This window comes from Aquila chrysaetos, chromosome 24 (assembly GCF_900496995.4).
Source record: "Aquila chrysaetos chrysaetos chromosome 24, bAquChr1.4, whole genome shotgun sequence".
Lineage (NCBI taxonomy): Eukaryota > Metazoa > Chordata > Aves > Accipitriformes > Accipitridae > Aquila > Aquila chrysaetos.
Window position 1 is genome coordinate 19,401,573 of NC_044027.1, and position 124,736 is coordinate 19,526,308.

A 124,736-nucleotide genomic window follows, 5' to 3' on the forward strand; every position below is an offset into this window, starting at 1 on the left:
TTTTTCGAAAATACAGTGTGAGTATTTGTAACCTGAATGCAAACTGCCAAACACACGTTCACAGAACTCTGGTATTTTTGTTTAATATGTATATATTTTCTTTTACAATTTGGACCTAATGAAAAACATGTGGTTTGTGCTGAGTAAAAGGAATAATAGAACTTTGTGACGGCTGTGTCAGTTCCTGCTGGGCATTACCGACCGCCTGTACTCTCTTGCTGGCTTGTGACTCCAGATACTGCAGAATAATTTGAACACATTCCTCATCCCCACCCAAACCTGAACATTGCGGTTTTCAAAATGCTGTTGTCTTGGCAACCTTCCAGATCCTTTCTGAGCATTTAAAATTTGGCTGAAACTAGTGGAGCAAAAGCATGTTTCAAGTGTTTTCCCAGGTCTCCAGCACAACACCTGACTGCAACCCTGCTTTCTTCCCGACCCTTGGTTGCTTCAGTTGTCTTTGCTCTTATTTCTGACAACAATGGCACCACTGTGGTACCTCCCTGCTTCCTTCCTGTTTAAAAGGAAGCCCCATATCTGCCCAGCATTTGAACCAGGGGCACCAAAACGTTTTTGTTCTGTGGTTATTCACAACTGAGAACTGCAAACAGTGAGGATAGACATGCTTCATGGTCTCTCCGGAGAGCTGAGTCAGCACTTCCAACTTCCTGAGTGATACAGACTCAAGAGGGCATGAAGCAGCGCTGCTGCTTTAGAAATGGCACTGAAACCCTACAAATGCAGAAAACTGCTCAAAGAAATGTAAATTTGAATGAGTGCCATTGAAACACATATAGGAAAATCCTTCATTGTGAATGTAAATTTAAACAAAATGGTCTGCCTCCTGCCTTCCCACACAAAGGAACCTGCTGCCTCTTCCCTAGGAGAGTGTTTTACCAAGCTCATATGAAACTCTTTTTACAACATCCCTTTGTCTCTCTTGGAATCTGACCAAGAATTATAAGCCTTTAAAGAGAGCTTTTTGCTTGTTCAGGCCCAAAGGGAGTAGCTGTATATAAATAATAGATTGGCCTCTACTGTTTCCAGTGTTTCTGTTTTGCTGCTCCTTGCAGACACAACCTGGGAAAGGTGTGGCAGTGCCTGTAGCAACAAGAGAGCAGTTATCTGGTCTCCCTCGAAGGAACATGATGATAAAGTGAGGAACAGCTGACAGGACCAGAGCTGGTATGTGCAGCCCAGTGGACGTGACGTTCCAATTTTAGAAAACTCAACTGGGAAGACTTGCTTGCTTGCTGGACCTTGCTGCTGTTTTCCATACAGGGAGCCTTGGGAGAGCAATGTCTTATCTGTACAGCCTACTCAGTAATAACAGCCCCTCATCCAGGCAGCTGATGGTTAACAATTAATACCTTTGGAGCATACACCTAGCTAAGGAAAAATGTTAGGGATTTGCAATATATAGCCAAGCAACATGAACTCCTTGTTTTTCGAAGGTGAACAGCTCTGCCACGTCAGCCTGGAAAGCCACAGTTATCCTTTGTTTTCAGTTTTGCCAATGTTGCATCTTCCATCTCTCACTTGCATGTGAGCATCAGTGTGGCAACCTCAATGGTCCAAGCAGTCCTGCTTCCCTTCCGCCCCACTCCCACCCATCCCTGCCTTTCTTCTCCTTTCATCTTGTGCCTTCTAAGCTATTAAAAAACATCTCCTCACTTTTCCTAAAAGATAACCTTAACTGTTCTCTCTTCTGCCCTCGTGTCAAATTCTGCCTTGAATTGCCAAGTTTGACGTGGGCAATTTGGCAGAATCCCAGTTCCCGCCCACCTCTTTCTCCATTGCTGTGGTTTGTAAGGAAGGGAGTTAGGGGCTGTTGCATATACCCAAAAGGAAAGTCTTGTATTTATCTCTTGGCAAGCAGAATTGGGAACCTGAGTGAGAGTATACAGGCTTCTGCTCTCTTCTACTCCTCAGTTACCTTCTTGGTCTCTCTGGGCAGATTAAGGCTTTTGTGCTGTTTTTACCAAGGTCAGTGATCTATTCTTTTGTATTCACTGTACTCCACTCAATCAGTTGAGGGCATTTAACATGGATTTTTCATATTTGCATCGCAAATTCTAAATGATCCATGAAAAGCAGCTGTTCAGAAACTTCTGAATTCATTATCCCCAGTGTCTTGAAGTAAAGAAGGTTTGCCAGCCATTTGATTGGGGCCTTGTGTAGACAGTATGATGGGAAACTGTCAGTCATTTTTAGTCTGCATTGAAGAAATAATGTGATGCTGTGGCACCTGGTTTCCATTTTACATTCTCTACAACCTCTTCTTTACCTGACTTGCTATTTACTAATAGCTGTGTCAACAGATCAGTAGCTGAAGACCCGCACAGCAGCACCCTTAATGACTTCCAGTATTGGCATGGTCATATGCAGTGGTGTTACATTCCACAAAACCATTTTGAGAGAACCATTCGTTCTCTCTTCTCTTCCCCTAAAGATAACATGCTTTAGATTTGAGCTGAAATTTTTTACTTTGCAACACAGCATTCCTTGGTCTTGTTTACTGGCTGTTTTAGAAAGACCTAGGACCTTGACAAAACAACATGTTGATGCGAGTAAAGGACTAGAACAATAAAACCCCCTGCATTTCACGACAGACCTTGATGCCATGGACTGGAATAACAGGGATGGGTTTAAACTTGGGAAAGTTTCAGCACAAGGTTTTAAGGATTGCTTTCCAAGTCAAAAAGGAATGCAAGAACAGTGGGGGAAATGCAGAACACTGAGCACGCAGGTTCCTCTTCCCTAAATAAGCAACAGTGGGCTCTCCAGTGAGTGCTCTGGGCTTTAATTCCTTTGGGGCTCAGCTTCCTTCTGGTTTTGAGGTCCAGTAGTTAGCAAAAGGAAAATTCATAATCTTCCAACCTGACCTGTATTTGTGATATTAGCCCCCCTAGCGTCGCTTAATCATTGACAAGCTCAAATAAGGGCTGTGGAGAAAGACTCCATCACATTGCAATGAGCCATCCTTCTTGCATTGTCACTTTATTTTCTACACCCTTCACTTTGTGTCAATGATTTTTTTTCTACCAGCCTTAGCACAACAGGCACCTGAGATTATTTCTTAGTGACAGCCTCAGTGCTTTCCTGTCCAGGCACTGCACAGTACACATTTTTTAGCTCACTAGTCATGCCTTTTCCCTGAACTCTAGCTCCTGCTTATGCAGCCCTTCTACCTCTTATTGCTTTGCACCCACTTGTCCAGCTTAGAGTAGGACACCCCTCAGCACGCAGGGGCAGCCCAGCCCACACATGCCCTCCCCTCAGCTGTCCAGCACTCCCAGACACACGGGTTTGTACCATGAGCACAGGATACAGCCAGAGACAACTTTTTATGCACTGCATGAGTCTTCCGTCTTACACACACGTGTGCAAACACCACACCAAAAATGACATGCACGGAGCTCTCATCGGCCCTTCTGCATTTTTCACCCAGCCAGTTTCTCAGCGGCTGTTGCATTGATTTGTACAGAAACAGTGTGGCTGAGAGCCAGAGGCTGGTCTTGCTTTCTCCTCTTTCCTTCCTTCCTTTCTTCGGCTCACTGGGTGTGACAGTCTGAACGCAGTTGTTTATTGCTTTTGTTTCCACATATAATCAGATCTCTTTCCCTGACATTATGCAGCTCAGCACAAGCACTCCAGGTGGGATGAATCCAGTTCAGTGCCCTCCTCCCACCCTGGACTGCTCCTATCGCTAATGAACTGCAAACAACCATGTTCCCCATGTTCAACCTTCACCCTGCCCGATGCATCCATAATCTAAATATAGGCCATAATTATTCCACTGGCGTCTGTAGACCCATTGACAGAACTGACAGTGGCAGAGGTCAGGAGACCCTTTGCACCTTTAATATATTCTCTTAACCATTTCCCTGCCACTGATGGTTACAGTCTCCCTAACATCCAATAAATGTCTGGGATTTGTCCTTTGACTGTTCCAAATCTGTTTGTTCCTTAGTCCGCTCAGTTCCTGTATCACCAAACCACAGGCTGATTATTTTCTTCCCTCTAATTGGGACACTTCGTTTGTTTATCTGGTTGTGCAATCAAAATGTGAACTCGGAATGCTCTTTTCAAGCCAATGACCTGCATCTCCCCCAGATGCAAATCCCAGTGCCTGAGAAAATGAGTGCAGGAATCGATCTCCTGGCCAATGCGCTGTTTCCATGTTGGAATACCCTGGAAGCAGAGGCACTGACTTTCCATATTATTATTTTTATGGCCCTATGGAACAAACAGTTGAATATGGTGCTGTGAGAGTGAATAGCAGGGGGAGAAGCTAATCTGTGCTGTAAGTAATTTGATCGCAAATCATTTAGAGAATGTAAATTGTAGGGGAGAGATGTCACTCCTGGCAGGAGGTCGCCTGTGTCACCTGTCAGACAGTCCCCAGTGGCGATCATGAAAATTTCTTTGCGGGATTATTAATAAATAAACATAATGCTCTGCATTTCTGCAGCACCTTTCACTGGAGGGACAGAAAGCACCTTAACATTAAGAACTATGCTATGTGATTATTTCAACTTCCTTTCAAAATACTATTTTAAAGGTTAAATTTGTCATTTGTTTCCTGGGATCATAAAATGGTGTTAAATTTAAACTTTATGATTTCCATCTCTACCTCTGCTCATTTTGAGGTAAGGTATAATCTCAATTTCACATCTTGATAAATTAAATGAAGTGACAAGTCATTAGTTCTGAGACATATGTTAAGTATTTGTAGTGCAGTAGCTCTTAGAGAGTGTAACAGTGGTCAGGAATCCCATGTGCTATTACAATGGACAAAGTTTTTGTCCCACAGATTTTATAGCTTAGTTCAAAACTGAGAAAAGCAGTAGAAGAGAAAGGAGGAGGTTGGGTAAGACCAATCGTGACTGGTTAGACCTCCTGTAAGTGTACATCATGTGGGACATGAAGTTATGATCATAAAATTGTAGTGCTGTCATTCAGTGTGTAGTGATACATTGCTGCACTTCTAAAGAATTGGATCCTGGCTGCGCGTCTCAGTATATGCACCACCATAACTGTTAATAAGCTAGAGGAATATATGGAAAAGATGAAGGAAAAAGAGCTGTTGATATCGTATGATCCCTGTGTGTTATGCTAACCAATACTGCCTCATTGTTCATTTGCATTCTTTTGTCTCTGTGTATCCATATTGTTAGTCTGAAATGTAAAACTTACCTGCAGGCTTCTTCTGGGCAGGAGTCTTCTTTTGTCCTGTATTTTTTGCACAACACCAAGCACAGTTTGGGTCCTGACTCATGAGTAGGACCCAAAAGTCCTAGAGTGTTACTAATCTGTCCTGCTCCCATTGAAGTTTATGGCAAAATTTATCCCACTTTCTCTAGCTGTGAAATTATATAGCACTGGAGCTATGAACAGATCTTAGAAGTGAAGAACAGAACAAATCACAAAAGAAAAGTATTACCCAGAATAGATTCTTCAGAAACTATACCCCATGAAAGGGGGCTGAGAATAGGAAGGTGCATGCTTGCAGCTTCTGGCAGGGTCACACTTGTAACATCTGGCTGTGAAAGCTGGAAAGCTCTGCCAACTCCTTTTGAATAACAGGCCGTGCTCACGGAGACTGAGCGTAACTGTGCATTCCTGCGAAACTCGCCCAGAACACTTGGAAGGGGTCACGAGGAGGAATGTCAGGGAAAATAGGGGAAGGGCCTAGGACTGTTAAAGCCAGAGCTGCTCAATCTGGCTTCAGTTGCTTCTCTTTTCTCTTTTCTTTTCTTTTTTATTTTTTTTTCTCTTTTCTTTTCTTTTTCTTTCTTTCGTTTCTTGCTTCTTCTCTTTCTCTATTCGTCTTTTCTAGTTTTCTTTTCCTTTCCTTTTTCTTTTCTTTCGTTTTCTTTTTTTCTTTTCTTTTCTTTTCTTTTCTTTTCTTTTCTTTTCTTTTCTTTTCTTTTCTCTTCTCTCTTCTCCTCTTCTCTTTATTCTTTCCTTTCCTTTTTTCTTCTCTTTTCTCTTTTTCTTTCCTTTTTCTCTTTCCTTTTTTCTTCCCTTCCCTTCCCTTCCCTTCCCCTTCCCTTTCCCTTTCCCTTTTTCTCTTTCTTTTTCAAGAAATTCACTCATGGAACTGTAAGAAAGCAAATTTTTGCAAAAAAAGAGAACTCCAGCATGGCTGAGTAAGGGAAGGCATTTGAGTCTTGCTAACGACCAGAGACACTATATAAACAGGGGCCAACTTAAGACAGTTCATTAAGAAAATAGGGGAGACAGAACAGTAAAGCTTGTGCCTTTGCTAACACAATAATGAAGTGGTTAGAATGGTGTATCTTTACTATCAGCTTAACATACGGTTTGAGTTCACACCTGAGCCCAAGCTCTCCAGTTATCCACACTGCCCCTGTATCCGTGTGCTCTATGGCTCCAGCCCTGTGAGCCACATTCAAACCCTACTCAGAGAAGCAAGAGGGAGGCAACTAGTTTGAATTAAGGTGCTTCAAACTCCAGCACAAATGGCAGTGTAAGCTGTAACACAAGTAGTGTGGCATTCAGCTTAGGACTCAAACAGCAATAGAATAGCACTGCTTTTGATTTTTATTGCTCCAGATCTGGTGTGGCGAGTCTTGCTTCTCAAAGCAAGCCTTAGATACCTGCTGGCTTAGTATAGACACTTCTGCCAACAAGACAGTTAAGAGAAGAAAACTGGTGCAGCAGGTAGCACACCATGGGATATATCAGAGAAAGTACTGAAGCGATGTGCCTCTGTCTCCCTGTGCTCTGTGCCACACAGCCTGTTTCAGATTTGTGACCCTCTGATCACAGGAGGTTGGATAATTTTCCAATTCCACAAGGTCTCCTACCAACCCTCTGAATTACTCCTCTCTAGACATTTCCTTACTGAGATGTCTGTGGCACTCCTCCCTGCTGCATGGGTCCACTCTGGGTCTAGCCACAGCCTGCAGCAATGGTGCAGGACATGGTTCAGGTCTCCTCTTTGGGTTCCTTCCCACCACTGTCCTTCTTGCTCTTTGCCCTGTTGCTGGAGTCTCTCAGGGTGGTGGCAGCAGTGGCAACCAGCTGGCCTGTGTGTGGTGACATGAAGTTTAGATATTTGCTTCTTCTTTGACCCCCTCTTGAGTTGTCCTTACACTGACACACAGATTTCTTCTTCTTCACACACACTTCTGCTTCTCATAGTGCAGCATGACTCCTGGTTGTTAGCCTGTTGCTGAGGTCCTGCTGTATTGGCAAAGGCAGCCACCCCTGCGTTTCACCGGTAGCTACAACCTACTAGTGATGATGAAGGACTTCTAAGGAGCAGGCACTGCAGCTGTGGATTACCTTTTTGTGTGACTTTCTCTTTGAAATCTAACTCAAGGAAACCTTTTACTGCTTGGCATTATTTGTCCTATCTGCTTTCTCCTTATGAAGTTCCCAAAAGAGGACCATGGGAGATGCTGGCTGCAGGGGAGATCACAGTGACCACACGCTGTCAAGAGCTGAGCTGCCAGAAAAGCCAGTGAGTTGTGAGCAGGCAGAGGGTGGTGCAGAGTCTGCAGAGACACCAAAAGGCAGTATGTGCTGGCTTTGGAGCACAAGGGAAGTTACATGAATGGAGCTGCAGAAAGGAAAATGCATGAGTCAATATTCATCCATATATTCATGATCTGTAGGCTTGAGTGCTGTGATGCTCATTATCTAGGCATGACCTTAAAAACTGCAGTTGATTGAGAACACGGCAGCCCATCTGCTTGGCAACACAGGCTGCTGGGGGCCTCACCCCAGCACTCTGCTCCCTGCACTACTTCTCTGTTCTTTGTTTGAATACAAATTCAAGGGCACAGGTTTCATCTCCAAATCCTTTGCTAGGGGCTGAGACAAGGCATCCACAACTCCTTCTCTCTCAAGAGCACACTGAGTAAAATCTGTGTGTGCAGGACACACAGCTTACTCTGTGTGCCAGCTCCAGCTCTATACAGCAAACTGCTTCCTCCTCCCTCTCTCCCCAAAATAAGCAGCGACCACAAGCCTGTGTGCCTAAAAAACTCCATCTTCCACTTGCCCTTCCACAAAAGCAGCAGAAACAGCCATCCCACAGCCCCTGCTAGGCAACACAGAGCTCATGCCATGAGCTCACTTTACAGTTCGGGGGGCTGGTAGGTACCCCACGACAGTTAAGACAGGGACAGCCCTACAGCCAGCCTGGATGCAACAAGGAGAGTGTGCTATGGCCGACACTGAGGCGTTCCCTCTGCCCCTTAGCTACGCGGAGGGGCTCTGCTGGGGCGATGCACCTCTCCCCAGCTGTCCTCTCCACACAGGAGAATGAGCAAACTCATGAATGAAAACTCACAATTTCCTGCCCTGCTGGTTGGGGACAACAGGCCTCTTCCATTTTTTCTGTACCGCCCCGCCCTGTTCTCAACTGACCAAAGAAATGAATGAGAACTGTCTGCTGCCACTTAAGCAGTTAAAATACACATCACCAGAAAAGAGGAAGCAATGTTAAATTTTCTGTCCATGTGAAAAATCCTTCTGCTCCTTCTTCCAGACACCTTCCTGAGCCTGCTTTCTAGCATCCCTTCTTCTTTAAAAGAAAACGTGTCTTTCTTCTAAGCAATTAAACTCTATAAAAAAAGGACATTTTCTCCATCATACTTTCCCATCTCCCCTTTCCTGGATGGCAATCACATACTCCAGATCTCACGCTGCGAAGGATATTCTGCCACTGGTCACATCTGGTTCCCTGATGAGATCCGCAGGCGGCTGAGCTGGAGCATTCGCTGGGTCACGTGGAGGCTCTAGGTTGCCTTATCTTCCTGAAGACCAGCACTTTTTAATCTCCTTTGATTCTATTTCTCTCTTTTTGCAGCACTCTTATCAGTTTGAGACTAAACTGCTGCACAAATGCTCATGAGATCAATCTACAGATCTTAAATATGGTAAAAGAGAGGTGTTTCTCTGAGCAATCTGGTGGAGAGATTTTGTACTGACTTTTAGACTAGTTCCACACTGGTATGCATTCCTTTAGCATTAATGCTTCCTCTGGGACTCGAACCTTACAGAAATATGAGAACCGAGCGTGCAGGCTGCAGACACACACTATGAAAGTCAGCCTGCATGTAGTGTGTGTGTGGAGAAGACATGCTGCAGCTCTGTCTGTGGAAAGAGAAATTCACAGCCTATCTTCTCTAGCTACTGCTGGAAAATTGACTCTCTTTAAACTCTGTAATTTTCATTTGAGGAAGAAGGTTGGGTTTGTTTTTTTCTTTTTTTTTTCTGAAAATAACTTCTAGCAGAGTCTCCTCAGTGTATGCTATTAAGAATGGAAAATAACAAATAAGTCAATAGGCATATATTAAGTCAGTAAGGCCAGGATTTTATCAATAATGGACTGAGGATGAAGGATACAGTGACAGTTGCATTCAGCACTCAGAATAAAGTAAATCAATCAAATTGACTGTATGTTGATTTAAAATCCTTAAAGATTTGGGTCAAGATCATTCTAGTTTTCCTGAAACAGACTTGTTACTGGGAATCTTCATACCCACAAGTAAGATAGAAATTTTCCTGTTTAATTTTCTCAGCCTCCACTGATACTATGTGCTTACTTGCTGTGCTTGGTTCTGTTTGAACAATTAAAATAAAGTGCCCTCACTAGCCATGGGTCAGTACTAAAACATTTGGGCTGTAAATAATGAGGCACTGGTGGTTGCTCTACAACCATGTGAGTATTAGCCCTAAAAGCTTTAAAGGCTTAAAAGACTATTTCCTTGTATTTTACGTTAAAAATTAATTTATTTAAAATGCTTTTATTTATGTAGTTCTCCATTCCTTACGGGCTGATCTTCAGGCTTACGCTAGCTACTAAGAGTTCCTTTTGACAGTTGTATCAGTGGGATTTTAAATATTGTAGATTAAAATGTACATCAACCCATCCTTGAACTATATAAAATAATTAAACGCATTAAATGAAAACAGCTGAGATCCATGGACGGCGCAACCTTCATTTAGATGGATGTGTATGAAATGCACTTCTTACACTTGAGGAGACTCGATCTGGAGACAGAAAGCCAAACCTTGCCGTCCCAGGGCCCAGACCGCCGTGTTCAAGGGCAGGTGTCGCTGTGCAGGGGAAGTGATCGGGGCCTGGCCTTAAACACACCAGGGCGAGCCAGGCCACAGGATCAATTCGTGGCTGTTCTTAACAGGGATCGGAACAAGGAAGAAGTAAAGTAAACATGTTCTGAAAGTTCTCACTTTAGGGGTAGTTTAGAAGAGAATTTCACACACAATCATAGCATAGACTATGAAAGAAAGTCTATTTCTGTCAAGACTTAATTGAGGAAATTTAATTTTCCTTCCTAACTGAATTGCTGTTGATAATCTAAAGTAATTCTGTCCGGTCTGTCTAATTTAGCAATGAAAAACCTGGATCTTGAAGCTGTGCACAAGAATGTGGCAGATTTTTAAAAACAGCTTTTCTGACTAGAGAGACAGTAACTTATGTCAGCGTAACAAAAGATCTTTTTTTTTGGTCATTGTTTTGCTGTAAAACACTGAAATTCTTATACCTCAAGCCACTGACACTCTCTTTTTAAGAGAAAGAAATGCATTTTTGCAAATGGTACATCAACAGACCTTGGGAAAATTGAGTTTGGAGAAAAAAATTGAATTCATTTTGTTTCTCTAAGCACTTTCCCATGTTTCAGATTTTGTACTGATAGATTGATGATATGATTTGCTTTAAAACCAGGTGGCCTCTTAGTTTCCATCTGTTGTGTCTATTGCTCTGTCTCTAGTGAGAAGCATTGCATAGCTGTGCAGGCATCTGTACCCTTGAGAGAAAACTCTTTATGCTATCAGAACTGCTCAGGGAGAGAGAATCTAGTTTTACAGTATCTTAAATGTGAGACGTATCACAAACTTGAGCCCCTGGAAGGATCATGTTTATAGTCACCCAAACTGAATGCACTGAATTTATATTAGATTCGTGTAAACAACTTTACAACAAAAACAAAACCTAGTGACATTTCCAGAAGAAACAGTTCAAATCTTACAAAACCACCTGAATAGCCCGCAAACATTTGCTGCAGTGTCCTGGATGCCAGAGGTGGCACTGCTTTAGCAAGAACATTCTCCTAAAAGTAGGAGTTCTGATGGATAAACAATGCCACTTGAGCAAAGACCTGCCCTGATTTTTCAGGTTCTGCAAAACAGAGACTTACTTTGGAGCTTAAACTATGTGAGTGGAGTCTGCTGGAAAAAGTGACTTATTTGAACCAAAATGTCTTCGGTAGCAGGTTCCCTGCAGCTCTGGTGTAGGTGTAGGTGATGGAATCAGTCGAGACAGAGGAGACGCAGCAGCTGAGCGTTACACTGCACACGGGCTGCAAGCATTTCCCTGGAAGTTGTATGTTCGTGACTGTAATGCACAGAACGCAGAATACAGCCTTTCTCCTCTGCTCCCAGGGAATGTAAATAACAAATACGCGGTGCTGTTGGGAAGGGCGTCACGGTGAGCGACTGTCGTCTTCTTCTCTGGACTGCTGAGTGCAGCAGCAGGACACCTGAAGAAATTTGGAAACACTTAAAGGAAAGGCCAAGGCACAGGACAAACGGGATGAAATGGCCAGTCATGTCCCAAAGAATGGGGCTCCCCACGTGCGGGCTGTTTTGTTCTGGGTGCCGGGTGTTAGTCCTAACGAACCTGGCTGACCTGAACTCCCTGCCTCGTGCCTGCCTTTCCCATCCCAGCTGTGGTGGCAGCTGTAATCGGCGCCACACTAACTGCTTACAGCAATTCAACTAGTCTTGCTTAGAGGACTGATTAAATAATAAAAAAAGAAGTGTTATTTTTAACTGGCAAAGGGCTGAGCAGAGATGAAGTTATGCTGGCAAAGGGCGCTTTTGCTTGTGTCGCTTGTTTCATTTGCTGCACTGCTCTAAGTCGCGCTGGCATTAGCACTTTCTGCTGTGACAGCACTAGGAGTTTCCCGGTCGTACCAGCAAACACCTTCTGATGGAGCTAGGCCTTGGAGTATGAAAGTTGACAAAATATGAGCAATCGCATTTCTCACCAGATACGCTGCTACCGTGTGCCTTTCGCCCAGTTCAGACAACTAGAAGAGACTTGCTAGTTTCGTTTTTATTTATTGTGAAGTTCACTTTTTGTTCACGTGGCAAAAATCCTGTTGAATTTAAAGCTCAAATTCAACTTAACCCTACTGAGTACTAACGTTTGTCTTCATCTGCAAAACACAGCAATTTGTGAATTAAGGATTTTCCGTCCGAAACGCTGAATCTATTTTAGAGCTGGACCCGTTCAGAGCCCTATTCCTGCGAACACGTACGCGCTTCCCTTTGGGCATGCGGCCGCGGCTGTGAGATGCATCGGATCTATCGCCGAACCGAGCGTCCCCCCGAGCCCCCTTCTGCCAAAGCACCGATGGAAGCGAAGCGAAGGCGGCGGCGGCGGCTCCGCTGTTGTGCAACCGCTCTGCAGCGCCCCGCCGCCCGCTTGCACAAGCGGCGGCGGAAGGAGCTAATCCCGGGATCGCGAGTCTGCAGCTAAAAACGGGAAACCCCGCAAGCAGGCGCCGTGTCGGTTTTCAGAGCGGGCGGGGGCGGGGAGGGGGGGGGCCGCGGGCATTTCTTCCGACACCCGGGGCGCGGGGAAACCGTCGTTTTCCGGGGGAGGAAAGGCCGCGGCGGCGGTGGGAGGGCTTGGCTCGCGCTCTGTGCCACAGGGGGCCGCCGGGCTCCGGCGCTGACGCACCGCGGGACGGGGACGAAACGCCCCGAGGAGCGGCGGCGGGACCGGCCCAGGTACGCGGCGCCGGCGGCTCGGCCGGGCGGGCCGGCAGGTGGGCAGAGCGCCGCGCGGCACCGCCTACCACCGCCTACGCCGCGGCGCTCCCGCCCCGCCGGCCTGCGTGGCAGCCGGCGGGGCGCGCGGACCGAAGCCGGCGGCGGGCAGCGCGTGCGCGGGCGGCGCGAGCGCGCGCGCGCGCGGCCGAAGTTGGCTGCGGGACGCGGGCGCCGTTCTCGTCCGTTCGTTCCTTCGTTCGCTCGCTCGACTGCGGGGCTGCGGGGGCCGCGGCCGCCTGGACCTGCGTGTGTCCGTCCCCGTCCCCCCCGCTCCGTTCCCTCCGGGACGGGCACCGCCGCTTCTCCGCTGCCTCGCCGGCCGCAGGTGAGCGCGACAGGGCCCCGCGGCCGCCCAGGGCCGCGGCCGGGCCGCGCCGGGCTCTGCCGTGCCGGGGGTGTGCCCGCCGCGGGCCCCTCAGGCGGTGCTGCCCGCGCCTCCGCCGGCCGCTCCTCCGGGCAGCCCCGGCCGGCCCGGGCCGCAGGGTCGAGCGACGGGGGAGGGAGGGTGGGGGGGTGCGGCCCCGCGCTGCCGGGGCCGCCGAGGGGCGCGGGGTCCGGGCCGCGGCGCCTCGTGGCCTTCCGTCCCGGCGGAGCTGCCGCGCCTCCGGCCCCGGGGCCGACACGTGCCCGGGCAGGAGTGGGAAACGAACGGGAATGTCACCCAAACCGTGAGGGCTGGCGGGTCGTCATCGGCTCCCGTCGGGGAGGTGTTGTCTGGCAGCGTTAAGATCTGAGCAAAGTTAAAACTACTATAAAAATAGGAATATTTGCGTGGTTTGGTGTCACCGCAGGGCTTGGTTTTTTGGAGTTTGGTTTTGGGCTTTTTTTACTTTAAAAGCAGTGGCGCTGCCAAGCACACGTGCCCTGGCGAAGTGGCTCCCATGCGAGCGCCCCACGCGCGCCCCTCCAAGTGTCGCTGCCCCACCAGAGAGCCCGGTATGTGTTTTTCATCAATTTGTCTCCTTTCCGTGAGATTCTTGGAGCTCCTGGCGCTGGTGGGGAGAACCCCGGGGTCTCCGGGAGTCCCTGGGTGCTGGCCTGAGACCCTCCCCAGCTGCTTCTCCCTTACGGCCTCCTGAGACTGCAACTCCTGGCGTTCCCCTCGTCCCCTCCTGGGAGAGGAGCGTACCAGTTCTCGGGGTGCTCTCTTTTGTGCCATCTCAAAAGATAGAAACTCTGAGATAAAACCAGCGCTATAGGGATTACCACATGGCTTTTGAGAGAGCACATGTTAGAGCTGAACTATGAAATACCATTTTTTCCCCCAAGATGTTATTCCCTCCAAAGTGTGATTTATGCTTGTTTAGAGTAATGGTAGATTTCTGAGCTCCATCTGTTTGTCTGTCTGTTCGCACACGCGGAATATTTCTGCCAATGGTGATTGCCTATGGCATTATTGCAGTATAAGTAGTTTGATAGGAAATATTGCAGCAATTAGAAGTCCAGTGATGCAAGTTCCTGACACATTATGACTGTTTTGCTGTCATTTCTGTGTCCCCTTTAAAAGTTCATTTTTGTGAAGCATTGTAAGCAACTGTTTAACTTCTGCAGCATTTCTACAGTTTTTACATTTTGAGACATCTCTTGACATTGAGTCAAACTCTTTCCACTGTTACTTTTTTCCTGTCGACATTCTTTGCAACAGTTATACTCTTTTAAGCAAGGACAGGGAAAAAAAAAAGGGGGGGGGGGGGAAAGGAACTTCTTTTAGATAAGAGTGTTGCTGCCCTGGTTTCCTATGGCTCTGTGCCTTACAGACCTAAAAAAATGGGGGCTGGGAGGAGCTTTTATTATGGTGGGAAAAGAGTATCTTCTGTGGCAAGTGAGATTTCTAGATGGGGTGTGAGTGACTGCTGTCACCCCAAAGGAATCGTCAGACCAGAATCAATCTTTTGGTTTCTTAACACCTGTGACGTATAAAACACTTCTGCTTGTTTTGTTTTCCCTTCTTCCTCTGGAATTCTGTTTCTTGACAAATACATGGTTTGTGAGAGAGGACGGACATGTAATTTGAATACAAGTTTTAATATACCTTTTCAAATTCTTCAGTATTCATTTTGTTGGGAGAAAAGCAGGTGAAGATGAATAACTTGGACTCTAAGACCACACTGGGAAACATTTTTTGTTTTGTTTTGTTTGTTTTTTTAGTACTTGCCTTCTGTGATCCTACCTGAAAAGTTTTATGTCAATATATAATACTTAAATGTACATTGAAAATAAAGAGCATACACTGGCTTTTCTCATTTCTCGTTATAATCAAGGCTGTACTGAAGAAAATAGTGGGAGATTCTGAGATTTATCTTACAGCATGCGTTTTGGCTTTATTCAGACCTGCCTGCTGGTCTGAAGGCCTCTTCTAATGGCTTTAAAGAGTTTTTTGCATACTGAATGATCTGTTGTTGTTTATTCAGAGTAAAATGAGTTTTGTTTTATTGTTTGGTTTTTTTTATGGGGATAGGAGCCAGAAACACCTGTGTCATTTTTTTCTCCTATTCTACCTCTGCTTTCTTAGCTGTAAAATGGGGGTAGTTACCAAGAAGTTCACCTCCTGTGCACCTTCAGAACACACTTTCTAGATGTGTAGAAGAGGAATTAGGGGATGTACTTTAACATTGTTTCCTACTTTATGTGGTGCCAAATATGTTTAATCTCAAGGCTATAAAAATGTATACACAGCAAACAACACGGCAGTACAGACTAGACCATGTGAACTGGAGCAGCCAACAAGCGGGGCAGGTGGTAGAAATCAAATGTATTCATTCTGAATTTAAAGCAAGAAAATTGACCTCATGTTGCTGGAGGAGCAGAGGAAGTACTAGAGGAAGATTTCAGAAATGAAATGATGAAAGTGGGCATCAGTATGACCTCTGGGGCTTGACTTTTGCTCTGTCCTAAATGAAGGCCTAGCTGGGATACAGTCCTTACAGGAAATGAGTTTAAGAGCCCAACTCGTGTTTTAGTTTTTGTCATTCTAATTTGCTTTTCTTAGATGTTCTTGTTATAGAATAGGTTTGTGGTGATCTCCAGCAAATGAGAAAAATAAATACATGAAACCTCACTTTAGAAATTGGGCTTATGTTTACCATTGAATGAACATGTTTTTAGTTGCAACTTCCTCAGTATTACTATGTCTAGATGAGTGTTGAGTTGGACAGTGGCCATGATGCTCTGTATGGTTTGAGCACAGAATTATGATTAAAGAAGTCACGAATAGCCATTCTACCTGTGACACACACTCCTGCATTTGTTTTGTAAACTCACTTAACCAGTCTGTTTTACCTTTTATAGGAATGATGGTGACTAATTCAGTGTACACCTATCCAGGTGCTTGACCGGCTTGTTTGTAGGAAATTATGTGATCTATGTCTTTGTATCCAGTATAGATGCAAGAAAAACATTCTTGCAATATTGAAAGCAAACAGTAAATATTCATGCAGTTGAAATACAGTTCATGATTGCCTTGATGCCACTCATCACTGAAGACCCTGAAAATGTGGCTTTTGGGAAGAAAACGGTGACTGCTACTGGTTACAGGGCAGGCATGGTGGCAGGGGAGGCTCACGTGTGTCCGTGCCACGCTCTGTGCACCGGACAAGATGGCCTTTCCCAGTATAAAGTCATGTGGAAGTTAAAAGAAAATGGACAGAATTAACACTTTGTCCTGTTAAAGGCAGAGGCCCTGAAAATAGTTTCTTCTGTTAGTAAGTCCTGTTAACGCTACGTTTATTACACTCACCCTTTCCTTTGTAAAGCTTTTAGTACAAGCACATGCAAGTATGCAGCAAGTTCCTTGTGCTTTTAATCGGGAAGATGTGGTATGTCTCAGTGTCTCACAGAGTCCCTAGATGGCTGAGCTAACATCAAACAGCTTGGTGCTACCAAACTGGATGGTTTCTACTTGTGTTCTTTGTTCCCCTGTGCCAGGGCTGGTGTTCTGAGTATTGGTGAGTTGGCTCAGCTGAGTAAATTGGTGTAAAACTAAGGAACCAAAAAAGGAGGAGGGAAAAAACCAAAAAAAGTTTGATTAAGTAAGTGAGTTGAAGCATTTTACTCTTTGTGGCTGCCGAAAGGGCAATTTGTGTTTTCCCTAGCTGTGTCCTTGCCTTTTGCCAGAAGGGAACTGACCCACTGTGGGATCAGAGGACTGCTGCGACAGGGCGACTAGGATGCACACCAGGGAAAGCAGGCTGGACCCTTCTGGCCTGATGCTTTTAAGGGAGCAGTGGTCTGTGAGCTGCAGAGCACGTTGGATGTGATGCGATGTAATAGGTCTCTTCCACTTCTGAATTCCATGTTTCACTGTAGAGCTGTCTCTAAAGTTAAAAGCAGGAAAAAAAAATAGTATCCAGGAGATGGAAGAAGAACGTGTTCAAACTGAGAGGTAGCGTTGGCCCAGACAACACTTTTCTTTTTGAAGAAAAAAACAGAAGCCAAAAAATTTGCATGCAAAATCTAGATTTAAAACTGACTTTAAAATCATAGCGTTTTTTTTCAGCAGGTTGAAATTGCTGTGTGTCTAAATTACATAGAAAATTAAGCTGTATAAAATACTTTTTAAAAAATTTCTTACAGGTTTGGGGGGGGGTGGAGGTGTGTTTGTTTTTAAAGCCAGATTGGAAGCTGCTGTCTTTAGTTGGCTGAAATGTAGGACAGGGAGAACTGAGGTTCTGTGTAAGCATGTAACAAAGTGGGCAGTTCTAGAGCTTGTAAGCTAAATTTTGTTTAAAAACAGAAAGCCACAGGGAGTTATTTTTAATAGTGGTTCAAATGCAGAAGTCTGTAAAGCTGTCAAATCTTTTTGTGGATAGATAGGTCTTTTTCTATCTTGGCTTATTTTTTATATGCGTATTGGATTGGATCGAGATTACTTCGAGTTCTAACCTGTGCTAAGTATTTAAACATCTGGACTTGCTGTAAGCGCCATTGCTGTACATGTGTGAGAAGTATCTTGGATTTTTCTTTAACATTTTAAAATATTTCAGAAAAAATATTTTTTTATTCAATTAAAACAGTATATTTGGCTTCCAGTGTTTGGTCGTATGATATGGCTTATCACATGGCAAAAAATGCAAATTATTTTATGGTGTCAGTACAATTAAAGAAATTAAATTTCCAAAGTGTTTACTTCAGCTTGGTGCTACTTTAAGTGTCTGCTATCATAGATTCCAGGCAGTGAACAGCTGTCTGTCGCAGATGGGAGAGGAAAAAAAACTTCCCCTTAGCTTCTTACTTCTAAAAAGGTTTCCATATAAAACCAGTAGTAATGTAATACCACCTTTTAGTCAAATTTGAGTTTCCTGTTACACGTTTAAGTGAACCGACAGGAGACTTTATTTGAAACCAAAAGGTGTAAGTGAATGAGACTCTAGGAATTTTGTACTCCAAAGCGTTCTTGAAACCTCACGAATGCTTGTTTAGCAGTCAGAATGCATTATTTATTACATAAAAAAAAAAAAAAAAAGACTTGCAGGTAGTTTATGAATTACTTCTTTAGAGTCTCCTGTGTTTCAGTAAGGTAAGGTGCTGTTGTCTGTCCTGTTCTTGTACTGTGTTTTACACGACAAAATCAGGTAGATTAGAAACTGTCAAGGAAGCATGTAGCAAATCCATATTTTTAATAGAGTCCAAGTGCAATGAAGTCTGAAGGAGAGCAGGTGTGAAAGGTGTAATGATTTTTGTTAGATGTGAGTGTTTTTTGCTAAGATCTCAAGATGGCAGAAGTGGAGTTTGTGCACAGAACTACATGAATTTACTTTTAGATTGTAAGTTGGATATGCTGTTTTATTGTTCTATGAGCTAGTGCACTATGGCGATTATAAAACTTATTAAAATAGTTGTGACATGTCTGATCACAAAATGCAGAAGATGGTAAGATTGTTCTTAAATAAAAAGTTTCTGCTTTTCCCTTATGGTTGTTTCCTTGCTTCCCCCCTTCCTGGACTGTTAACAGGCATATTACAATCCCTAGGCACTTCTTAAAGTTTTTGTGTTTATTTGTTTGAGTAACTTGGGTCTCCAGTTCTGGACTCCAACCTTTCTATGGGCTTCACATGATGAATCAAAGTAGGTGCCAAGCCATCCCCTTGCCTTTGGACAGACCTCAGGCACCAACCCTGACAGATCACTGCATTTGCTTTTTAGGAAGGCAGTTTATTTTGTCGTTTCATCAAAGTATTGACTGGTTTTGGTCATAATTTCAAGCAGTTCTCATTCTGAAGCTATTCTGATTTCTCTGTGCACGTGGTCTGTGCATGTTTCAGTTCACCATGTCTTTAAAATGTTGCTGCACCTCTGCACTGATTTATATCAATATAATGTGTACTATGCTTTTTAAAAAAATTTTAATTCAGTGGATGGGTTGTTTGTGTAACATCAGTTGGAAATCGTTTTGAAATGTTGTTTTTCCAAGTGTGGAGACGCTGCTGAGGCTGTTTCAGAAACCCCTTTTGGAAACGAGCCTTCTGGTTAGAGGGAAGAGATGGCTCCTGATCTTGTGTTGCCGGTGGCAGAATGAGGTGTGGGAGTGCTCCCTGGCACATTTCAGGCAATGCTGGTTTGGTGAGCCTAAACCTCTTACAAACCAGCCTGACTGAGGAATCAAGGGTAATAAACCCCAGTGTGGCAATGCTAGAGAAAAGGGCAGAGATTCCCCTTTGAGGAGGGGGGCGATAATGTCTTGCGCTGCCACAGCTATTTACAAAATGAATGGCTGTCAACAGCCTAGCTGGTGCGTCCCCAGATATGCATTTCAGCCTTGCCAGGAGACAGCTGAGGGACCTTCCTGAGGAGGTCTCAGTGTCTCGTTTCAACGCAGCATCCCACCTTTCGGCCCCAAAACATCCTTTGGTATTTGATCTGGGTGGGATTCCCCAGGACTGGTTATGGTGTCCATTGGGGGGACTCTGTCGCCGTCCTGCTCCTCCATGCGCTATATCCAAGTGAATCAGTCGCCTCACCTAGTGCGCTAGTATTTCAGGGGTCAAAAACCAAACTGATAAGGGCTGTGACCCTGCGCCTAGCCCAGCCTGCTGACGGAGCAGGTGTTGCTCCACACCCTGGAGAGGATTTGCAAGTCTTTCATTTTGCAGAGCTCAGTGACAGATAACTGTTCTCCAGTTACTTTTGTCATTTGGTCTTTGAGAAGCCCACTTGCTACAAGGCGGGAAATATCCACCAGCCTGTTGAAAACCCATGGCGTGCATGAAGCAGAGCTTTAAGTCCATGCTGACAAGAAAAGCGGGTGCTGGATAGTTGGGATTGCTCCCTCTGAGAGCTGGTGGGCTGGGAGATGGTGCAGCCCAAGCTGTTTTGTCTGTATTCACTGGTGCTCGCTTCCCAGGCAGCCGCTGTCTCCTGGCTCAGGCGGTGCAGGATAATATAAGTTGCAATTTTTCTTCTTTCCTTAGAGCCAACTGTCCTCTTTTACTTGGGAGAGTAACTTTTTTCTTCTCCACAGTTTAAAAATCACTAGGTTTCGGAGATCGAAATCGCCACAGATGGTGCAATAATTGGGGAATGTTGACCTACAGGATGGATTGCAACTTCACAGTACATTCAATACGATTCCTTTCAGGAATTTCAGTTTAAGTCTCTGTCCTGTTCTTAACCTTGTGGACACTTGTACTCTGCTGTCCTGAAAAGGAGTGGGTTTTCTCCTTGTTGGAACATTTTGTTTCTTGCATAGGAACACTGAATGTCAAGCCTATCTTGGAGAGTTCATGGTGGGTTCTGGTTGTCAGGGCATATGTATGTCATTACAGCGAGGAGATGGGGAGAAAAACTGTAGATATTTTAAGGTTCCTTTCCTCCAAGAGTAGGGACTTGGGGTAGAATAGATATCAACAAACGTCGACACAAAAATTCCCCCCTCTTTCATTCATGGAAGTTCTGCTTTCATTCTTCTATACTGTCAGTATTTCATTAGCTCTTCTGTCAGAGTTCTGCAAAATGTAAGTCTCAAAAATGTTAAACTGGAACAAAAAAAACCCCAAACCTTGAAAAGGTTTTTAAAAATATATGAATGTATTCCAAAGAAGAAAATAAGTCACAACTGTGCGTGTCTGTATGCTACCCTTTAATCAGTTGGGAAACCAAAGTGGTGACTTTCAGCTGTCACTGTATTAAGAACCAGTGCTGCCTTTTGTGGCAGTCTGTATATACTGAACTCAGTACTATGTAGTAAATATTCTTGCTGTGTTTTCATAACCATTCTACTTAGAGTAAGCGCTTCTTGGGTGGGTATTACAAATCTGTTAATCTTTATGGTATTTATAGGGTAATTTTTAACTCTCTTGAGCTCCTTACTTCCTTGTGGGTCAATTACTCAATTTATAACATTATGTCAGTTGTAAGAACTTTACCATCCAAGGGTAAACAGTGTTGGGTATGGTTCTTTACCTGTGTTGGCTCTTAGTTCTTTGTATATTAAGGTATGCAATAACTTACTCTGTGACTTATTTATTGGGATTTCTTTTAGTCTCCCTGGTTTGTACTGTAAAGTGACTACGAAGACTTATTTTAGCTGTTGTGCTTCATCACTAATGCAGGGAGAGGGGAAAACTTGCAGCAGTTCTCTCTGAAGACTGTTAATCAAGTTGCAGCTACTTAAGTCAAAATTGCTGTAAATAGTGTTTAAATATTTTCGATTGTCTATTGATGAAACCGATTACTGCGAGTCAAACATTTTGCTGTGTTGTGAGCACACAGCTCTCTAGGGGAGGGTTTGGCTCTGTAGTAGGGAGGGTTGGCTGACTTGATTTTATGTTCTTGCTGTAGTTGTCCATGTTAAAGTGAAAATCTGCTCCAACTCTGTGGGCTTTCGGTTGGCCTATGGAAAGAGAGAATAAAGTCATCTCCCAGCCCTGGAGTTTTTCTTCTTGAAATTGCCTTTCCCCTTGCTCCTTTTGCTACCATCAGCATTACCACAGCAGTGCAACCTGATGGTGGTGATCCTTGTGTAGCAAAGGGGCATGCCCTTTTTCCGTAGTGTTTTGCCCATTGAGAATATTTGGAGCTGTAGGGCAGGGGAGAGGTGTGTGTAGTCAAGAAGATTGCTGGTGACTTGGAAACCATGGGTTTGGGGAGCACCCGTCATCGCTCGTGTGGCCACTAGCTCTTGGAAACAGTAGAATGGAAGGAAATTTTCTGGAAGGCCTGAGGTAGATAAGACCAGAGGTGTGAAATAGTCTAGTGCTGAAGTCTCTTTGTTACCTGTGAACGCTGAAGTGTAATCTACCAGCTTTTCTTCTCTTATGCTTTTCTGTTGTATATTTTCAAGATGAAGCTTCTGCTGCAAAAGCAGGTTTCAGCATCTATGATGGGTTTTTGAGGATCTAATGAGTCCCCGAAGGAGCCCGTGTTCTAGTTGCACTTTTCTTTCTTCCCAGGGGTAAACCATGATTCATTCTCATGGACAAAGAGACCTTGTAGCATTTTTGGCATAACGTACTGTAGATTGTCACTCTTGATGAAGTGCATATTATTTTCAAAGATTCGGCCAGTTTGGTTTTTTTTTTTTTGGAGTTGGTTGTTTTGTAAGCATGTCACACTATGGTGTTCCTGGGTTTGTTTGTTTGTTTGTGTTTTTTTTCATAAAACTCCTCAATACTCTGTTTGCTTCTGGATTAGAAAAATGTCAAAGGGATAACGAAGGAAACAAAATTTTATTTTCATAATAGGAAGGTCAAATGTTTACTGCCTCAGCATCATTCATTCCATCAATAACAAGGCAATGAAAAACAGTATTTCAGCACTGCTCAGACCATCTTCTCCTAGGTACCTTATTCACATCTAGGCACACCTTTTGGAGTATTTGGCTTTACATTTTCCTAAAGGCAGGTGTGTGTGGGAGCTTTGTGCTGGTGTCTTTTCTCCTGCACAGCATGGCCATGGCATGGGTCTCTGAGGTGCCCTCTTGCCTTTTGTTAGCTTTATTTCAGAATTCGTGGGACTGGCAGGAGAAGCTGGCAGTGTCTTTCCTCCGGCTGGTGTGTGAGAAGTTGGTCAGCTAGAAAACCTTAAGTGAAAGTAAAGCTTTGGTTGGCAGGAGATGTGTTGTGTTTTTAAAACAACCTGTTTGCATGTGGTGCTCCAAAGGAAGTAAAGTTTGAAAAGAGTCATTCATCACGAGTCTTATCAGACTTTGCAGAAGTTGCATCTTATCTTTCCTATTGTTCATCTGAAATTGGAGACAGCTGAGTGGCAGCTTGTTCAATTTTTTGGTGATGTAGATGGCACTAATGAGTTAGATAAAAGCAGCTAGATGATGTAGGGAATATAGTTTCCCTTTGGAGGCAGTATCTAATTTGTTACACAGGACCATATTAAAATTTCTGACTACTCTTAAGTCATCAGGCAGCAGTAGTAACCAGGGTAGCTTTTGTTCATCCATCCAATATGTGGCATTAATTCCCCTCTGAACTCAGTTACTGTTGTCCACAGTTTTTCCTTCATGCTGTTACCATAGCACGAAGTACTGGTGCTTGCAAGTACATGGCTGTACATTTTGCTGAGAGTATGTGGCAGTTATGTTCTTCCATAGATTAACTATCATTTTACTAGTAGGCTTTTGGCTTGGTTTGGACTGTAAACTCTTCAGGGAGTGAGTCATCATGCATTGGAGCTGGGGTCACTAGCTGCTGCGCCAAAGCAACTCTCCCTGCCACCTCCCATGGTTTAAAGGTGGGGGTTTGACCTCTAAAACTGGATGGTGTAGTCCTGCCTCTGCCTCCCTACATCAAGGATTTGCATTTCTGGGACTTTGGTTTCACCTCTCTCTTGCCTTGGTGTGATCTGAAATAGTCCACGTGTGTCAGCCAACTGGTAGATGTTGGAAATTCGTTAATGAATATTTTCTATTTATTTAAATACATTATTTTTCTTCCACATGTTCCCCCTTTCCACATGTTTACTCCTTTAAAACAAGTTGTTACGCGGCTCTTGGTTTTAGTGTGGGAACTCTGTCCACTCGCAGGAATGTGTGCTACCAAACCAGTTTTGTTGTTTTTATAGAAACCTTGCCCACACACTCCTTTTGCTTTCCAAATATCTATAAATCCTTGCAGGATCCTGCTGACATCACTGTGGTGATCCACGTTTATTTTGTGATACTGTCTAGGGGTTAAAGCAAAGTAGAGTATGGAGTTAGGACAGGTGTGTTTTGTCCCCATCTTTGACTCCAGTCAAGTCTGGGCACTTAATACAGCAATTCATGTTATTTCCAAATAAATTGCTACATCACTATTCACTTACATTTTTCTATTAGCTCTCTAAACTGGTTTGTTTTACATTAGGTCAATTTGATCCTTTGCTGTCACTGCTCTTTAATTTTTATTTTTCTGCTTTTGCACTTGCTTTGCCATGTTGCCTCCTACTTCCCAGGTTGGGGATAGCTGAGCATGGATTTTGCTGGACTTGAAATATTATTTCTATTGATGAATAGTAGTGTGTTATTCACAGATACTAATAAGGTGTCAACATAATTTGCATTGGTATTTCTAAACCATATTGTAGTTTATCTTGAAATACTGTAAATATTTGTGTTTCTTTTCTGAAACAAACCTTTGTGTTTGTGCAAATATCTGATGGTAAATAGTTGTCTTCAAATGCTGATGAACTGGTCCATGGTAGATAGTTTCAGCTGTGTTCGGCATAACTACTCTTAAAAACTGGTAATTTGAGATGGGTGGAAAACTACATTTTACTTAGTTCATGGATTGCTGAAAGCTAAGTTGCATGCTGGACTTTTTTTGTTTGTTTCTTTTAATTGCATTAGCACTTTAATCCTGAGTACTTCTCATCATGGCTGTGGCTGATAGGTAGGTATCTGGTGGTAAATAGAACGGATGCTGCATTTTGAAAACATAATTTAGAGTCCTTTGCAAATGTCTGTTAATTCTTTGATTTCATGCTCTCTGACACAAGTGGTTTTTTATTATTATCTGAAGGACTGTGTCGTATCTGCAAAACAACTGTGAGATGGACCTCAGTTTTAGGGGAAAGGAAAGACCAGGGCAGGGCAAGTCTTCTCCACTTTGCTGGTTTCTTGTACCTGTATGGTGAGAAACTGCTCAGTCTCTGATCAATATATCACTGTAGAGCTGGGAATGTCTGAAAGGCACCTTGTGGTATATAGCAGAGATTGTTTCAGACAAACTGGAAATGAAATCGTGGAGCTGTTGTCTTGGTAAGTAAAGTGTAATTTTTCTAGCTCCCTCAAATAGGGGAATTTCTGTTCTAACAGCATAGTATTAATCTGAGATCAATGCAGTGTCTTGGCAGTCAGGGGAGGTTGGGAAAGAAATGCAGGGTGGGCAGGATAGAAGATTTTTGTTTGTATGAGTAAGCTTATAGTTTTTAATAATCTGATACTGCTGAGTTTATGCTTCAACATTGAAGCTTATTAGAATAATAGAAAATTGTTACACAGAGGGCAGAATATAGTGTGAAATGTGATTTGTCTCTTACACAGAGCTTGCACATTTAGTTATAATTTTTTGAAAGGTTAATTCCCAGTTTCTCTTCAGAACATTCTGTGCAGGCCTTTCTGTAGGGGGAAAAAAAAAAAAATTGGACCCAATTTAAATAGACAAGTCTTGTGAATCCTGAAAGAATTTGGGCATTTAGCCCAGGAAAGGGAGAGTTCTCTGCAAGAACTTCATTAACCCTGTCTGTCATCAAAATAAGTAATAAAAGTAGCTATGCAGACTTTATAAAGAACAGATCTTTTTTGTTTTACTCTGTAGCCTTGATCTGCAAGGCACTGGTGAATGAATCTTGTTCTTTAAGGAAAACTGTGCCCGTGTGGGAAAGGAGGTGGAGGTGTATTACATACAGTGATACAGAAGTGTGGATATGAACTAAACTGCATTAATTTTTGGAAAACGGGTGCCATTAGTTCCAGATACTCAGGAACATGTAGAGAAGCTGACTATTTTATTTGGTATAGATAAGGCACCTTATAGCAATATTGATAATATAGTCTCATTTAGCATATTTTGAGGTGGAAAAAATACAAACATATTTCTAACATAGCTATTTTTGTAAGTAGAAAAATGTTAAATCTTTTTACACAGGGAAGAGTTTCTGCTTCCGTTTGGCTGTTACTTGCAAGATCCAGATGCTGTGAAAGCTCTTCCTGCAATGCTAGCATCTGGCTGCTTGGAAGTTTTGCATAGGGTTTTATGAGGTGGCTTTGAAGTTCCCTTTGGATTTGAATCATATGAATCTTTAGATTGGCTGGGCTGCATAATTCTCGGCATCATTTCCTCTTACTTCTGATTATGAGAAATGTAAATACTTCAAGCTGTTGTTCTGATGTTTTGAAGTTGGGTGAACATATATCTATATATATATATCTCTCTGTCTTCCTCCATTCCTTTTCCCTGTATTTGAGACAGATATGTTGGCTATTAAAGACTGAAGTTAATGGCTCTAGAGGGAAACTGCATGAACAGAGTGGTTATAGCCAGTTTCATGGATTCTGAGCCCATCGGACATGGGCTTGCTCTTTTACTTTGGTCTGCCTAAGCTTTCCTTAAATATTTGAGAAATTACAGCAATATTTCAGAAGTATCTTTGTGAGGTTTTCTTAATATTTGTCAAGTGCTTGGAAGTGCGCTAATTAAAAGGTTTTTATCAGTGCTAAGTGGTGGTGTTTCTAATCACATACATATATATGTATTTACAGAAAAGTTTGTTAGGATTTAAGGTCATATGTTTGTTAAGCTTTGTGAGAACAGACCGGGCTGAACAGTTCCCACATTCAGGTTTTGGGACTGTAGCAGCAGAGCTTATTTAATTTTTTTTTTTTTTGTACTTGGATGTTACTTCTGTTTTTGTCTTACTGGCCTAAGATGATCTGTTTGCTTGTGCTCTTGCTTGAGATGGCTAGTTGCTAAAGGTGTCTTGATAGGAATAAGGTGTGGAAGTAGTTTCGATTCTTAGTTGTGTATGGTAGAAACTTATTTTAGGGACTGGCTTAAATTGGATGTTTTTGCCATAGGTCGGGAACAATCAGTCTTCCCTACTACTTGATTTTTGGCTCTTCTTTTTTACAAGGGCTCTTCGGATGTTGATCGAGAGTGGAAGCCATTTGTATTTCACATGTAGATTGTCAACTTTCTGGTAGTACAGTAAGTTTGCTTACTTACATGCAAATAGCTGATTGTTCCCTTGATGCGGAAGGGAGACTGTACAGCCAGTGTGATAATGAAGTTGACATTACTGGTACAGACAGTGCATGTTTCATAGCTGTATGTGATGTTACTTATTTCAGTTATGATTTAATGATGTGAAAATGTCTGGCAGTTTCTGTGAATGTATACGTTGTGAATATATTTCCAGCCTATATTTAATCTTTCCTTCATCAGAAATGAATGAATTCTGAGAAGGGTAACAGAAACGTTCTTAAATAATTTGGCTTCAGGCTTGAAAACTTTATTGCATTATAAATTAAAAGGTGAGCATGTTGTTGCATGCTTAGTAAGCAATACAGTAAAATTCCAGGTAGATTTAGTATGTGTTTATTTTTAACATGTGTTTCGTTAGCACCAGTAGTGGCCTGAGAGGTGTCTCACTAATGTTTCAAAGGTTGTAAAAATGAATATAGTGAATACTTTTGGAAGGCTCAAAATTGCAACTAGAAGAATATAAATTAAGGTGTGTCGGCTTCTTACTTTATCTGAAACATACATAAATGAAAAGTAGTTGAGGAAAAATGCAACCTGCTGTTACTGTGCTGTGTTTACAGTATTAGCTCTCTTCAAAGAAACTGTTGTGACTTTAAATGCTGCTGACTGCTATCCATCCTCAATTTTGGATGTGAATACGTATTTGATATTTATTGACATCTTACACAAACATTGTACATAAATATTTCAGGTGGTGTTGCACTAGGAAATTCCGTGCAGTAAAATAAGAGGTAGGAATAGTCCAGTTAGGCTGGCGAAAAGGAACATTTACCTTATCACATTGATTCCTTAGTCATAACTATAAATCACCAAGTACTTTTGGCACTGATCCTAGGACTGTTGAATAGGAGCTGTGTGAAACCATCCGTTGTAACGGATGGATTGAGCTACGTAGCATCTAAAGTGTATTCAGAAGACTTACAAACAATTATGGCTTTTGATTTGGGACCAAGTTCTAGGGAGCTTATACTACAACATAGGAAAAAAAAAAAAAAAACCAACCAGAACACAAAACACAACCCTTAACTCAGATTAAACCTTTTAAAACGAAAATTAGAAGTAAGCTAATTACCTTCCTGGTTGGTGGCAAGAACTGATGAAAGTAATGGGCGTACGAAACATTCTAACAAAAGTATTGTATAAATGCAAGTAGCATCTTCAGGCATAGTAATATGGTCGGGGAGGAGAGAATACTGTCAGACCTTGCTATTTTCAAGTCATTTTACTAGATTTGTCTGCAAACTAGAATACAGAGTATTTGAAATTATAATCTTGCTTGCTTAAAATGGGAATATGGACCTCAGCTGGATATAGAGGATGATTTGAAAGAGAGTGAGAAGTTTGACACAGATACTTAATTATTGGCAGGAAGCATTTGTTTTATTGACATCTACAGTGAGATGGCTCCGAATAGCTTTAAATAGTTGACTTAATGTCATTTTGCTTCTAGGTATGGAACAGTGAATTACAGTGTCTGTCACAGCATTTGTTTAATGAATATCAGTTGTTGACATAGTATGAAAAAGCTCTAGGGCTTTTCAGCCATTTTACTGAAACATTCTCAGTGGATTTTGGGTCTTTGAGAAGCCAGCACTCCCATTACTGGCTGTTGAAAATCTAGTTTGCACAGTCTTAACAAAAGGTCTGCACAAAGTCTTAACACAAACCTATCTGCACCTGCTTTCAGGGTAACTCCAACACTTGTAAAATGGAAGTGATTAAAACACCATTCTTTTGCTCAGTGGTCAATTTGTTACAAACATCCTCATCCTTTTTAGGGGTTTATAAATTGGAGGTACAATTTTCACTGAGGGCTGTGACTTGGTTTCTGCATTTTGATTGGGCAGCAGCTACTTGTAAAACTTTGAATATATGAATACATAAATATATTTTTGTATTTTCTCATTGCGAGGTCAATTCCATAGTTTGAATATTTGTAACTTCTATTAATGAGTTATTTAAGGTTGGATGAGGATATGCTTCTGAAAGTTTTCAGAAATATCGAACTGTTAAATGAAATTCAAATAAAGGTTGAGTTAAAAAAAAAACAGCTGGGGTCCTTAGTACTTAAAAATACTGATAAAGAAAATTTTACTTTGAAACACAACTATTGACTTTAACTGTATTTGGTGACTGATGCTTTTATTACTCTTAAGTACTAGATCCAGGGCCTACCCTTTAAAGCTTCCCTGACACTAAAGGCTGGGAAAGTTGTTTTCTGCCAGTTTTCATTTGGCCTTCAGAGCTTATTTCAGTGAGGATGATTAAAGTTATATTAGATAATATATTAGCACTTTGGTCTTGGATGGCATTACTAAATCTAACAAAGCTGTGTAACTGAGTGATCTTAATACATCATTTTTTAGAGTCTGTTTGCGCTTCCATATATTTTATGCTTTCTCGGGCTTTGCAGGTGTACGTAACTCATGCTGTGTTACATTTGCATGCATGTATCTATAGATACAGTTTCATCTTAATGCTAAACCTAAAATTTTGAAACTATTTACTGGTGATATATCTGCACTCTATTTAACAGTTTTTGCTTGAATTCCCTCATTGCAATCTGGAGCTGTCGGTAAGACAAACCGTACAATCCTTCCTCTGCAGGGCTGGTGGTGTTTGTAGGCAGCCTTGCCACCACGGAGCTCCAGCCAGCTGTATGTTGTGTAGGCAGCTCTTTCTGAACAATTTTTTACTGAATTTTATTATTTAACTCTGCCCTTGCAGCGTTCTCTCCTGTCTCTTGCATTTCAGTGGCATTCCTCATGTTGTTTTCTTTAACATTCATATTCATATTTTTTTTCAGTGTTGGCAGGTGTGTATTTCACATTAACATGAGGGGTTTTTTGGATGTTAGACTGCTATTTGCTTATGGTAATTTCCAGTCATCATAAGGTGACTGTTGAGAGAGATGAGCAGAGAGGAAAAAATTGTCAAGCATTTACAGTAAATACTCTCTGCTTTTGGAAACGCTGTCAGAAGTTTAATTGTTAGGTTCAAGTAAGTTTGTCATGTGCCAGACAGAATCAGTCTGCTGTAATGAACGGGTTACGCATTTCACCAGCAAAAAGGGAGAGTGAGAAACCAAGGGATGCTCAGGATTTCCTGTCACCTTGCACTGCAGAAGGAATGGGGTAGGCTTTTTAACCTAGCCTGTAATTAGGTTTTGCATGGAAGCATATATTACTGTGCTTGCTTTGCCAAAGCTCTTCAGTATGATGGATGAGATTTAAAGGTTGATCTGACTAAATTGCAATGAGAATACTAACGACAAAGATATTTCTGTTGTGAACTATTCCTACCAGACATCATAGCTGTGACAGAAACGGTGTAAGATAATGGACAATAAAAGTCACTCGAAAATAATACTCTCCTAGGATTGGACTGCCTTCCCCACAGCACGTACCCTGAACCACAGCGATAATGTAATCATAAGCCAAGATCATCATTTAAATATATAGGTAATCTCATATAGTATCTTGACAGATTTATTTTATGAGCAAGGAAGAGGAAGAATATTATTGGACAGTAGAGAGGAAGAAAGTGTTACTGATGTGGTTGTGTTTATTTTGTAAAATAGTTTGCATTGCTTCAGTCTTTGGGGAGTCTGCAGTGAACAGCATGCTGATGGCTCAGGGGAGGTGGGGAGTCTGGGCTCCCACTGACAGCTCATCCACTGTGGATATCGACAGCTGACCTAGGAGCCTGGTTTATGTGCACTGGTGGATTTTATTCACTGTTAATCTCAATTCTTTGTATATGTTAAATGATGGAAATTTGTGCAGTAGTTTAAGTAATGTACTTGACTGTGTTTGCCGTTTTGTTTTTGTTTTGTTTTACACAAGGTACCCAAACAGGGCTGCTTGCCCCCCCCCCACCAAGTCCCCGTGTAGCTAGAGGATATGACAGGGATATAGTAACTGAGTGGAAAAGCATATATATGTATCTTGCATGATATTTGAGGGCACTGGAGCAGGTCAGAGGTACAAAAAGCCCCATAACAGTTCCAGGAAGGGCACAGCTGCCCCCACTTCACAGCTAGGAATGCTGAGACTCCTTGAGATGGAGTTGTGTCACTTTTACAATAGCAAGTGGTACAAACGTGGAAAACCTCGTAGTTTATTCTGCAGAATACTTTTTGTGGCAGTACTAGGTGAAGTTGGAATTGCTGTGGTTCATTCTTCATTTACAAAGCTGTTCACTGTGAAGTCTCCAGTATGTATTACAGAAAGAGCTGCTCTGTGCAGTGCCACCCCTTGCTGTGTCCCTGACCACTGAGGATTGGTTTAGCAATGGCTGGAGTGTTTGGGTTTGCTGGCTCCTCCAGTGTTGTGGGGAGCAGCAGAGCTGAACGCTGGGCATGTGGAAGCAGCTGGTGTGTCTTGCAGGAAGGTGAAGAATGTTGGTACAGAAAACGGTTGTAACACTGAGTGCTCCAACTGCTCCATTGCTGTCTACTTTAGAGGTGCATGGTCCTATCATGTTGATTATACATCTGGGAACAAATAATTTGGCCTGTAGTTGAGTTTGAGGCATCTGGAGACACATGGTGATACCCGATTAGACTGGCCACAGCTGTTTCACCAAGCCGGTTTAGAGAGGAGCTGCACCTGAGGCAGTCGGGTGTGTGAGACTGAACGCCAAGATGCTGATGAGTTTATGCTCCTTAATGAGTGTCTCGTAACTAATGATCTTGGCCTTTGCTACCCAGTGCCCTGGGCTGTTTTGCTCTGAGAATCCCACCTGTCAGGTACCTGCGAGGTACCACAGGGTTCAATGGGGTTTTGTGTTTTGTTTTGCTTTCTACTGATTCAGGTGTCAGATGGATGGCATGGGGCGTACCCATCCTTAGGTGCCCAAAGAAGAATTGCGGTGTGGGACATGGTAGGGGAGCTGACTGGACTAGAGGAGTTTTATTTTCCCTTGCTTTGTAAAAACTCACAGGTTACCTGTGAATAGTGCCACTGTATGCAGTAATAACTGTACTGCAGAAGGGTTATGGTAAGTGGCAGGATGCTTGAAGACTGATGCTGGTCACTTATGTTACTGCATGGATGGGGTCTTTTCTTTTTCAGGTGTTTTGGCATAGCTGCACATACGTTTTGTGTTTCTGTTTTGCATTATGCCACTATGGAGTGCAGGGCACATGGTGAGAGACAAACCTACATCAAGTTGTAGTTTGAGAGAGTAAGCTGCTCATCCCACATGGGCTTTGGTCATATTCCCCACCATGTTGTTAAATTTATTCTGAATTCTTAGAGAGTAACTGAATTGTCTGCAAAACTATTCAGATACGAACCTGAAGAAAATGAGGCGGAAGTTTTTGGTACCTTGAGTATTTTCAGTGCATGATTTTCAAAATTTCTCAGCTTATACCTTAAGCTCCGTTGGGAGAAGTGAACAGCCCTACGCTGAGTTCGGTTATATTTTCTCAAATGCTTTATCTATTTTAAGTTGGTGTCTGATTTAATTGGAAATCTTTCACTTCCTTCCATTGTTTTTGGAAACTGTTTCCCCCAGTGGATCAGGTACAGGCAAACAATCCTGCACCATTCAGTTATATGGGAGCTGCCATATTTTGTGTGTGGCTCTATGCTGTTATGATGTCTTTCTTGTATTAGAAAGTTAAAAGCTTTACCAAGACAACGTATGTCTCAATTTATACTATGCAGCTAAGTACTGATATTTTAATAATTGGAAATATCGGTGGATTTTGTATTCATGAGAGTTCCCTCTGATTTTTGGTATGATAAATGTACTTTTGTGGTTGGTGTGGAGGGAAGTGAGCCTGTGTCTGTTACTGTAAAATAGATATGCACATATACAAGGTAATTGATTTTGCTCGTATTGAATGATCGTAAACACCAGTATTCGAAAGCAACCTGAACTGCTGATGTTCTTGCTGTTGTGAAAGTTATTACATTGGTTGGCAGCCAAGCCAAGTAGTTTGGAATTTGTCTGGCTGATTAAAATTGACTCCAAATACTAAAACAATTGTGATACATCCTTAACACGACTTGGCTGGAATATCCTGAAAGTAATGCTGCATCAGTAGAGCTTCAGTGAAGTCTTCCTCCCTGCGCTTTGTTTACCAGTAGGCACAAACATGGTTATCTGCTTCACTTACCTGTTCTCTCCAGGACTGGAACCCAATTGCTATAATTTGTTTTCTTTTTTAATGTATAGTTCCCAAAGCAGATAATTGCTTTTCTGGAGGTAGAGGTAAACCCTTCAGTTTTGATTAAAATAGGGTGGAGATCTGTCTTCAAAAGCTGGAAAATGCTGCAAGAGATTTTATGAACTGTATACAGTCCTTCCTTTTGTGTATGTGGATTTTTGAGGCATGTGTGTTATTGGAGACTTATGTGTATGAGGTAGTTGAGTATTCATAGTAATTCCAGAAAGCTGTTAGGTTGTTCTTGTAATGCCTTTCACAGATGATGATCCTGTTCTTTTATCCCCTTTCTGGAAATATATGTGATGCTTCATGCAATTTAAAAATGTTTCAATTTACTGTCATGGTCAAGACCCAGTCTGAAAATGTTTGACACTGCAAAGCTTTGTAGGAAATTTGGAAGCAGGAATAAAAAAGCCTCACTTAAGTAGTAAAAGTGCAGAGCTAGAACAATGTAAAGTAAAAACGTGCCAACGTTAAGAGACCTAATTCCAAGACCTCTTTGTCTTATTTCCTACTATTGTCTTTGGCTGTTTAAACAGTTAAAAAAAATCTTCAATCATTTGTCTGCAACTGGTCCCCCCCATCCCCCCCGTTTGATAATAAGGAAATGAGACCGAATCTGGAGTGTTATTGTCACTGCTTGGTTTTGTGTTGAGTAGCTTTTTTTTTTTCTTCCCTATTTGGTTTCTTTGATGCTGTATTGTGTCAGTGATACTGTTGCTGCTAAGAAGTGACATGTAAAGTAAATTTGTTGATCTTGGTCCAGCTGTTAGTAGAGTTACATCCTAAAATACACCAGGATAGTAGATTTATTTTCTCCCACTTCTCAGGCAGGTCAAAATTAGATGGGAAGACATAACTTTGGTTTAGACATGGTGGCCACTGGTTCTAGATGTTGGTGAATTAAGTGTTGCTTTTAGGATTGCTACTTAAAAAAATGACTAAAGGAAAATTCATTACCTATTAATATCACCGTCAGTTAATGAGGCATTACGTGCTTTAACTAAGCTGAAATGTGATGCAGTTCAGCCTTTTTACTGCATTGTGGTTAACATTCACGTGATGCTGCGTGTAGAAACAGCTTCTCTTAGCATGAGGTGCTTCCATCCTAACCTGTATAGCCCGAGTGAGATGGGAGATTGTAGCTCATCCAAGTAACTTTGAGAAGGTCATTCCTTTTCAAAGGAATGAAGATAAGACTTCTGGTATGCTACATCTCATTCAAATGCTTATGTTAATTTCAAGGAAGGGTCTCATGGTAACTGTTTGATTCCATGAGATAACTTATTTAATGCAGGTTGTGTAGCCTGAATGGACTGATGGAGTAAGGCGTGGCTAAACAGGTTTAAACATTTCTGATGTATTTATGGTTTTCTAAAGTAGTCTAAAATAACTGCTATCTAACATGTTGCAGCTAATATCCAAACTAACTTCAGGATTAGTAAAATGTAGCTCAAAATGTGGTCACTTCCTCAGGAGAGTGCAAGTCTGGTTTTAAGCACTTGTATCGGATGCTGTCATGTTCTTTGCTCAACATTTTCATGTTTAAAAATATCATTGCAGTATTGGTTCTGCAGTTAGACTTTTTAAAGGAGAGTATCAAAAACCTCACAGAATTTTTGTAGAATGACAATTTTGTGCAATCTGGGTACCTTTTTTGACATCATAAAGTGCCTTTGTGTTGTTGGCTGCTATTTGAAGACCCCCTGTGAAGCCCCTTCCCGGGGATCCCCCTTCCAGTCTACCTATAACATGTGCTTGCCAATAGCCCAGAATAGCCGAGCTGACAGCTTCGAGCAGGACACGCTGTCCCGTAGGTGTCAGCGGGCTCAGAGCTGGTGTCATGTGAGCTGTGCCATATCTCTTTTCAAAGCTGATATTTTGTTCTTACTTGTTCCTTTACTTCCAGCTGTAGTGCTTTAAACAAACAGTGACCAAACCCAAATACTCCACCTAATGCATTCCCGTACACACTTGTGGCAGCTAGGCTGTTCTGAGCTGTTAATTGCCTTCCTGTTGTCTAATCTCTCACAGTAAGTAACTGTACCTTGAGTTTCCTTACAGCAGCTGGAAGGCTAAGGTTCTCTTAGGAATGTCCCAGATTTTTGCATGATAAGATGGCTCAGGTTCTTGTATTCAGAAATAACTGCCTTTTTTCTTTTTGAGCTTTAGTCCTTTCCGAAGGCAGGACGCAGTAGATACACTGTTTGATCTGTGTTAGACTACAGGTATTTCACATGACACTGCCTGGACATGCCTTTTATCTTGAGGCTGTAAATGTGAAATTTCTGAATTCCTTTGGAGATAAGTGGTGAGAAGCAAGGCTGTCAGTGGCCTGCAGTGTTTTCTCTGTGTTTGTGGACTCAGAATAGAAAGAACCTGTGTTACGTTCTCCCTTCAAGTAAACAGCCTTTCTTCAAATCATCAATAATAAAATAATTAAGATAGTTCTGGCAGTGTAATGTAAGGTAGAAATTTCATAGGACAGTTTAATGTTTATATTAAGAGACATTTTTTTATTTATTTTTTAATTATTCACCTGGTTACCAATAAACCTACAAATGCCTGATACTGAAGGAATCCTAAAATCAAACTTCTTCATACTAGTAGTGATTATCCTTCTCCCACTAGAGTTTCATAGTACTGACTTTGAAAAACTGTTTTTAATTGAGAGCAACCCATGTGTTAGCCTGTTTATATGCAGCAGGTACTCCAGCTCTCACAGCTCTTTTCTAGTGAGTGTTTGTTAGCATGGAAGTTCATTTGCTTAAGAAACAAGAAGAGCCTTTTCTCTGCTTTCTCTCCAGTACTGTGTGTGCATGTGTTACAGTAGCTGGTGTTGGGAAAGATCTGCCAGAGCTAAAGGCTTATTTCACTGACAACTGTTAAAATAACCAAGCACTACTTGCTACAGAAATTCTTCTTCATATTTTCTTTTCCACTCCCCCAAATATTTAAAATACCTTTGTATTTTAAATTAAGAGTTAGTCATTGCCCAAGTGCCAGGCATGCACTATTAATACACTATTGAAGTCAGGTTGTGCTCTTTCACTGAGTGAATACTTGCCAAAACTTGAAACAAGTTTCTGCAAGTGCTTGTGTTGGCCACTAAATCTTCCCTTGTCACAGATAGGCTTCTAGTCACTGCTGAGGACAGCAACAATGCGACTCTAAATGACATATTACCTAGAGCATGTGTGGATAATGAATAACTAGCTATGAATAATATCATTAAATAAGTCCAAAAAACCTGCATACAGTCCTTTGGAGGGAAAAGATGTTAGTGTATTTATCGTGCATGTTCTGTATATGCTGTGAATGTATTTTGAGGACTGGCTTTGCTGGGGGCCAGAGCCTGACCCCAGAACTGGCATGGAGCAACGAGCACTGTGATCCACTCTGTGTCCCCCAAATAGCTGACAAAACTACCAGGATTTGTCCCAGAGTCAGGCTCAGACATGGCGACACTAAGTTTCAAGTATGGTTTTTGTTTCCTAGAAGGGCTAGAAAATATGTGTATGTTCAGTCTCTTCTGCATCTGCAAACAGGAAATGTATCTAGAAGGCTTTCGGCCAAAAGCCCGTACCTGCCCTCTGTTACTGTTCACTGCAGTGTTCCTGAAGTCTGTGCACAGCTCTGTGTCAGAGGAGGATTAGTTAATCTGGGATCACAGTGTTGTTCCAGCACTGGGAATGTCTCAGCTGCCTGATGGGCAGCTCTTTACAACTTCTGCACTTTACAGGACCATTTTGGAAGGTGAGAAGACTATCATTTCAGATAACTGTGTTGTGCTGGCCTGGAAACTGCAGCATTTGAGCCCACGCTCTGCAGGGAGGGACCTTGTGGGAGGGAAAGTGTGGAAACCACTTAGAGTGGTCTCAGTGTCGTGGCTGGGGTTTGTGGGCAGGGGTGGCTCGTCCTGATGCTGAGGCACAGCGGCTGCCCACATGCGCTGGGAGGAATGGAGTTTTTCTGCACAGTGGCAATGAGCAGTCAAGGGCAGTCGTACCCATACTGCTGTGTGTTGGACTTGGGTCACATTTTCAAATGTCCAGCAACTTATTTAAAAAGTCACAAGTCTGGTACATCCAGTTCAGGAAGCAAGTTCCTTTGCCTTGTTCAACCATTGTGGGAATGTAACTTTTTCATTTTTTTTCCTCTCTCTTTTTTTAAAATTTAAAAAAAGGAAACTGACTATCACACTTCCAATTCTTTCTAATTGGTTTGCGTTATGGTTGATTATAACCTCTTTTTTGAGCCCTCTCACCCAAGTACTTGTGTCTCTTCTTCCTTCCTGTTACCCACAAGCTTTTGCTTGGTTTTATAATACTGTTCAAAATAAAACTAATCTCGTCATACTGTGAAATAGTTTGATTCAAGGTAGACCCACAATGTGATGTACAGAAGTCTTATGTTACAAGTGCTGGATTTCACAGCTCTTCACCAGCTGTGCTACCAGCATAAATGAAGATTAAATTTTGTTTTGTGTTGTGGCTCAGAACTTCACAAACAAGATCTTTGCACTTAAAAAAGGGAGCGGAGACTGAATTGGTCTCTCTAGGGTGAAGGGTAGTTTTAGAATGAAATTGAAGGATCATTGCAAACAGTGATGGTGAATTTATTTTTGCCTGCTTACAGTAAGCTCTGTATCTGGTAACTTTTGCTAGATTCTCTTCTCTAGCACCACATCCTCTTAAAATTTATGTAATTTTTGTAGGAAATTCTGCTGGACAGGTGTGCTTAGTAATTGCTGCAGGTAAAACTGGAACAAATTAATTCATGGAATTCTCCCTTGTTTGTTTGTTTGTTCCCAGAATAATAGTTTGATCTCATTGAATCTAATATGGTTTCTAGCTGGTGCTTCCTGTGGCTTACCAACCTGCATGAAAACTTTTAATTGGGGGTGGGGAAGAAAGAATTGTCTCTGGCCAAAGAAAGCTACAACTGGTGAGACTTTTTGTGATTTTTGTTTTACAAATGGAAACATGCTAACCTTTCTTGAATTGTCCACTAAGTATTTGATACCATTGGGGATCATCTGGGTTTCAGTAGTTCTAGGGGAAGTAACGCTAGCTGCTGTTAGAGTTGACAGAAGCAATATCTTTTGTAAATAACATTACCACTGACCAAATAAACCCATTTTCTGTTATTTTGCTTATTATGGAATGATAGCAGTAATAATTGTGATATTGGTATTTTTGTTTTGTAATCTCAGGAGAGTGAGGGTAGCTTTGACCTGTTGCTGTGTCCTTTCAGCTTGCAGGCAGCAGTGGGTGCGTTCTGGTCCGTCAGTGAACAGCTGAGCTCCTGTGGGGCTGGTGATAGATAAGGGTTTTCTTTCTTTGAGAATTGTATGCATGAGTCAATCCGAGAGAAGAAAGGGGAGGAATCACTTCTTGCTGTCTTGATGTACAACCCCATGTAGGCACACCCCTAGAAAGAGTTTCTTACTTTCAGCGCTGGATGAACAGTGACTCTCTCCCCTCTTTCTTTTAACTCCAGCAGAACTGTGAGGCAGAGTTTGGTATGATACCATGGAAGGGCAGCATAACCATCCACATCATCTAGGGGACCAGAACAACCCTCTTTGCAAGCTGCCAGGGCAGGAATACCAGCATGATCCTCAGGTAAGTGCATATGTCTCTAATCTTTCTCATTCTGCGTTTTCTTCCCTTCCTCTTATAAAGGTCTACAGATTTCCTAGCTTTTAGCCACCCCCCCCCCCCCCCCCCCCCCCCCCCCCGCCGCTTTTGTTTATAGTGCAGTTATAGCAGTTTTAAGGTATATCCAGTTTGGGATTCTGCCAGCTAGCTAGAGTTTCCTGAATGCAGTTTTTTGATGATAATAAGAGAAAAAGGAAATAGTTTGAATTTTGCTTAAAGCAAGTATTTTTAAATAGTCTTATAAAAACATGTACTGTGTTGGCTTTCTGTTCTCTGATTCTTCGAAGAAAAGGCTAAAGAAAAGTAGTTGATTGTGTAAGTGAATAATTGTATTTTATCTCCTTTTAGAGTTTAATAATAAATGCTGAAGAGGTAATTACCAAATATAAGAAAAAGCTAATCCTACATGAAACTGTAGGCTCTTTGTCATCATTTCCTCTGAGTCTCTGGAATCTCTCCCACAATGTATTTTGTATAGACTGTTATCAAGTTTTGCTATAGCGGCTCATACCTCTATCTTTTTCATGCCTTTCTGCACAAGTGGGCTAAAACTAGGGCTAGAGCTGCATTCAGAGTAATGTTGATAACTTCACTGTAATCGTGAAACTTGTATTTTGTGAATTCTGGCTGCTTGCCTTTTTTAGACTGTTAGTCTGTTTATCAGAGCAATTAAGTTTTACCTATATGTATTTTAAGGAGTAAACGAAAAGCATCATCGAAAAGTTGTCAGAAAGAAGACTATTGCAACTGTGGTGTAACATTACCTTGGGGAGGGGGCTGTAGGTGTTAATTTTTCATTCCGAATGTGCAGTCCAGTGGTGATCCAGGTTACTTGAACAAGAGGTGGTTGTTAGGAGAGCTGTATCACAACACAGTATAGGATTTGCAAAAGTGGTAAGTTGCCTACAGAGTACAACCAATGTATCTTACGCAGCACTGCTGGGAAAGTAAGGTGGTATGGAGCAAAGCCCCCCTCTCCTAATGTAGCAATTTGTCATATTAAGTCATTTAATAATAACTGAATCCCCTTGATTAATCTCCTAGAATTAGCCAGTTGCATTTTGAGCAATTAGGGTTAATTACTGCCTCATTTGGCAGGATAGAGCCCCTGTAATTATTTCATGAACAAGATTAGGAAGTGTTCCTGTGCAGCAGATACGTTCATGGCATCTTGGAGCACATGTTAGAATTTGTAATGACATAGTTAAGTGTAATTAGTAGCTAATAATCTGTGTTCTGCTGTTATGCTGATGCTGAGTGGGCTCATTTTGCTGTATGGTCATTGTTCAGTGAAACCTCCCCTCAACTCTGTTAATATCCAAGTTGTGTTAATGGAGGTCTCTGAGTATATTAACTGTTCTGAGAATGATCTAGTTTGGAATTAGGATTGCAGAAATACTTTATTTGGTTTTGCTGTTAAAATAAAATTTAAAAAAAAGCTGAATATCAAAAACACACAGTCTACCAGAGAATTGAAAAAAATGCGTCTCCTCAGCAAACTCAGTTTAGAAATTAATGAAAATTGTACTATTTAGATGGCAGGCTACCTTACATTGATGGCATGATATGATTGCTTATTACGTATTTCTGATTTTCCATTTTGCAGGAACATAATTATAGATCATTTTCAATTTTCTGGTACCTATTACCTGGAAGAATCAAAAATTACATAATTTCTTTCTTCCAAAGATACAAGTAATGCAGACATGCTATATAATAGCTTGTGGAAGAGAGAGGCTTGGGAAGGAAAAATTGGCCAAACTTGTCTTACAAGAAATGTCATAGGGATAAAAGCTTAATCAGAAAAAACAGAACTTGAGCTTTAGAGTCTTGGATGAGGATCGGTTTTTGTATGGAATGACCCTCTTCCTTCTAGCCCTTTCATTCAAAACTACTGTGTCACCCCCAGAAAGACCAGAGCAACAGTGTGCTCCTCTAGTAGAAACTTTTCCTATAATTATGCTACTTCCTAAAGCTTTTTTTTTTTCATTCTGACAGAGGTGTTATTTCTGTTTTATAACTAGTTAGTATAGAGCTATGAGTAAGTGTATCAGACTTTTCTTTCTGTCTTTAACTACTACAGTTTAGTTAAGATGACACTTTTGAGTAATGCTTCATATTTAGAAGTTTTCTAAAGTGAATATATAAATATAAAGAAGGCCCAATAAAATCATAGTTTTAGCTTCTGGCTCCCTTGCCTGTCCAGCATTACCCTGATGAAGTTCATCAGCAAGAGGCAGAACATTTTCTAGTAATTTTCCAGAGTGAATGTGTCAATTATTTAAGTCTCTGGATTACTTAGTGTTCATAGCAGTAAGCAATAAATGTTATTTAGGAGTATATCAGTGATATAAAAATATGGAGCTGTAATTTTTTACTTGATTTTTGTACTAAATAAACACTAACTCACTTTTAAACAACCCTTTTATATACTCAACACAGCAGCAGAGCTGTTCATGGCAGTTTCATTTCGGTCTGTGAATTGAAGGTAGATTTGAACTGGTCATCTAGCAGCAAAGACTTCAATTTATTGTTTTCTGAAATGCTTAGATTATTTCTATGTTAATATTAATTTCTTTGTGAATATCACCTTGGTCAACTATTTTCAAGCTGGTATTTCTCTCTTTCCTTGTCATAAGCTAGTACAAATACCTGCTGATAGGGATGTTAGAACTTTGAAATTCAAGCCAAGTTCTTCAGGAAACTTTAAATTCTAGGTAACAGGTCAGGTTAAGGATATTTTATGATGACTGTGTAGTCTAGTTTTGAAGCTGCGAATGGAAAAACCTGATGTATTCTTCAATAATTACTTGACTACGTGTTTGAAGGATAATCCATATTTTAGAAGTTTCCTTTCTCTTCTGAGCTTAGAAGTTCTTTTTTTAATCAATCTGTTCTAATGTGTTCCCATAAATTCACACTGGAATTTCAGACTCAAAGTATGCAAAATTCTTTTCAGGTAGGCATTATTGAATGGAGATGGGTGTATAATTTGGGACATCATAAAGAGGTTTGAAACACTGATGTTGATAGTAAATCATTGCTTATAATGTATATGTGTTCAACTGGAGGGGCTGAAGCTTCCCCATCTACTATCACAGATGTCTTTTAAAGGTGAAATTAGTTTATGGTAAATGTCATTCAGATGAAGTATGCACTTTAGAAGCAAGGAAACCATTCCTTTAAAATTAATGATGCATTGCAAATATCAGAAAAAACCTTATATCCAGCGTAAAGATAATTAAAATTCAGGTCAGAAGTGTATGACTTAGTCGGGCTAAATTTTTTAATGAGATTTCAGAAAATTAATTGGCCGAGTATGTTTTTACTCTTCTAAGGAATATTTCATTTCATGGCTTTACAGGAAAGATGCTTTTATTGGCATCTAAAGATTGTAGTGTCTTGACTTTTTAACTGTTGGTTAACCAATCTTTAAGAATTTTTAGGCTGATTACAAATAATCTAAACATCTTGTAACCTTGTAGCCATTTGTGCAGACTGATGACTAGTGCTGGTTTTCCACATGCCAATCAGGCAGCAGTAAAACAACTGACTTTATTATTAATTAACATTAGCACTCTGGGTTCATATATTGTGCAATTAGCAGTGAACACTTATCTTTTTTCAGCTCATTTAGGCTTTTTTTTTTCCGTGCCTCTAGGAGAAGTAGTCATACAGGCATTGCTCTGCAGCATGTTGGTATTTTACTGATATTTTTGTCTTCAGTCTCTCAGTACTCTCGTTTGCCTGCAACGTTGGGTTAGAGGCTGCAGGAAGGGCTGCTTGGACAGTTTTCTCAGGACTGTTTCAGTTTTTCCCCAGCTCTTAAATAATTACAAAGAGGTGAACTTATTGGTCAAACATTAATTGTTCTGGACATTGAAAGTCTTCCTACAGAACAGTTTTTTCTCACACCTCCTTATCCCAAAATACAAATTCTGAGCTGTACAACTACTCATTTAAAAAAAATACAAAAAATGCATTTGGGTTATGTAGCTGTCCTACCTGCATATGGTTATAGCACTGTATGAAGGATTTGGAAGAAATTGTACCAAATCTCTAGTTGTAAATTTTGGCATGTTTGTATTCTTGCATGCTCAGAGTTGGCTGTGGTCAGGTACCTCTGGTAGCACTGTAACAGACATCCCCGAAAATGTGGAAGTGTAAGTAGAAACTACATTCTGTCACCAAGGAGCAAGGAACTTCTCTAATACTGTCATCCTCTGTATTTGCCTGGGTTGCTTTATAATCTGGTACATAGGGACTCCCTATGGAGGAGGGAAATCTTTAAGTTTCTTATCCTTGCAGCATATCTGTTCTGGTGCGTACAAGATAATATAACTGCAGTTTTTATTTCACTGGATTTTTGTAGTATTACAAAACCTTACTAATTCTGTTTTGCAGAAAATCTTGTAACACCTCAAAATTTGAGGCTGAAAGTTCTGGCAAACTTCTCCCTGCGGTATTGTGACGAGGGCTGTTGTCGCATACTTTGCTTTGAAATTTTTGCTTTTGCATCAGTGATTACATCTAAAAGAGAACATGTATGCCAGAGATGTCCAGAATAGCTTGTTCTTGGAATAATCTCTGCATTTCTTCTTAAAAATGAATAGCCTCTTTATTTGAATGAGGAAGTAATTGACTTTAATCTTGGGGGGGGGGGGGTGTTGTGGTTGTTTTTTTTTAACGGAGTAGTAGAAGAATGAGACTTCATTGTGTGGGTGAAGAGAACAGCCTTTGTCTCAAAACTGGTTCTTCCCCAGACTGTCCCCTTCTTACAGCTGCCCTTGGAACAGAAATGTGCAAACTGCCCAATTTTCACGGTGTCTTCAGAGGTCCAGTTGGTTGAAAGGTTTTTTTGGTTGGTTGATTTGGTTTTTTCTCCCTTTTTTCTTTTTATTTTTTTTTTATTTTTTTTTTTTTAATTCAAGCTCCATCATTGACCTTGAAACCTGTTCTGCAGAGATGGTGGCTTGATTTTACTGTATTCATGCAGACCTGAACTCTGCACTGAGCCTGAATCTGTCCTGAAAATAAGAAAATCTATTTTTGTTGAACAGGTTTGAAGATGATGGTGGTATCTAATTTTACACACAGTTTATATCTGTATATGAAAACTCTGAGTTTTGCAGAAATAAAGATCATGGTTTATTTGAATGGATAGGTTCTTTGACAGCTTTATGAAAAATTGTGGTTAAATGTGGAAGGACTTGGAAAAAAATGGAGTTGTTCTTGTCAGAAGTCATGAAATAAGTGAAATGTATGCAGGGCCAGACTATAGGGATGGTATTCTGAGGAGGTAGATATTTCTTAGGTATCCTAAATGTGTCTTTGTAACAGTGTTTAGAAGAGTTACCTGCTTATGTTTAAGTACAGTAAAGCATAAGAGAAGGTTAATTTTTAAACAGACGTATGGGAAAATGGGACTGCTGTAATCAATAGGGAGCTTTCTGGTATGGTTTGGTCTAACCTGAGCATGCTCTCTGGCTTATACCATAATCAAACATCTTCTAGCCTGTATGAAAGCTCCATTACTTTAATTAGGTCTGATAGGTTGTGATAGCAAATGCAAATCTAGGTCATTGCATATGTAAATGTGCAGCTGTAGTCCTGGAGGATGCCAGAACATATCAGCTAAGGTGTCCAGTCATCACCCAGCATTAACTCCAGCATGGCAAGCAGACTTTATGTGCTAACCATGTGAAAGTGGTTAGGACACACACATACACCCTGTCACTTGCCTAACATTTATTTATATTTTCAAGTTAAGAAGTTGCTAGATATTTCTTGGCACATGCTTAAAATATTAATTTACGCTTAAAAACTCTTCGTTTAAACACACAATTTAATGATTTATAAAGGGCAAAAGGATACCATCCTTGATTGCAGCATGGATTTCTTCCTTAAAAAAGAAAAGTTTTGTGGTAGTTGCTTCATAAAATCTCGTTAAAACTGCTACCTCTGTTGTGAATGTTAACTCCCAGTTAGAAAAGCTTTTGCTTCTTATTACTCAAGAAGAGCTTGGCTCAGGAGGCACATGTTCACAGTTAAGGAAATGCTTTGATTCCTTTCTATTTTTTAATTAGGAAAAAGTGTTCTGTAATTTTATATACTGACACCTTTGTTTGGCTGGGTAAAGTGATTTGACTGGACAGCTCAATTAATTTGCTTAGTAGCTCATATGCAAAGAAGTCTGGAAATGGAGGTGTTCCTGGTTAGTTACCAGTCAAGTTGAACAAATGCTTGTGTTCAGACAGTCTTCTGGTGATTTCGTCACACAAAAAATGCACATAAACTAATGTTTTGTTAGCACTCCCTGGAATGAGATGAGTATTCCTGTATTACTGTAATGTATATTGATGAGTATTACTGTTTATCAAATCCCTGCAAAGACAGATTGCAACCAATTTAAACTGAGAAAGCTGCAGGTACTTATTACTTTGAATATTTGCTTGTCTGGTTTCATCCCATGTTGCCTTACTTTGTTGATGATTTAGTAACTTAAAGGGGAATGTATGTAAATAATAGAGCAGTGTTGTCTTAACACTCTGCTCTTTATCTGATGACCCATAGACTACCTTTTTCCTCATCGGTGAAAGGATACTCCCATTTTATTGTATAGTATACACTGCAGAACTTACAGAAACGAATTCTGAGTCTTAATTTTAATTTTTGTTTTGCTGTTATAGCTGGTAAACGCAGTATAACTTCAAGCACAACACAAGTACTGAGAGTAACCTTCCTTTGCTTACTAACATAAACTTTGATTGCAGCTGATGGTGGGGCTTCTTTCAGAGTGTAGGGGAGACTAAAGTGATCTTAAAAGGGAAACACTCCCTGAACTGTTTAAAGGAAATACTTGCTGAAATTACCTTCCTGTTTCTGTGTGACTCACCTTCATGAATAACTGCAAATTCTAATGAAGCCTTCTTATTTGTGTAGGTTATTGTTCATGAATTAAAATTTTTATTGTGTTGTCTTTAGCCTAGAGAAATGAAAACCATTTCTCATAGTATGAGAATATATAAATGCTCATGGTGATAGATGGAAAAACTTACCTGTGGCCTTGGGGTTTCAAAAATAATTACTCAAAGTGTTGTTTCATCTGAAAAGGAGTGGGTTTGCTCTTTTAGGGAACTTAAACTGACAAAGCTGATGATCATGATGGCCTGGAGTTAAATTTCCAACTGGAAAGTGCCTACTTGAATTAGCAGGCATTGGCTGGACATTATGGTATTGCATTTTTGTCTTCTCTGGAGTCCATAACCATCTAAGCTTTTCAGTTTAGCAACAGTCCTCTCTTTTCATAACTGCAGAGCCTTATCCTCAGTAAGTTCTCAATGGCTGATGCAGGGCAGTGGTGTGGAAGTGCAGGGCAAGCTCCAGCTGCAAACAGCCTTTCACTGCCAGAGAGATGAGGAGGAAGATGACAGCAGAAAGACCTGATAGTCTTTTCGCTGTCTGGTTTGTGATTTATATCTGCATCTCTGTATCATCAGCATTTATAAAACGTAATCATTTTTCTTGACGCTTGCAGTAGAGTAGCTTTCGTTGTGGGGATTTCTCCTGTGTTTGTTGTGATAAAGATGCTGTAAAGGTGACAGTTTGCAAAATAGCTTGTCTTGGTTGATCGAAGCAGTTTGTGGGTCAGAAATTGCTATTTAGGGGACTTCATTGGTGAGTTTACTTAAAACCATGTAATTAAAAACATTAAATTGTATAACTTCATTTACAAGACCTCTGCCAAGTAACTGTGATTGTAGTTCAGAGCTGCACGGACATCTTGAGATCTGGAAGCTTTTTCAAATGTCTGGTTGATACTTTTTATTGTTCGTTGAATAGTAGTGGCTTTTATTTCTGTTGCAAAGAAAAGAAGTCCAAACTTATTTACTCATCAAAATAAATATATACTTGAAGAGGTCCTCACACTGTCTTGTATGTAGTGCTGGCAAAAGGTGCTGGACTGAAAGCTTTACCTGCATTTTAAATCTTACTTCCAGCCCCACCCCTCTGTGTGAGGAAATGACAGTGGTAGCAACAGTCATCTCCTTAAAACATCCAGCACTCTGGGCCTGCTCTCCCCGGACACCATGGACTGGGCTGGGATTCTCTGCTAAAGATTGGGCTGTAAACGATGGCTGCGTCCCTGGGAAGCCCTCCCCCCCAACTTCTGTTGTGTACTTGTCTTCTTGTGGTTTTCAATGGGAACTCTGAAATGGCTCAAGATGCTGAAACTTAAAAATATTCTACTTGGCATGCATGGCAACTTAAAGTAATTAATTTTCATAATTTCTTTTTTAAACATTGGTTAGCAGTCATGTTAATTACAGAAGACACCAGAGTGGCTCTAGGGAGCAATTCCTAGTCCATGGAGTACACAATCCTCGTTACACTGTATGTACCTGCCTGGCTGGGTATTTACCTGAGAATGCGTAGAAGTAGGCATCATCCTCTCTCTCCCAAGTGACACAAGCAGGCGAAGTTGATGAGAGGGTGTGTAACTAGGGAGACAGTAGTTTGGGACTAATTAGTTACTCAAACAGAAGGCAAGGCTTTATTTCCTTTTTAAAAAAGTCATTTAACTTCATTCAGCCTATGTTATTAATACATTACTAGGAATTAATGCATTTATGGTCGGAATTATCTATAGACTGATCAGCCTAGATTAAATTCTTGACCATCAGCAATGAGAGCAAGAGGGTGTGCACATCTGGCAATCTTAACTCTGTTCTGTACATTTTTGGTAGCTGTTACTGGTTTTATGCTTTGGTGCAGTTAATATTTTTACGCCAAGTCTCTCCTGTTACGTGTGTGTGCGCTTGTGGTTGTATGCTGTGCTTTTATATCACAACTGCTGTGGTACAGTATTGTCTGAAGTGGACAAAGAAAATCAAAGGTGGGAAAGGAAAGCCAGACCACTCCATTGTCCATTGTACACCAAATCAACACCAAACTTCTTTGTCTCTCTTGCTGGTCAGTCCTTACTGTGAGGAATTTATCCTGCTGAATATGATTAGTCATAGAAACTGCTAGTTTGCGGTCATAAAGAAGACAGATTGGGAATGCAAATTCATGTTTTTGCATCACTTCTGGTAGTTCATTGATTTCATTTCTTTTGACTTGAACAGAGACATTTAACGTCGTACCCATATCGCTGCACGTTGGCAGATTTTCAGATAGAGAAAAAGATTGGACGAGGACAGTTCAGCGAAGTTTACAAAGCAACTTGTCTTCTGGACAGAAAACCTGTGGCATTAAAGAAAGTTCAGGTGAGCATTTAAGTTCAAAGTCTGACTATTTAGCAAGTAGAATGCAAATGTTTTAAGTGTCTACACAGATTACTTTGAGTCAGATACCTTTTTCAGTATTCTTTTGTCAGCAGTCATAATGCAATAAAATGCTTTATAAATAGAGAGTTTAAGGTTTGAGAGCACTGGATGATCTGGCTTGATATTTTTACAATAAAAAATCCCCAACGCTACTTATTTTATTCAGTTGGGTTTTGGAGTTTTTTTGGGGGGTGGTTGGTGTTGGGGTTGGTTTTTTTGGTTAGTTTTTTTTTTTTTTTTTTTTACTTCAAGTTAAGGACTAGAAAACAATGCTTCTGAAGGTCTCAAAGCAGTTTTACAAATACTGATTAAATCAGGTTAGTTTCACAGTGCTCAGTTTACATCTGGATATAAGAGGCCAGGTGGCCCCACTGGGCTTCTGCCTGCCCTTCTGCTGTATCCTCTGTGGCTGTCTTCTCTGTATAGCCTGCATATCCTATATGGGACCCTATTTCCATTTTGAGCGGTCTGTTTGCGCTGTGTGGTCTCTATCCCTTGTCATCTTGGAGTGGGTTTATGTTTCTAAGTCAGAATTATGTAGCAGTAGTGCAATTTTGTATTTATTTTTAATTTCACTTTTTACTTTATAAAAAGATTCACTAAATTGTAAGTAAATGTGTGTGAAAGAGCGAGGCCCTAATGGCCGTATTTATGCAGCTAGGAGACTGCTATCTCGACACAGATGAATCATGAGAACACAAGGGCACGAAAGGGAAAAATGCCTGTGCTTTCTGATGGAGTTTCAGAAGAATTTCTGAAAAACTTTTCATGCAAGCAGTATACATTGTAACTTGGCTTAAAGTCTTGTGCAGTGTTCAGAACAGCATTTTGTTTGAAGAAATTTCCCTTTAATCCTTCAACAGATCCTTTAAACTCTTGTTTCTAGTGACTTACTCCCTGATTATTACAGAATGAATATTAATGCTCAATATTGTTGTTAATTATTACAGAGAAATCAGTGGAAACTATCTCTCTGTTTAAAAGAAAAACTAAACATTTAATCTTTTATAATTAATAGTAACTGAACTAACTGTTTTGAAAATCACGACAGTAAATTCACAAACCTGGTATCTTATTTTTCCTGCTGCTTAGAATATTGCCTACAGGTTCTAAAATTAATTTTACCCTATCGCTAGCCCTTTAGTGGTGTCAAAATAAAGAAAACATTGATCTTTCTTTGATCTCGGGATTGTGTGAATACTCATTACAGTAGAGGATATACAAACTGGGGGAGGAAAGACCAATTTCTTGTTAAAATAAAAAATTCTTTCTTTGTTGTTTCATTTTCATCTTCTGTGTTTTTGTCTTTGAAGATTTTTGAAATGATGGATGCCAAGGCTAGGCAAGATTGCATTAAAGAAATTGACCTCTTGAAGGTAAGAATTTTTACAATTACTTTTTCTGTTTTTTGTTTTGAGAAGAAGATTGTTTTCAGGTTGGCAATGGTCATTTGCCCTTTATGGCAAATAAAGCTTATATAGCACACACAGTGATCTTAATAGACCATGCTTTCTTTTGCAAGCTAGAATGCCTACATGATGCAAGAATTTTGTCTTAAAGCTTAATTTTATTGAGTTTTCTGCCTATAGTCTGAAGAATCTATTAACAACCTTTGTCATAAAAAACCCACAAGTACTCCTCTTTCAGAGAGACATGTAAATTCTGCACTTTGTGTTTCGATTTGTTTGTCACTTTAAAATAAACTATTTAATGAACTAGCTAAATGGGAAAAGTTTTGCATGTGCATATCAGGTATGTATATGTATACACATCACACATGAAAAATGGTAGTTTAGATAAAAGCTCTGAAACCAGAGTGTTTTTTTAAGTGATTAAACCAACTAGTGATTATTTTTTTTCATCTCAGTAATTTATTAAGAATGTTGGTAGAAAATATATATGCTTTGCACTTTAAATATCTATTTTGAGTAAATGCAACAGATTGTAGGAGGCTAAAATTTTAGTTTAGCTAGTCAAATTTAATTCTAAAAATATTAAATAATTAATTTTGTAAATGTGATTTTAGGTATTTCTGTTTAAATTGTCAATTTTTATTCACGCAGTTGTAGACAAAGCTTGAGTCTGCTAGACTGTGGTGAAGGCATACAGGATAAACATGAAGATAGCAGTTTGTGTAAACGTGATCCAGTTGCTTAACAGTCATGGAGAAAAATAATGTCAGCATTACCTATAACCCAAAAATATCACAAATTTTTTTTGAATGTTAATCTAAACAGTTTTGTCTTGAACTCTGGTTATAGAAGATGTCATGAACTTGCACTTGCTTTATTCAGAGCAGAACGTGCAAATTCATTAGAATCAGAGGAAACTGAAAATAAAATACCCATGATGACAGGAGACTCTATAAGGTCAACTCCCATCCACCTGTGCGGGTTGACCAGAGGCAACTTACCTTCTTGAGTAAAGCTCACCAAGAAGCCAGATACCAAACCAGAGTTACTGTAGTGGCTGAGTTGTGAAAGCGAGTACGATACACTGAGCTACATAGGGCTTCCCTATCCACTGCTGAAGTAATTTAAATTATATCTTGCTCTCCCCACTCTAATGCCATCACCAAAGCTGTCTAGTCAAGCTGCGGCAGTATTGGAAGGCTGATTCATCTGCTTTTGAAGTCAAAAGCTGTTGTATCTGTCTCTGAGCCAATGTATTTAAGTTAAAAACCTCTGTTTGTCCAGAATTAAGCAATATCTGTGCATATTCTGAAGTCTTCGGTGGTTGTCTTCTGAGCAGAGTAGCGTGTTTGCCATGCTTACAACTTCTTGTTTGTGATTTTTTTAAATAGTAGCTGGAGCTCTGTGGAGGGAGGGAGTTTCCATTATACCAGCAGAGTGCAGTTCTGCTTTGAAAAATACTGGTTGATAAAATCGGATTGTTTTGCGTAATATTTTATAGAAGACCAGAAAACATTCCAGTAAATTCATTTAGTTGGGGGTGAAGGGAGGAGCAGGAATAGTTGCCGACAGTCTACAGAAACATGCTAATATGCTGTTTATTATGCAAAACATTACTGTGCTGGTATTTTAATTATTATTTATTGTTGAATGTCAACAAATCTTCCTACTTGGACAGTTGTGTAGCACCATTCAAGGAATCTGAAGTTTGTGTATGTTAAACAGTCAGTTTGAATCCTGTTGTATTACAGATGCAAAGGGGATATTGTTCTTAATATTGCCTATAGTTTACTTCCTTCAAATGACTACTAGTTTTCAACTCGGAGTCAACAAACCCCATTGAATTTTATCCAAGATGCATGTAGCTCAGCTTCTGAGAAGATCAGCAAATAATAAGTAAAAAGTAGTCAAAGCTGAAGTTACCAGTTTTGGAGCCATGTTGATGATGCTGTTCTGGTCAGCGTGTTTGCTAACCTGGCGCAGGCGCAGGCTGTTCCCCGCCGGCAGCCACGCAGAGTTCCTCAGGGTTTGTCTGCAGGCAGGGTAGGGTTGGTGTGTCAGCATCAGGAGCTGGACTGCATGTCACTCCGTGCCCTAAGATGAATAATTGACCAGATCGATATATCTGCAACTCATCTTTTTTTGCTAATTGATCGCTCCTGTGCTGCCCGTTCTCACAGCTTCATAGAAATAACCAAAGGTCTGTATGTGGATGTGCTGGGACGGTTGTGAAAAATTCTATTTCAAAACTTCGGAGCTGCTTTATCTGAGTAGGACACAGGTCCCTTCTCAGGGCTGGGCGGTAGATATTACCGTTTATGCAGCATGGGGCAGAATAGTCTGTGCCTGGAAGTAGGAAAAAGTTTTGAAAGTGATACTTCAGTTCTTGTTGCAGAGTATGCATGATCTGCAGCCTGGCTTTTTATGAAATTTTGTGGGGTTTCTTGTTCTGTTGTGAGCTTTTCACATTTTGGTTTCCTTTAGAACAGTGTGTGCGCAGCTTCAGGAAAGTAGGACGAGTATATTTTTCTCAAATGAATGACTCTCAATAATTTTAATTGCAGCATTTTTAGTGTCATTACCTTTAAAGATAAAATACATTTCACTTCCTAAGTTTATCAATTAAGATAGTTGTTCTTGTGTCTGGAAAGTGTAAAGTGTGCAAGAACCTGATTCAGCACAGTATTTCAGAGTGTGTTTAAATCTTGCTCAACTTCTTTTTCATCACTCCATTGATGTGAAGTACATGTCTGCCCTGCAATTGTCTAGTGTCTGGCCATGTAATATGGGATATTAATATTTTTGAAACTTTTTTGCTACTTTTAAATTCTGGTGTCTAATATGAAGTATTTATAGGCTATTACTAAAACAACTTGCTGTAAGAGCTTTTCTTTCTTTGTTGTTTTTATTTTAAATGTAGACCATTGAGGAATTTGTGAAGGAATTGCATAGACTTGCTGTAGTCCATCCCTGTCAAAATAATACTTTGTCTTTTTTGATCAGACTTCTATGTGACCATGGAAACAAAGCGGTTTTTGTGATTTGTAAATGAATGATAATTACTCAAAATTTAACAGAAGCCAGACAAAATTGTGTATTACTTTCAGTGTAATTTTGGCTAAAAGCTTTAGGTAAAGCAGCTCAGTAATATGGCTGTAATCAGCATTTGGGCTGCCAGCACCCTCACTCACTCATTTAGAGGTGGCGTACCCTTCTACATGCCTCTTGCTGACAGTGCTGCTGTGCATACACATCAGGCATTAACTGCCATCATACTTTTAGGATGTGTTAAAGAAACAGGAAATGCCATTAACCCAAGATAAAGTGTTTGTAATGTTTTGTGCATTTAAGGATTTGTGAGAATGAATATACTTTCTTTCTCACAAAAGAAAATTCAAGTAGCCTTTTCCATGCCATATGAATATACAATAGTTTATAACCCACCTCTCCCTGAGTCAGTATATTTATTTAAAATAACTTTGACAAAAGTAAGACTGGAGAATGGAAGTTTGGCTTATCCAGAGTGGTCTGCCTGGCTGTTTTGGGAATACAGAGTTCAAAGCTCAGTGAATTGTTGTAAAAATGTATACTTCTGCATTCACACCTCTGAAAGGTCGTGGGCAGTCTCCTGTGTTTTCCAGCAGAGAAGAGAGTCTAGTAAGGCTCCTTCTAGAGCGCTCATCCCTCTGCTTAGCTTCAGCAGAGGGTGGTGTTGGCTTCTGCTGCTGGAAGGGGTGTCCTTGGCGAACTGCTCACCAAAAGAGCTACCACAGAAGTTAGCATGGTGTCATGGGTGTCTTGTTTGTTTGCTTTTGATTTTATACAACTTCACTGTACTACAAGAAACATTCTTAAGATCTAATGAGTTCCTTTAAATCAATACAAACTATCATTAAAAAGTGTGTGCAGTCTCAGAAAAAAAGATATTTAAATTCTTTATATCGGTTAAGCAGCGCTTGGGTCTGAGTAAGTTGGGCTTTGTTATACACAACAAACTAAGTAAAGGCTAGGGTGCAGGGCAGGGGAAATGTTAGCGTAGTAGTTCTCCCAATCGTGTGTGGTCTTCATTCCCTGTTACAGTTGTAGTATTTTGATGTTGTGTTTTTATTGGTGCTGAGGCTTAGAAAAAGGCTTGTTTCACTGCTTGAACTCCCTGATGCCTTTGGGAACTCGGGAGAGAGTTCTCATCAGAGCACCCTAAAGAGGACAGAAAACATCTCTTAAATCATAGACTTAACTGTATCTACAAGAGCAGTATGCAGCACCCAGGTATGGGGTCTGCCGTGATAGACCGTGCCTGTGATGATGGGGGGGAAGACACCCTGATGTGCATTAGGTGTCAGGGGCTATTCTGCTCGTGATTTTGGTGCTTTTTTTGCTGGAAGTTGATCTTTGATCAATGTACCTGAGAGCAGACATTTAAAAAGAAATTTCAACAGAAATGGTGGGCTATGATATTTATTTATTTATTTAAGGCTTGGGCTGTGGGAATGTTCTTCTCCTGATGCCTGCACATGGATCCCATTAACGCTAATGTGTGCTAGTGTCAAGGCATTGCAAAGGAGAATCTATCCCCTGATGTGCATGCAGAGAGGAGTGATTAGCATGATGGATCATAACAGTGTTTCTTTTGGCTTTGTAACCCCTGGAATAGACAGGTTGAGTCACAGCTGTTTAGTAGATGAAATGCTCACTTTAGTAGTTTCTAAATTTACTGTGTTTCTAAGAGCACAAGAGAAAGACAATCTAAAGCAAAATGAGCAAGAGAGAGTGAATAGAGATCTCTAGATACTACATTATCTTCTAAGCAATTATAGTTTTCTACTTCAAGAAATTCAGACTTAAAATATTAAAACAGAAGTTTTAATTTGTTGAGCCTGTTTCTTAATTTAGCCCTGTGAGTGAAGTGCATCTGAGAAGATGCAATTTTTAAAGAAACATTGAAGGAAAAAAAATTAAATATCTGTTGTGAATATAAGAAGCAGCTATACTGAAATGAAAAAAGTAATTAGTGAAGATGCAATCAGAAAAATAAACTGACATGCGCAATTTGTGCAGTGTTTTCCTCCATCAAAGTTTTAATTTAAATTGTGTTCTTCTAAGGGGCAAAGAGACCTCAAGGAGTACTGTACTCAACAGTTGGGTTTTTTGTTTATATTTAATGGGGAAAAACCCCACCGGTTATTGCTTAACAAGTTTTCCTTCAGGACATTGCTTTTAAATATTTTGTGAGTTTACAGTAGAAAAGGTTGTTTCACACTATTTTGGGCTGTATTGCTCTTTACTCGAGACACTTTTATTTTGCTGTGCTTGTGATAAATGATATTTCTTACAGGATTTTTGTCTGTAGTTATTCAGAGCACAGTTTGTAGTTAGACCTATTGCGAACTGTTCTGCAAAACTTTTACTAAAGCAGTACAGGTATTGTATCTTGGAGTTGTCATTACTACTGCATTACAAGTTTTCTTCTTGCATTCCCTCTATCTGCAGCAACTGAACCACCCCAATATAATTAAGTATTTGGATTCTTTTATTGAAGACAATGAACTTAACATTGTCCTGGAGCTGGCCGACGCTGGTGATCTCTCTCAGATGATTAAGGTAAAGATGTGTCAGTTTTAGAGGTGCTACAAACTTTCATGATTAGGCAGAGACAGGAGGTGGTGGGGGTAAGCACATCAGTGCTAGAAGCACTCTTACTCTCCTCTTCCAGCTTTGCACACCCACAGGGTGCGTCCAGGCCTAAACCGAAGTGTCTGGTGGCGTTTTAGATACACCAGGCTATGCCGCTTGCTTCTGGTCGCTGTTTCGGAAGGGAGCAAGCTGCTGTATGATTTGGTGGGATGTATGTGTTATTTGCAAGGTTGATATATCCAGTCTGTGATTGATGAGGACGTTTAATTATTGTTAGATTCACTATTCGCATAGCCTGTCTGCCATTCTGAAGACATTCAAGAAAGTGTATTGACTTTCTTTGCAATGGGGATTTGGGTTTGAGAAAATGTTTCAAGTACTTGTTCTTCTTTTATGTTGCTCATAGGAATACTTGTATTGCTGCAAACCAGCTTTAGTTAAGCTGTTACCACCTGCTTTTATATTTTCTTTGACATGTTAATCTTTAGACATACATCCCTTGTGAGAACAGATGTGTTATATCATGTTTGTTAGCACTCTCAACCTTCTCTCCATGTTTTACCTGATTTTTGCCATCATTATTCTGTAATTATCATAAATGAATGTTTGGAAAGTTCTCCTCCTTGTTTTCACAGTTAAAATATCTTATTAACAGATTTGTTTTCTTTGCCAGCAGAGCTATGAGGCACTAGGCCAAAGGCTGTCAAACAAGTTATCCATTTAGTCCATAGTCAATGGCTAAATTTACAGTATCCATGAAAATCTGCTCCATCTCACAGAAGAGTCCCCCTGGGCTAGCGAGCTGGGAGCAGGCAGTTGGCAGAGCCTTTCCTGGGGAGAGACCCAAAATTCCAGATATGGCCTTACTCCATAGCCGCTCAATACCAGGAGCGATGGTCGGATCTGCCCCGAACCCGAGGGATGAGCCGGCAGTGACTGGAGCCGCACGTGCGGGCTGGTGCTGCCGCGTCGAGTGTGCGGTGACTTGCGCCGAAGGCAGCCACCTCCTGCAGCCGCGGGCATCAGGGTCTTGGTTGTGCTCGCTGAGGGCTGTGGAGACAGAGCTTTTCCTTCTGCCGGGGGAGAGCGCATGTGTATCTCTATCTTTCGCTGTTTTCTTGTGGCTTCTCTTATGTTTCACCCTTTTCCCAACAGATCCTGTGAAACTTGCAGTTTATCTCAGGCTTTTTGTAGTTGTGGATAAAGATGGAAAAAAAAGTGAGGACTGTGAGAGCAGGAGTTAGGGTTGTGATCATCCTGGAGTGTGCAAGTGCTTTGCTTGAGTTTTACATCTTAGCTTATAAAAAGTTTTACCTACATAATTGTGAGATATCCTTGTATAAAATATTTGCATTTTTTTGTCATCTACAGTTTTCAGTTTAAAACATTACCTACTGATAAATATGTTTATTTATCTATCAGGGTTGGTTATTTAATTTTTTAAAATTACTTTTTATGTCATTATAAATAGGAGTAACATTTTCCAAAACATAATTTGTAGAATCTTAGGTTGATAACTTGGAACAGAACTGTAACTTGTGTTCTTTCTGCCAGTGCTTCACAGTCTGATCTGTTTTCCCACATGTTTATCGCAGGCATGAAGAAGATGCACTAGGTTTTTTCAAGGTCATATAAATGATGTTTTTCCATTGGTGCAAATCTTGGAATTCCTTTTTTTTTTTTTTTTTTTTTTTTTTTTTTTTTTTTTAAATAGAGGAAAAAAACCCTAAACCCAAGAGGGAACAAAAGTCTCCTCCTAAATATAGCTTTAACTGCAGAAGTGGAGTTTGCCTGCCTGCCTCTGTGTCACCCCCACGCCCCATCCATCCCTTGGGATTTTAAGCTTATGTGAGGATTTTCAGTTTCGGCAAGGTGGTAGGAACAGCAGTAACAACACTCTGAAGGTGCGAGAGTGATAAAAACAGGGACTGTCTTTGTCACGCCCCTGGTGCCTGCATTATTTATGAGGTATTGTAAAGCTGATGCAAGAGAGTGCTGCAGGATAACCCACTGGAGAGTTGGGACTTTCTTGTAAATGTCAGGCGAACCTTATTGGACATGACATTTAGAAAATTATCACTTGTGGTCTTGCATATCCACTCTTTAAATACTTTAATGAGAATTAAATAATTTTATCGTGTATATAACACTTTATCACTCACCCTCTGTAATTCCTCTGTGCTCTCTATCAAGTTTTGGTTTGAAACTGTTGCAATCTGTCAGATTTGCTGCCTGGGGAATTGCACGGTCATGCCCCTTCACAGCTGATCTGCAAAAGAAAATTTGCCATTACTTGAGTCAAACATGAACCAGTAACAGCATTTCACATAAAATATAAAATGTGACAACGGACATCAGATGTCTACAGAGAGGAAAAAGCACAAGATGCAGAAAGGGGCAACAACCAATTCCCTTCCTTTATTCTTGCTCTTGCGTGCTGCTGATGGAAATTCTCAAGGGTACGATGCAAAAGAAATGCAGTTGTAGTGTGCTAGAAAAGGTGTACAGCGTTTCAGAGATAGTCGTTACCCAATGACACTTTGTATATCAAAGGATGAGGATAAATCTTAAACCTTTGGAAGTGTATTATAAGTGTATTTTGTTAATGCTTTGAACAAAGAACTGGCTCAGAATCTAGCACAGGAAGAAGCAATAAGAAGTCAGGGACCAATAATCCGAAGTAGTGCAATTTTGGGATGCCTTGGAGAAGGCGGTCACATTTTGTGTGTGATGTACACGGCTGTTGTGCATTTCTGAAACGGAAAAAGAGTAGTTGAAGATACATAATATTTAGCCTTCACTGAAGTATGCTGCTGGTTATTTATTCCTGTACTAAGTTGCTCGGGAAGAAGACTTCAGTATTCCAGAGAACCATCACCATGCTGCACTCCTTCATATAGTGTGCGTTCTGCTTACAATTATTTTATTTGAGAGCTACTAGTGCCCACAGGTCCATTGAATCTGGACTCAGCTATGCTTGGTGCTGCATAAATGCACATAAAATGGTCTTTTTCCAGATCTGTATGTCTCTTGATCAGTAGTGTCTTTCTGTCTCACTAGAGATAGTTCAGTTAATTTAGTATTCCTATTATGCATGAAATAGAATATATTAGTCTACCTGATCACAGAAGAAACACGGATACTTTTATTGATGCTCTGGCTATCTTTTAGAAAGGGGAAACAGATTACCTTATTGTTGTTAATAGTGTGTACAATAATGAATGTTTACAAGATTTTTTTTTCATGATCTTTTGTTACTTAAGGCAAAATATTTGAGACATTTGTTGTTTTGAGGCATTAAATATGTTTTGCAAGGTAATTAAGGAGATTAATGCTAATTATAATTGGTGTCCATTCAAAAATGTCAAACCTATTTAAGCATATTTTTCATAATAGTTGTTAATTAGTGAACTGCATTGAAGTTTACATACAGAGAGGAGTTAAAAGCTAATCGGAAGAAAAGTCATGCTGCTGCAGATCTGGAAGACATGAACAACCTGCAGCTGACTTAACACAAGTCCAGGAATGAGCCAAATATGTTGCTTTTTCACTGATCTTTTATTTATTTCCTCCCACAGTATTTTAAAAAGCAGAAACGGTTAATCCCAGAAAGGACGGTGTGGAAATATTTTGTGCAGTTATGCAGTGCAGTTGAACACATGCACTCCCGCAGGGTGATGCACAGAGGTAACATTAATTCAGTCTCTTTTCACTGAATAATAATATAATGTTCCAATTAGTAAGCGCCTACATTCAAAAACAATTATGCTGATGTTCAGCCAATGCATGTTTAGAGAGGCTGGTGCTTGCAAGATGGATTTCTCCTTCTGTCTCTTTGCCTCATTGTTAAAGGATTCAGTCCGAAGTGAGTGTGGTATTAGGAAGATGAGCTGCTTTGTATTCCAGACACTGATATTAAGTAGAAGTGTCAAACTTGCCATTAGAAAAGTGTCAGAAGTAAAATGCTGAGACTACTGGATACAGTAAGAAATAGTCTTCATTATATTAGCTGTGACCTTAGAGAGTTTAGAAGAGTTTTTCTGTCTTGCAAGCTTTTCTGAAATATTAATACAAATATGTTCCACACTCTCATAACCTGTTCTCTATTTTCATTAATTATTTTTGAATCTCTTGTCTCAGAACTTTTTGTAACTTTGAGCTCTATCCAAAAATTACATTGCTTCTTTCAGTGTAAATGAAATGCTTTGTGAAGGGCTTGACCCAGGAAATGCAAATATCCCAAAAGGCACCAATACCAATCTCTGCTGCTTGTTATTTCCTTTCTCCTTTGAAGTAGTGAATTCTTCACTATTCTTTTCAGGAACATGATAGCATTTTTGCTCCTTTATACATCGCCTGGTGCAGTATCAGTTGTACCTCAATTAGGTCTGTAATTGATGGCTGAAATTTGGAGCCTCACACATTTAGTCTGCTTTAACGTGAGGAAAGAGCCTCACTAACTCAACCCTGACATGACTGTTTGGGAAACTGGGGTTCTAGTAATTTTTACACTGAATGAATAAGCTGGGCTGTGTAGAGCCCAGAATTCATGTATATGTGGGACCTCTGCTTTGGTGTGAGGGGACAATGAGCCATACAGTTTCCTGTAGAAAACGATCATTTCCAAAGAGAAGCAGACTTATTTCTTTGATTTCCATCAGTTAAAGAGGTTGTCTGTATTCTGTTGTGCTGTTTCCTACATTTTCCCTCATTGGTATTTCTTGTGTGCTGGGAAGTATACTCTGATTTTTGTGTATGTGCGGAGCTTTAAGTCTTGGAAGATTCAGTCTATCAAAGCTATAAAGAAACATGGTTCTGCTCGAGCCTCTTTTGTACAGAGAGTGCTCCAGGCTATGTTTCTATTGCAGTAGTAGAACCAAATAACCTTTTGTGGCTTTGACCTTTTACCTTTTTCTTCTTGCAGACATAAAACCAGCCAACGTGTTTATAACAGCCACAGGGGTGGTGAAGCTGGGAGATCTTGGATTAGGACGGTTTTTTAGTTCTAAAACCACTGCAGCACATTCCTTAGGTAAGATGGTACTTGTAGACATTAAGCAAGCACTGCCGTACAGTTGTCAGCTGTGATGTTCAAAATAAGTGGTGTCTGTCCTCTTACTATGACAGAAGCTTGATTCAGTGGATGCATACTGTGTTTTCTGTGATGTGTATTTCAAATACTCTTCATATGAAATTAATAGGGGTTTTTTGTTTTAAAACTCCACTTGATATTTTTTCTGGAAGGTCTGGCTTGGTGAGTGTATGATTTATAGCAAATGTAACAAATGCAGCTTTTCGACTCTAAATAGCAAGTTTGCCTGCACTCTGCTTACTGGAATTAAATGTTACACCACCACCATTTTTAGCAGATGCTGGTCAGCCGTCTTACCCTGAACAGGGGTTGTGACTGTCATCTGAGGTGAGGGAAGTGTTCAAAGCCCTCACGGTTCATCCCTTCCAAAAAGGGACTTCACTTGAAACTCAGCTTAGGCTTTAAAGATCCAAGTTTTCTTAATGTCTTCCACATATCTCAAGGTTGTTTTCCTGCTCTTCTATGGGTGCAGCTAATTGTTCTTGCCAAAGCATAGTACCTTGCTTCTATTGTTATTGAATTGTATCCTGTTTCCAGACTCTCCTACTTGCGATCACTCTGAGTTTTTTATTCTGTACACTGGTGTGCTTTGGTTCATCCCAGCTTGTTATCCACAAAGTCAGTAGCATAGCCACAGTCCCCCATGTTAATGCCTGTGTTGAACAGAACTAGAGCTATTGGCTGTCTCGCAGGACTTCACTTGAAGTAGCCTTCTACTTGGTCGGAAAAGCAGTGCACTGTCAAATTTTGCATCCATTAGAGTAGTTTCATTTAGACAGATTTAACAGTTTGCTTGTAAGTAGTTATATGAGCCTTTGATAAAAGCATTGAAGTTGTAATACATCCGTTGCTTCTGTTTCTCTCCCTCTGAAGCCTCTTACCCTATCATGGGAAAAAAGTTACCATTTGTCATGATGTTTTGTGGACCAGTCATAATGATGATGATTCATTTCTTGTTATTTTTTCTGTGTTTTACAAGTAGCATGATTATACCTCCAGCATTTTTCTGGGAATTGAAATTAAGTTGACTGGTTTAAAGCATCTGGGTTCTTCTCTCCCTCATTTTTACTGTTAGCATTAATTACAATGCTATAGAAAAGTATACAGTATATACAGTTCATTCTTTAAGTCTTACAGTATAAAGTATTTCATAACTGTGTCTGTAACCTCGAGAGGTGGCTGGTTTCTGTTTTTATTAATGGGTCTCAATTTTTTGAGTCACAAAGGTACTTCTGTGTTACAGCAGTGGAGGAACTTTGGCTTTTAGTGCAGTATTTAAGCTCTTTCACATTTAGCTCTCAGTTGATTTTGGAACACATGACATTTGTTTCACTATGTGTCTTTGTGCAGTTTCCTCCACTGAGTGTGAGTCTTGCTCAGTTGTTTCTTATGTGTATACAAACTTAATTCATAATAGTTGCCAACAACACTGGGGCTTCTCGGTGCACAAGAAAGGAACACACATGCCCTATTTTGTGTGTGCTTAAAAAAAAAAAAGAGGCATTTCTACAGTTTACTTTCAGAAAATATTAAGAGATTTCCCTTTGCATCAAAAACTGTCTTAGGGTATATACACACTATACTTAATAGATTAAAATAAATCCTCTTCACAGAAAGTTACAATCACATCATCTGAACAGGCACAAATATGGTCATGTCTAATTATATGATCTTACCTAGTTTGACTGCTGCACTTATTATATTAATAAGAATAAATTGGGGATTGGAAACTGGCTGCACATGTAAGCCAGGCTTGTGACCTTTACCAGGGTTGCTCTCTCTTAATTGAGAAAGCTCATGTAGGAAGAGCTAAGCCTCTTCTGCATGAACCTTGCCCTTCCTCAAATCAACAGCATCCTGGAAACAGGTGAATAAGGTGCAAAACACAAAGGGAGCAGCAGTGAGTGATACTGGAGGCAGTGTGTTGTGTTGTGGGAGGGACGGACACACCACCATTTCCAGTGGTTCTTGTATCCAAGTAAAAAGAACATTTTAACAATCAAAAAATAAGCAGGCTTAAAGCTGGGGGGGGGGGCAGGGGTGGTAATTTGCCAGACATACAGGTTTTGTAGCAGCAGGAAATCTACTGATCTTGGTTTTGGTTTAATTAAGACATTTGTTTAAGTAGCTGTGAGGGATGAACACCCTGCAAACCAGAGTGTGGTACCCACGCGGACACAGGCTGCGATGCCGGGCACTTCCCGGAGCCGCGTTGCCCTGGCAACCGCCCTGAACCATCATTTCTCTGGCTGCTGACCCATGAATTGAATGCGTGGCTTATGCAAATATATTCATCTAATTTTTTTTTTCTTTCGTTGTATTTGCTAGCATCAGACTGGCATAAAAGGGCATTAGGCAGTACCACGACCCGTCTGACAGGTGTACCACCGGGCTGCGGCAGCGCGGCTGCCGCCGTGTCAGGAATGGGAGCCGTAATTAGAGCAAGGAACAGAATGAACGTCAGATGAATTACCAGGCAGCAGATCATATTTGTCAGGAAGGATTGCATACATAAAAATTAAGTGACAGTACATGCCGGGGTAATGAAAGAAAAATGAAAGATTTGCCCGTACACAGCTCGTGAGATGCAGGCGAGTGCCTTGCTCGGAGCAGCGGCAGGATGCCTGACTGGCAGCATGGCCGGTCGGGAGCATCGCCGGGGCACCCGGCGATCGTGAGGCAGGGAAAGCCTTGGCCCCTGGAAAACCTCCATGGCCACATCTGCGAGAGGGGAAACATGGACACCTCCTGTCTCCCTAAGTAACAAAACTGTGTTAGGAAAGGCAGCAGTATTGTGGGATGGGTGATAAACACCAGAAACCAGCTGGGGGTGGAGGGTGTGGGTAAATTCACCAGGTGGCACCTCTTCTGCCACTGTCCCTTTTCCCTGTATGACTTGTGAGAGAAGCTGGGAGATACTTTTCCATAGGGGAGAGCTCTTCATGCACAAGTTTTCCAGTAAAACTCATGTTTTAAAGGTAATGAGTGTAGCTAAGGTGAATTTTACTACTTACTACAATATGGTGGCTTACCATCCTTCCTTCCCTAATTTAAGCTCCCCTGTAGCAGAAGGTCCAGGATTTAGTTTAATGGAGATGGACTTGCGTATCACAGAAACTTCATTGTATTAGGGGGTGTAGGAGGGAAGGGGGGGGGCAAGTCAGCATGAAGTGAGGAGGAATGCTCCTCGCCCCACTTTCTTTATTTATTTTCAGTATTGCTTACGATTTTCTTGAAAAACTTTTACAGCCTGTTCTTTGCAGTTCACAATGCGAGCATTTTACTACATTCATAGTCTTTTTTTTTTTCTTTTTTTTTCATTTGTGTAGTTATTTTTTTCCCCAGAGGAGCCATATGATACCTGTTTGACAGGCTATTTCACTACAGAAAATGACTATACTTAACCCAGGGCTTTGCACCTGGTAATGATGAAATGACACCTGGGTGCTGGAGTTTGGGGGTGTGACACCATGTAGTTTGGGTTGATTTTATAGTACTGGTGTGTGATGTGCTTCCAGGTGTCATCTCTTTCATCCAACGTTTAATAGGGCTAGGAGTATTTTTTTTGTGTTTTTAATATTTGATCGTGTTCATTATTTATTTTTTTGATCTCTGAGGTGGGCATTCAGAGGAATATCTTGTCAGTTAAGGCTATTCTGATATGCTTGTTAGAAAGTTTAAGTCATTAACTTTGCTATAAAACCTAATTAGTTATAAGACAAAAATTATAAATAGCAGACCATATTTTAAAACTGCGTAGACTTTGGATAACTTAACAGTAAGCTGGTAGATGTTGTTTTACTAGGAGCTGTAATAAATATAGAGAATTTCCATTAATATTAAAATCGATAACTTTATTGTGAACTGATACAATGGCCATTTTTAGCCAAATAAACTTGGCATTATCCAAAGTTTCTGATTAGCTTTACATTTTGAAGAAAAAAGAGAAAAGAAAAGAAAAAAAAAAAAAAAACCCAAACCAAAAACCTAAAGAACAATTTTACACAGAATAGTCTTGTTTTCGAGCAGATGATTTATTATTTATTCTTGGACAAGAATAAACTTGGAGCAGATTTTCCTTTTGGGGGATGCATGTAAGTCAAAGCTTCCCAGTTTAGAACATGCAAATAGCCGTGGATTGGAATACGTGGGGTGTTACACGTTCATTCTGGTTTCATGTTGGATATGAGGGCGAACAGGGAGTAACTGCAGTCATGAGAAGAGCTCTTTTACAAATGGAGTATTTGTCTTTCTTTTTTTCCTTTTTTCTTCTCCTTGCCAAGCCAGTTTGCCATCTGAAACAAAATCACAGTACTTCAAGGGGCTAGTCAGCAGTACTTGTTAAGAAAAAAATGGACAATAGAAATCTGCTTAAAATTTCAACAGCTAATATTCTGTGCATTTTGAGAAATTTTGGCCTTTTGGTCTGTGTCTGTAGTACAGTATTTGTGGAAGAAAAGATTGCTGCAGAATTACTGAAGGTATATTGTACTTCCTACATGTAAACAACAACAACAAAAAAACCAAAAAACCCGAAAACTATAAGGACTTTGGTAGGGTTGTGTATGTAATTAAATACTAATAAGAAAAAAAGAGAGCTTAGAGCAACAGGTCTTGTAAAAACAGCTGACATATTATGCACAAAATATTTATTGTCTTATAAGAATAAGTAGATTTAATGTCCGTTGTGTCCCGTCCCCCGTCCCCCCCCCCCCCCCCAACAACAACAACAATTACTGGGGGTACCTCACACTGAGATTTAAAGGAATTTAAAGTATATTTTAGTGCCTTTGACCACTGTTTCACTTTAGCTAATTCCCAAATTCTCCTTTTGGGAAAAGACCTCAGCCGCCTTCTTGGAAATATATCCCAAGTAATGCAAACGTTTAGAAACTGGTACTTATGAACTAGACTCCTTTTAAATGATCCTGTAAATTTTTCTTGGTCACCTACAAGCATGTCTGGAGAGATGAGACAGGTGAAAGTTGTGGACTTTCATGTTCAAGTAGAATTGCTTCCCTGCTGTGTTTGCACCAGCAGATACTGTTAAAACATACTAAAATATTTTTCTCACTTGTGTGTATGTTCATGGAATATGTAATAGTGTGCCTTACATGTTAAAATTAAGCTAATAGTTCTGGAAATAATGATTATTTTAAAAAACGGGTGGTTTTTTGTTATTTGTGGATGGCATCTCAGGTTTTTGAGCATAGTTCTTTGCCTTTTTCATTTGTAATGAGCATGTTTCAAAAATAGCAAGTATTTCAAAACATTGCAAAGTTTGTTTTGACAGGAGTGGAACATCTCTAGAACGAAGGAATGCTTTAATCAGTATTACCCCTTTGAGGCCCACGTTGCGCTCTGATATCTCTTGGTTTGAAACTGGGAATACTCTGTAAAGATACAATAAAGGTCAGAATTTGTTAGGTTCTTTCATATTCAGAACTCTGTTCCCTGCTGTGAGAAAGAAAAGTGATAGATTCAGAAACACTGTTCAGCTCAGTATTAAAGATTAGCTGGAAGGTGCTGGTGAAGGCAGAACAATAAAAGCTTGCCTTATTACTTGTTCTTGTAGTTTGCTACCCAGTATGTCTATGGAGTTTGATTAATTTCAAGAGATGCTTATTTTTTATAGCATTTAAAAAACCACAACATACAGAGCCTATTAAAATATTTGGAAATACTCTGCACTGATTTCAGTCTAATGACAACCTGCCTAAAGGTGTAGGAGAACCACTGCTGCAAGAAACTTGTCTGTGGTACATTAAATTCAGTGAATGAGACTCTGATAGAGCCTCCTAAAAGTATGAATCTGATTTACTCTTGTTTCTGCCTATGAGCAGCTAAGGATGAATTTCACAGGAAGCATTGATCCCTGGCTGAACTGTATTTGCACAGGGAGAAGCTCTGTATAGAAGATGATAATCCTGTGTGTGACGGTACTAATAACCCAGCCACTGTCACTTTCACAACAAAACAACTCCTCTGATTCAAGCTGAAAAACGTTTTCAAAATGGGTAAGCATGATCTTCCCTGTGTAGTGAAAGACTTGCTGAGTTCAGAAGTAACATAGTTCTTTACTTGGGTGTTTCTGTGGCAGATGTGGGAATTCGGCTCAGAGTACCTATGCACACTAGTTGCTGTAGTTGCACAGGTAGTTTTTTTTAATTCAGGCTATATATGAGAAGAAAGGAATTTTAATTTTATTTCTGAAATAACTTTGCTGCCTTTGCATGTGTGTTTTCCTGGTGAAACAAGAGACTCTGCTCCTGATCTAAATGGGAATAATAAGCATTTCCCTAACTTGGGTGTTGCAGATATCCCAGAGTTGTTCTGGTCTGTGTGGGTGTTGTAGCTCTGCACACAGACAGTGCTGGGGAGAGTAGGAAGAAATGTTGTTTTGGTATCACTGAAGTAGACTGATACTCAAGTGAAGTGTTTTGACTTTCAGGAATAGAATGGGAAGATGCTTACTTAGTCATAATCTTCTCTATGGTTTTGCAACCTTTATAACTTTAAAGGCATTATTCTACCACCTGATGATTAATACTGAATCTGAACAGTATTTTGTATTTTCAGCAGGACAAATGCCAAAGAAAGTTTCTGATTAATAGTCTCCGATTAGACTATTCTTGTCAAATTGACTAATGTAATGCAATGGTGAGCCCTGACTGATTGCACTGGAAGCCTTGTGCGGTTTTCTAGAAGATGCTCATTACAGGAGATTCCTACGTAATGTTGGACAGGCCCTAAAGAGAATTGGGCTTGTCAGTCTTTTATCATGACAGTTATTTAAAAATTAATGCATCAGTTTTGAAACGCAGAGACCTGCTTGTTCGTACATTTGCTGACAACACTACAGTAATGATAGGTAAATGTGCAAGGTAGACTTCGTAAAATCAGCTCAGGCATGGACTGCTCCACAGACCTATTAATATAATGGAACAGACTAATGCACAGAAAATCAAATACGGACTATAATGCACTCATCCGTATTATAAACCCTGTCATTCTGCTTTGATCGAAGGTCGTTTTAAGGCATTATCTGAAACGACAGTTTTAGCCTACGAAGCAGACCCCTGCTAACGTGGAAGGCAAGGCCATAACTTTAGAGCCCACACGTTATTATTTGCTCTGAGCTTGTCATGCAGTGACCCAGAATAACTGATCGCAAGAACAGCTATGGCTGGAGGCCGTCCCTGGCACCAGGACTCTGAAGCACGAAGACTTCGGGGAGCAAGAGTGGGAATGATCTTTGTGTTCCCTCCTGCCCACTGTGTGCTGCTGTCCGCCTGTGCTCAGCTCCTTTACCCGCTGTCACTGAAGTGCTAGCACGTCTTCTGCTTCAGCTGCTCTGGTAGCTTTCCTGGCAGATTTGAGAAAAGCAGCAGCATTGAGAAGTTGAAGGTAGGGAAGTGCCTTACACACTGGTGCTCAGTGGGGACTTCCAAAACTGTCTTCAAAAACTTCACATAATGAATCACTGTTTCTTCTGCAGCTGCATATTTTTAAGCAGGAAAATGAATCAGCGCTATTTCCAACCAAGTCAGTTCTTGTACAGAAATCTGGCAAATGTGTGGGAATTACTTGGAGAGCTGTGCTGTCCATTGTGTGCATCTTGCATGCACATGGGAGATATCCATGGAAAGCCTTGTTGGGCTCTTTGAATGAGTCCTGCCTGCTCTTGGTGTTCTGTGAAGTTACTCTGTGCAGTCTGTTAAAAATTATTAACTATTAACAAAACTCTTGTCTCATCCATACATAGAGGCCTTTCACTGGCAATTAAAACCAGCCAGATCTGGGACATTGTCGGTTTGGCATGCTCCTAGGCTGGATGTGGTATTACTGAGCATGGAAATATAATAATCTCCATGTGTTCTTTTTCCTGTGTCATAGTTTGTATAGAATTTGCAAAAATGTAATTTCTCATTAGGGTACTCTTCACATTGAAAGTGAAGTAATTTCTTATTTGAATGACCTGCAAGCACAAACTGAGTTTATCATACAGGGCAGCTGATTAGTGAAAGTCCTGGGGGACCAAATAAATGAACCAGTCAGGGCAGTGGTCCCCTTCCTTGGTTACTTGTTCTATTTCGGTAAGTAGAGTTTTATATACATGTTCCTGTAACGTCTTACATTTCACACTGATGCCATAGGATTAATTTCACACTATATGCTACATTTCTGAATAGCTCTGAGTAAAAATCATTGAAGTTCAGTAGACTCAAGGTTTGGGTCTATAAATGTGTGATGAAAATATAGAATAAAGATTGAAGGGTGTTGGTTTGAGGGGTGGGGGGTGTTTTTGGAGGTAAGCTGCCTAGTTTTCAACCTAGAGAAAGAAAATGTCTTGAGTATTTAAAGTGGAGTAGCTGGTGCAACATGACCCCAGTTTATCCCACAGAAAACTTAGGGCTTCAGAACACTGATACAGTAGTGACTTTAGTAATGGAGTAAACTGGGAGGATCTGGTGCATATGGCATCTGTACTTCCAGCAAGACCTACATAAGGGAGGGGTTTTTGTATTTCTCCAATTTGAGGCTTCTGTTAGGATGCTGATGTACTGAGAATGAGTGTTGTCTGGCTCCTCAGGTGCTACTCTCCATCTAACTGTTCCTCTGTGTCTTGGTTTATATACATGTTGTGAATTCTTTGGGGCAGTAGACATCTTTTTGTCCTGTGAGGACAGGCCTTACATGGTGCCTGTATCAAAGGGATCCTGGCCCGTGTTTAGGTTTTCTGGATGGCAGAGGAATGCAGTTAAGATTTGAACTCGCATACATAGTGTGACGTGGTCTAAGCTAGAGGGACCCCAAAGTGATTTTGCTCAGATACCGCACTGACAGCAGCAGCTTTGTGCTGGGTCATCTGTGCACTTGGTGGGGGTTGATTTTTGCCTTTTGGGAAGCTGTTGCTTTCTGCCCCAGAACTCATTTGTTTCCTACAGTGTGCAGACCCCACCTTAGGAACACTGGGGTAACATGGTGGCTGTTCTTCCCCCTCCACCTCTAACACCATCCTTCATCTGCTTATTAGTCTTCAAGCTGCCTGCAGTCAGCATTTCAAATGGAGAAATTGTAAACTGAATGTTACAGGCAAATTAAACATTTGCCATCTTGTGAGGGAAGGTCTTTAATTAGGAGAAGGGTATACTGGAATGCCAAAAGCAAAAAAAAAAAAAAAAAAAAAAAAATTGACAGGGGATGGGCAAGTAGGGGAAGCAGGAGAAAAGAGAGCATATAAAGTCCTTGGATGTTTTAATAAATGATGTATCTGAGGATTATTTGATGTAGTTGAGACTGCCAGGATGTCTTGTGTTTTCAGTACCACAACTGAAACTTATTTAGGATTTAAAAAAGAACCTTTTTAAGGTAAGGAATTTATTAATAATTTCCTGTAACTTCTGTCCAAAATGCTGGAGTAAATTTCTTTTGATAAAATACAGACTTCTGGAAGTACATAGAAATCCCACAGCTTCTGATGTGACTGCAAGTTTGAGCAGCGTTTTAAAGTTTGGAATGATTATTTCGGTTCTTTCAGAAAGTTTTTGAATACCTGTCTGGTGCTGGGCTTGTTACTTCCATTTCTCTGCTGCAGTAAATGGTCTCCTGAACTCTTAAAAAGGGTACCCCGTCATATCTGGAGCCGCTCTGTCACACTGCTAGTGCAGTGTGTGTCAGGTGAACGTTCAATTGATGTGCTGTCACGGGAGTCTTGTTTTAGCAGAGCACATTCATGACATCTAACTTGCAGTTTCAATGTGGTTGAGTGAATCAAAGGAGGATGATCCTTTACAATTGCTCTGTCCGTCTGAGACACTCTGAAGGTACTTGGAAGACTGGAAGGGGAAGAAAACGTTCCCTCAAGTTTAAAAAATGAAGACATTTTCGGTAATGTTCACCAGTCCTTTGGCTCTATATGTGATGATGTATTTGGTTCTATGCCTTCGAAACCATTATTTGTTTCCAGATTTTTTTGCCGATCTCTTCTAATTATCTATTCGTGCTCAACCTAATCCTTGAATGAAGTCAAACTTCTGTGTAATACAGGTTGCACAGTCACTTTTTGAGACAATAACTCCTTGTTTGTTTGTTTGTTTGTTTTTTACAGTGGGAACTCCATACTATATGTCCCCAGAAAGAATACATGAAAATGGCTATAACTTTAAATCTGATATCTGGTCTTTGGGCTGTTTATTGTATGAGGCAAGTATCTTCTAACTTTTTTTTCTCAGGTTTGTCTTAACCACACAATATGGTACAGGAGTTGAGTTGGTCAGACTTACTTTAATTGTTGAGAAACCTTATGAAAAGTTAACTCTTTTTGTGCTCCTCATGTGCTTTTTGAGCAGGAGCAACAAAGGGATTGTGCCATACAGCACAGTACTTACATAAAGTTAATTTAGTAGGTCACAGTAGATGTTGAGGATATAGATCTGAACAAGCTAGCTTACTGCATTATTTCTTCCTACTGTGAGCAGAGTTGTTAGGGCAGCATATTCATAGTTTCTCCTGAGTACTGCATTTGTTTTAAAAATAGAAAATTCATTTGAATCTAAGCTACTGGTTTGTTAAACTGAGTTCTGACCAATTGGAGTATATTAATTTTGGGAGCTTTCAATAAAGAAAAATAGAGTTTTTATGTAATGTGAAATCAGTTCCTCTAACTTTATTAGGCTATAGATGGAATTTTTTCTAATTGTACATTGTCTTCTAGCCAAACGCACAAATACAAAGCAGGCACACTTTGTATGAGCTACACGCTTAGTGTGCAACTTTTTCTTAAAAGCTATTACATCTATTTTGAAAACAAGCGCCATGATTTTGTAACAGTACTTTGAGTTTTCTGATTTCATTTTTAGCAGGGATCAAAGGGTATTGAACAGTCTTGTACTCATTTATAATCTAATCTTAATCTTTTTTTAGATGTATGCATCTTTGAATTCAAGTGAAAGTGCATGTCAACATTTAGAAGGTTTTTGTCCCAGCCCAGAGAATTAAAAATCCCTGGGATTATTTAGCAATAAGAATATTGCTCACATCCTCTTTGGATAATAAATTATGTGAACTGATGACATTTTGCTTCTCACTACAATGTCTCATAAACACATGGAATTAGAGACTAAACAGAGATGTAATTTATTTTGTGAGCACATCAGATGTGGAAAGTACTATAGTTAAGCATGTACTTCAGCTAGTTGATTAAACAAACCATTTAGGACAAGATGGTATAAAAGTAAATTTTCCCATAACATTGGTTTTCCCAGCAGGAGTTCAGTGCTTGTCACTGTTACGTACTTTGGGGAAGAACACTCATCTAATACAACTAAATGCTTGTTCAGCGAGGTAACCCACTGTTGTTGGTGTGTTACCAGGCCCTGAGTCATACACTTCAATAGGTGCTGATTTATTGTTGGCCGAGTGTGAAAGTGCCATGTGGTGTGCATCTTCAGTGAGAGAGATTGGTGCTGGGAACTCAGTGAAATAAATCGATAAAATCCTGCTGAAGGGACTTAAGCAGTCTTGGGGGTTCGACTCCAACAGCCCTTTGCTTCTCACATGTGAGACAGATGCTGGCCCAGCTGGCCCAGATACAGTTACGGACTTGAGTGTGGTCCAAAAAATGCTCTTGAGGGGGGGGAAACCTACAACTGTCCATTCTCTTTATACTCCTACCAGTGTCCATCCAAAGACTGTATCTCCGCAGTGCTTCAGACAGCCTGCTCACAACTGCTGACTGTCCTGTACACTTGACATGGCATAGAGTTAAAGGAGGATCTAAGGAAAAATTAATCTAAGGAAAATAAATCTAAAGAAAAAGATTTATCTGGGAGTCCGGCATAAATGTCCCATAAGTCACCATGAGCAGTGTAAAATCCCAGTGTTGGCCTTACGAGTATCAGAGCAAATAGGCAGTAGATCTGCTGAAGGGAAGATCCACTTTGGTGGAGACACTGGAGCCCAACATGGTTGTATCACTGTTTTATTGTTAAAATTCTATGGGATAGGAGGGAGAGGAGGAGTGTAAGACACCCTACTAAGTACTTGATGAAAAATACTTGGAAAATTGTGAGCTTAAATTGAGTGGCTTTGTGCCTATCCTCAAATTCTCATTACCTCTAGTGAAAGAATTCAAGAGACTTTTAATAATTCCCAAAGCAGCAGCAACATACCATTAAAAAGCTGGTATTTTTTTTATAAAGGATGGCTTTGCTTGTAATGCTTCTAATGAGATACTGAAAACTGGAATGGTACAGTACAGCTATATGTACCTGGGTCTGCTGGTGGTGTTTGAAAAGGAATTTGGAGACTCTTCTGTGGGAACAGGGGGAAGGAAGCCTGAGCTCCCAATAATTCATTATGCTGAACAATTCCAGGTGCGCTTCATGTATTGGGCCTAATGGGGAATTCTCAGGTTGAGGCTTAGCTGAGTCGAGGACTTTGGCCCTGCCATGGTGTGTTGGTCTTGCCAAGTCTATCAATAACAGTCAAAGTCGTCTGACTTGGACACTGCTACTCGTTTACTGCTACAGTGTACAGCTTCTCTGTCAGGCTCCTCTGAGTCATTTCTGAGGCTGAGCTCTGCTGGAGATGGGATTCCAGATTTATGCAGAGAGAAATATTTAGCGTTGTGCTAAGATATGTTTTTGTTGCAGGCAATATGGTCCCCTTATGGCACAGTAGTCTTGGTACTCCTTATATTTCAAGAAGCTGACTTAATTGCGCACTAAACATAATTCTCTGGTAGGAGTAGCAGTACTATAGTAACATGAAAGACTTGGCATGTGAAGCGTTTTTAAATTTACTTCCTACGTAGGTAAGCCTTAACTTTGTGAACAGGAGCTGTGAGATCTTGCAAATTCCAAGGAGGACGGGACAGTTACCGATTTTGTGTTCAGTAGATAAACAGCTACTTGACTTTTTAAACTTTCTAGAATTTGGAAATTAAAAATCAAATTCATATGTCTTTGAAGGAGCTGTATTTTATCTTCACTAATTTCTTGTAATGAGAATGTTTTTCCATTTGGCTTAAAAGTAAGGAAGCAATGTTTGTTTGGTTATGAGTCACTTCTGATATTTCTCCACATAGACTGTGTAGATAAGCTGCAGAGAGATTTAATGTACAAATTGCCTTCAGAGACACGCGTGTCCACTGGAATCCACTTAGGGCACATTGAGGGGTTTGGGATGTGATGCCACATAGCACCACTTAACTTTGACATTGATAATCGTACAGTGATTTTTATTAAATCTTATCAATATAGTAGTAACTGTCTTCATCCCTCGCTTCCTGTAGATATCTGTCAGCAAGATAACTTGGAGGGGATAAAAATAAGTTGTTAATTCCCAGAATATAGCTACAAGCAATGACTTTAGCAGTTCTGGCAAGATGATCAATTTAAACACTAACAGTGATTCCTATATATTTTTTTTTAACCAGTCATACTGCATGGTGGTCATTTTAAATGGAGATCTAGCTGTCCTGTGGTAATTGTTCTAATCAAAATGTCAGGAGCAAACCCCAACACAGCATCACAAACTGTAGTTAGTGAGATATTTGGAGCGCCTGTGGTCACGACCCCTGCAGACCTGACTGTTTTAGTCAGAACTTGTGTGCTATCTCTTTCCATTTTAATTCCCTGCATTTACCACCCCAGAAGCCCACAGTATTTACTTCCCGTTCTTCCTCTTTTGCACATGACCACCTAACTAGACTTGGAAAGAAAAATTAATGGGAATTGAAAAATCCCTTTCAATCTTACTGGCATTATTGATGTTTGTATTGAAATCTCGGAGACCTTGTTTAACCCTTGATTGCCTTCTGTGCCTTCCCTAATGCGCCCATTAGTGTTTTTCTTGGAACAACCTTGTGTGCTGGGCTCTCTAGTTTTGTTTTAACTGATTGAAAGCAGTTTGCTATCAATCTCTAATTGGAGATTAGAATCTCTAATTGGAGTCTGTAATCTTTTTCCCCACTGATTTGCCTGTTACTGTTACGACAGTAATGAAGTAATGGCAATACAACTTAAGTTTTTGCCTTCAAAATCTTCCAAAAGGCCACAAGCACAGGGCTGTCAGGGGTTTCGTCCGGCTGTTGGGGCTCTGTTCACAAGCTTGTTGGGTGACTCTTCAACCTCAGGTCTGTAGGGTTTATGAGGAATAGCTTAGCATTACTGCTGATAATAGTGGTGAAACCACAGAGAGGTAAAAATGTGCCTGTTCCCCAACCTGCTGTTTTGTGCAGCTGTTAAAGGCGTAATTCCTTTTCTCACTCAGCCTGCAGCAAAGCATGGTAAATGTCACTAGTGCAGTAGATATCTCAAGCTACGTTACATGAAGCATTACAGACAGAAAACTGAACAAGCCTGGAATTTTTCGAGATGGTTTTGGGAGCTGTGTAGTCAGTTTGTTGTGTCCTTCAGTGTAATTTGGGTACCTCTGTATATTCTGTATTGCTATTTATAAGCCTCTCTGGATATCTGATAAATAACCTCTCGAAAAGCTTCCTGAAAAATATTTTAGTCTGGTGGTACACAAGGAGATAACCTTGGAGTTTTGGCCAGATTATATCTTACTACTTCTCATAATGGCTCAGAACTCATTGCAGAGGGTCTCTTGCCTCTGCATGGCTGTCTTGCGCAAGGTGACCCCCTCCAGCTGAGGTGTGTTTTCACTAATTGCAGCTTAACCAATATGCTTTGCAAATAAGCAAGGAAGAAACATAATAACTTTAAATTATCTAAAAGATACGTTTATGATTTAAACCAAGGATAGCTTATCTTGACATGTCCTGCGTTGCTTAACACTTGGTGTTAATGGTAATGACGTTTTGGTAAGACACCCCTGGCTGCAGCCTGCTCCTGCGGTGCCGGGGGGGGGCAGCTTGGGGATGCCTCTGTGCCAGGCCACCTCCTACTGCTGGAAATCCAGCCCAAACGCAGCATTTCAAAACACTGCCCTAATCAAAACTGCTTGTCTGTCACCAAATCACTAATAATCCATCAATCTTGATTCCTAACTGCAGGATAATAGAGTGGAGGATCTAGTATTGACTTTTTCTAATTCTGCTGGGAGCTTGCTGTGTGTGTCAGCAACAAGACAGCATTCTTCAGATGGCTTTCACAGTGCATGGTAATGAGCAAAAGACTAGTAATCATCAAATAACCCCCTATTAAAGCCATAGTGAGAAGCATCAACTTCAGCTGGCCTCAGTATGAAAAGCTTGCTGATTTGATGCGGCTTGTAACAAAATGGTTTAAAAAGATCTAAACAGAGTGGATAATATCCACAATTATCCAGTGGTGCTTCATTAGAAGGAGGTATTGCTGTGCTGTGCCCCTGACAGGCGGCGAGAGTGACGAGCAGCACTTGAGTAACACCCTGGACTAATAAGCAGATGGGCCTGGCATGGCCAGTGGCCAGGGGTGGGTCTGCTGGGCTTGGGTCCTGGTGTGAGAAGGCAAGAGGGAAGGTGCTTAGCTCATCGGGTGTACCTTTAATAGACACGACTTCAGCCACATTTTGTAAGTTCAAAAATGTCTGTGTTGCTACAGCTGTTTATCTGGGGCTCACATAGTTCAGTGTTTGTGTAGACCTCCTGGTTGAGAACTTGCCGTGTAAATGGTTTTACACACACAAAGATGCAGTTTCCTTCCTGAGACTTAAGTATAATGTAAACGTAACTTTGTAAGGAGTCTGCACGTGCCCTGGAAGGAATTCTTCCCCACCCAGAGCCTTCCGTTATGCTCTCCTTGCTGTGTGAACAGCCTGTTTATCTCAGACTTCTGTCATATTTTTGGAGATGCAAATACTGGATTCGTAAAACAGAATTGAAAGAGGAAAAAGATCAGATTGATTAGGAAAAGTTTCAGTAGTTTGGTTCCCAAATCTGCCTGGGATATGCTTTTCTAAATAGCACATTTCCAGTGGGAGGGGATGTTTGTTTTGCGGTCATTTTGGTTTTGTTTTGGCTTGGGTTTTTTGGTTGGTTTTTTTTTTTTTTTTTTTTTCAAAGGCTAAAGTACATTGCTGATGCTCACAAGGTTCTTCGTATTTTAGGTAGCTAAATGTCCAAAAAGAATCCATTTATTCTTTGTAGCAGTCTATTAAAAATGTACCAGTCGGAGAGAGGAAATTAACTGAATATGGTTGTAACCAAGGAAGTTTGAAACCATGACATGTTATCAAAGACAGAAGAGCTTCTACTTTTTAAAGAGACGACTGTGTGAGAGGTTTTCATAGTCATCTTTGAGCCAGTTGGTTTCTAACTGATTGCCCTACCATCTGAGCATCCTATTTCTTTGGTTGTTTTTTGTTGTTTTTTTTTTTTTTTTTAAAAAGGTACTTTTTTCTGTGTACCTACAGGATTGCCTTTATACACCCAGCATCCCACATCTGAAACATTTTGGGCAGAAAGAATCATGGTGACAGGAAAACAGAGACTTTTCCAGGCTTGGTGCTGCCCAGTGGCTGCGTGCCGTGGTCATGGGTAGCTCTGGTGGGAGGCAGGGAGGCTGGCATTGCAGGCGTGCACTGTAAAGCAGTGTCGGAGCAAGGGCCTGCCAGCTGCCTTGCAGGGACGGCTGGCACTGCCACGTCTTTAATGGGGACAGGGTGCTGCGTGGCAGGAGGAGCTCCACGCTGCTGCTGCGACTCCGCTCGCTCATGCTTGCGTGCGAGGACAGTAAGGTGTTGGGAAGTGTGTGGCAGCACGCCTGGCACCAGCCCCGTGACAGTGTGCAAAACTGCTGTGATCACAGAGCAACCTCGGCTGTGGACAGTCTCGGGGAGCAACATCATCACTTGCTCACTGTCAAAGAACAAAATTTGCTCTTGCAAATCAGCAGTACTGAGGGCTATTAAATCCTTTGCGTTTCTGAAATATTTTCTGTTTTTTCCCTCCAGATGGCAGCTCTTCAGAGTCCTTTCTATGGAGATAAAATGAACCTGTTTTCTCTTTGCCAAAAAATAGAGCAATGTGACTACCCACCTCTTCCAGCTGAACATTATTCTGAAAAGGTAAATTGGGAACATTTTTGCAGGGGAATGTGGTGGCGGGCACAGTGAAGTTCCTCCCCGCGCAGGGGAAAGGGAGCCCAGGAGAAGAAGGCCCCCCCCCCCCCCCCCCCCCCCCACATCCGAGGCAGAACAGGAGATGGCCAGAGGGTCCTGGGTACCTTCAAGGCTGGCTAAGGAAACTATTGTTGTGATGTCTGAATATTGACAAGCTAAATTAAGACAGAAAATAAGATTTCTTTATGTGGGGAGGATTTTGAAACTGAAAGTCTGTGACGCTGGCAAAAACCAACAACGAACCGTGGGAAAGCCCTCTCCTTTGTTTCCTTTCCCTTAAAATAACATACCATAAAACAGTGCTTAAATTTTTGTTTATGAAGTTTTCAGTATGTAACAAGGGGGGAAAAGATTCTTTTTAAGAAAAAGAGGGCAAGGAAAGCTATTTAGTTTAATGAAATAAGCATCTATACAGCAGCTTTATGGGGGCTTCCTAAAGTCTGGGTTTTGCGCATATGAAAGCAAGGGATGGAGGGCAGTAGCTGAACCAAAGTATATAAAAAAAATTGTCACTGTGCATGCTTGCTCAGCGATGTTTCACTTCAGCTGCAAACACGCGTGCTGTTTTTGTTCAGGGCCTTTTGAGCTGGGTTTTTTTAATTATTTTTGTCCCTTACCTAGACAAACCAGCTGTTTTTCCTTACCTCTTCATTCAGTTGCAGTTGCCTCCTATTTGAAAGGAAATGGCTAATGTAATTTTAAATGTTTACCATATCCTTTGGGGGTTTTCTTTTGTTTTATTCTACCTCAGAGTTCTGAGGAGCAAGAGGCAGGATGCAGGGGAAATAGTGTACACAGCCGGTCTGGTCTCTACCCTGAGAAGGGACCCTGCACCACACATTTTACATTTTACTTAGTTTTTTTTACTTGCTAAGTAACTCATGCAAAAAGATTATTTGAGAACTGTTCTGGAAAAGTGCAATTTTACATTTTTTTTTTTTCCCCAAGCTGCCGTAGCAGCAAGTCCCGGCTCTGTGCGTTCACGTTTGCCATGCTGTTGTAGCATGCATTTCAGGATATGCCTGCTGGCAGCAAGAATTAGTGTAAGTTGACAGATGTGTTTCCTGTCTTTACAATTACTGTCTGTTTGCTTCCCTCTGGCAGTGCTAAAGAGTGTGTGTAGTGTAGTGATACAATCCAGGGTGAGAAGGATGGTTTAAAGCTCAAAGGCGCCAGGTCCCAGAGAACTAGGCTCCAGATGGTGTTCATACACTATTAACAGAATGCTTGACAAAGTCTGAGGAGGGCTGTGCCTTTGGCTGTAGCTCATCTCGCTGCATTAGCTGCTGCTTCTTACTGAAACCGCAAAGAGCTTCAGTTTTGTGAATATTAGAACATGACTCCACCATGAACAATATTCGGTTTAGTACATACTTTTAAAGATTGGATTTTCAGATGCTTTCGGAGTGGATAGCCAATGGGAAAGTGTGTTGGTGTCTCCCAACAGCCAAGCTAGATAAGCCATGCAGGCAGGCAGGATCAGAAATGTAGAGGCAGCTGCCCACAGCAGCAAGTTGTACCAGAAAGAATTTGTTCTTCCCGTGGCCGGTGGGTGGGTGGTTATCTCATTCTGGACATACATGTTTTCCTTCAAGAGTGAATGTCTCTTTTTTTAGATTGAAAGGACAGAGTCTTTGCAACCATGCTGATGTTGTCACTGCCGTAGGTTTGTGAGTGATGTGGGAAAGCAGTAAAGCCTTTGTATCTTCCCACTCGAGGGCAGGGGTGAGGATTAGGCCCTGCCATGCTACCACTTTTCAGTGATGCTCCGAGCCATCGGTTTGTCTTTTCTTCACCTCAGTAATGTGGTCTCAAAGCAAAGCTTCAGCTGTAGGCTGACTGCTGATGACATGAATATTTTAGTTGCAGTGTTGTTTTAGATGAACAAGGCAGAGCATTTATTGAAGAATGCCTGCTTTAATGGTGTTCCCTTTCAGTGATGTTTCTCTTCTGTGTAGCCTTTTGTGGCTAACCAGTCCAAATCCTCCCATGATCAACTGGCATGCTGCTTGGTGCAGGAGGAGGAACTGGGACTCCAGCCAGGATTAGTTTTCTATATTGGGAACAAATTTGCTAGTAATTGGAGATACTGGTTGGCAGTGCTTATCAAGGCTTGCTCTGTCAGTTCCTTGTAGATGATGGTGAAATGCCTATGCTGTGTTTAAGTGCTGTATTTACATGGGAGTACAGCTACTGGTTGGATGAATTGTACTGATAGCACAGGCTCTGGTCAGAGCTTTGGAAGTATTTTGTTTGTGGGCGTTTTGTGGTGATCTTGTCTATCAGAGCTGAGGTACGTGTTAAATCTTTGGAGTCTCCGGGTTACAAAGGCAGCACCCCCCCAGCCTCAGATGAATGAAAAAAAGTCATCATAGCAGTTATGAGAGAATGGGCCAGGCAGTGGAGCTGGGTTTACTCTGGAGATAGCCTGGCTAGGGGGTTTGTATTGCTCTCGGTGTGTACACACAAAATGACAGGCAAGGTGGTTAGCAGTAACTGCATTACACTGTGTCCTTGCCACTTGTGCTGCCTGCGTGCCCCTGCCTCTGTCCTGCCTGCACATTTGCTGCTCGGCCGCCTGCCGCCCTGCAGGAATCCCGCTGACGTGTGTATTGGTCCCAGTGACAACTTGAAGCATGGGGCCTTGCTCCATCCAGAGCTGAAAACCTCACTTGAGTACATTCAATAATGCAGCTGAAGCTGTGTGCTTGATAGCTGTATGGTCATGCTTTTAATTACCATTAAAATAATTGGCACCGTGGATACCGGGAGGATGTGAGAAGATCAGAGGCTCAAGGCTGTTTCTCCCAGTGCCTCGGGGGTACGAGCAGCTTTCAGTGTCTGTATAATTAAAAGCTACAATCTTTCATGTGCACAATAAAGAGGGCTGGGAGGTGGGGAGACTTCAGCCCTTCTGCATTTTATTTATTAAACATAATCAATGACCAGTCTCTCTTCTTCACAAAGGTTTTTAGGAAACACTGGTGTTTGACAGCTGTGCTCCAGTATCTTAAGATGCAGAAGTGCTGTTCTTACATTAAAAACCTTGAACTGGCTTGTTATCAGGGATTGGTGTGGGAAGTGCAGTTGTTGTACAGGAGAGCTCTGTTCAGGACATGTTTTTAAACCTCTTCCTCTACTTCTCCCTTTCCTGAGTCCATTTGCACTGAAAAGTCCATCCCCGCCTGTCACCTCAGTCAGATCTCTGGTACTGATCTCGTTTTTCCTTCCTTCATCCGTGTCCTGCTCATGCCACTGGTGCCTCCTTCTGCCCAGTGCCGCTTCCCCAGCCCGTGCCCTTGGTGCACTTTGCTGGGTCCTCCTGCGCTGGGCTCCCTTGCTGGCTCCTCCGACCTGCTGCTTCCAACTCCTGTTGACTGCGAGCTGCTGGTCATCTGATGATACTGGTCGTCTCTCCTCTGGTTCTCTGAAGTGTATCAAAAGTCCCCCGGGAAAAAATATTAAAAAAAAAAAAAAAAAAAAGCACTAGTGTCAGGAGTAATGGGTGGTTATTGCAATCTGTGTAGAGCCACAGTAAACCACTGAGCAGGGAACCCCTAGGTATGTATATCCTACTAGCACGTTGTGAATGATGATGTAAAATCCACTGGGTTGTGTGGAAGATTTAAATCTTCGGTGCTGAAGGTTTGGTGGGAAAGGTTCTTCTTGGCCCTTTTGTAGGGTGCGGGGGACAGGGGACGGGACAGATGGACGTGTGCCTGCAATCTGCCTGGGAACGTCTGCATAAGAGAGATTCCCAGCTCCTGTCCTGGGCTCCAGTGGTTGGACAAACATTCCCGTAGTGTTTTCCAGTAAAAAATCAGCACATTCATTCACATTTTTGTGCATGTTTTCCTGTCTTTCAGCTGCGGGAGCTGGTCAGCATGTGCATATACCCTGATCCAGATCAAAGACCTGACATTGGTTACGTGCACCAAATAGCAAAACAAATGCATGTTTGGACCTCCAGCACATGAACCATCTGCAAACACTCAAGAAGCCAGCACAGCTCAGTCTTACTTGAATTTTTTTTTCTCAGATGAAACCGACTGGTGCCTAGTCACATAAGTGAGAGGGTTGAGCACTCATAGCAAGATGCTCCATTATTTCTGCAGGTTATTTGACAAGGACTCTTACATGGTGGTCATGCTTTAAAGTGAAGATTCTGTGAGGTATTGCAAGTGATTTTTTTTTTTTTTTTTTTTAAGGCCAATAACGTTACAGATGTAGATCATTTAAGGTCCTTTCTTAAAACTGTCGTGTGTAATCTAGGATAGATGATATTAACAAGGGTGTCAGAGCATTTGACACACCCCTTCTATCTTAACTGTAATGTGAAATATTGAAATAATTCCTTCAGTGAAATCACTTTATACTAATGTAAGAATTACAGTAGATTTTGTGTAATTTGTATAACTGCTACTTTGCCTCTTCTGCAAATGGTTAATAGCAAATTCAGTTTTTACTTAGTATATTTTAAAGCAGCCATTTATGTGTTTTTATTAATTCCCTCCTCTTCAGACTTAGGAACTGGGAAGGGTTGGGGGGTGGGAAACACATTTGTTTCAAGATTTCTTTTTTTTAACTGAAAATTTAGAGTGAGTATTTTTGCTGATGCATTTATCTGTTAAATTGGCTACAGCCAATGAGATGAGTTAAGCATGTACCTGGGGAAAAAACAAGAAAAACATGCCAAACAAACCCAAAATAAACATTGCTTCTGCAAATAATTTCTCTTTAAACGTATTTTCCCATTTGGCATGATTCTTTTTAGACTACAGGTTCTTGTTAAAAAACAGTGTTTATCTAAGCCAGCTAGATTTTGGTGAAGCTAATGCCACAAGTTCAGTAGTACATTAGGTACTATAGATAAAACTTACTTAAGCAAAGCAGTGTTTTAAACACTTGGAAATTTTTAGAAAAAGAAATAAGTAAGTAAAGTAAAATGCTTTGTGTATCTAATTCTACATAAGGATCAGCCCCTGTCTATTTAACTGTGAAAGCTAATTTACAGAATGTGAATTTTTATAAAAATCTCAACCTGATTTGAAGGAGTCATCTTCTTTAACTACATGAAAATTTTCAACCAACTAAATTCATTCATTGAATCAATGATTTGTTTCATTACTGTTGATGAAAAATATTCACTGCTTTAGGAACAAACGTGGATTCACGTTCAAGTGTTTCCATTTCATTTGCCTGTTCAGAGGAACAGGGCTGCACTTAACGTTCTTGAAGACTACAGCGGGGGAAATAAATAAGCCTGTACTGTTGCAGCGCTGCTTCCATGTGTGACGGTGGCTAATGCCAAAAATGTAGATTTGTGTGTGACAGTTCTAATGCAGCCTGTGCCTGTTTGTTTTTTTTTTCCTTAAGAAAAGCATACAATCCTTAATTTTTTTGGAAATAAGATTAGGGTTAGAGGGTTACATACATATATATGCTTTTAGTGGATTTTTTTAACCTAATTTGCTCTACTTAAAGGAAAACTGCAGTGCATCTTCAACTATGTCCCATCAAATTTTGAAATATTTATATAGGGTAGCAAAGCTATTAATTGCTGTGAATAATGTTGGTATCATTAATGCAAGGTACCACTTTATTGAGTTTTCTCAGCAGAAAGTTGAGCCTGCTGCTCTCATGAGAGATTCAGGAAATTCAAATCAGCATGAGAATGCAGTGGAGGCACCAGATTGCTTCCAACATTCCCAGGCAAACTTGTTTAATTTATACCCAGCTTCTTTAGCAATTCTTAGATTTAAGACTGAAGACTGTCACTTTTACACTGCAGCTTTGCTTTAAGCCATGGTGGCAGCTACACATTCAGAGGGATGGTTGTGCTGTGCCTCTCTTGGTGTAACACAGAAAAGGATCTTCGGCTTCCAGGGAAGCTCAGCTTAAATTTGAGTATCTTGAGAAGTCTGGTCACTTTCTTGCTACATAAAATTTATTAGTGCTTATAAGTAAATGTATTTCAAAGGGTAATTTTTTGCAATTGTGCATTTTTAGATAAATAAAAAAATGATTTACAAAATAAACAACTTTGTTTAAAAAAAAAAAAGTCCAGTATTAAGGAAAATATTATTTAACAAAACAAACCAACCACTGAAAACAGGCCTATGTGTGAAACTGTTCCGAACAGCCTATTATATGTAGATACTTTTTGAGAAAAATGGGTGAATGGACTATATAAACTGTATCAGTTGTCTCCATGGAAAGGTATTTATGAGAGTCTTTACCCTCTAGAGCTGGTTTTCCTGGCTGTTTGTTGCAGGATGCTAGGAGTAGGGACTGGTACCAATTAACCTTTTGAAGCTGACTGTAGATGATATGCCTTCCCTTTTGGCTAAATGAGAAAATTTTGCAGGTGGATTTTCTGCTACCCTTTTTTTTCCCCCAGGATTATGTGGTGCTGTATGAAACAGTTTGAAATGAGTTTATCTCAAAGAGTACAGGCTCAGAATTTAGGACAAAAAAGGTCCAAGTGGAGGCAAGTAACAAGACAATTAGACTGAATTTTGCTGTCTTCAGTCCTATAATTTAGAAAGGAAAATGTGTGTACCAGTGTGGAGGTTGGACCTATGCCACATCCTGTCTCTATCCACAGAGAACAGTAAAGAATTAACTTAAACATCCCACAATAACCAGTGTTACTTCCCTGCAGTAACATAGGTAGAAGCAGTCTGCTATAGGTCAAGATCAGCAGTTCAGAACCACCACTGCTCACCCTTTTCCTACCATTTCTTCATCTGGTATGTATCCATCAAGAACAGAACATTATGTTAAATTAAAACTCATCACATTATGTGCAAGCCCAATAGTTTTACTCTTGCTGTTTTGTTCCTGGAGTAAAACAACAAAACAGCTGCTGTGCTTAGTGCTTTTTCTGCCCCAAATGACAGTACAATGCTTGGTATCTGCTCCAGGAGCCTGGCTGTCTTCTACATGTTAATACAGATCTTTTAGGGTAAAGCCCACAGCACTAAAAAGAGTGGGGAAGAGGCTGCACTTCTGTTCTGCATGAGCCTTACCTTTTCAATACTCTAAGAAGGGAAAAGCAGCAAAAGAAATGAGCACCATGTAAAAACACTAATTAGGAGAATGGTGAGAACCCTCTTTATTCTGTATCAGCTGCATGTTTCTCTTGATGCTGCAAGGCTTCTAAACATAACTAGTGCTGGGCTCCGGTGACACAGAAGGGCTGTGTATGATGGTTCAGGAAGTATCCATGGTTTGTACGGTCTCATCCACCACCTCAATTTCCAGGAGTGCTACATTTTCTGTGAGAACAGCAGTAGTTCCTTTTTCACACTTGTATCTACCATACCTGTTAAAGAAATAGGTGAAAATTAAGCTGGAAGATGGTACTACATAGGCAAAGTCTCATTTACAATTTTAGAACTAATCAGTTTTCTCTAGAAGGTTCCTGTAAAAGCCCAAAGTAAAGGAACTGTGCTTACTGCAGAAATCTAAACTGATCGGAATAACTAGTAAGATTTCAGATTTCCTAAAAATGCTAGTTTTACATACTGTCTTAAAAAAATAGTTACTTTATAGAAATAAGTGGGATCTTATTATAGTATAGGACATTTTTGCTGTGTACCATCACTCAAAGAACAAGCAATTTATTTACTTTTTGCAACTCTAGAATAATTTCACCAATGTACTAGCTTTGGATTTCTGTGCTAAAATTAGCTAACATTTAACACAAAGACTGCTAGTAATCAAGCCATGTTTGTGAAATCTTAACTGCATCCAACTAAATGAGTTGTCACCTTTTCACCCATTTACAGAGCAGAATCTAAAATCTCACTTAAAATGTGAAATAAAAACTCTCCTAGCTGACTACTAATAGACATTTCTGCTCAGAATGAAGTGTCACGCTTATGGAGTTGTACAGTAAGAAATCCAAAAGACCTTAACTGGAGCAGTGCAATTCTTTGTGGCTTTGGCCATAGTGTCTACCTTAAAAAGAAGGGAAAAAGCAATTTCTTTAAATTCTACTCTTTTGGCAGTGGATTGGAAAGTTGCACAACTCATTACACATAGCATAAAAGTACATACTGCAAAATCAATCCTTTAGCTGCCTTGAGGGCTGTGATTTCCCTGATGAGGCAATGTAGTTCACCAAGCAACATATCTGAGTGTTCAGAAGTAAAATTTGCCGGCTCCTCTAACACTCAAGTTTTGCTCGCTTTAGAATTTCATCACATCTCTATCCTGAACATGATCAGGATGACAAGACCACACGATACATACTTAAATGTAACCTTGTTCCCAAAGAGTTCCACACTTGAATGTTTATGACAGAAAATTTAAGAGATTCAGAATTACTGTCTTAAGGAAACAAGCAACAGCATCGCATCACCTTTGTGATCACCAAAGTTTCACATGCTATGCAACCCTTCCATGTGCTTTAAGGAAGTGAACACTGAGAACAGTAAAATGTTCAAACATTAAAACAGTAAAAAAATAAACATAAACAGTAATAAAATCTGCCTTTTTGATGTGGCTTGCCAAATGAAAGCGCTCAGGAAAAAACCACAAGTTTTTACATAGTGGAAATGGTTGAGATAACTGATTAGGAAAGCATGAATGCTTACAAGCATGTTTTAGTTTATTTAAACATGAAATGGGAATCAAGTTTAGTCCCACTAAAAAAAAAAAATCTTGTGACTGCTGTATTTGGCTATTTACTGTAAAATGTCCTTTCACCACATCACAATATATTTCTGGACAATTTTGAGGAAACTGTCATGATCAAAACAATGTCTGTGTTGTCTTAAAAATCCACCATAGGGCATGTTTTCCAGCCACTGGCTAGAGGGGGTCTCTAGAAATAGAATAAAACACAACCTGGTATTCACAGGCTAGAGTTGTGGCGTTTTCTCTTGGTTTTTCATTTTGTCCTGCAGTGAGTTTGTATATAGTGGCTAACGACAGGCTGTGCTGCCTGAGACTGCTTTTTCAAATCCCCACGCTAAGATTACGCAGAACTGCAGGGGGTACAGTGATGCCACTAGTCTTTCTGACACCACAAAAATTTCAGCAAGAACATGGCAGAACAAGACTATGTTGCTACCTGATAGCAAAAGAAACTCAAGTTACCTGCTCAGTCACAAATGTGACACTTGATTCCTTTCTCAAACTGCCTGGAACTCAAGAGCAGCCTCTTGGCATTGTAAAGCTGTGGCAGGTAAGCAATTCATTTGTTTCCTTCACACATCTGTATGTGCCACTAGCAGCCTCTACTCAGCTGCAGGTACAGCCACTAATTTTGTTTTCTTGTTTAGTTGAAATTCATATAGAGATCTAGAGATTACTCTGACAAAATTCAGTATTATGGAAAATAGGAATTGCTAGGAAGAACATGGATAAAGCACAGTTTCAGGAATACTAACCTGTCCCCCTTCCTGTTGGACACATCATATGGACGTAGAAAATCCAACTTGTTCTTGCTTATTACACAGATATCTATGTTGCTGCCGGAGCCCAGATCATTGTATATGCCAGCTGCAATGGCATCTCTCACAAGCTGTTTGGCTTCCTCTTCCTGGAAAAGTTAAAAAAGCTGTCATTGCACAAGTGTTGGCATTTCACAGAAATGTTTGTCTGTGTGACAGTGGAAGCTGTGAGCTCTCAGAACAATAAATGAGATACCAGCACCTTTTTAATCAAAGTACTGCAGAACATTAACACCAGTTGTGAGCAGTGGGACTATCTACAGGGACCTTTTATCCTGCTCATGATCCACCACCCCCCAGCACAGATCACTCTTAGTAAAGACAGTCAAGGAAGCAAAATTAAGAGTTTTGTCTTAACAACTGGCAAAAATAAATTTTACAAATTTTTATCTTCCAGGCTTTTGCGCATGGGTACAAGTTCCCTATGGTACCCTCTGTGTAACAGTTGCATACAAGTTAAAGATTCATACTTTTAGTTACATAGGGCCTATCCCTTCCCTACATAGGGACTATTTAATCATAGTCTGTAGTAGCAAAGTTATCTCTATGATACTCTAACTTAGCTTGGTTTGCAAAATTTGTTCAGCTCATCTTAACAGTAACTGTGTTGCAAAGCAGCCTTGCTCTGTACTGAACTGTAGCTGGCTAATATTTTCACTTCAGTACTGAACACAAGTGCAGAGAATTAAAGAAACCTGCTGAAAATGCTGGTCAAACTAGGTACCTCTATCAAAATACTGCAATTTGTAGTTCAGTTCTTACCATTTAAGTGAAAAAACGGAAAATTTGCTAGTTTATTTTCTGCTGTACACTTCAGAAATTCCATAGGTAACTGAAGCAAAATAGATATTTAATATAGTTCATTTAATGCATACTGTATTTATATATTTCAAAAGCATATGTATTTCTGAATTACTTTGTACAACTAGTAGAACCGTATTTGCAACAAAACTAGAATAGAAAACTAGAACAGGAAATAAAGCTCCCTATTCTTATTGCTTTGAAACCATGCACTAATCCTGCAAAAGTTCTAATGTTTGCTTTCTTGCAGGTGTTGCATATCTACTTTCTTTTAAAAGGGCAAACATGCAGCTGCTGAAATACACATGCTGCACCTAGTTGTGAGAAATTTACTATTTGGAAGCTGTCTAAATAGCTTGAAACTAAGTGTGATAGCATCTATGTCACACAAACACAAGTAACATTCAGGTGAGTGCCTTTTTCAAGAAAACATTTCAAATTCATCAAACTCTCCATTAAAGTATTACAACAGATGTGTAATCATCTTCATTCCCCCCCAATAAAATGCATGAATGGTGTTGATGTGAAAGCATCAGAAACACAAGTTTTGATACACCTGACAGCCTTTACTAGACAAGAGGAGGTTATTACAGCTGCGTTGGCTCCCTCTACAGCTCCCAAGCAGGGCTTATTCTTATTTCAAGGGCAGCTTACTGAGTATCACAGACAAGATCCAGTGCTATTATAAATAATCTGACACAGCCAGTAAATCCTTAATTTTGCACTGCAACTGAAGATGGCGAGCATGAAGAAGTGTTGCAAAACAACTTTCTTGATGTATCATTTTAAATCTTGTAAAAACCAGCTACAGGGATCTGATCTCAGTACCTACACATGCCAGTCCTTACAACAAGACACACTACAGCTTGACAAAGCCCCACAATTCAGCATGGGGGTCGAGTCCTCTGTCCTGCACCTCTTCCCACGGCACTGTATTACCTGCTAAGAGAGACAAAACCAACAAGGACATGTCCTGCACCCTCTGCTCCTCTGAAGCCTGTACAGAGGAAGTGCTAGTGCTCCAGTCACCTGGTGAAAGCGTCAGAATGCAAGGAAAACAGGTTGTGTGTGTCTGTCTCTCTCTACACACACACAGACACTGTAATCTTTTCAGTAGCCTCCTGAGTACATACCAGAGCACATAAGATAGCTTAATTTTTCTCAAAGGTATGAAAACTGTGACTAGAGCATGCCTGTTCCAGTGAAGAAAGACTCAAACACATCTATGAACACAAAAATTTGGACTCTGTTTTATCCTCTAGTCATTTATGGCAGTTGCTGCTCAGCTAGCCCAACACGATCATAACTGAATGCTCACTTTACCCTCATCACTCATCACTGCTTTGCTGGTATTTCACACCTTTGAATAATCTTCTGCCACTAGACATCATGAACTGAAGAGCAAATGTTCAATGCCGATTTCAATAAATGCAGCTTTTTAAGATTTACTTCATTTTAAAGGCCTCGGTGTCTCCACCGCTGTCCTTCCACATGAAAATAATGATGCTAAGATCCACAGCCCGCTCCTCGAACCCCTGATGCAGACAGCAGCTGCACAAGCCCCAGTGTACAAGTGCAGCTGAAGAGGAGCCCAAAATTAGCTCAGCTACAGTCACGTCTGCTCCCAGTGCATGCTCTGCATTCTCTGATGGCCCTCTGTAAAAGAGCTTGTTAATAACAGTATTCCTGTCCTAACAGCTTAATTAAGGTATTGACCACGAGGGGGGCATTTTTTTCAGTACACTATAGAAACAGCATAAATTCCTATTTCACTCCCAGTTTCATTAGTATACTCTTGAAAGAAAAAAATTGAATTACACTTTCTACCAAGCTGACTAGAACAATACAGCCATGCTGTAAAAATAATTCCTGTACCTTTCTTCAGTGTTTTTGGTAATAAAACTCTGAAAAGCAAGTATTTACTCATTCAACTGATAGAAGACTATTTTCTCTGATTTGTTGCATGCTAAGGGTATTTTAGTACTATAGTGGAAGTAAATATACTAAAATAAAAAAGAATGTATAGGCATGTTTTAAAAATTAAGCAGTAGCAAAGCCAGAATAATTTTAAGCTATTATGCAAGTGTTAGTATAAGAAAAGCACTGCAGGTTAGGAAAACTAAAGCAGCTTAGTGGACGTTTGTTCCCCTCTCCCTTCCAATTTTATCTTTTTTAGACAACAACGTAAATCTCGCAGAGTCCTCTCACTAATTTAGATTTTATTTCCTTTTTAAAATGTACTCTATCAACCCACTGTTATCAAAATAGGTCTAAAAATATCCAGTACAGCCAGTAGACCTCAGTTGTAACTGCATGAAGGCATCTACTACACTGAGAAAGTCTAAAATGTAATCTTGTCTCTTTCATGCAGTGCAGCCTAGTTCATGAACCTGGAATAGTTTTAATTTTAGAAAACCCTGCTTCAGTGCTGTTTACTCCTCCTCCTCTTTTCATTATTTAGAAAGACGACCAGAATAGCCACAAGAAAAAAAAACCCACAACATTCCTTGATAGAGATCCTGCACACATAGTTCTAGCAAGGACTGCTATTTTACAATCAGAAAATAGGGGGTTAGCATGAAAAGTGCTGACACGGTCTTAAGTACAGGGGCATGAATGAGTCACTGTAATAATTAATCTTAAAAAAAACCCTAAAAGTTCAGAGTATATAAAAGGAGCACTTCCTGCTTTACGGTTGCAAAGACCAAGCTAACTGGGAATATCATTCTCTCGGGTCCACGCTGCTTCTTAAATGAGATTACAGCAAGAGTGATGCACTGTAATACAAGTCAGTTGTGACAAGCAGCACTTTATAGAGCTATCTGTTTGTCTCCATCACCACATCACACAATGTGTCCCAGGACTCCAATGTGCAACTCCATTTACCACTACATGACAAATGGGCAGCACTTGTAAAAGGCGCAAAGAGGTCCAGATCAGCCATGTAATGGTCACCACAGATGTACCGTAGTGCTTGAGGGGGGAAAACCAGACCCCCAAGTTCATTAAAGTGACCAGTAATGGATCTTTCAAAATGTGTCTTAGGAATAGTACAGTAAAGGCTAAAATAAATAACTCAGCATGGAAGGCTAATCTGAAATGGTGTTTGATAAATTATTTATAACACAGACAATTGTCTGCATTTAATATTGGTGCTACTGGTAGCATCTTTAAAAGATGATTTATGTGTTGTAATGCCATTAAGCTTTATATGGGCCCACTGCTAGCTATAAAGTCTGCTGAGATTTAGAGAATGAGTTTTAAACTGTCACTGCAACATCATAGTAGATAGAGCCTGTATTAAATCTTTACTTTAAACCTGTTATCTAGAGAGTTGCATTTTGTAGACACTCAAGAACTGATAGATTACCTCTCTACAGCTGCTATGCTGCAAGTCCCAAACAGCACCAATAAGGAACTTTTACACATTACTCTTGTATATGACTTGAATCAAGTTTCTCTTCTCACTTAACCAATTTCTAGATTTCAAATGCTACTGAAGGAAAAAAGGAGAGAGACTTTCCTACAGAAGATGTGGATATTTCTACATCATATGAATGCTGTCTTTACTAATAGCTTTTGAACAAGTTTATCATTATGCCTCCAGCAGCAAAGGGAGCAGCTAGAACAGCTTTGTGAATATTATTTCCTCAACATTTTGTAACTTTGCGAGCAAGTTAAACAGGAAATGCCTTTTCTAGATTTAAAAACTGTAGAAAGGATTATTTTTTTTTTTTAAATCCTTACCAAAGTGAAATGAATACCTTCTGCAGGTCACCAGTATGCTGTTAGATAGGCGATACATAATGCAGTTCTCCAATAGTATTATCAAAAATTTGAAATATAGTCCACAATGAATATTAGTATAGAATGAATATGATAGTAACAGTTTTTGTAAAAATAAAAAATTCAAATACTTATAACTGTATTTTACAACAGAATAAAATTTATATAATATATGTAACAGAATTCCAATTACATAATGTAAAAGGTTGATCCTACTTTGAGAATCCGTAAGACTCATGTAGGAAGAGAAGGGGAAAGAAAAAAAAAATCAGAAGCTTCAGGAAGGACAACGATACAAAAAAAATAAATCTATAAAGGAGTGTTGGGAATTTGGGGCTAGGAAAGTGATACCTCTTGAAGGACATAAGCACCTACAGAAGCATAATTAGACTTTGGAAGAGTAATCAGACTACAACATGTGAGAGGATGTGTAAGTCTGCCTGTTGGGAGAAGTTGTGGTAGAGATCAATATGTAACTGGAAGCAATGCTAAAATCTGCTGGCTAAGTCCAAAGAGATAACAAAACAGAAGCAAAGTACTTTGTGGTTTTTTTCTTGTCAGGGGAGGTTGAAAGACTCCATTAGTGAGAATGAATTTGTTTTGGCTACTTTTTCAAGTTGGAAAGGAGCTGGCACATGTAATTGAAACCACTTGGGTTTAACAAGTCTTCACCAAAAAAAAAATAAATAGAGTATGCATTTCAAGTAGTACCTCATAAGCAGATGAATGACATACCTTGTTTCATAATTTTTTTTTTAAATAGACCTATGCTACAATCAAAATAGTTTGCTTTTCTCTCATCTTTGAGCCAGTGAATGGAACTTAAAAGTAGGCAGTCTTTCTAGCTCTCCCACTCACCCTTCTTCACCATCTTTTGTTTGTACTCTACAAAGTCATAAAAGAAGTTAGAGGCAGAATGCTGAGATTTAACAGTCCAAACAATGCAAAACAGGCTATTAAAATAGAGATATGTGATGAATATGTAGAATCAGGATTCCAAATCACAGAAAACAGGATTAAACTGACATGCCAAATGACCCCAGCACAAAGAAACATTTATGAGATAGAAGTTGCAAGTAGAAAGAAGTAAAGGAACAAGCACACCAAAGGCAAAGGAGTTATAAAAATCACAATCTGTAAGATTAGCAGCATCTGGGAGACATGGAGCAGTAAAACAGAAAGATGGGTCCTGAGAACAACCACCAGTGTGCATGAAGAAGAATGGGCAGAAGTTATCTGAATATTTCCAGTACATGATGGAAAAATTAAGATATCAAAGATACCTAAGACTAAAACTGTGCCCTGTATAGGTATAAAGACAGCATCACCTCCATTCTGCTGAATTTCAACCATACGCTATTTCAGAATCACATATGCTCTAAAGAAAAAACTTAAATCTAGAGAAGAATATGCCTTCCAATATTATACACAAGTTTATTTAGTTTTACTGAACAGCTCTTAAAGACTAAGATAAACAGAAATTTAGTAGTTTCTAAAGCAAAAGGGCAGGTGGGGTCTGTGAAATAACAACTCTATTACTTTGTGTGTTAAACAGCTAAGTTATTTTAAATCAAGGTAACATGTATCATGTTATTTTCCAGTTCTGTTTCCACAGCCTTATTTAACAAGAAACTGAAATACTCCAAATTCTGAAACATTACTTACATTCACTCACAGGAAGGCAAGTGAATGACTCAATATTTGCACAACAGTGTCAAGGACTCAAAGAATATTAAATATGATTAGAATTTTCTCTCCAGAATACATCCTGTTCAAATGCTGTGGAACATGCCTTCTGTTTGGAATGGTGACTTCAAATACATTTGTCTAAATTCTAACTTCTCTGCAAGCTTTCAAAGCTAGACTTCTATTTAAAAGAGAGGAAAAAAAAAAAGCACAGGCCAGTTTGTTACATACATTCCTGTGTTCCCTTGCACCACTGTACTACTACTCTGTTCATCACTGGGCACTTTCTCAAATGCAAAGTCTACAGAGCCTGTCTCTGCTGCCACCACCAATACAGTACATTAAAAGACAAAACCCCAACTGGCTTAAATCCCTGGATTATGAACACAGTGTTAATGTGCTGCCTAGTTTACACAAAAAATACAGAAAAATTAGCTTTGTTAGGCAGCAGCAATCTTCAGCACAAATATGGCAGGGGCAGGAAATTATGCAAAGAGAAATCAGAGCATAGCACTGACCTAGCAGTCTTGTTAAAACTCAGCAATTTGAGTTTTTACACAGATGTACCTATACTCATTCATTAATAGATCACAGAATCATAGATCAGGTAATTCTTTACTGCATTTGATGTCAGTTTTGTTGTGAACAATATGTTAGTAAATGTTTATTTTTCTAACTGTTTTCTACCAAGAACTTCTCAAATAAAATACACCTTAGTCCCTTATTATTATTCTCAGTGATTACAGTTTTTCATGTTCTGATGGTAGATGCCTGCAAGCCCAGACTCATCACCACCTCCCCCTTTCTGATATTGTACACCACACAAGTATAATAAACCATGTTAATATTTCATACCAGTGTGAAATATGCTGGAGTATCAATTCAACATCTGCTGTCTTTAGGGTACTGGCGTCCCGCAGAGACACTTTCAATTTGTAATTGAGTTCTATACTGAATTAATCAGCAGTTTATCTTTTTTAGTAAAATAATATCTTCCCCACTAACCTGGATTTACATTAACAATTTATGCCAAATTACCTGCCAAGGCAAGAAACTTATATGATTCGGAACTACTATTCAGTAACATTAGTTCCTATATGTCATTCCTTACATGAAGATTAGTACAATACATATTTCCAATGGTACAGAATTAAATTACAAGCTCCTCTCACAGCTACTGGATTTCTTTTAATACTCTTCCCATACTCCAAACTAAGAATGAATATGAAGATTCATTTAATCCATCATTTCTTATATCTGGGTGAAGTTCATATTTTTTTAGGGAACCAATTCTCAGAAAGAACTTGCTCAACAGTAACAGAGCTGTAAATTCTGCCAGGCTGCAAGTTCTACTCTGACAGTGTGATATCCTCGATTTTCTGTACAGCTACATTACTGTACAGTAAGATACAGAACCTTAACTACCAGGAAGTAGCCAGATATGTAAACCATGCAAAAGATGACACTTAAAGTTACTATATATTATTACTGCATATCAGAAAATGAGTATCCAGCAATAACATGTCTGGCTTCAAATAAAGCAAATCTCTGTTCATATGACTATTACTTTACCTCTGAAAAAAAGGATGGAAGGAAATGAAGGTCAACATTTTATTTGGAAAAAAGAGGTCTTGGGCCCTCCGGTAATATTTCCTTCCTAATACACCAAAATGCTCCATGAAGCTTATTGGCTGGGAGGGAACCTCCCCAGACAACCCAGGCTGACTCCCACCCTCCACCTCATTCCCATTCACTCTTCCCTACTCAGACAGAAATTGCACTCTGCCTCCACAGCCCTCGCTGCAGGAGCGGCACTCGGGCTTCGTGCCATGTGAAATATTTTCCAGTATGTTTTGCCTGTGTTCTGCAGTTATGGGAGATATACAAACTGAAACAATTTAAACTGGAACACCTGCTCCTGAGAAATGCATCAAAAATAATTACCTGTCCTACATCTACCCTGTGCAGTGAAATGATCTCTTAACATGGAGCCCTGCTTCTGACTAGCTTGTCTACATTATTACATACAAAGTTTAAATGTTACTTTCATAAAGGTGAAGAAATTGTTGCTCTTTGTCATGCAGCAAGGCCCAATTTAAACTAAGGTAAAATTTATTTCCCTCAATATAGTCTGTAAACAGAAAACTAGAAGAAGGTGCTACTGGGTATCACTGGTTAACTCAGACTGATATTGTTGGCAGTTTCCCACCTGATTTCTGCACAGAAATTGTGCTTTGATATATTCAGAAAGCACACCTCAAAACACTTCTCCAGTAATCCTAGCCATTCCAGAGCACATCTAGTTAGCACATTTTAAATCAGCCTCATATTTCCTGTTTAACATTGGTTCTGCAAAGGACATCAATCCAAGGCACAATTCTGTGAAAGAAGATGAGAACAGTACTAACTGTCCAATGTGTCAAGCAGAAACCAGGTTACCACAGAATAATTTTAATCTAATCTAAAAATAAGAAACAGCATGATAAGCCTTTATTTTCTGGATGACTGTATGCACTAACACCTGCTATTTACCCACAGAAATTCATGTCTCTGAAGGAGACAATAATACAGGCATGTAAGGAAAGCACAAAATCTGTATCGCCACAAGCTCTGTCAGAAAAGGCAGCAAAGATATGCCACTAACAGTCTCAGTTATTGTCACTGGGTAATGAAATAAACAGATACACAGAGCACATAAATACTAAGTACTTATTTTTGTTCGCAGAGTCAGATTTTTTTCTTTTCCCCCCATTTACTTAATCTCTGTGTTTGACACCAACAGGGGTTCAAGTATCTCAGGCAGGCTCTCCAGCTTAACTCTGATAGTCTGGCTTGATCTCTATTGTCTGCTGTCAGAGTTCAGCCGACAAACCTCCCAGCAAGTGGTCACCTTCCTATGGAGTCATTAAACCTCCGAATGTCAGCTGGTGGGATTAGCCTGCAGACTTCCACACCTGAGCCCTATGGCCAGGACACAGGCATTTTGATCACCATCACTAATGAATACAGAATTCATATGCAGCTTGTCATTGCTCTTGAGCCTTGAATCACACAGATGCAGGCTAAATAAGACTGATGAGACAACTATTGTTGAAGATTAGAGAGTTTTGACAGTTTCCAAAAATAGCTCAGTATTATTGTCAGTAGTTAATAAACAAAAATACCACCACCATATTGAGGGACAGTAGGAAATACGAGCGCAGAAACATTTGAATGATCTGTATGCCAGCTGTTTAAAAATGGAAGAAAGTGACATGTTTTCATAATATTTTGTACCGTGCCTGATGTATTTTTTACTGAAATAAGAGGTACACAGTGAAAGTTACATTTAGACTACTTTTTACTTTGATACAGCAAAGACACACATCAAGCATCCAGAGGAAAGCACTATGACTCAGCTGCTTCACTCTAGGGATATGGGGCAGTTCAAAAGCACCTCAAAAATCAGTAGCAAAGCCAGAAACAAAACTGTGGACCAGAAGAGCCTGAGTCTACAGATTTTGCAACTTCCAGTCCTCTTCCTTCCTATAATTTCTTTGTGAACACACCTACTCTGGCAGCTGCAACTATTAACTGAAAAAGGTTACTACCTCTAACTCCTGTCTGCTCATCATTTCTTCTTTTACAAAGGATTACCCAAATCTGCCAGCTGAATTGCTCATAAGATTGCTCCCTAACCCATATTTGTCAAAACCAAACAAGTTAGCAAAAGTAATCACTGCAGAATGATCACAAAAGCAAACCTGGCCAACAGGTGAATGAGTGCAAATCTCTGGTAGGAGAGCAAGATGCAGTTTTTTGGACAGCACAGCTGCTGCAGGAGGGTAAAGTACCAACATTCCAAGTGGAATATGATCAGAACAGCCCCCTCTTATTTCTAATCTGTTCTTACCCCTGCAGAGCATTTTTGTTTTCATTCAGTACCACTTGATTTCCTGCCAGACTTAAAAAATGGTGTAAGTGACTGTAAATATAATCTCACATTTTTGGGGTGATCTATTTTAGAAATAATTATTAAATATCTGCCAGACTACCTCCTTCCATTTTTTTTCCCATCTATTCTGTGCCCCTGAACTCATTACACAAAGATTTCCTTCTCTTTCCCTGCAATAGTTGGGCTTTCCATGGCTTCTTCCAATTCTCTTCCTTTTGGATCCTCTTTTTATTAAACCTGACTGTTCTGATGAAATACAGAAAAGAAATGAAGTTACAAGCAGCCTGTTTCCTTGCTTAAACATGAAGCTCTTGTCAGAAGACTACAACATAGCCTCACTGTACATCACGCAATTCTTCTACAGACAAAAAGCTTCTACTTTTCAAACAACAGAAGTCAAATACCAGAATAAAATATAATACCCCCCTGCAATCTCCCTAGGAATTCAACAACTACAGTATAAACCCAGAATTCCAGCATTTAATACTGTAGACATTTTGTCCCCAGATCTTGGTTTCCATATCCACTGACTCAGAGTATGTCTCTACTATTGTTTAACACCAGAAGGCATGAATGCATTTGCAAAATCTGACTGTAAGGTTTAAAAACCATGCGGCTACTCTACTGAAACTCCATTGAAAGAAAAATTGGCTGCAATGAAAGATCTAAGCTCAAAACACTATTAGGTGTGCTGTTCTTCCACTTATGTTTTTTAAAGTAGATCTATAGCTGCCCACATGACAGATTAATATTGTTCCACAGTAGTTAGATGCTTGGCATTACATTTTTGAAGCATCTACAGGCCTTCAGGGCTGAAAGTGTTCACATCTTCAGCAATCTATAATGGTTCCTCTAGAGGCCAGCACTTGCTTCATAATGAAACATGCCTCCATAAATCAGACTGCAGAAGTGGCACTTGTGTACGTCACCATCTATCTTAGCAGTTTCTCTGAAAGATGTTGGGTAAAGATCATCTCCCAGCATTGCAACCAGGGAAAGGACCATCACAGTTGGCATTGATAAAGCATGTGCTACTTAAATCTGAAGACACACTAAGTCTATGGAAAAAAACACATCCTGCTGGTGTTAGCATGCCTCAGGCAGTGGTAGAAGCTTCAGCAACTCATCTTCAAAAGGCACAGAGCCAGGGCTCTAGAAACCTGCAAAAATTGGCTAAGCCTGCAGTCTTTTTTTATTTTATTATTTTTTTATTTTTTTTTAAGTTGAGCATCTTCAAAGTCTATGATTCTAACTGTAGGGCACAGCAGCTGCCACTGCAGATTTGATCCTCTCAGCTTTTGGCAGCTCTCAACTTGAAATTCTAGCAAAAGAATTTTTCAAGTTGCTATTATTGCCTGTCATGGATTTATAAATATTGTGCACTATCTGCTGTGGCATGGCTCTCATGGGACACCAGTGCATGCCAAAAGCATAACAGAATGAAAAACAGTTCCTATTCTTCAAATAAATGCTAATTTTTTTTTAACTATGCTCACACGATGCGTTTGGTGATCAGCTTCAATAGTACAGAATATATATCAGAGGCAAAAAAGCTGATTGTCTTTTCCAGTAGTATTCAGCTGCTACTTTCATTAAGCTTGTTTAATTACATTCCAGATGCTAATTTGCAAGTCGATACCAGAGGGTGCAGGACAGTTTGCCTTTGAATCATTTTTCTGTGATGTGATGGTCTTGAAGCACACCACTACCCTCCAGTAGCCCTAGCAAGATATTCTGACAATTAGTGCAAAAGAAAGCAGTATTGATCTTGACAGAAAAATATTAATCCTCTACCCATTTTATTAAATTAATCTTCAGGAATTTTAAGTTTATCATTGCCATTTCATAGCAAATTTTATGTAAAAAAATATATATATAGTGTACTTCAGATGGAATGTTTTAATTTCAACAGAAATATCATTTGTTATTTCGTTACTTTACTGGAAAAAATCCACATCTAACTTAGAAGGTAGGTATTTTAAGCTGGCAGCCATAACAGAACATGACATGTTTAAGAGTACAGTTGAGCTTTATCACCTGAAACTTTGCTGATTTAGTTAATACAATGACTAAATTGTTATTAGGTAACAGAATATCTATTAAAAACAAAGGAAGGGTTAAGGTGCATGCAAGTCTCAAAGATCTAAGTATCTATTTCAACAAATTGGTAGGCTGCATTTCTACATGCTTGTTATAACAGTGAATATCTGCTGCCATTTATGGTTGCGTATGAAGACAATTTAATTAGGATGACCTTTCTAAATAGGAAAGGTTGGAGATTTACCAATTTTTGGTGCCTTTTTCGGTTGCTCTTACACAAAGAATGACTTAAAATACAAGCTTGAAAACTAGCTGAGAATAAGATGAAATTTTTAGTTTCATAGCACAGCTCTTTGACATTTGTATCTTTGAAAGCGGACTATTATACTGTAGCTGTTGATTCCAAGGATTTGTAGTCCATGTTTTCAGTATGAATAGCACACATGCCAAGCGCACAGTCACACAAGAGGCTAGAAAAAGGGACTCTCTCATTCTTGCAGCAGCATGAGGGGAGAGAAAAGAAAAAGTAGAGTCTACCTCTATGTAGTGGTTCTTTCCATCAGTCATCTAGTGTAATGCTATTTACAGAATAAACATGAGTGTCTATTAAAAATATTCCAATATTTCTGATAGCATTTATAAATACACTGATGGCCAGAAGCCCAGTGCCTTCAGATATTGCCCAAAAAATTGCAGCAACATAGGAATCCTGATCTTGCTGCATTTTCATAATTTTGCACACCTACAACTATTTCATATATACTGACAGAAAAAGAGCCAGTTCCAGGAATAATTGGAAAATTGCTTATTACTAACTCTTTAGCAGTTTAGCTACTGGAAAACTTCTCAAAACAAGTTTTGTTTGTTTTTAAATCAACTAGTATTACACATCACATTTCTTCAGGAGATGTAACAGGGTATGACACATCACTAAGTTTTAAATTTAATTAATTGATTTTAGAGAGGAACTCAGTTGACTCATGGGATCATCACCTGAAAATATACTGCAGTCACGGCAACATTTGAAGGGGAGGAAATGACCCACAGCAGTTACAGTACAAAGATGAGGAACATCCGAAGACCTTTTCTGAAGTAAATCAACTTTTTCCTTTTCCACATTATTCAGTGATAGTAAATAGCTGTAAGATTTGTTGTATCTGCATTTTAGGCTGAAATGATTGCAACTGTTGGTGTTACAAGTAATTTCTAATGGGTTCAATTTTCAATTTTGTGTTCAATTCTCAGTTTATTCTTTACTGTGAAATTATTAATCAACTGGAATGAGAAGGAACATTCACAGAAAGTCTGAAGAGATTAGTGTGGTTTAAAAGAGGGCTTGACATTACGGAGGCATTTTACAAAATATGGTCACAGAAAGCCCTTTAATTGTTTTGGTTTTCTTTTCATCAATAGTCTGTAGATAACTGGATTTTTCACTGTGTAGTTTAGCAGGCACTAAATGTGGTGTAGTTAAGTGTAAGGAAATACTATAGATAATAAAAATAGTCATAAAAAAATAACTGAATAATTTATTCTGATCTTAATCATGACACTCCAGCTTTCAGCTCTCCTGAATGATTCTCTACAATGAACAACCGAACATTTTTCAATTTTTATCAAGATGATCAGCAAAACAAACAACCCACAACCTTATAAATCTTCTGATAACTAGCTTAAGTAGATATTAAAAGTGCAGTTACTAGTTCTGAACATAGCCAACCAACTGGAAATCTAATTGGTTTCACACACTACTTGAACTTTTTTTGTTGCTTTTACAATCATGCATTCTCTTTTCAAGATTGAGAGAGAGAGAAGACTGACTATTGAGGGAAAACCTGCAATATTGACTACACAAGGGCTGCTGAATTCCTGAAGTCAACTATAATTAGCAAGTTATGTTTTTAAAGCTTTCACTTACATTCAAATCACAGAAGTTTTTCCATACATAAATTTGCAAGAAGCTATATTTCTTCAAATTTATTGTACCCATCAACTCTTATAGCTCTGCAGTAAGCCAACATTAGTACATTTTTAAGTGCAGGGAAATTAGAACAGATTTAATTTTTTTAAAGCTTCAAACCCCTTAAATTCTTACAATCACAAGAATTATTGAGGAAAGAAACACTGAGCTTTAGAACAAAATTTCTTACCTCCATGTCCGGTTTGTATTTATCTTCAAATACTGCCATAGCTGCTAATGATCCAGAACCTATGGTAACAAAATTAGGACACTTATTTAGCCAGTATATTTAGATACAGTATTTCTTTTAAAGAAAAAGGTAGCAAATATCAGCAGCACAAACCAGACTGAAGTCTACCTTAGCTTACGATACACTCTAAAGCATCTACCCTCTTTAAGTCCAGCACCTAATTTACTCCTGAATTTATAGCTAGTGTACACAGTCTTCTCACAGTCCCCATTCTGACAGTCTTTTTCTTTTTACTATTTTGAACATGAAGATATGAAAATGAGGTTAGAAAAAGAGAGTTAACCAAATGCCACAGTTTATAATTCCTACTCCTCCATTTCTCCTATCCCGCATTTGTGCCTGGCCACGTTAGAGGGTATGTCACTTAACACTAAGACACTCAGAATGAATAGATTGCTTTAACAAGCTGCCCTGGCACAGTCACCTTTACGCATGGGGATGAGTAAACTAGCAATGGTAATAGGGTAGCTGGCTGCTGCCATCAAGTTATTTCCCATATCTACTTTTAAACAGTTTATTATGCATTTACTTTGTGCCATTACTTTTACATTGAACAATAACAGCCGAATAGACAAAATGACAGATATGAAAACATGAGTTTAACATTACTTCTCTTAAAGGATGCAGTGCAAGTGTAGTAATGGAAAAGAAGCCATCTCTAACCAAAGCACTGTAACTGCAGACATTATAAATGTGCTTTCTGTAAATTAATACGAAAAGCAGTATGATACTATTTGAACCTGTAAACTTGCTTTGTTCAGAAAGAGAGAGTCTTCAGGAAGATATCTTGTCTGTCCATGGCCCTAACCATATTTCAGAGCGCGCTACTTTTGGGGAGTGAATAAAGTTACCCGCAATTTTTTACTCCAATTAGAAGATTTTTTGGCATTTATTACTTTTTAACTTGTTTTGCATACTGCTATCTGTTTAGCTGGGTCACAGAGAAAGCCATATTTTCTATTTAAAATGATTTGTGTATATCGCTTGACCACCTCAATGGTTTAGTGAAAGAAAAAGGCAGCGATTAAACAGTTTCAAATGAGGTGTCCTGCTGATTTTATCAAGTCTGCTGAATGTATAATGAAAAAGGAGAAGCTGACAGTGACACTGTTGAGAAAATACAGACTACCTTATCTGAACCATTTAAGGAGGTCCAATTATAGATCAAATTTAAAGGGTAGAAACAGCAGATTTACAGACACAAATCAATGAACATGGTAATCCCAATGAATATGACAGATATTCCTGTTACAGAATATTGCTGTGGTTGAGGATCATTACCTTTACAGTACCAAATACATCACATCTAAAAGCAGTAGGACACTCTAAGTGTGTACTTGTATTACAGGCAATGACTATTCATTTACACCTTGAAGCAATACATGACTCCATTTTTTTTAATGCTGAAACTGGGAATAAAGAAGATTTTTAAGCAACTAATAGCAGAAATGAACTGCTGATACAAACAGCTGATATCACAGAACAAATCTCAAATAAAAGGAATTTTACTGATACTTCAAACAAGGTCAAAATAAGGTATGTTCCAAAACAAATACAGGACTTGAACCATAAAGTAATTCTTCTTGTGGAATGACATAGGAACATTTCTAACGAAGGGGGAAAAAAATCTGGGATACGGTCTCAAACTAGGACCACATTCTTCCTACAGTCAAATGAAGGCTTACCATAAGCAGAATGGGAGGCCTCAGCGCTATAAAACAATCTTACCCTTGGACAGGGGTTCTTTAAAAAAATTAGAGTATAAAGACTAAAAAAAAAAAGTGCAAAAAAGTATAAAAGGTAGTATCTGACAAATTACTACCTTAGCTACTGAGCTAAGAAGTGGTCTTAATTTCTTAAAACTTCTACTGCCAAATAAAAAATTATCAATAACACAAATATTGCAATAGTCTCATACATCGCTCAGACTGGATTCATTCCTCCAGCTTCTTTTTAAAAGAAGTTCTCAAAAGAACCTATGGGCAAGAACTCAGTAGACTTATAAAGAAGAAAAAGGAAAAAGATGAATGGGAAGAAACCTTATGTAACATTACATGAATCCTTTATACAAAGAATTATACTTTTAATTCTTTATCTCACTATGTTACCAGTATGCAAATAAATGCCAAACCTAATATCAACTTTAAATAAATAAATGCAGACAGTCCTATAATGTTTCAAAAAGTTGTTGAAAGTCTTAATTAAAACCTACACATAGACATTCACATCTGAAAACTAAGATCCCAGGGAGGTTCCAACAGAACAGGAAGTAAAGATGGAAAAGCTGAATAAACCCATTTGTTTTTTTTTTTTTCTCTACTGCTTATAAATCCTAAACATAAAGCTTTATAAGCTTGCATTTAAAACAAGTGCCCAAGAAAAAGTCTCACAGCACAGCTAAGCATTCTCTGAAAGAACAGATTTTTGTAATCTTAAATAGCACAAAGAAAATTCTTCACTCTTACTAGCACCAGATGTAAACACTGTGTTTTTAAATACATAAATAGATGTATACTTCTGAGTGTCTCCATCAAAACAAATCATCTGCTGTTTGACAACAGCAATATGAACTGTTTTGAAAAATACTAATGATGTGCATATATTCACCTGTAGCACATTAAATAAGAAAAACCCCTCAATCCTCCTATTTGCACTGCTGGTGGACTGAAACCCCCTCACTTGTCCATCCATGCAGAAATGCAGAAAACCAGGAGTGGACAGTTGCTCACAGGCACAGTTGCAAACTTCACTATCCAATTACACTGACTTCCCTCTACTTGTCAAATTCCACATACAATCCAAACAACCCCACAATGTTCTAAGTAGTTCAACTGACTCGTGAAAGCTACGCATTGTAGCAGGAGAGCTGGCAATAAAATCTGTGAACTTAAGTAAACATTGAAGTATGGTTTTCTTATTGCAGTACCTATAAAAGCACAGAAAACTTAGATATTAAGGGTCTATGGAGAACTTGTTTGTATGTGGGGAAACAGCTGTTCTCTTGTCCATGTATTCAGTGCCCACCAATAATTCATTTTTAACAAGCATGCTTTTTGCCTTTATGTAGAAACAAGCTTAACAATTCCCAAACATAATGTCTGGAGAAAGATAAAATCCAAACATTGCAAAACACCATCCATTAATGAGGGATAGATGCTCCCACCTCATGCACACAGCAACAGATTTAAGTCACTACCAGTTAGGAGTCAACATTGCTAAGATGCAGCAGTTCAACCTCAAATCTATTACAACATACAGGAAAGCTGTGAGATGATGGGTCATTAAATAGCATCTTTAACTGAGCTCAGATTCAAAGTGATACTAAACGAGATATTTATCTTAGATAGATAACTAGTTTGGAATCTTAACAACACACAACCAATGCAGAAATAGGAAATTTTCTTTGTTGGAATTTTTTATATGTTGAAGTTCACAACTGTTCTGTGTAGGAGCAATAAGAATAATTAAAACAAAGTATAATTGGTAGTGTCATCATGTATTTGTATTACATAACATTCAGGAAAAAAACCTTTCAGCCAGATTATAACTGCTATGAATGGTTACACTTCAACAGCCTTGGAAACACAATCGTCAAGAAAAAAGGTGCCATATCAATTCCAAAGAATTTATTTTGCATACATTTTCAGTAAGCTATGCTTTAGAAACAAATATTCAGGAAGTATTAATCTAGCATCTAAATATATAAAAATATTGATTGTGCAACAAATTATAAAGAACTACAGAAACTGAGATGCAAAGCTCTCTTCTGAGGCAAATGCTTTTCAGCCTGATAATTAGTATGAATCAGGTAAGTTATGAGATTTTTTTTTTTTCCCTTCTTTAAGAAACATTGGCCATTTCATAAGTTTTCACAACTAAGTTATCAAAAAATTTTCTGGACTCAACTGTAATAAACTCACTTTAAAAATCCCATCTGGTCTTTACTTAAGCAGTTGTACTACTTCAGTATTGATTTAAAGTGAAAGATAATTACTGATAAATAGCAAAAAAAAAAAATCCAGCCAACATATATTTTCCACCATGTTTTGCAACTGCAGTAGCTTTTCTGCAACAGATGAACTGGATCTTTTTAGCAGAGCATTCACTGAAGACAACTTCTTATTGCTAACCACAGTCCATTTTCATCACCCAAGGACCCGTTTGCTACCTCAGCCTGCCACACTGGAGTATGTACAGAGCCTTGAGAGAGTAACATTTAGCGCTTCCTAATCCATCAGTGTCAAGGCTCCCTGACAGGGCATTTATTCACACACACTCATTGTTATTCAATTTGCTGTTCATTCTAGGTAAAAATTCGGTGATCTCCACAGCCCCATCGATTGGGATCATTTTTCACCCTGGTTCTTGGCTGAGGGGCTGAGTCTCAGCAGTGGTAGTGCTTGCTCTGCAGGACGACATTGCCAATGCATGAAGAGCTGATTTATGAATATGAAGCAACACTGGTACCAGGGGACTAGCTTTAGCCACTAGAGACTACTGGAACATACTTACAGTTTCCGAAAGCTGAACTACAGACTTCAAGTGCTTTAATTTTATGCATGCATTTCATTATAAGTCTTGGCCAGAAGCTTTCCTAGACAAGCCAAGCAATCAGACAATCTTGCATCGTTTGCTGAAATCCAATTTTGTCCTTTGTCAGCATAAACAGTTTAATTTGATGTTTTCACTCCTGAGTAAGCACTGAGTATCTTTTAAATCTCCCTTGCAAGGGAGGACACCACTGTCCATCCACAAACACACTCCAGTTAAATAAAAACACACTCTAGCACACTAAAACAAACAAAAAACTCAACATCTCAACCACCTTCCCTATTTAATACTGAATTTCCAGAAATTAAGTGGCCAAAAATACCTACCCCGATTTAATAAACTGCCCTTAGAACATTTGGGGAAAAAAAAGCCCAAAACAATAGATTAGTCTAAATAAGATCAAAATACAATTCCAACTACTATCTCCGATTTGACCTTTGATACTTTTTCTACTGTCTCAGTTCTATCCTTCATTTATATGCATAAGCTAATCTTTTTACTAAAATATATCCTAGTCATGGGAGAAAGTATCAGTGTACTGGGAGTAGAAAGGTAAAGAACATTTATGCTAAGAAGGGCTTTGTTTGACAGCATGGCCAAAAGTAACACGTAACCACCAGACACAGACCTGGTACAGCTGACAGCAAATCAAAGTTTAAGCTACAATTAACTTAAACCACTGATATTCCACTTACTACTTGTCTGAACTTATTCTGCTATTATGTTATTTTTGTGGAGGGAAAGAGGAGTGGCCAGGATCTTCAGAAATGCCCTATTTTAAAGCTTTTAAAACATAGGCACAAAAGTAACCATGTACATAATGGAAACTGTGTGACTTTATTCAGGCAATCAACTACTAGCAGCTATCAGCACAGAGTCAGTTATAGTTTTACAGTTTACAACAATATTGGATATAAGGCAATTATAAAAATCAGACATTTATTTTATATATCAAAGGCTAAACAATGACATCACATGACTGTTACGTGGATTTCACTTGCCAAGTAAGTTATTTGCCAGTTCCTGAGGTAATGGCACCATCTATTGGTCCAATACCACCTCTGCAGAATTTCCACAAGTTAATCACAGTTTTCATTATACAGTTAGCCAGATGATTCAGTTTAACAGCTGCACTGTTTCAGTAGGGCAAAGATCCAGAAGAAAAAGAAAAACCTTTAACATTTCCAAGAATATAGTAAGTAGGTGTTTTATCTAGAAATGCCGACCACGAACAGAAAAAAGATTAACTAAAATTATATCTTTCCATCAGAGTGAGCATAAAAGCTGCATCAGACATAGGCTGAATCCGATTCCCTAATCTGACACAGTTCATTTTTAGATCAATTTCTTTTTCCGATATGTTTATTTGGACTCTACATTACACTTCCATAGCTCTACTGAAACCAAGCTTTCATTTAAAATCATCGAAGTCCTCAAAATGAAATGCAAGTCTGAAACAATACAGTGCCTTCTTGAGTGATCAGAGAGCAAAAATAATTGCAACCCTGGCTATGTTTGGAATTTTACTTTTTTCAGATATACAATATTTTCAGTAAGGCATCAACCTTAAAAGCCACAGACGAAACTGTACAAGAATATTATTAGCTCAGAAGGCGCTAGTTTAATCTCTTACCAGCGACACTGAGTGCATCTCAGTAATATCTTTTACCATTTTTAACCCTTTACTCCCAGATTATCATCTATAAATCACAAAAGAATTCAGAACTAATCAAACAAGCTGACACTATTGAAAATACTCCCTTTGCCAAAGACTGGGCAAGTTCTATAATATTGCAAGATGCATGTGTCCTTCCCTTCAACAGTGCATGTGTTATTTCCCTTCACAAAAAAAATGAGGACGACGGTGATCACTAAGGCTCTCCTGCAAGTTGCAAAGCTTATTACTTCAGGATTCTTACCACAGGAACTCTCCAAGCATCCCTCAGTAAGAAACAGAACAAGACAGCTAAAGAAACGATTTTTATCTAGAGGACATGGACAAAGTAGAAGACATAGGAGGAATGACAAGTTAAATTCACAAATCAAGATCAGTGATTAATGAAGACTTTGTGATACAGTGTCTTCCTGAATATACTCATAAGAGGCCTTTGAGTTGTTTAGCAAGATCACAGGTGAAAGGGTGTATGCTCAAAAGCCACTTCACAACTTGAAATTATTGCTACTGCAAAGCAGTACTAAGGAGTTAAAAAGTTTCTCTCCTGTAGGTATTCTTCATCTCCTTCTGTAGAACTGGGAAGTAATGGAGCAATGTTTCTGCTTGTTAAGTGAGAAAGACAAGACACTGCAGAAAAGCTACCTACTTGTAGTAGAACTGCATTCTACTACTACAAAGTACTTATTTCCACATTATCCCATATTCTTGTTTATAGTTGAAAAAACAAGAAATAAGAATATATTTACCAAGATTGTATTTTACAATATATCCTGAACACTGCTTTTGTAATTGGTCTTGACAGGGTAGTACTTAAATCCAAAAAAGCATGCAAAAATCTGTGGTTTCAGCCTTCAATATTATCACAATCCCTAATTCAAAACTGAACAAGATGTACACAGAACTGCATATACCTATAGCTCAAATTACTGCTATTAAAGAAAATGTTACATAGACAGAAGAGTTGGGGTACTGACACTTAACCTGATAGTGCGCTACTAATCGTCAAGCTGACCTCAGCAACAGACAGAATTAAACTTCTTTATTGAGAAGCTCAGTACAGTAGCTAAGACCAATTATGCGTCACGAATAAACCAGGTGTTGCTTCACTACAGCGAAGCACCTTCTTGAGTAAGATACAGCTGCTACTTAGCAAGAAATACAACACTCCCAAAGGAGAAAAGCACACTTTTCTGTAGTTTCATTAGGAAAAAAGCTTAAGGCAGAATGTAATTCCCCAAGTGAGACTTCATATGAACCTTGAGTTAGGACTATCTGCAAATGAAGTTTCTGAGGACTTTTTTTACAGCGAGTTTTGGGGAATCCCACAATTCTCTTGCTTTAAGGTATGTTGGGGAATGCACACAGCAACTTTCACAATACCAGGTTTTTTGCAGCTCAGATTTAAACAGCATAACAGCCCATGTTTTTAAAGTGTTAGAAGAGAAACAGAACAGTGCACCTGCCTTACAAATGTGGGTACAACTTTACCTTTGAAGTCTGAGGTCTGTACAGCTCCCAGCAAACAATGGAATTTAAGTACAAAAAAAAAAACTTTAAATAATAATTTGAAATGTTCACCCTTTTTACGAGGCAACTGTATTACAATACTGAGGAAGTATCACTTACCCATGGTAACGTAAGGCAATTTGTCAGTTGATCCATGGGGATATATGCTGTAAAGGTGAGGTCCCGTGACATCTACTCCCCCTAAAACTAGGGCAGCACCAATGTAGCCTTGATACCTAGGACCAATGTTTATATGTGAATCTGAAAGTCCACAATAAATCTGTAGTTCTTTTTAACACAAAGTATGCATTTGAGAAATTCTCCACGATTATACCAGGTACATCTCCATAATAGAAAGACTACTTTTAAACTATTGCTCACAGATAGTAAATTAAGACATTTACTAAAATATGGTATATTTCAGTGTCAAGCAGAACAAACAAGCACTGGACAAGCAAGTAGGGTGGATGATACATTTGTGCTAACGGGGAGAGAATTCAGATTAGTTTTCAAGCCTTGAATGAAATTCCTGTATCTGCAATTAAGTTTTTATTTAGAGACTTCAGAGAAAACTTATTCCTTCATTTCCCCCATGAGAATGTTCTTAGCTGCTTTAACTTCTTTAATTTATTGTTTTGTGACTCACTTAAAAAAAGGCAAACTGCCTAGCAATACAGCATTAAGCAACCAAGCTGAATTACTATCATCTATCTTGGTCACTTGGTTGCACAAAGCATTTTCTTTTCATTGCTTTATTTCACCTTCCTGGAGACTTTCCAATAGCTTGAACAATCTCTCTAATGCAAGACACTCATTTCATTCTTTCCTTCTCTTTCAAGAGCATTTTTTACTTCTGCAAAAGACAGTACTAAACAATACTGGAATACTTAAAGATTTGGAGAGTATGCCCTCAGTCTAAGGGCATGTTACATCATGCTGCACGTTAGGAAGTTCAACTGCCACCGACTGTTTGTGATAAGTCAAGCAATCAAATGAAATCTTAGGACAACTGCAGTACAACTTCCAACCATTTTACTCATTATCTCACTATACCACTGACAGACTTCTATATTAACAGCTGTGGGCTTCAAATGGTTAAGCATTTTATTCTTTTGAAAACAATATACATTTTGAAGTAGTGATTCTATTACAAGTCACATGAAATTCTCAATTTTACAAGCTTGCACTTTGCAAGATTATTACTGGTCCAGCCATCTCACCACAAAGATATACAACAGTTTTCATGGGTGTGATCAACAGTTTATTAAACTACTGTCCTTCTATTTTTGCCGTGTAAACACTAGCAACACAACTGTAGTATCAATTCTCTAAAACACCACAGACTTGATTTCTCTTCCATCTCAGTTCAAAAGCCTATGAAGCAGACAGCAATTATTAAGTCTTCCCTAAAGTTGTTATGAAGGTTAAGTAAGGTGAGGAAGGATGCTCCCTCACAGGAGCTTAAATATTGTCTAGTGATTTTCACAGCATTGTTAATAAACAAGAAACCCATTCGGTTACCTGAAAAGCATTTGCTTTAGCATTCGATTAGCTGTGACAACTCTTGGAAGTCGTCCAGTAGATAGCGAATGGAGCTCCAGATTGGAAGAAATCAGCTGTGTTGTCATATCAGTATCTGCAGCTGTTCCCGCACCGCAACAACTGAAAAATATTATGAACAAGTCAGGAAAAGGTGGGGAGGACAGGGGAAACAAATAACTCTCCGCTTTACCCAACAAGTAGAAGTTTTCTCACTGGAAAATTTAAGAAATTAAGTTCTCATACAGTTAATATTTTCAGAGCATGGCACAAGATAGCCTGCTTAAGTGTAAATGAAACACCAAAAATCCCCAAGCTTTGCTAATAAATTAATCATTTTAAAGTACACCTTAACACCTGCTGTTAGCAAAGGACACAGCTAAAAATCCCAATACTGTTACCAATACCGTTTACACCATAGACAGTTTTAACACTTACTAGATATTAGGGGAAATGAAGTGTATTTTTGAACAGTTCTTGTCAGCAACAACCGTTCCTTCCGTTGCCCTCGTATCTGCTCCGAGGACTATGCCATCCTACAGAAAGAGAGAATTATTCCCAAAGCCTCGATCTCCAAAGGGGACCTTTCCGGCACCGACGCCGAGATGGGCTGCCAGGCGCAGGCCAGCTCCAGGGATGGCGGCCGCAGGAGCCGGCTCCCCACAGGCCGAGGCCGTGGACGCCGAGAATGACTCAGCAGCGCGGAACCTCCACCACCAGCCGCGCCGGGACGCCGCTTCCCGACGAGGCCGCCGCGGGGCCGAGCGGCCCTTCCCTTCCCCGGCCCCGGCTCAGGAGCGAGGGGCGGCCGCCCGCCTCGGCCTGCGGGCGGAGGAGCGGCTCCCGGGCCCGTCCGGCCCCCTGCGAAGCCCCGGAGGGCCTCGCCCGGCGCCGGCCTCACCTTGAAGACGACGCCGGCGATGGTGGTGCCCGTCTTGCGGGCGGCGGGCAGACGCTGTCCCTTCTGGCCCAGCTCGGCCTCCAGCAGGGAGTTCCTGCAACACAGGGCGGAAAGTGGGGCCTGGGCGGAGGGCTCCCCTCCGCCCGCGGCCCCGCTGCCACCCGGGACCAGCCCCCGCCGATCCCAGCCCGCGCCACCCCAACGCCTCACCGAGCACAGTTGTCGAAGCTGAAGCCGCCGCTCGGCGCCTGCAGCACGGAGACCGCCGCCATCTTATCGCTCCGGCACGGAGGGGGGGGAATCCGACGCCTGCCGAACGCTTCCGGGTCAGCCGCCGCCGGGGCGGGGCCCGGGCCCGCGCCGGGCCCGCTTCTCGCTGCCCGCGAAATGGCGGCGGTGGCAGCGGGCCCGGGGCAGCGGCGGGGGGGGGATCGGCGCCGGGGTCCTGCCCGCGGGAGGGGCTCGCCGGGGCTACCGGGGCGCTGGGGAGGACCCGGGGCTGGGGATCAGGCCGCCCCTGCGCGGGGGGGATGTGCCTGGCTTCGGTTCTGCCCCGTGTCCGTGTCCGCGTCCGCCCTTGGCGCCTGGGGCCTGTTGGTGGTCTGGTAGTTGGCAACTGAAAACAGAATCCTCTGGTCTCTGAGGAGGAGGAGGGCTTCTCACAGGCGCGAGGCAGCAGACCGAGCCTGGTAGCAGCAGCTGATGGCGTGCGCAGGGCACGGTTGACTCTTGGGTGTTAAACGCGCAGAGTTCGGCGCAGACCCGCGGGTGACCGTGGCGGGTGGGAGAGGGCAGGGTTCGTCCCAGGTTTGAAGCTGGAGGTGTCTGAGCCCTGGGGAGCGAGTGCCGGTGCCGCTCCAGGCCGAAACGAGGGGTGGCAAAGCCTGCCCAGGCAAACCTCAATTTACGTGTAATTTATACTAAGCGGTTGATGCTGGTCTGTCCTGTACCACTAAACAAGCTGCCTAATGCCGTTCCTCATCTGCTCATTGACTGCCCTGATGTGCCTCCGTGATCGTTTGTCAGGAGGGAACCTACGAGACACTCGTCCGGGCTCTGACTGTGCTTTCATGTGTAAACCTGGGCTGTCTTGTTATTCCTTCCTTTGCCTTTGTTTTACCATATTTAAAATGGAAGTAACACTGTGTTTACTGGGTTGTAAGACTTGTCTAATGGGTTTTGTAAAAAGCTTTGAGACTTTCAAAGAATATGAAAGGATGGTGAGGACAAAAAGGGAGAAAAATCCCAAACTTTTATGTTTAGAACTTACCAAGAACCTATAATTGCATGAGAAAATGGAAACATACCTAAAATTGCCATGCTGTTCATCTAATGGTTATACGGTGAAAGAAAAAAGATAAATGCCCCTTTCCAAAATTAGGGAAGTCCTGCTGTATGTCAAGGAGGTCAGTAAAATTAATTTAGTATTTTCTGGGTAAACTACATCCAACCCACATTTTAACTTTTCCTCCAGCTTACTGACCTGTTAAAAGGAAGGCTCTAATGTATCCGTAGAGAAAGGAACTTGTGGCAACATCTCAAGAAAGGATGCATTTTAAAGCAAGGCAGACATGTAGTGAGATTTTTCCAAAGTGTACCTTATATCTAATTTGCTTTCTAGATGTATAAATGCCTGAAATTAAAAATCTTGTTGATAAAAAAAAAGTAAAATGTTATTGTTCCAAACATTAAATGTTAATTACATGAGGCCCTCACTCTTCCAGAACAACGCAAGAACAGAAGTAGTGCATTGGCTTCTTGCCTAAAGGAAACTTTCTCCAAGTATTTTACCGAGTAAAGTGTCTTCCTTCTTGAGGTACTTAATGCTCAGAACACGACATCGTTAGAGTAGGTGGCGTTGCTGAGAGGAGCAGGCCTGTGTTTCATTCCAAGAGGAACGATGGCTCTTACATCAGAAGCGAGTCAGACATCTTGCAGACTCCCTCTGAACAGCACCCAACTGGCAGATAGCCTAAAAATGAAACTAGGGTCCCATGTGTCCAGACCAAATCTACATGTCTGCAGCGTCCCTCCTAATTATTTAAAAATGAGTATTCTCCATCAGTGTGTTATTCAGACCAAAGTATGCAAACAAAAATAGGGTGGGTGGGCAAAGCTATTGTGCAATGTCTGCTTTTTCCTCTAATGTTCAAAAATGCTTGCCAATGGGAGAGAACAAAAAACGCCACAGGGAAGAAAACCAAACCCCAGCCTCTTTCTTGATTGTGCCAGTCTTGCAGAAAAAAAACACCAGCCGTGTTCAGACTGGAGGAGCTGCAGAGCCAAGCATGGCCAGTGAGTAGGAAAGTCCTGTCATGAAGTATGAAAGAATCAGCTTATGTTAGGTATCAGGAAACAAGAGATCCTCTGGTTTACAAGCTCTCGCTGAGGACACCTTGCAGATGGTGAACTCTGTGGCACGTGCTGGCATTGCTCAAAGTTGCTGTGCTGCTGAAGATGGGAAAGGCGGCTGATACTCAAAATCTGGAAAAAGGAACGGACATGTCTGTTTTCCTGAGTGCCCCTTGGTTTCTGTTCACTGTCAGAAAGCCGTGCTGCCCTGCCCCACACAGGCCGGGGGCTCCTGGGGATACATTACTGAGCTGGTGGAGTTCCAGAGGTCACTTTTTTGGCATAGGCTACATTAGACAGTGTCCCGTCTGTGGATTCATCACTGCTGTGTCCTGTAGGGCCCAGATGAGGCTTGGCTGCTTCTTTTGAGGTGGAACACAATATAGTGAGAGCATTTGTTCCAACAGACCACGAAAGACCGTTTTTAAGATAAGCACACAGAGAACCTGCACTCTGCACTCTTTTCCCCCCCTTCTTTCAACCCTTGACTAACTAAAATCCCATTTTCTTGTATACCAGTTAGGCTGGGAAGCTGTCTGAGAGAAAGAATATCCCGCTGCCAGATGCTCTTTTTTTATTCTAACACAGTTGTTTTTCTCTTCACTTGATAAAGTTAAAATAAACAGTCTCTGGGGTGAATTACAGGCGTCAAAATTGGATTGGCATACAAACTGTAGAGCAGTTGGTGGTTGGGAGTCTGGGGAAAAAGAAACAGCAGGTTTTAGCTAGAGGGGACAACAGCTTTATTTCCCTCTTGGTCCTTGACAACTAAGCAGATGTCCTACAATTATTGTTTTACCTTCTGGTAATATAGTGTCTTTTCCTATCCTCCCAGGTACGCGACTGGCTCTTTTGCAGATGTGCAGGTACATCTCTTCCCTAGTTCAAAGCCGTCTTAGTGCACCACTAGCTCCATCTATTGCTGGTTAACGGCTGGCTGAGATTCAGACAAATGCTTGTTTCTCCCTCTCAACTTTATAGGATACCTGTTTCCAGTCCCATTTATGTAGATACAACTGATTCCAGTCCTGTTTATGTAGATATAATCTTTTCTGAACATCTTACATGGGCTTTTTCACACCTGTTGTATTGCAAACTTTGCTTCTGAGTTGATGCCCTCCACTGTATACACAGATGTCTTGTTCAGGTTTTCTACAGTCTTTCAGAGTCCTCCAGTGCAGATGTCACCAGGACCACTAAACCCTGACAACAGCCCTGCGTTCCTCTGAACAGATGATGGGGTAATGGGTGGCGTCAGTAGGCATAACCACTGTGATTGGGTGGTTCAGCAGTGATCCACACACCCCAGACCAACTCCCCCCAGTTTATATACTGGGCATGACGTCACATGGTATGGAATACCCCTTTGGCCAGTTTGGGTCAGCTGCCCCGGCTGTGTCCCGTCCCAACTTCTTGTGCCCCTCCAGCCTTCTTGCTGGCTGGGCATGAGAAGCTGAAAAATCCTTGACTTAGTATAAACACTACTTAGCAACAACTGAAAACATCAGTGTGTTATCAACACTCTTCTCATACTGAATCCAAACCATAACACTACACCAGCTACTAGAAAGAAAATTAACTCTATCCTAGTCAAAACCAGGACAGTAAGTCTAAAAGTATTTAGAAGAAAGAGGACTGGGGGAAAAAGTGTCAAGTTAAATGATTTTTTAACGTTCTGGGCCAATATATAAAGGAGTGCTTGCATGGTCTCCTGCCAGACAGCAAATGGTCTGTTCCACAGTTTCTGTTTAGCATGAGGAAGGCCACCTTTGTACTGTCTGAAATATCCTCTTTGAAAATCTACGGCCACATACTTTCAGGGCTTACCTTGACCTGGTATGATGAACTGTGCTGAAGCCTGAAGAATGCAAACTTTTATCTTTATTTTTTTTAAGCAGTCCTGAAGTCTGTTTCTAGCCTTAACAAAGCTGCAATCCAGGTTTATCATCCTACAAGACATCTGACAGGAAAGTTAAATAGCACACCAGATACATTTTTGAAAACTTATTTGGGATACAAGGAATGTTAGTGTTTTTCTCAACAGGTGGGCATTCAAGCTGAGGCCTATGTCTTTACAGTATGTGTGTGTATATAATGTATAAACTCCCAGGTATTTTGGTGTCTGCATTTATACCCTGCCTGGTTTCCCAGTTTTGTATTCAGTGCCTGCTTTGTGCGTGAGTGCCAAATGACATCTTGAATTCTTGGACCTTATTTAAAGAGACATTGGGTAACTTGGAATGTTTAACAAAATCTTCAGTACAATTTTACTTTACAAAGCTTGCACCTGCGCTTGCAGTATGAAAGACAAACATGCTGTTTCTTCAGGGTAACAAGTGTAAATCGTCAGTGAATTTTTTTCTCTCTAGAATCAGAGAGCTGCAAAAAGTAAAGTCTTAGCAGATGAGGCTTTTGATCCTGTAGAGACAGGAGTGGTTTTATGTAACAGGATAGAGTGATGGGCAGAGGGTTTCCATTGTTCCAGCACGCTGATGGAATAACTTGGCACCTAAACCTGTTTGTTTTCGGTTTTCAAAGTACAGCCAGACAACCCTGATAGCCACAGTCAGCCCAACAGCTGCACACACTGAGACAGTCTCGAGTGCACCATTAGGTAAAAGTCAGCAAGGATCCCAGTATAGCACTGGTGGAGTGTGGTGCCCAGTAGCTTGTGGCTATAGGACTGGTGCCTACAATCGTTCAAAATGAAAGCTGACAAATCACCCCTGGCACATGCAGGTCAATTGACAGTCAATTAGAGAAACCCAACAAATGCTTTCTTGTGCTATGAGTAGCCACACTTGTATCTCTGCTGCATGAAGTCCAGATAACTGAATGGCTGACTGCCCTTACGTTCAACATCTGTCTGCAGAACTCGTGGGAGAATATACTGGAGCCCTGAACCATCCAACCCTGCATGGGACTGGTTTCGATTAGAGCTGGCCAGAGGCAATGCAAATTGTCCAGAAGCTGAAAGCACATACTGCAGTTGCGCCTGAACCCTAGTCATGGCTGTGTCTTGTGCATATTCCAACAAAAGCTCACCAGTTCCCAAACTAGCCAGCAACTCCTGTAATGTCCCAAGGTGAACTTGTGTTAGGAGTGGAGCCAGGCAGAGAGATAATCACTGAACTGGAGAATAAATGCACCATGTGTCTCTCCTGTTCAAAACCACTCTAATTTCAAACATCTTGCCTCAACAACGATCTGTTAACAAACTGCAGGCCAAGAATCTGTCAGAAGAATTTAAATACAATTCTGACAAGATCAGAACTAGATAGACTAAAACTTTACCATCCTGTGGCTAAACCAAAGCTAATCGAGTAAGCGCTTGCCTGGGTTGGGACAGAAGGTGATCTCTCGGAGATCTTCTTTGTTGTACAACTGTAGCTTCTGAAAGCAGGAGATTTATTTGAGGTGTTTAAACTCATTACAGGAAATAGAGAGTTGACCTGAGTCCAAGAGGTTGTCTTCATTACCCTGAAAACTGAAAGAAGAGGTTGAAGCTGGGAGCAGACAAGTGTTGCAGTGAAGAGGATGATGCAAGTTCCCAAGAGTTTCTGAAAGAACCATTTTCTGAATGGGAAAAAGTGCTGGCAGAGGTGTAGATGTAAGAAATAGACTGTCTCCCTCCAAAGGAGGGGGTCAAATTAAGTACACGGGAAGCCCTTTGCTTGCTTTCAGCCAAATGCTGTGGGGCTAGAAAATCAAGAAAGCCCAAAGCTGATCTTACGCTATTTTCTAGCATTATGATACTCAAATCATTATGCTACTGTCTATCACTTGTCAATACTGTTTAGGAGAAGTGCCTGAATTTCTGGTGTTCTGTTGACAATTGCAAAAGTCCTTCTGTTAGTAGTGTTGGAATGGAGTTTTCAGCTTTATTTAGGTTCTGGCAGAACAAGCTGGCAAAACTACACAAGTTGGAAGAGGAGGAGGAGAGTTTCAGGTATGAAGAGGTCTCTGTGCCACTCTCTGAGATGCTGCTGCGTGTCATGAAAAGGGATGTGAAGTGGGGAGTCCATCTGGACTGTGAATATGCATTTGAGTTGACTGAACATGACTGCAGAGTGCAGCCATTTTTAAGACAGGCTAAACTTCTAAAAATAGGTGTTGGTAACCTGTAAGCGTTCACATTTTGCAGAGCATTTGGGGCAGCAGGTAGGGGCTGTATATATATTATGGCTGTAACCTGCTGTATTGCAGGAAAAGTGTCTCCCATTTGCACTGAGGAGTACCACTAGATGTGAGCGAAGTGGGAAGAAAAATACAGTGGGAATACTGAGCAGCAAGGACCCAATCTTAAATTGGGGTGATGGGGAGCTGAGCAGCCAGGAGTACTGCAACTGGCATGAAGAAAACTGCAGGGAAGTAGGGAGTGATGCCTGGCACTTGAAAAACAACCTGCTGCAGATGCTGCTGTTCTTGCAGGTATGTGTGGATCACAGCCCACAGCTTCCCTGGCTCTGCTTACTCCTCTCTGAGAATATTGGTGTCCTCTAGTGGGTTCGGCATCTTCCATATGTTGCAGTTGGGCTCAGCTACACCGGGGATGGCTGGGAAGAGTGAAGGGAGTCTCTTAGAAATGGGCAAGCTGTTAGACTGGGGTCTTCCTAGCTTTGAGGATGCCTTATATGCAGATTGTCCCTTCATAATCCAAGGGTGGGTCTGTACTTAGATTGCTGCATTCTTTCCTCTCTGCCTGCAGAAAACAGGTGAGTACAGTAGAGTTGACACTGGGCTAGAAAATCTAAACGATCACCTGGATTGCACCCAAAAGGATGGAAGGAGGCGAGTGTGACAGCCTAATCTGAGCAGTGACTTGTCCTTGAGGGAGCAATTACACATCCTGTGAATCTTTGGTTCTTTCTGTGCTTTCATTGCCAAGTACTACCCCTTCGTTCCAACTTGGGCAGGGAAAGCCAAGGCAGTGTTAGAAGAGATGGCTCTCTTCCGTGAACGTGAAAGCAACATGTGGAGCTTCTGTTGTAACACCTGAGTGTGTTTTATAATTGTGTGGTCTGTAATTTATAGCCTTCAATATCCTCATTTAATCTTTATTACTGGTATCTCTGTGACAAGAATCTAGCTTAATGTCCTGATTCTGACAGAGATGAGAAAAGCTGATGAGTAGGGAAGTGTCCAATTGCCTCATGCAAATGGACAAGTGATGATAAACCCATAATACTGCTTTGGAGCTGAGTCTGTATTTCATCCCGTGGGACCCCAAACTCTTTTGTCTCCCCTGGGATCACAACAGGAACCACTGAACATCCTAGAGGTAAAACTGAGAGTAGCTCAGATACTGACAGCAGCTGATCAACTGCTGAACTGATCATTCCAGCCTCACAGGATTAATTATCTGTCACTGGGAAAAAGCTTCACTCTGTACCTGGTGGGAGCAAAGCCTCACATCCTTTTTAAGCTATAAAAGCCATAATTAGTTTTCTTACCGCTCACTGTTGCTTTGTATAAATAGCCATAAGGTATTTTAAAGAGTCTGGGGGGGGGGGGGGGGGGGTGGGTCTGCTTTGCTGGGCAAGAGCGCATACTGCAGGGATACTCTGACTCCATGGCCAGCCCAGGGAGGGTCTCCAAGGAGGCACCGTGGCCCCAGGGGACCACTGTGTCCCTCAGGGCTGCTCGTGCTCCTTGGCATGATACCTGCGTGTAGGCACAGGTCTCCCAGCACTGGTTATTGGATGCACATATTGATGTTGCACAGTGTGGGAGAGAGCAGAAATAAGGGGAAACCTCCTTGCAGATGCCTGTGCTAGTCTAACCAAAATACTGCTCCAAAACTGCAGAGGCACCCAGGGCTCAGCCAGACACAACACGCTTCCTCTTTTTCAACATCTGTATTCCTGTAAGTTGATATGGAACTGCTTATGCTGGTTGTTTGTAGACCCTCCCTCCTGTCTTGTGACTGACGTGATTAAATCCAGTAAAGAGACGGTTTCTCTATTGCCAGGTTCCTGCAGCAAAAACTTGGGCCATCTGCTTAATGGTCTGTTGCGTTTCTGGTCTCATGGTGCTGCAGTACTGGCTGGAGCTCTGCTGATGAGCAACAGTCACGTATGGAAAGCTTTACCCTTTAATGTGAAAAATGGGAAAGACAGATGCAATCTGGGTCTAATATTTTTCTTGTACTTTTTCCTCTCATCTCTCAGGAGCTCTCTTGTTGCTGCCTTTCCTCACTCTGTCTGAGCACCAGAGCCCCTCTTTTTACCTGATAAAGCAGGCACAGAGTCACTGTCCCCTGAAGCGAGCTCCCTGCCTCAGGGCTGTTACTCAGAGTCTCCAGAGGTTATAAACCATCTCACCGTGATGTTTGTGAATCTGAGCCCGTGCGTATCGACTAGCCCCATTGCTTCGAAATGCACCACACAGGAATAACAGTTTGCAAACTTTTTGCTAGCTGTGATTACAGGTTAAAGTAGATCCACAGTGGGTGTCTGGTTAAACCAGCAGACCCCTTTATTAGAAAACTATGGAAAAAGGATATCAGAGAGATTTAGTGTTTCAAAGAGGATCAGAACGAAATGCCCTGTATTGCTGGTAGGAGGATGGGAGATTTAGGAGTAGCTAGTAGCTTGAGAAAAAAAACAAAGATGGATGAATAATAAAGGCAGGTCCTGTTTTTTCTATTAAGTTTCTAGGCTACACAGATTTGTTATAAATGATGGCACTAAATAACCAGCCGTGCCCAAGCTCCCCTGAAAGGCCCTCTAATATCAGCAGCTGATGCCCTCCTGCGCAGGGACACAATTGGGTCTGTTCCTCCAGACAATACACCTGTCATTGGGAAACATAAAGCTGGCAATTAGCAGGGGAGGCTCTGTGTTGCGCTTTCATCCCAGACAATAAGAAGGGCCTGGAAGAGTGAGATTAAGGCTGGCATGTCCACAAGAGATTGTTGACACAAACCTCACTGAGGCTTGGGGGTATTTAAGAAACAAAACCAACAAAATAAAACCCTGGTTAAATCTAACTCTACAAACAAGTCTAGAAAGCAAAATAGCACTGGAATAGGATCATTGGCCTTAGAAATATAAGCCTGGGGTTGTGGAGGAAAAACTTTCTTCTCAGCTGAGATATCTTGCAGGTGTCAGTGGTGTATCATAGGCAATTAACACCAAGCGGGGTTCTGCACACCAAAGCCACAGTGGGAGTTCTGCATTGCTTAGACAGGACTAGGACTAAGCACCAGCATCTGTGGAATAGATTTTTTACCCAACTAATGCAAGTTCTAATCCCTGGGAAATACTCCATACTTGGCATTCTGAATGTTTAAATGTCTCCCAAATTACTAACCCTACAAAGGCCCTGAAAGCAATGCGGCAACACAAGTAGTCTCTGCTGCTTCTTGTGACCAGTACTGAAACTGGAAGGGAAGCAGCTGACCACCTCAGCCGCTTTAGAATGCACTACGAGAATAAACTAAATTGATCAGCAAGTCTCAAACTTTTTTTCTGCTGGCACAGGAATTCTTCCAACACGCAGGCATCAGGAAAGCCACAGAGATAAATTAGGAAAATCTTTTCCTTCCTATCAGTTTCATCTCCCCAGGCATATAACTTATGATTGCCATATGCCACATGCCACAAAATAATGTCTCTGTGGGTCTTCAGTGATAGATCCCAAACTGTACTTTCAGCAGTGCACTGAACAGGGAGAGGAGACAGAGATACTGCGGAGCTCTTGCATGGCTTCCTATTTGCAAGCAGTTGAGGTGTGACTCGTGTGCTGAAGGCAGGCCACGTTGCTGCTAACAGGGACATGGTGGGGTGAGGACTGCAGGGTGAATTGTGTGTTTTGCTGCGCGAGGAGGTGAGCTGGTACAGACAGGCTCTTGAGACCTACACGTTTGGGTCACCCTGTCCCCTTGGGGAGGTATTGCTCTTCCTGCCTGTGAATTTGTGCTTTCTCCCCTTAGCTTCCTGGGGGACATATACCTGACATACCAGACTCTTGATGTGAAGCTTGTAACCTCAAGAAGTTTGGTCAGCCCTGATGTGACAGACTTGAAAGGAGAGGGGGAGAGGAAATTGAGAGAACTAGACAAATAACGGGGTTGCCAAACTTGCAGGTGTCTGGCTGTAAAAGCAAATCAGTGTAGACCTTTAGTGTGCAGAATAAGGACTCTTGTTTGGAAACACGAAGAATTAGCTTGAACCCATGTCCTCCTGTCTCTCTCCTGCAGAGCTGTGAATGTGAAATTGCATCCACAATCCAAAGTCCAAAGAGCAAATTGTGCACTTGATGACTGCTGCTAGCTAGCTTGGCTGGTCAGTGGTTGCTGTGTAGCTACAGACCAGTCTTCTGGGTAATGTGTGCATGGAGGTTAGGTGGTGATGCTGTGACTTTGTCCAGAGGAGGTGAAAGAATTGTCTAGGTTTTTTCCAGGCCCTGCTGCTTCTGATAGCTTGCTCCATGTGAGAGTGATAACGTGTGTTAATAGCTTGCTTGCAGTGACAGACATGGGATGTCCTGGACTGATGTCTCCCTGTCAGCTGGAACAGCGGGAAGTTGTGCCATGACCGGATTACTGCAATGCAGCATTAATTGCTTCCTGAATACTGATGAATCTTCTTTTGGGAAAGCTGACCTGGAGGTCCTGCAGGAACAGAAGCCAGCAGCCTTTCAGCCAGCTGGAGTTCATGGGACAGCAAGGTCCCATTTCTCTGCATACATGGGAATCTCGGGGGTGTGGGGAGGAAAAGGAGAGGAGCTTTAGCATGGAAGTGTCTGTTCCAGGGATGTGTTAAATATGCGGGCTGAGAACACACTCAGAAATTCATTAGTCCTGTTCTGTTTCAGTGGTAGACTGTCCATGCTCAGCCTTAAGTCTGCCACAGACTTTTATTTGGGGAAGTTACACACTGCACGTATGCAATGCCCTTATGCAGGGGTGGACGGCATTTGATGGAAGGCTTTTTTGGTGGGACTGGAAAGCAGAAGTGATTTAGCCCCATAGAAGCAGCTTGGAGTTTTAGTTTCTGCATGTGAGAGACATCTGAGCTCTATCTGTGTTCCTCAAGGAAGTGCCTGAATTAGAGGTAGCAGAAGGCTCTGATTCTTACTTGTGCACTCACAAACAGCCCAACTGCCCCTTTTCAAGTGCTCGGCATTAGCCAAGAGAGAAACAGCAACTGCTTCACTCTTCTTTCTGAATAATAAGTAGTTGGACAGTCAAAGATGGTTTATTAGGATGGAGACTCTGTGCTTTCAGTTCCTTCCAAATGCTACAACAGAAATATCCCTTGCAGAAGCAGAGAAACATCCATATGCAGATAAATAAGGGTACCACGGAAGCTTTGAACGGCAGAAGCAGCACTTGTATCAGTGTGAGGCATCAGCACCAAACAGCAGCTTGTGAAATTTTCAGATGTGTGAAAGTGAAAAATAATTGAGATACGGCAGGCGTGTGACATACTTTCACAGCCCCAGTACTGGGGGGACGAAGGTAAGTCTGCATCTCTTCTGCAAATGCCTCCTAAGTCAGCACTTGGCAAGCCCTGTCTCAGCTCAGAACTGAATCTAATTCAAAGTCTGTGTGACATTAAATGCCATGAGGAGGAGCTGGGTCAGAGAGAGGGTCAGTTTTGTGCAGTAAAAAGTGGGAAAAAACAAATGCTGCAGTGGAATAACATTTGCAGCTGGGCTAGGGAAATGTTATTTTGAAGGATAGCTCTGCAAGGGACAGGCTTGCAACACAACCTAGTGATCTCTGACACACGCAGCGCTTTGTTCCATTTTTCAATGCATCTTGCTTAGACACATGGCTTTCTACTCCACTTGGCAAATATTTGATTTATAAAGATTAACATGTTGCTAGCCCATGTGCTGGGAAGCTCTTCCAAGGGTTGTGTGAAAGATGTGCCTTGAGGGTGGCAGATCAGGGTTTACTAACTGATAAGGATAACACTTCTTAAAATGCACCTGAGCTGATTTTTTAAATTGACTGCATGTAAACAGAATTGCAACCTATTTAAAAATAAGCTAACCCAGAGTGACAGCGTCACCCAAACTGTGCAACACACTTTGCCCTTTGCTCAGCTGCTTATTAGAGAGATTTACAGGCATTAAAAGTACATTGGGATTTTACCATTTAACCATCCCAAGGTCATATGTCTGCTTGCCAAGGTCTTCTTGCACTGGCTAGACACCTCTTAACTCTAAGAACTCTGTTATTTCTAATTTATTTTGAGATGTATGAATGGAGGCTGACTTCAGGAACTGCAGTTGCCTTAAGGAGACAGCTGACTGGCAGGAATATTTGCTTTGTGGGAATTAGTGCCAATACAATGATGAATTACCAACACTGGTGGTGACGACTTTGCTACCATGGCAAGGAGCAAACAGATGGCAGTGCCCACATGCGCATGTGGCTGCAGGAAATGCTCTGGAGAGCAGAGAGGTCCGAAGGAAGCATCCAACAGGCCAGGCACTGGACCCTGCTTTGTGGACTTGCTCAGCAGCCCAGGAGCCTGCACTCTTTGGGGCCTTTTAGGTGTGATTTTAGGTGACAGGACAATGAGGTGCCAATTTCTAGCTTCCACTTGCTGGCTGTGACCTTTGCTTTGAAATGCCAGCGAAGCATTCTTGCCAGAGTTTCTAGAGCCGTCCTTGATGCCAGCCAAAGCATCAAGTCTTATTTGAAAGTCCAGTGTGTAATTGTGGAAGTTAGTTCAAATTTAAATCCAGAGAAGTTGCGTAGGTGAGGTTAGAAACTCAGGCAGCATTCAGTGAGCATGGGAAACTTTTCTTCACTTCTCTGCATGTGCACAGAGGATGGTTTATTTGTATGGCTATAGAAAAGAGAAGTGATGCTGGAGTCTGTGGGCCTGATTCAATTTCTAATGCTACCAGAAA

General features: G+C 40.6%; 2 protein-coding genes across 6 annotated transcripts; one reads left to right on the top strand and one right to left on the bottom strand.

Moving 5' to 3' along the window:
- The first annotated feature begins 12,557 nt into the window (after positions 1-12,557).
- Positions 12,558-83,454, top strand: NEK6 (NIMA related kinase 6). 5 transcript variants are annotated; one of them, XM_029999629.2, is made up of 10 exons: positions 12,558-12,804; positions 38,716-38,840; positions 48,005-48,145; positions 49,519-49,581; positions 55,108-55,218; positions 58,830-58,938; positions 60,176-60,283; positions 70,455-70,549; positions 77,249-77,362; positions 81,283-83,454. In XM_029999629.2, exons 2-10 carry the CDS (start codon positions 38,748-38,750, stop codon positions 81,391-81,393), a joined length of 945 nt encoding a protein of 314 aa, XP_029855489.1. In that variant the 5' UTR covers positions 12,558-12,804; positions 38,716-38,747; the 3' UTR covers positions 81,394-83,454. The 5 variants fall into 5 exon arrangements, with proteins under 5 accessions (XP_029855489.1, XP_029855487.1, XP_029855486.1 ...); XM_029999627.2 differs by having other exon boundaries at positions 38,719-38,840; XM_029999626.1 differs by lacking the exon at positions 12,558-12,804 and adding an exon at positions 12,955-13,171.
- Positions 83,455-84,509: 1,055 nt separating this feature from the next.
- On the bottom strand, positions 84,510-111,856 carry PSMB7 (proteasome 20S subunit beta 7). Its single transcript, XM_029999631.2, has 8 exons — positions 111,720-111,856; positions 111,510-111,603; positions 111,047-111,144; positions 110,591-110,731; positions 109,190-109,305; positions 101,278-101,336; positions 86,818-86,969; positions 84,510-84,743 (listed from the first exon to the last, which is right to left on the bottom strand). The coding sequence occupies exons 1-8, from the start codon at positions 111,779-111,781 to the stop codon at positions 84,632-84,634; spliced, it is 834 nt and encodes a 277-aa protein (XP_029855491.1). The 5' UTR covers positions 111,782-111,856; the 3' UTR covers positions 84,510-84,631.
- Between the last annotated feature and the right edge of the window lie 12,880 nt (positions 111,857-124,736).

Excerpts from the sequence above, each read along its gene's own strand:
- NEK6 (XM_029999629.2), top strand. The coding sequence starts at position 38,748 with ATGGAAGGGCAGCATAACCATCCACATCATCTAGGGGACCAGAACAAC. Across the intron at positions 38,841-48,004 it reads AATACCAGCATGATCCTCAG|AGACATTTAACGTCGTACCC; the intron begins GTAAGTGCATAT and ends TGACTTGAACAG. Across the intron at positions 77,363-81,282 it reads CTGAACATTATTCTGAAAAG|CTGCGGGAGCTGGTCAGCAT; the intron begins GTAAATTGGGAA and ends CCTGTCTTTCAG.
- PSMB7 (XM_029999631.2), bottom strand. The coding sequence starts at position 111,781 with ATGGCGGCGGTCTCCGTGCTGCAGGCGCCGAGCGGCGGCTTCAGCTTC. Across the intron at positions 101,337-109,189 it reads ATTGCCTTACGTTACCATGG|GTTCTGGATCATTAGCAGCT; the intron begins GTAAGTGATACT and ends TTGTTACCATAG. Across the intron at positions 86,970-101,277 it reads AATACAAACCGGACATGGAG|GAAGAGGAAGCCAAACAGCT; the intron begins GTAAGAAATTTT and ends TAACTTTTCCAG.